Here is a 121896-nt window from a genome sequence, read left to right as displayed (position 1 = left end):
AGAGACGTCACTTCCTGAATTTTAGCTGCCCAAGCTCTGCCTGGCCAAGCTTTCGCCCCTCTCGTCCATACTGTAGCAGGGACCGCAAGAATCGATTAGTGCTTCGCCAATATTCATGACAAGCTCACGTTCCTGTGTGAGACAGACAAGGGGAAAGGGAATCTGAGAGGCACATTTAAGTCTGGCAGAGGTTTGAACAGCACCCACTAAAAACTGAAGGTTAGCGCTGAGCCAGCAAAGGGGCTTTCCTTCTCTACAACCCTCATGACGCATGCGTAGTGGCGCCCTTGGCGAGACAGCTGCTCCTCCACGCAGCCATGCCGACTGTCAGTGTGAAGCGGGATTTGCTTTTCCAAGCGCTGGGAAGGCATTACAGTGAGTCGGAGAGGAGAGGGCAGGTCCTTCTGCATCGAAAATGGTTGGGAACCTCTGGATCGGATGTGGAGGGCTGGAGCAGTGGGGATAGTCGGCTTATTAGGCCCGAGGGGTTGCTAGGGAAGCCGGGCAAACGAGAAGGCAGGAGGATGAAAGGGGGAACATGGGTGGCAGGTTTCAAGCTGTATGAGAGAAGAGAAAGAGAGGGCACAAGAGGAGCAAGATGCAGCATTTGCAGAGGATTCGACTTCTAATCTAGTCCTGCTCAACGTCGGCCCTCCTGCAGATGTTGGCCTACAAAGCCCATAATCCCTGGCTATTGGCCAGTGTTGCTGGGGATTATGGGAGTTGGAGTCCAAATACAGCTGGTGGGGGCAAAATTGAGCAGGCTTGCCCTAATCACAGCCTGGGGAAAGGATAGCTGGCTTGGGGACCCCTCTGAGGCAGGATGTGCCATTACACCCTGGGGTGGCCATCCTCTTAAGTTGTTCTTGGACTATGTGGCAGGTGGAAACCACATGTTCTAGAACCCCAGATTTTGTTGAACTACAACTTCCATCATCCCCAGCTGTAGCTGGGGATGATGGGAGTTGCAGTTCAGCAATGTCCAAGCATGACTAGTTCTCCTTTGCTAAGCATGGTCTGCTCTGGTTTACAATTGAATGGGAATACTACATATGTGAGCACCAGAGTTCCTACTAAGGCATGCACATGTGTGTGCACTCACATGATTTTTGATGTCCGCTCAGTTAATTATAGATCCCGCTCAGGTTGAATCAGGAAGGCCCCACTCTGAATGCATGTACACACATGAACAAAATTCCTGCCACCCAGATCAAAACTCAATTCTGCACATCAATGAAAAAAATTAGAGGAAACACTGGTGAGCACTGCAAAATATTCCCCTTAACTTTGGAGAAACTGCAACCAGTCAGTGTAGACAATACTAAGCTAGATGGACCAATGGTCTGACCCAGTATAAGGCAGCTTCCTTTGTTCCTAGCAACTTTGGCAACTATTGCCTAGCGCCCATTGCCTGCACTTTCCCTCTGACACAGATATAATTCCCACAATTATATCTCCTGTTGTTCTCAGTTGGGGATGATGGGAGTTGTAGTCTGGCAACAGCTGAAGAGCTCAGGTTGGTGACCCCTGCCTTGTGCTCCCCCCCCCTTTTCTGTAGCTGGGGAAAGTATAGTCCAACAGCAGCTGGAGAGCCTCAAGTTGGCCACCCTGCATTAGGCTGCTCTTAGCTCTCAGTGGGGCTACAGAATGCAGTTTCTCCCTGTAACTAAAGGAAATAACTGCACCCACATATTTACTTGTGCAGTGAGGTAATCTTTGAAGGGCCACTTCCCAGTGCCTCTTTGAAGATGAGGTGAGTGGTGACCACTGAGCAGGCCGCTTATCTGGCTCTTAAGATATTTTTCTTCAGGTGCCAGGTAGAAAGCAGGACTGGAAAACAGAATGCCTACCCAAATAGGGGCAGGAGGTACTTAAGCAAAAGTACTTTCTGGCCATTTCTGTCAATACTTCTGAAGTAACTTCTTTTTTAAAAAAAGGATTAAACTATTTTTACTTTTAAATATTGAATAAATACAATTAATGCAAGCTAGAACTAATCAAAGGCACTTCTTTTCAGCGGATGAAGAATTTGATGAACTGTGCTTTGAGTTCGGTTTGGAACTTGATGAAATTGTAAGTTTATTTATTTATTTATGTATGTCCCATTAGCTTTTAAAGTGCATAAGGCGTAGCATGTGGAGTCCAGCTGCTGTCCAGCAAAGCCACTTTCTTGAATATACTTGGAATCCAATTTTGCAAACAACTTACTATTAGAATGAAGTCTCATAACAAATGTTTGTTTTGCATTTTCTTTTCAAATTCTCAGTCCTATTTAGCTTTCCAGACACACTCTATCCTCACCCCCAAATATTCAAGTCACCAGGTAACCTTTTAAAGAGTCTGTTCCTATTCTCTTCCTACCAGCCTTATTCATCAAATCCATTACGGTCAATGACCAGTAATATTACAGTCAATTACCAGTATTCAGGAATCTTTTTTGAGCAAGGTTATGAAAGGTCATTCAGCTGAATACCACTTTTCCATTTTTCTGGCAATAAAATAAAGTTCTACAAACACAAAGAGAAATAGATTGTTTATCTTATGTGAGAGGGTATCGGAAAGTAAGCAGTACTTAATCAACATTTCTAGCTGTTTCTAGTGCCCAATAATGTCTTTAGTAACACTGAGTTACAAACTGTGTTTGAGTAAATTTGATGATTTATTATAACAGAGTTCAAATTAATTGATGGATATAAAATTCTTCAGAGCTTTGAGATTTTAGAAACTTAGAAATTCTGACCTATTAAATCCATCCAGCTTAAATTATGTTCCTTAGTAATAAAACTAGGGTATTGCTGATTCTTTCATTATTTTAGTGTAGTGTGTTTTAGTATATTTCTGTTATTAGTATTGGACTCAGGCATTCAAATTTCATAAAGTCTATATGCTTACCTTGCATGCATGTGTATGCAGAAATTGCCTGCCAACGTCTAGGCTAATGTTGCATCAGCAGAATGTCACTACCATGAACTTAAGGGATATTGCACAAGCAAAAGAGGTCCTTGCTTTGGTGCTGTAATCCTTTCAATCATGAAAGCAACATTCCACTGAGAGGTGGAATCTAGTCTGGATGTCAGCCACTGGCATTCGTTGTTTGTTTAAAAAGTAGATTTGGATCATGATTTGTGATCTGTTTACCCAATTTCTTCCAAGTTCCTCCAAATTTTACTTAGGAAAATTGTTTGTTTTTTGTAATTTCTAGACCAGCTTTCAGCATAAAACTTCCAGGGTGGTATACAGTCTAAAAGTTAATTTTAAACCTTTGCCATAGGTATATGATTGCTGTTTGTGTATGAGGGCATATCAATCATATTCATTTTATTTCATTTCAGACTTCTGAGAAGGACATAATAAGCAAAGAGCAAGGCGATGGAAAGGCAGAGGGTGCATCTGAAATCATTATCTATAAAATAGATGTCCCTGCTAACCGCTATGACCTCCTTTGTTTGGAAGGTCTAGTTAGAGGTCTTCAGGTCTTTAAAGAGAGGTATGGTGGTATCTCAGGATGTTGTTTTTAAATAGTTCCTAACCTGTATTAGTCACTGGCTTACTGCTAAGAAACATTGATGCATTTTAATTAATAGCAAAAAGCAGCTGTTGCTAGTAGGTGAACATAAGAACAGCCCTGCTGGATCAGGCCCTAGGACCATCTAGTCCAGCATCCTGTTTCTCACAGTGGCCCACCAGATGCTGCTGGAAGCCACAGGCAGGAGTTGAGGGCGTGCCCTCTCTCCTGCCATTACTCCCCTGCAACTGGTTCTCAGAGCCATCCTGCCTTTTGAGACTGGAGGTGGCCCACAGCCCTTTTGCTTTTAAAGTACTAAACAATAATTAAATAAATATATGATGTTAAAATATTTAGAGTCTAGCCAGTGTCCTATGCATGTGAATGAGAGGCTGATGGAAGATAGCCAACTGGAGGAAAAACTTTGCAGTTGGAGACAGTGTGGGCTGAAGGGGGAAGTAAAGGATTCCGCAGGGCATGGATCATTCCCGTATTCTTTTGTAAGGGTGCTAAAATTGTCCATTTGTCTAAATGAAACTTCAATTCTCAACATTTTAGAATACGGAGTCCACGATACAAACGGATCATTCCACCTAATGGTGAAATTCAAAGGCTTACAATCACTGAAGAAGTAAGTAAAACTGCTTTTTGGTAGAATCTAATCATATCAGCTCTAGATAACACACTTTCTGTCACACTTTGTGTTTGCCTTGAGTGACTGATTTTGGATAGGGACATAAGCAAACCTGCAACTGTGACATTTGCTTTATGCAGAAACTTGATTTATGGTGGCCAAAGTGTGTTAACATTTTCTAGATACATTTTTCAAAGTTGTTCAGGCTTTTAGCCACCGCAGCCCCTGCAAAGCTTTTAAAATCTCCAGACAAGACATCACCATCCACTTGGTTCCAAACTTGATTTTAGGTGTGAAATGATGCAAGATAAAATGAGACTTCCATCTGTGTCTTGTGACTGTGTCTGTGTTTGAGAGAGAATACATCATAGGTTTTTTTGCATCCAGATACAAAGCCAGCCATATACAATTTCCAGACATGTATAGCTCAAACCATTGTTCTAATCTCAGTATTGTCTTTACTGGCTAGCAACAGTTCTTCAGGCTTTTTAGCAGTGGGATGTGCATTATGGGTTGTGGCGATCCGGGAGAGGGTTTCCGGTCCTGGACCTCCCACAGGCTCATTTAAAAACCCTCTGGTAGAGTTGCCACCAGTCTCCTATGAGGCAAAACTAACATTCAAACTTTCCCTGTTCTATCAGGAACTAGGCTGAACTCAAAATATAGCCAAAAATGCCTTAAAATCTTTATGAAGAGCATGTAGCCAGAGCAGGCACGTGGGGAGACAGAACAGAGCACACTTCCAGCGAGATCAAGTTTAAAACAATCAAAAAATAGTTTATTTAAGTTTACAGGCAAGCAAAATGAAATGGCTAAAATGCACAAGCGAGATATCTCTCTTCCAATCTGCTGTTAGACATGAGGCTTGGTAATTCTTAGGTCTTAAATTACAGTTCAGAAAACTTCATCATGGTGAAGTCTGTATGTTCCCAGGAGCCATGCAGCCTGGTCTCAGCTAACAAAGCTAAACTAACACAAAAGTAACATGCTGAAAACAGGAACCTCAAGGGTCCCTCTGATGACTGACCCCACCTAACTCTTATTACACAAAAGTTGGCTGGATCCTTTATAGGGACCAATATATAGGGAAAGCTAGTTAGAGATTACAATCTTCTTCTTGGAGATAGGCAAAACAGTCAAAAGCTTAATGTTTTTCCTTAAGGTAGCAGGTTTCCAAACAATAGGAGCAAGATTCCTAACCGACTAGTGAGAGACCAAAAATCCAGAAAGGAACAACCAGGCCAAAATTGACTTTTGGAATTGAGGGAAGTTCTGGTATGAAACTTGAATGCGTTTTAAAGCCAAACAAAGGCCCATTCTGTTACATGGAGGGGCTTGTTTTGTTTTGTTTTGTTTTTTTGTTTTGTTTTGTTTTGTTTTTAAGGGAGGCTGTTCTGGTTATATTGCAAAATACTTTTGTAAAGCATGAGAACATTAAATAAATTTGGGTTAAAGATAAAGGTCATTGGCATCATGCTGTATATGAAAAATCTATGCATTAATTAGAGGGGATTAATCAGTGGATTTTGTTATAGATAGATATCCTTTATTACGGTTATCAACCAGACAATCATCATACAGTTTACAGCAGACAGTAAGAGCTTACATAAAAGTAAGCATCTCTTTGAGTATTTTACGAGCTATAAATAAAAATTTAGCCAAATTTAGAGCAATGAAATCATAATCAGACAAAAGGTGCGGTAGATAAAATATAGCAGTATGGCTGTGATAACTTAATAAAAAAGGCGAGATGAAAACTATTTTGGATATCCTTGTAAAATGAACGGTAAAGCAAAACATGCACAGCTGTTTCAGTGGCACCTGTGCCACAATGGCATAGATCAGCGGTATATTTATTTATTTATGATATTTTCTTAAACTTCCTTCTAGTACTGTGGTAGGGAGTGCCTTCAAGTGAGTAAGAGTCATTGCTCTCCTGAATTTTAATGTTGTTAAATGGTTTAAATAGCTTGCAGGTCTCCGGGGGATGAGTTGATTGGACATAAATACATCTTTTGTAAGACTGGCTAGAATTGCCCTTCAATACTCCTGTACTCTCTGCTTAAGTGTTCTTTTGGCCTGATCAGGGCCCATCTTAATAAATTCTTCCTGTGAAAAGCCATAATAAGAGTATAATAGCTACTCTAAAGGCCTTTTCCGCCTTGAATCATAAGTTATCAACTAAGGTCAGGGAAACTAACCCTACTGGATAGAATAATAGTCTTAGCCAGTACGCAAAGAAACACAGCTGAAGCTCCATCTCTACTCTAATTACCCCAGCTTCTCGACGAAGGACTACATTGGGGACACAGTGTGGAACTTGGAATATGGATCTTAAAAATTTTGATTGAACCGATTCCAGTAAGGTGCAGTTCTTATAAGGGCCAAGCTGGGCTCCATATAGGAATTATGCCGAGATTTTGACAGAAATAGCTTTATTGCAGCTGGGACAAATAAAGCTCCTTTGGAATAATGAAAAGATGTTATAGCAGATGCTGATTTCTGGGCATCTTGAGATACATAGTCCAAATGGGTGTTCAATCTGCTGGAAGACTGAAAGACTACTCCCAGATATTTGAAGATTTTGACTTGCTCCATTTAGTAGCCATTCGAATGCAATGAACAAATTTTAGGGTACTTGGTGAATATGAGGATTTTTGTTTTGGAGTAATTAATCTCCAAGGCTTCCTCTTTACAATATAGAGCAAGAAAACTAAGAGCACATTTTAGCTCAGTCTGCGTCTGAGAGAGAAGAACTGCGTCACCAAAATTGCAAAAAAATTGCAAAAAGCAAAATGTTTATTTGCTAACCTTGGTGGATGATAAGCCAGATTATTTAAGTGAAAAGCCATGGAGTTAATGTAAAAATTAAATAATAAGGGCACCAAAATGCGCCCTTGTTTGACACTCTTCAAGCTGGGATTTCTTTAGTGAGATGACCCCAAGCACTACAGCATACTTTCAAAGTAGAATTTTTTGTGAAGTTTATATATCAGGAGTAATAACCATTTATCTATGGAGGAGTTCTAAAATTTAGACCACAGTGTTTTCTCTAGAAAATGAATCATACACAAATATGAAATCAATGAAGGCAGCATATAATGCAGTACTAGATTTAGGAGTATACTTTAGGAGTATACTTTTCTACCGGGGAGGCTTATGTGTAGCTCAAATATTTGTCTGATCTCAGGCCAAGAATTACTTGGCATCGTCTGATATTGCTAATGGATCTGCCTACTCGTAGCTCCACCCACAATTAGCTCTACCCTTTATTATTACCACTGGCTCCATCCATTACTTGCTGTGTCCATTGCCCCACCATTTCCAGGAGCCACCAGCCACCACTGATCATCCCAACCATCTGCAAGACTGCATTTGTGAGAACAATCGTTTGATTTAAAATAACCTTAAAACTTTGCTATATGAACAGAAATGCAAACTTAAAAATACAACAACAATATCCAAAACATCAGCAAGATATAAGCTAGCATTCAGAAGCCTAAATAAGCAATCATTTATGCCCAAAGAGATAGTGGAAAGGAAAGAATCTCCTATCTGACATTTTTGCCATGCATTGTTTGGGTAGACTCCTCCCTACCTCCCAAGTAAATAGAAGCTGGGGTTTGGAGACAGAGCCCAATCAGGATTGTGGCCGTTAAAGCCTCCTACCTCATGCTTTGGTTCTCATCTGGGTGCTGTTTATGGCAGTTTTTAAAAAGCACATTAGTGAAGCATATACCGTATTTTACGGACTATAAGACGCTACGGACTATAAGACGCACCTTAATTTTAATCCAGTTTTTCAGAGTTTTAACATAGTAAACTGTTAAAACATATAAGACGCTCCTGAATTTTGGCGGATATTTTTCGAGGAAAAAAGCGAGTCTTATAGTCCATAAAATACGGTACTTAACATAATGTGTATCTTGACCTCTAGTGTTAGGATTTACACAAAGTGGTATTGTATAACTGGTGTATTGTAACTTCTGGGTCTGGAAAAGAACTGTTTTACTCCGCTTATGTTTCATCGTGTTAAAAGTTGTGTTCATGCTTTCAAGAGCCTTTGGTCATGATGTTTCCTGTGTATCTCTCGGTATTCTAGTTATGTCTTGATGGAACAATGATTTGTGTTTAAATTGTAAAGAAACCAAGACACTGTTTGCTGTGAGTACTCACAGTTGTGCTAACTCTGAAGCAAGGAGAACTATTGGTAAGAGTTAGTGGCTGGGATCCAAGGTGCTGTTTAGATATGCACTAACCCAGGGAAATGCTTAGCTTTGAACAGCACACATCCATGCTATATCACAAACTGTTTTCGAAGCTCCCATCCATTTCAAAAGCAATTTGCCATGTGACATGTGAAGCTTTAGACTGTCTAAAATTCCTTTGGGGCTTAGAGAACTACTTCCATAACCTTTTGAGTTTTGTGCAGTTTCCCCACCACTAGGTAACTCTTAGATTCAGGGACTTGTGGGGAGGGATAGTGAAATGTATTTATTCGTTAATATGTTTAGACTGTGGTCTACATTATATACATAAAATAAATAAGAGTAATAAAGTAAAGAAGATAAAATACAGCAGCATCAGCAAGCCAGGCATTTTTGTGCTTAAAAGCAAGGACTTCTGAAACTAAAACTCTGTGTGTTTAGATTGCTTAGTGGTAGGATCAAATTGTTTGCCAAATGCTCATTGTACCCTTAAACCTTCCAGACCAGCCAGGTCCGTCCTTATGCTGTGGCTGCAGTTCTTCGTAACATAACCTTTGTCAAGGATCGCTATGATAGCTTAATTGACCTTCAGGAAAAATTGCATCAAAACATTTGCAGGTTAGTTGGAAATCATCTGTGTAGCTGAACAAGTATTTTGAGTACTTTTGAGTCTTTTTTAAAAAAATGACCTAACCAATTACGTTTTGTAAATATAGCACTTTTTAGGCCTCTGCTTCTGGCATGGCTGAATCATTGTGCCGCATGAAGGCAGCTGCTCACAGCATGTCTGTCTCTGTGCAGTACCATGCACAGAGAGAGACCTTCCAGTCCAGGGGTAGCCTCTTTGATAGGAAGCGGAGCCTTGTACTGCCTCAGTGACTGCTGGTGGCACGCAGGGGGTGTGTGTGTGTGCAGGAAACATTTGGGGAAATGCTTGAAAGGATTGCCCTTCCCAGCCCTCCTTGCACAGAACTCTCACCACAAGCTGTCCTCCACCGTGGAAGCACACAGGGCCGCATGGAAATGGGTGCTCTGTGAGCAGCTGCCTTTGTGTGGTACTGAGGGGATGCTGCGGATTATTCGGCTTCAGCAACGCCCAAGCAAAGGCCTAGTGATTTGGCACATTAGCTGAGGCAGTACTTTTACATTTGTTAAGCAAAATAGCTATCTATCTATCTAATTCTCTTAAACGTACCTGTCACTAATCCCATGTGTGGCAGAGAGAGTTCGCGGGCGAGCTGCTGGGGAAAAGGTGAACGGGCAGGCTAATAGACAGCCGGCGGCCGAGAGAGAGTGGTGCTGGGAAAAGCGGTGGCTTGGGGGGTGGGGGTGGGAATGGGAAAGCGGTGGGGGGAGTTGGCAGTGGGGGGGGGAGTAAGAAAGTGGCCGGGGGGGGGGGGTGGGTGGGCAGGAAAGTGGTGGCTGAAATTTCTTCATTCATTCATTCATTCATTTATTTATTTATTTATTACATTTTTGTCCCGCTCTTCACCTAGTGAGTTTTATGATTGAATGTGGATTCGAACTCAGGTCTTCCTGGCCCTAGTCCAACACTCTAATCGCTACGCTATGCTGGGCTGAGAACAAGGGAGGGAGCTGAGAAGTCGGGGAGAGAGCCAAGAGGGATGGGGGAAGGCTGAGAATGAGTGGGGGGAGGAGGGGGAAGATGCTCTGCGCCCAGGCCAGCTAGTTCTAAATTAATAGTTTTGAACCTTTTCCATGGCATTTTAAAGCATTTAATCATTAAAAGAATGGTTTTTAGTATAGCTGCAATTGAGAAGTCTTCTTAGATGCAAAATGTGTTGGTGCAGTCACATTTGATTTGCAGTTTCTTGTGTAATAATTACACCTCATTTAATGTGATTGGAATGCGGAATGAAAGTGAATTAATATTTCTTTTAAGATTTTGTGTGTTCGTGTTCAAGCAGCATTATCTAATGGGGATTTTGGGAGTGGCTGGAACCTTCATTTCTGATTTTTCTTGTTTTCCTTCTAGGAAAAGATCATTAGTAGCAATTGGTGCCCATGATCTAGACACAGTGACTGGACCATTCACATATACGGCTAAACCACCATCAGAAATCAAATTCAAGCCCTTGAACCAGGATAAGGAGTACAGTGCTTCTGAAATCATGGAGCTGTATAGGGTAGGTGGCATCATAGCAACAGGGCACGTTTCCAGAGAGACTGCAAGTGTTAGCAGGGGTAAACTATTCCCTATGTAAGCCTAATTTTTTTAAAATTTGTTTTGCTTAATTGCTTTTTAGTTTACTGATGTTTTCATTGGGCAAGATCCAGACTAAGTTAGTCATGACTAAGCAGCACCATTGTAATAAATGGGAGAAGTTATTCCTTTGCTAACTTAGTCTGATTTTTGTCCATTGTATGTATCATTGAATTTAAACCCCAGTTAACTGAGCCATGATGCACCTTTTAAAGTGATGGCTCTCATATTTAGCAGGAGGAAAGCAGCTGTCCCTCTTTGGCAGCCATTTTATCATACATTTTGCTGTGTGAATTGCTTTGAAAAGCTTTTTGCTTAAAAGCAGCATCTATATACTTAATTCTCATAGACGTGCCGGTGGGGATGCGTGGCAGAAGTCACATGTATGGCGGAACTCTCGCGAGAGTTCCGCACATGCGGCCAGCAAGCAGTTTGGGTGGGCGGGGGAAAGCAGCGAGGCCAGACCTCACTGGGCTGGGTGCAGAGGAGGTGTGAGGCCGGCTGGTTGGCAAAGCCGTGCTGGTGTGAGGAGGCAGCCGGCAGGCAGGCGAAGCCACACTGGCATGATGAGGCGGCTGGCTGGAGGAGGTGGTGGCAGGCAGGCCGGAGGCGTCTGTCAGGTGGGCAAGGATGGGGGGGAAGAGTCAGGGAGAACTAGAGGTGCAGATGCTCTGTGCTCAGTCAGCTAGTATATACTTTACAATTGATCAATAATTGTAATTTTTTACAATTTATTACAAAAGCAATAATTATGCTTTTTTATGGGTTTTGTAAACTGGTTGCAGACTTACATATCCCTGGGCAAAAGGTGATATATAAATAAAGTACATGTAGATGAAATAACCTGGAGGAGAATATGTGGTTATCTTTTCCTCAACTTCCTCCCCTTTCTCTGTTTTCTTACTTGTGGCTATTTTTAGATTGTGAGTCCGCTGGAGGCTGGGAGCTGTCTCCTCATTATTTGTAAAATTCATGCACACACATAAATGATAATAATTTAGAGAATTGTATAATTAGGTCTCTGTGCCCAATGGGACGCTTGCATTTAGCCCTCCATGTCACATAGGCAGGGTTCCAGTGTTCTCTCTCTAATTTTTTTCATCTGTGTGTGGAATGAGTTTTGTTCCGAGCGGCAGTATCAAGGCAGTATGTGCATACATGCATTTAGAGTGGGGCCTTCCTAATTCAACCTGAGTAGGATCTAAAATTAAGCAGACATTTAAAAATGTGTGAGCACATGCACACCTTAGAGAGAACACTGGAGGGTTCAGATTAGCACAGAATCTTAGTTGAAGCCGAGCGCTGTGTGACCTTCCTCAGCCCTGGAAGCATGTGCTGCCCTTCTCCCATTCTCACGTGAGCCTCTACTTCCTTTCTACATTAAGGTAAAGTTTTCATGTGGATGGAAGCGGGGCAGAGTACGTTCCTGAGGAGAAGTGCGCTTGGCTTCAGCTGAGGTTTTGCTCGAACCTACCCATAGAAAAGCACTTTTGAAACTATTGAGTATTTAACAAACAGTTTAGCATACAGAAATACAATTCAGAAGTTCCAGATAGTTTAATATCTAAATGTGAAGTGCATGAGTGTTTTTTCCTAGCAAAACTGTTTAGTAAAACATTTGCTTCAACGCAAAACATTTGCTAAAAGCATAAGCAGCATGGTTTCTTTGTTTAAATCAGTTCTGATCTCATGCTTCTGCAATTAAGATAAAATACCATGCAGTGACTTTATGAGGAGATTAATTTGTGCTTCATTTATTTTAGACGGATTGCCACATTCGGCATTATCTACACATTATTGAAAATGAACCACTTTATCCAGTTATCTATGATAGCAATGGGGTTGTTCTTTCAATGCCACCAATAATTAATGGTAAGGTTATTTGCTGCTTATGTGTTAATTTACTGCTGCCTGTTTCTTGTTTAGGAAGGGCACTTTGTTTCTGTTATGCTCTGTCTAGTTCATTGTCACTTTCATACAAAATTGTAATGCTAATTGCCATCCATGTCAATGAGCTTGGAGTGAAGCCTTCAGTATCCCTGTAAAGGAGGACTCATGGAAAATCAAAACCTCAGGGCCATTTCATACATTAAACAGCAACAAACCTAGATTTGCTGTGATTTTTTTTCATGAGTTCTCCTTTACAGTGGTACTGAAGGCTTCACTCCAAGCTCATTGGCATGGTAATTAGTATTACAGTTTTGTTTGCAGCTACTCTATAAATAATCCTAGTTGGAAGTTTTATCTTGTAGCTTTTCAACTGCTGAAATGATGGAAATAAATGAAATAAGTGGCTGCAACTGAAAACATCTGAGAAGCGGTTTTCAGTTGTACCCACTTGCATTGTTCCATTTATTTATTTTTTAAATGAATTTTTGGTTTTTATTTGGCTATAATATGAAGAGGTCATGGCTGGAACCCAATAAAGCAGCAATGCGTGCAGATGTGATGCTTCCTGATTGTGGAAAGGGAAGGACCCTATATTGTAGCAAATATCTTGCTGTAGGTGGCATTGTGGCACCATGGTTGTAAACACAGCTTCTGTAGACAGGGTCTCTTCATTTCAGTGAAACTTGCTCTTAAATAATGTGTTAGGCTTGAAAATTTGAATTGAAACTGTCGCCCATTCATGGGTTTTATGTTAACCACTCTGGGCTCCTTGGAGGAAGAGCGGGATATAAAATGTAATATAAGATGTAAAATGTAAATATTTAAAAAATTATTTGATTTGGCATGTTTGATATGTATTTTATAAAAACAAAATACACCTTATGAATTTTTTTGCTTTATAAATGTCTCCAAAGTTTTTGAAGTACCCAAGTAGTTGAACTGAAATATTTAATTAGGAGGGGGAAATCAATAAATGCATTTGATGTGGTTTAAATGTTCCAAACAAATTCAAATTATTTATATTGGAATGCTTGCAAATATCTTTACTCCAAGATATACTATTCATATATCAATAGTATAACAGATTTAAATAATTATGTGTAAAGAAGAAAAAATTGCTTTTTAGAATGCCCAAAAGGATGTAGTTACTACTTATCCACTAATTGTCTGGTCTGACTTCAGCACAGTGACATGAGGCAGAACATTTTCTACAGAAAAATGTGGTGGTAGAAAGGTTTTCACTTTGGAAAAGTGGCTGCCCCATATCAATACTCGAAATATCACAATTTTTATGCAATGAAAAACAGTCTTTTGAAAAATATTGATTTCCTAACCAACTGATGATTGTTATGGGTGGCATCCAGACTAGTCTTACACTAGCATGAATGCTGTTGTGTTAGCATGAGTGTGTAGTACAAGGTCACTGGGCAAAGCAATTAACTGTCCAGTTACAGTTTTTCTGTGAGTGCCACTGCAGATGCTACCCTTTGTTTAGCTGCTAGAGGCAAACTATTTCTTTTTCATATTGTCATGCATCCTCAAAGACTGGCATTCCAATTGCACTTTAACCATTTAATTTCCACCCAGGAACGTGATCACTACCCTTGAATCACATGTGTCCATAAAGCCTGCTGTAAAAATTGAGATGTCCTACAGCATTATTATTTTTTTAACGCTCTAGTGGTTAATGCCAGAATCTTAATACAAAGTTTTTGTATGCACATTATTATGAAATTATTGGCTTTCCGGTGAATATTTTGCACCTATGTCTACTGACTTCTTTTCCAGGCCAGGATTCAAAGAACTGCGTGCCTCCATCTTGATTGCAGAATCCATTCCTCCATATGGTAGCTTGATACCAAAAAGCTGCCCTAGAACTAAAGGGAATATTAACAAACATCCTGTTATGTGTTGTGAGGACTTGTTGGCTGCAGGGGGAGAGAAGGCTGGACATAACAAACTCTTGTATATGCCAAAGGGCACCTTGAAATGTGACCCAGATGCATATTTATGTTGTTACATTGTATCTTCAGATTTGCTAGTAGCACACACTATGATCGCTGTAAAATGTTCAGTGTTGATGTCGAACAGTATTGACTGTCTGTAGTCTAATAAAGAAGTCTACAACTGTGACTCCAAACAACTTAAATGTCTGTGTTTTCTAGGAGACCATACAAAAATAAGTCTTAACACAAGAAATGTGATCATTGAATGTACAGCCACAGATCTTACCAAGGTAAATGTGCTTCATAAAGAGGCAAAATATAAAATAAAGTCTAATTGTCACTTGTAAAGCAAGATTGAAATAATGAGGCTATTCTCATGTGCACTGGAAACCAGGCTAAGGGAGCCCAGCCTGGTTTCCAGTATACGTGTGAACTGCTGGGAGCCGTGTGGCTGCCGACGGCAAATGCGCTTAATTTCCCCTTCCGCTTAAACAAGGTTAGCAGAGTGAGCCTCATTATCCCGGCCCCCTTACCAGCTCTGTGATGGAGCCAGTAAACATGTAGGCAGCCGATGAGCCCTGGCGAGCTGCGTGCTCATGTGCGGGGAGAGCGGGTCAAGCCTGCTCTCCACGCTGCTCATGTGGAGAGCTTCAGTGTGTCATTCTGATAGTGACCTGTATTAATCTCTGGAAAAACATTATCAAAAAAGTAGATGTGAGTTCAGGTTGATGTTTTATAAAATAATTTACAAAGTGAACCTATTTGTCAAGTCACAAGATCATAGAATAAAGTAGTTGTTGGACAGCAGTATTTGACCTGCTGGAAGCTGAATTTTAGCTTGATTATTCTTATAGGACCATGACCACTCAAAGTTCTAGTGGCAGCCTTGAGCTGCATCCAGACCTCTAGCAGAGTGGCCTTCCATTGGCATTCCTTGAACCGAGGACAGTTGTGTTTACCCAAGGGGTCCTTGTATGAGTGAAACTCTTCCATTCACTAAAGAGCTCCCACTGACGGCATGCTGCTCCTCTCAGAGTTTGGATGCTGCCCCTTATCTCCATGCAATCAGTTAATTTGGTGGGTTTAAAAATATTACTTGGTTTTAATCATCAAAATAATTCCCTGCCCTTCACTTTGTGGGGAAGCCATTGTTTGTAAAACCTATCAATTTATCTTAAATAATATTTGAATTATTTAAAATATGTCACATATTTCTTAGGTTAAAGTGGGTATGTCTTCTTTCTTCAGGCAAAAATTGTCCTCGACATTCTTGTCACAATGTTCAGTGAATACTGTCAGAGGCCATTCACGTGAGTTAGTACAACGCTTTTTGAAATATGTGCATGTCTTTTGTTTCCTGCAGTTTCAACATGGTTTTTCATAGCTGGTTTTTTTCCCTTTCAGTGCTGAAGCAGTAGAAGTAACTTATCCCAATGGAAAAAGCTATATCTTCCCAGTGAGTATTATGGAAGTGACAGAATCCTAGCTAATTCAGTAAGAGTGTCCTTAAATATGAAATTATTGAAGGAAACCCCCCCAACCCCCCCCGCCTTTATTTGAAAGGAATTGTAAGCTAGAATGTGCCCTTGTGTTCCCCAGTGCTATGTGAGGTATTATACAATTACAGGGACCCAAATATCTATTATGTAAAGTAGATACAATTAGTTGTATCCTTTAAAAGTTAGTATTCCCAAGTTCCACTGAAATTATTTTAATTTTTCTGTACTTCATTATTCGCGGCTAAGGTGGCATCCAGAGTGATACACATTACACGGCATAATTTATTTATTTATTTATTTATTTATTTTTACATTTTTATACCGCCTTTTGTTAAAAGAAAACCCCAAGGCGGTTTACAAAAATTAAAAACATACAGTAAAAAGCAGTAAAAACATCAAGCTAAAAACAGGCATAAAAACAAGACAACAAATAAAAACACACAAGAACAGCAGTAAAAGACGATTATGTAAAAGCCTGGGTAAAAAGCCAAGTCTTTAAAAGCTTTCTAAAAGCTGTGATGGAGTCTGAGGAACGAATGGCCACCAGGAGAGCATTCCAGAGTCTAGGGGCAGCAACAGAGAAGGCCCTGTCCCAAGTGCACAACAGCCAGGCCTCCCTCATTGTCGGCACCCGGAGCAGGGTCCCCCCAGATGTCCTAGTCAAGCGGGCAGCAACCCTTGGGAGCAGGCGGTCCCTCAAATACCCTGGGCCCAAACCGTTTAGGGCTTTAAAGGTCAAAACCAGCACCTTGAATTGGACCCGGAAACAAACCGGCAGCCAGTGCAGCTCTTTCAAAATGGGGGTGATATGTTCCCAACGGGCAGCTCCGGATAGAACCCTCGCTGCCGCGTTTTGCACTAGCTGTAGTTTCCGGATATTCTTCAAGGGCAGCCCCATGTAGAGCATGTTACAGTAATCCAGCCGCGACGTGACTAAGGCGTGGGTAACCGTGGCCAGATCTGCCTTCTCGAGAAAGGGACGCAACTGGCACACCAGCCGAAGCCGTGCAAAGGCACCCCTGGCCACCGCCTCCACCTGAGCCTCCAAAAGCAGAGCCGGGTCCAGTAGTACCCCCAAGCTGCGTACTTGCTCCTTCAAGGGGAGTGCAACCCCATCCAGAACCGGTAAAATCTCCTCATCCCAATTGGCTCTCCTACTGACCAACAGTACCTCTGTCTTATCCGGATTCAATTTCAGTCTGTTAGCCCACATCCACCCCATCACGGCCTCCAGCCCCCGATTCAGGACATCCACCGCCTCCCTAGGATCAGATGACAAGGAGAGATAGAGCTGAGTGTCATCCGCATATTGCTGACAACTCAGTCCAAATCCCTGGATGACCTCTCCCAGCGGCTTCATGTAGATGTTAAACAGCATGGGGGACAAGACCGAACCCTGCGGGACCCCACAGGCCAACGGCCATGGGGCCGAGCAGTAGTCCCCCAGCACCACCTTCTGGACCCTCCCCTCAGGAAAGGACCGGAACCACTGCAACGCGGTGCCTCCGATCCCCATACTCGAGAGGCGGCCCAGAAGGATACCATGGTCGATGGTATCGAACGCCGCCGAGAGGTCCAGCAGAACCAACAGGGATGCACTCCCCCTGTCTAGTTCCCGGCATAGGTCATCCACTAGAGCGACCAAGGCAGTCTCAGTCCCATACCCGGGGCGGAAGCCAGATTGAAAAGGGTCTAGATAATCCGTATCATCCAAGACCCTCTGCAGCTGGGACGCCACCACATGCTCCATCACCTTGCCCAAGAAGGGAAGGTTAGACACAGGTCTATAATTGTCCAGGTTGGAGGGATCAAGGGAGGGCTTTTTTAATAGAGGTCTTACCACTGCCTCCTTAAGGCACGATGGCATCCTGCCCTCCCTTAACTAAGCATTAACGATCATCTCCAGCCATCTGCCTGTCCCCTCCCTGGCAGCTTTTATTAGCCATGAAGGGCAAGGGTCAAGAGCACACGAAGTCGCCCGCACACTGCCCAGGATCTTGTCCACATCCTCAGGCCGCACCAACTGAAAAGAATCCAAAACAACGGGACCAGATAATAAAACAGTATAATTCAGAATTATCATCAATTGCCTTCCCTATCATCAAGGTGGTACACAATACAGTATATAGCACAATACATATTTAAAATCCTATCAACTTAATTAACACACAGTCATAACACCACTTAAAGAATGGCGAGGCTCCAAAACTTTCTGCACACAAGGTGGGTGTGTTTCCTTCCACCAGCAGATCCGATGGGGAGCTGTTCTGAAGAGCTCCTCGAACTTTTTGGAGTCTGTGGAGATCAAAAGTACAGGCTATAAAACAGGGATCTTTTTCAGCCTGACCTGGAGATATCAGGGATTGCTCTTGGGACCTTCTGCATGTAAAGCATGTGCTCTGACATTGAGTGTGGTCCCTGTAAAAAGGCAAGCTGCAGCATTCTGCACTACCTGTAGCTTCCAGACAATTTTAGAGCAGCACTATGTAGAATGCCTTGCAGTATTCAGTACGAAAAGTTACCAGAGCATGGGTGGCTGAGGCCAGATCCTTGTCTGAGAAGCATCAGGCTCAGCAGCTAAAGCTGATGGAAAGCACCCTTGGCGGTTGTTGCCACCTGAGAATCCAGCACCAAAGCAGGCTCCAGGAGCACTCCCACTCTGCTGAGAACTGGTTGTCAGGAAAATGGTGGTTGTCTCACCATTATAACTTCTGTCTTGTCTGGATTAAGGTTCAGTTTGTTCATCCCTATTCAGGCATTTGTTCAGAAGTTGACTTATTGCTCCTTTTTTGTTGAAGATGAAAAACAGAGCTGAGTATGATAAGCTTATTGACAATGCAACGTTCTAACTTTCTCCTAAAGTTTGCATATAGATATTAACATCCATCTCTAGATCCACTTGCCAGTGCCATGTGCCCCCAACCCTCTGGCAAGCAGGAACCCAGCACCACACAGATCTCCTCCCCAGAGGTCTCATACACACTTCCATTTTTTGAGAAGGTAATAAACAGCAGGCATCCCTTTTTTGAACAGTTGGAGAGAGCTCCCACTGTTTCTTACTATCGCCAGATCCCAGTACAAATGAGAGAGAGTTCTGTTTCTTTCCTAAGCTCTCTTTGTGTGTGCCAGAAAAGGATCTGAGGGAAGTAGAGAGGGATTGGTGGTGACTACTACAGATAATGGCTGGCTAGTGAGCTAAGCCTAAATTTGTGGATCTCTGGATCTTAAAAAGCCCAAATGGAGCTTCATGTTACCCCACAGGACAAAGCTCAGATGGTGGAGTGGTAGTCAGAATATGCCAGATCAGAATATATCTCTGCCTGTGCACATCTTTCTGCCAGTGCACATTAACGTACCATTGTGGTATGCTGTAGCAGAAAGCAGGCTTGCATGAGTAGCTTGTGAGAGGTACAAAAGAAAATCAATAGTGTTGTGGATTGCCCCTGGTTAGATTAGCCTTAAACTATATTAGGAAACTGTAGTGTGTTAAGGATCCAAAGAGTCTACCACCAGATCCGTGTTCCTAGGGTATTGTAATAAAAATAATAGGAACTTGAGAGACAAAGTTTCTATGAAGATCCTAGCTTTTTCATTTGATCACTAGTAAAGCAGCATAAAACATAACAAAGACAAAACAACAAATATCAAATCAGAATTGTTTATGCAAGATATTACATAAGAAATTACAAGAAGCTTAGTCTTAATTCAGGATCTTATAGCTTCTACTCACAAGCTGTCTCCAAAAGCCAAACTGGAGGTGTCCTAAGAAATCCTGACATCCTTCTTAATCTGCCCTATTTTTTAATTTTTTTAATGACTACACAGAAAATAACTTGGTGACATAGTCAGCATTTGAGTTCCCTCTTAATACAGAACTAGTCACGTACAGTTTTACTGTTTCTTCTTTGATATATTGTTACTTTTAAATAAATAAATAGTGTGTTTTGTGTAGGTTTTAGATTTCCTTCACTAATTCTTATTGCAGTGGATTAAAGCCTTTGTCTCAGAGCAGCTCACGTGAGGGGGAAAAACATGCTGAATCATCCCTGGTGAGCTGCCTGGCTGGGCTTCTCATAAAACTAATCTATATTTTCGGTACAAAATGCTGCCACCACCACCCCTCTTATCGACAGAGCTTGAATCTCCCTGGGCGTGGGGTGGAATCCCAGGGAAAAATTATCTTTATTTTGCTATTGGATAAGTATAAAAACTGTCCACATGTAGGCCTACACATGATGAGAAAGCTGATAGCTGCTGAGCACTTGAGGATGCTTTTGCACCAGAGAAATCCCCTTTCCGCCCTCCCTTTTCCTTGAGTTAAAAACTCTGAGAGGCTTGTAAAAAGAAAAGGAAAAAAATAGTTTTATTCAGTTACTACAGAATGCTTCTGTCTGAGGCTTTTAGGTTTTAAATACACTCAAAAATACTTAGCCAGTTACCAGAATAGGTTGTCTTAGGCTTCAGTTTCAGGTTGCCTTTAGGCACACTTACAGGTTTACAGAATCTTTTGCAATGCCCTAGGTGGGTTGAGCAGAGGCTAGTGTATCTTATTTTAATTACATTGCAGGTAAACAATAATAGAACAGTATCAGGAATATGCAAAGTGCACAAACAAAGAAATAAGTATCTAATGCAAAATCTGACTAACAAACTGTTCCATATGCTGAATTCCCTTTTCCTTGCAAACTCACCCAACACTTGATGAGAATCAAGCTTCCTGCAATCCTGTCTCAAGGATCTGCAGAGTTATTTCATGAAAGAAACCTCCATGATGGCTCCTGCCATGAGGGAGCAAACTCCATGCCCCTCACTAAGCCTTTCTGCATGCGCTTCTCTCCAACAAAGTCTGCCTTTCTTGTTCCCAGAATTCCCAGCAACTGTCTCTAGGTCCCACCCACCTGGTGTACTGCCCTGGAGTTCACCAGCCTGTCAGTCGAGACAAGGGTTCACTCCCTGTTAACTCTTTCTTTCTTTCTTTCACATATTTTTATACCGCCCAAAACCTACGTCTCTGGGTGGTTTACAACAAGATAAAAAACAACATTAATACATTAGTTAAAAACAAAACCAAGAAATTTAAAACACAACAATTTAAAATTGTTAAAACAGTATTCTAAAACAACATTAAAAACAATCAAAACAGTTACAAACAATCAAAACAGTTACAAACAATCAAAACGGCTGCCCCTCCCTTTAGAGGGAGGGGCGGCTGATCACTACACTTATGTTTAAGAAGCAAGAGCAAACTTGGGCCCTAAAAACACATCCTGAAACACATAAACATTTCTTGAAAATGTTGAGTTTCAAGTGAAAAGATCTTAGGTTAAAAAGTTGCCATTTCTAGCCCTAACTGAACCAAATAAGGAAAGATGGGGTGATTTTATTTCATTATCCATGCCAACGGGTATCTGGTGTGTGTGATGGATCTGGAAAAAACTTTCAAGATCTAGAACTGTGTCTGCTTTTCTCTGGAGATGTTCACTGGCCATCATCTTCTTACTGCTTTGAGGAAAAGTGTCTTACCTGCTTGTGATATCATCGTTTAGTGCAGGAGCTTCTAACGCCTTTCAGCCACAGCAGGAGAAATTGTGGCAGGCATTGTCAGCTTTGACATTTATTGCACCAGAAGTTTTGGTGGCCACTAAAAGATGACTTTTTACAAGGATTGTGGTTCTTAATGGCTGTTAGGTAGAAGTGTTTAGAATGTTCATGGTCAGAGACGGAATACCTGCTGGCGTTGAAAAAATGAGGACAGCTGCTTTAGTCATGTGAAGAAATGCTAATGTTCTCAGAGGGAGAAGCAACTACTTTTATTCTTGAAAGCGTATCCCTTCTTTTGCAGGAGCTGGCTTACCGGAAGGAAAAAATAAAACCTGATATAATGAACAAGAAAATAGGAATTAGGTAAATTAAATACCCCCTCATCCTATGGAAAGCGTATGTAGTATGTGATTGACTGAATCTGTGACACTAATCTAACGCATGCTTTTAACACATTTTTGTCATGTAGTAAGATAGGCTATGCAGAACTAATCATGTGCTGAACTCTAGCTATGATTTGTATCATTTAGTTAACAGAACATCTGGTTGAGTAAAAAATGCTATAAATACAATTTTTCTGAAGCTTTAACTTTCTGTGAAATGTGCGGACTAAATCACTCAACTTTGGGTATGTGTTATGCATACTTACGGCCTTTGTGCTACAGACTAGAGTGCTAACATATTTCTACAAAATGCTACAGTGCCAGCTGCTTGCTTTGAATACACTGTGTATCAACTATTAACTACTGGTTTTCTGAGATAGGTTTGCATGACTGTTTAGTAGTTCCAATGTTGGATCAAGTAGGGCTATTGGATGAAAATAAATATTTCTGCAGTATCTATAAGCCTCTAAAAGGATCCCAGCACCCAAATTTTTGCCCTCAGAGGACCAAGCAGTTTCAGAAGGTTGTGGAAGGAATGCTCTTCAGGTCACAACTTTAAAGCAAGCACATGGTTGCCATCAATGAAGACCAACTCCTCCCTAATTGAAAATTGGGATATTTTTTACTGCTCCCAACTTTCTCCTGTAGTACACTGTAATGTTTCATAGAACTATTTGAGGACTTCCTAGGCATTATGTGTGAGGGGGAAATGTTGGCTGGAGTGGAAGCAGTTAGGATACATGCCCAAAACACCAGTGTTGGTGTTTTTATGATCTTTTGAACTAATTGGTGTTAGTAAAGACTGGTGTTACAGGTCTGGAGATAACTAAGCAAGCTGTAGAGCCTTAGCTTTTTTGGAACCGTGTGCTTGAATAATGTTTTATTTAAGGTGGAGGTCATTGCACAAATTAAAGGCAGTGACTGCAGAATAAAACCATATGATTTTTTTTTTAATGTTCTTGCTTTTGTTTTAGTGAGACTCCATCAAGTCTTGCAAAGCTGCTCACCAGGATGTGTTTGAAGTCTCACGTCATAGCGAATGGGAACAATATAGAAGTTGAAATCCCTCCCACCAGAGCTGACATTATCCATGCGTGTGATATCATAGAAGATGCAGCAATAGCGTATGGCTATAATAACATTCAGATGACTATTCCAAAAACATACACCATAGCTAATCAAGTAAGATTGCACCTTTAAAAATTCAGTCTGCATTGTCAGTTAAGTGATATGCCAGAGGGCTTCTTGGACGAGGTCCGTGCCCAGGGATTGAAACAATATTCTGTTATGTTTCATTGCAAGGGGAACATACCATAGCAAGGATACAAAACAGATGCCCAACTGATCTGAAAAATGCCAAAGACGAGCAGTGGATGAGATTTGAAAAAGCAAAAGTTTTAAACCTGGAGCTCATATTAAATCTCTAATTAGGAATTATATTTCCTCAGTAAAGACCAGATGTAACTTGTTGGGATTGCTCTCTTTTTGTCTTTTGTAAAGCATACAGGAAGTCACCTCCATGACTTTTTGGCATTTATTGAGCTGAAAGAAGACAATTGTGTTTTCTTTTCTCTTTAGCTTCCTCTCAATAAGCTCACAGAACTTCTGAGACCAGATTTGGCTGCAGCAGGCTTTACTGAAGCGCTCACTTTTGCTCTGGTATGTTTTAAATATCTTTTTCGATGTTAAACGTGCAGTGATGGTAGCTATGTTCATGTCTCTTTTAAAGCTTCTGACTGCAGCAGTGTTATGTGACTGTTTCGTCAGGTCTTGATTTGGTGCTGACGCCTTATAAAAATATTACGTTGCCTTATGCTGGCAGTGTTGGTATTTGAGTGGTGAAATCCAGTATGACTGACCTTATTTCCTTTGCCTTGTGCTCTCTTCCCTCTTTCTCTTTCTTCTTGGTTTGGGCAAATGAAAAATAAGGAACTCCCCTTTGGGGATGGTTGTGGCTGGCCAGGGAGGAGGAAACTGTCTTCAGCTCAATTAAAGCAATCCTGCAAAGCTGAGCCTGGGTGGGAGCTCCTTTGCTGAAAGGACAGTAAATCTACTGGTACGGTAGATCTACTACTGTAGACAGACTATTCGGCCTGCCTGCTGAAAATAACTTCTCAGATCAACTGTGTTCTTATTTGTAATGTGGATACAAAATGTGATGTATCAACATGATACATCATCTAGTATTAGATTAGAACATGGTAAAATCAAATAATAAAAATTGACACAATTTGCTCAGTCACATTTAGTTTTGCAGATTTATTTTATTCTAGTTATTTATTTATTTAATTAAATTTTTATACCCCCTTTCATTAAAATAATCCCAAGGAGGTTTACAAGACATTTAAAATAATATAAAACTATAAAAATGGCACATTTAAAATTACGTTTGAATATAAAAAATACAAATCTGATTAAAAGTTTTTAAAACATGTACAATATAACCATAAGATGCAAAGAAGCAGCAACAAAACGCTCCTATAAAAGCCTGGGTAAAAAGCCAAGAGTTTACTTGCTTTCTAAAAACAGTGATGGAGACTGGGGAGCAGGCAATCTTCCTTGTCTGACTATTTTTGGATGTTTTGCTTTACCTTAAATTTGAGATGTCTCCAATAAGTCTGTCTATTCACACCTTCAAACACAGGTGAAATCCAGGTCTTTGGCCGAGTGGCACTCCAACAGAAGCATTTTCCATGAGCTGAAGGAGAGTTGCACTCATGGAAGGAACTTCTCTCAACAACGCGCGGCTCTGCCAAAGTCTCATTATCCTGTCATGCAAGCTGCCACTTAAATTCAGTGGCTGACTGAGGGCTATAGGCTACCTCCGGCCTCAGAGGCACGATGCCTCTCAATACCAGTTGCAAGGGAATACCAGCAAGAGAGAGGGCATGCCCTGAGCTCTTGCCCATGGGCTTTCCAGAGACATCTGTTGGGCCTCTGTGTGAAACAGGATACTGGACTAGATGGGCCTTGGGCCTGATCCAGCAGGGCTGTTCTTGTGTTCTTATGACTTCCCGACTAGCCAAGTGGGCATGCTTTGAGAGACTTGTTTCTGTTCATGCAGAGCCTTTCCAAGACACGGGAAGGACTCCGAACTCTAAGGGCTTCTGGCCCAACAGCATGCACCAGGGGACAGGTCCCCCGCTCCCAGCACATCCCTGCAGTCCCTTGATGTGAGCCCACTCTGTTAATCAGGATGTCAGCCACTGTGTGCGAACCTAATCAGTTCCTTACTAAAAACCTTAAGCAGTCGTACATTTTTATAGTTGAGTTTGTTGCTTCCTACAGCGCCTCATTGGCCATGTCTTTGCCCCATTAGTCCAGGGAAGTCTTGCATCTTTTGGCTGTTAGTAACTTTTTCTCTTGAATTCAGTTCAGTTCTTCCTAAATACTTCTTCTTCTTTTCCTTCTGTTAGTGTTCCCAAGAAGATATTGCTGATAAATTGGGTGTTGACATTTCTTCAACAAAAGCAGTGCATATAGCAAATCCAAAAACAGCAGAATTTCAGGTGAGAACAGAAAGCTGAATTTTGCTTTAACAATTTGAATTGTTCTGTGGATATTTTTGCCAACTGAATTGTAGTACTACATTCCCAGTTTCTCATATCAGTGAAAAATTATCAGCAGGATAGCTTTATATTATAAAACATGGTATAGCTGGGAAACAGTGGTATGAAGGCTGGACTGTATTAGTGGACTGAAAGGTAAGAACTTGCAGGGAATGGGAAGGAAGTGATTAATGTATTTACTGTCAAGTTTAATATGAGAGAAACTTGATAATAACTGTTCCATATTTGACCTATAGGTGGCACGCACAACCCTCTTGCCTGGTCTCCTGAAAACTATTGCATCTAATAGGAAGATGCCTTTGCCTCTGAAACTCTTTGAAATTTCTGACATTGTAGTGAAAGATCCGACCAAAGGTAAGAATATTTTAACTTAGTATTCATGTCTTCAAATAAGACCATATTGAGTCGACCATGGCTGCAACATTCATGTGTGGACAATTCCTCTAGACTTGACAGAGCCCTGCTTTTTGTCTACCTATACTCGCCACTTTGCCTGTGCATGCCTGTTTGTAAGAATTAGGGGACTGGGATGTCTCTGTGGGCCTCATAGTCCTCCCTTCCCCTCTGCTTCGTGCAAGTTAGAAGCACAAGTAAGAAGACTTGCACAGGCTTTCCTTTTCCCTGTTCCCTGGACTCTGTTCAGTGACTGGCAATTCATCACACATGGGTGTCTTGCCTGTGGTAGGCTGATCATGTCCTGAGTTTAAAAGGGTTTTAGCATATTTAAATGAGTCTCTCTTCTTTTCTTTTTCTTCTTTAAGTCAGTTATTTTTCTGGAATAGCACTGTCTCTATTGCAATATGCACATTTCTTAAAGCAAAATGTTTATATCCCTGCTAACTTGGCAAAGAGGCACCTTTACTGAAGAGCCCCTGGTGGCGCAGTGGTAAAACTGCCGCCCTGTAACCAGAAGGTTACAAGTTCGATCCTGACCAGGGGCTCAAGATTGACTCAGCCTTCCATCCTTACGAGGTCAGTAAAATGAGTACCCAGAATGTTGGGGGCAATATGCTAAATAATTGTAAACCGCTTAGAGAGCTTCGGCTATAAAGCGGTATATAAATGTAAGTGCTATTGCTATTGCTATTTTACCGTGGTGATTCTCTTTATTTAGCAGGGGGAGCATAACTGGCCCTATCCACCCCCAGCACAGTACCTCCAGTGACTGTTGCTGGTGTCTATCTTATGTTTCTTTTTAGATTGAGAGCCCTTTGGGGACAGGGGTCCATCTTATCTTATTTATTTATTATTTCTCTGTGTAACCCGCCCTGAGCCATTTTTGGAAGGGTGGTATAGAAATCGAATAAATAAATAAATATCCTTTATCTACTTTAATCAAGTTGTTTCAGTAGCCTGACAATATGTAACATTTAGTCTAGTTCCCTTATATATATCAATTGATCCTTTGAGATCCCTTGTGGAATCTATTGTAGCAACATGGTCAGAGGTGTGATTCTGGAGAAGAGAGTATGCTGAAAAATACCAAGGATCAGTACTACACCTTGATAGTGTTTTCTGAACTAATATACTGCAGTATGTACTGTATACAATACCTAATTTATTTTGCCAGGATAAATCATGGTCCTAGAAGGCCTTACTAGCTTTTTTCGGTTTGGTTTACAGCTTTAAGCTTGCTGTGCAGACAATTAAATCCAATTATTTGATTTAGCTGATTTATGTGGATCTTTAGACACTTCTTAACTAAACAGCAACATATTTTTATTCATGGTTGTATAGTCCAAATTTACTAATGAACATCAGGCAAACTAGACATGATGTTAACAGGTCCATGTCTTTAAACACAAATCTGCTGTGGTCATATACCAACTAGGGCACGGGCGGTCTGATTTTAACAGTGGAAAAGGTGTTAATAGTGAAAAGCTGCTGGCCCTTCCCTTTTTCCTTGGGCACATCTTCCCTTGACTGGGCTCCAATTCTGTGGAAGAAGAATCACATGAGCCTATAGGGAGAGATGCTGCATGCAGGGAAAGGGTTCTGCACTGTACACTTCCTTTGCTGTTAACACTGGGCATGTGCATATACTGCACACATGCACAGTTCTTTGTCACTGCAGCAGACCTGATTGTAAGCATATGTCTCTGCCTCACTCTCATCTGCTTTGGTCCCTTGTTGCTATTCGTTTTGTGAAACCATTTCATGCAGATAGAGTTCCATATTAAAGCACCACAGTTTAATTCAAATAAACCCTTTATACCTAATACTTGTTGCCTAAATGTTAGATGAGCACTGTTGATGTATCTTTATTCCCGTTTCCCCCTTTTTTCCTTTGGTTTGTCCCTTTGCACAGTAAGCTTTCAAACATGCTATCCATTTCTGAGCATCTATATCTCTGATAATTGGATCTAGAAATTTAGTTTTAAAATAAGATCTTAAATTATGTCTAAGAGGGAGTGCTTCAAGAATTGGATGTAGCCTGCAAAGTATCTCTTGCCCACACTGATAATACAATTGGATTACACTGAGCATAGGAAGCTGTCCTATACTGAGTAAGACCCATGGTCCATCTAGACTAGAGCAGTCTTGTCTGTGCTGACCAACAGCTGAACCTAGCATCTTCTGCATGGAATGCATGTGTGCTCTGAGCTGCGGCCCTATCCACAAATACCTCGCTCCCAAATTGTCTTAAGTTGCTTTATTTTACAGCAAATAGATAGAAAGTCATACTTGTGAGAGAAATTCTGTATATATCAGGTTACATGGATTAAGTGAGAGTCAGTTTCTTGACATCTGCCCCCAGAGTGCTGCAGTGCAGGGATCCTCAACGTTGGGCCCCCAGATGTTCTTGGACTTCAACTCCCATAATCCCCAGGCCCAGTGGCCTTTGGCTGGGGATTATGGGAGTTGAAGTCCAAGAACATCTGGGGGCCCAACGTTGAGGATCCCTGTGGTGCAGTGGCTAGATCAATGGCTTTAAATGTGAGAAACCTGTGTTCAGCTCCTTGCTCAGCAATCAGACTCAATGGGTTTCCCTTAGGCTAGGTCTAATCTATTCACAGGCTGGTTATGAGGCTACAGTGCTGCTCTGAGCTCACCAAATAGTTTAAACTATGAAGTATTTACGTAATGTAGATCTGTCATACATGCCCCAAATACACTTCTCTTCTCAGCTTTCATTGCTAGAGGGCAGCGTACACCAGTCTTATTTTGTACTGGATTTTCTTGGCTTGTGAAAACCATTTTCTGTCCTGAAAATCTGAGGGGACACTGTCTTCAGAAAGTGCTTTGAAGTCTGTACAACATAGTTCTCAATTTATGCAAACATACTTGGCTGTTCCATTGTTCTCTCTTCTCTTCCGCTCGCGCTCGCGCTCTCTCTCTCTCTCTCTCTCTCTCTCTCACTCACTTCCACTCATACTGCAAAAATACTCAGATACTGCAAAAAGTATCTAGTTAGAATGTCTAGGAAATCTTAGCTTAGGTTTGGCAGTAAGTCTTCTGTGTGGTGTCCAGTGAAGGAAGTTGATTATAATGTACAATATTTTTCAAATCTGCTATCTGCTAGTAATTATTGTTTGGGAAGAACTTCAAACTGTGGGGGTTAAACAGAGGTTAGTACCCCTGTTGAAGACCCAGACTATGGTCTTATTCTCACTGCAGTGGTAAATCTATGTCTTGATTGTACCACTGTAGGTGAGAGTTTGCATGATGGAATGCTCCCCCACTCTGAAATATTAAAACACCTAGAAAAGAGCCCCTGGTGGCGCAGTGGTAAAACTGCCGCCCTGTAACCAGAAGGTTACAAGTTCGATCCTGACCAGGGGCTCAAGGTTGACTCAGCCTTCCATCCTTCCGAGGTCGGTAAAATGAGTACCCAGAATGTTGGGGGCAATATGCTAAAAATCATTGTAAACCGCTTAGAGAGCTCTGGCTATAGAGCGGTATATAAATGTAAGTGCTAAAATGAGCATGTCAGGAAAAAAGGCTAGCCTACTGCCTTTCTCTCTGACACCTGGCTTTCAATGAGAGGTATGTGTGTGTTGTGTGTGAGAATTATTCAGTGGCATTAGCCTGTACCTCCTGCCTAAACCGGTACAGCTCACACATAGGTTTTTCGACTACAGCAAGAACTAGGCTGACGGAAAAGGTGTGTGTTTGTTTAGGATAAGTTATATTGCCTACTTTGCTTTGATCTGCAGGTGGTATAGTATAAACAGACACTGATGTGAAATGGGACCAAAGAAATCAGGTTCCTTAAAATGCAACCTTTACAAAATTTATAATTTGGGTGGCCTTTTCCTTCCCCAGATGTAGGTGCAAGAAACCATAGGCATCTCTGTGCGGTTTACTATAACAAAAATCCAGGCTTTGAAGTAATTCATGGATTGCTGGATAGAGTAATGCAGCTGCTGGATGTCTCACCAAGTAAAGAGAATGGATATTATATTAAAGCAACCGAAGGTAAGGACCACATAGAAAATGTCTGTCACTGTCCTACATGGTTTTTGATATTAGATGAAAATGCAAGACCGACCATCTCTTAACATTAAAAACCTATCTGGACAGGGTCTTGATTACTTTTAAGATACCCGTCTCTGTGTTAGACTCCTGACTGCCAGACTCTGTGTCTTCTTAAAATAAGTATTGGCTGACATCCTGACTAAGCCAGTGACAGTGCACCAGGAAGGCATGCCTATGTTGCAGAAGGCTTCCAGAGTACCACAAACATAGAGTGCATAAGGTGGGGGATGCCATTTCCCCCTCTCTCTGCTTCCTCCGGAAGTGCCCTGGGCCACCCAAAAATATGCCTCCAAGGGCAGATTGGCAAAAATTGCTTTCTGCCCTGCACACTCTGCCCTGTGGAGTTAAGAAAGCTCTCCATAGCATGGGCACGTCTTTGCAGCATGCTGCTGCTATCTTAGCCAGATGCAGTGCTTCCCCACGTGCTCCTCCCCATGCAGCCTCCCTCTCCGGCCAGCCAGATGGCAGGTTGGGCCACACTAGGGCTGAATGAGGCTTCTCTTAGCCCAATGAGCAGGTGGCGGAGAGAGCGGCGCAGCCTCCTTATCTGGGACCGCCTACCAGCCAAATGGCAGGCACAGAGAGGCTTCATTTGGCCCCAGTGCAGGCCATCCTTACATTTGGCCAGATGGTGGGCCAGAGAGGGAGGCTGTGCCTCCCTCTCTGCTGCCTGCTTGGACGTTCTTCACATTCAGCTACAGTGTGGGCCATCCTTACATTTGACTAAGCAGGTGGGCCGGAGCGGGAGGCTGTGCCGCCTTGGCTGCCGCCTGCTTGGCTGTTCACCTGGGCAGCAGTTTCTTCCTGCTGTGGTCCGCCCGTCCCTGCCACTATCTGGCAACTGCTCACGAGTATTCACGAGAGCTGCCACGCATGGGATTAGTGACGGGTACGTCTTAGAGAATTATATAGATAGATAGGCGAGACACCAGCTAACATCCTCTGGGAAAAATTGTATGACCTTTTACAATTTTTCTTGCTAAATGTTAGGTTTAGCGGGGTGGACACCATAACTCAGTCCTATTCGGCACAGGTGGTAAGATGAGAGTTAGCCTTTTGCAGGAGCTGTTACTGGATGATAATGTGTGGTCCCACTGACATTGGAGAGCGGGACTGGAGAGTGTCAAATCTCAATTGTCTGTGCAGTGCTGCAATGTTCTGTATTTTGTGACACATTCTATACATGTGACTGAAACATGTTAAGTTTTAATAGCAAATACAGTAGTCTGAGGCCAGTCTTGGGATCAGAAAAAACATAAAAATGAGGGTCACCTGAATGTTTTAGTTGAGATTATACCTATTTATAATTTCTACTTTTTTGAAAGTGTGAGGTGCAAATTTCTACTAGCGTTCTTCACGTAAAGGAAAACAGTTTAGCTGTGTGAGTTTCAAACAAATGTTGAAATTGTATTATAAATCAATTTAAGGATATGTTCTTGTATCCTTCTTATAGTTCAGCCAGTGGATGTATGTTGTAAGCCTGTGCATCAGATTACTGACTTCAGTTCAGGAAATTGGAATTAAAATATTGGTGTACATCTTGGTATTAGTACTCTTGCTAAAACCTGTATAATGGTCTGACTTGTTTTAGTATTTTGACAGGGAGGAAAAGTGTCTGTTGACTGTGCATGTTCATTCTTGTTCCATATGTGCAAATTATGGTTATTAGAGGATCTTCTGTTTCAGTAATGCCTAAATATCAATTAAGTTAATCTTGGGGGTCGTAACCTTTTTGCCCTTGTAGCAACACCTGTGCAACTGTTCCAGATGCTTGAAAATATGGGTGAAATTTTGATGTTCCCCAGGCCTTCACACTAGTCTTTAGTGTAACTTGAGCTCTGGAGTATATTGAGAAGAAAATTAGCCTTGAATAATTTTCCATTCATTAAAGAGGAAACGTTAATTTCTGAACATGTATTCTGGGACAGCTCCCAGATGTACCTTCTGACACTTGCTGGGACCATAAAAATACTTTGCTTTGACTTGTTCCTTTTAAAACCCAAGCCCTAAGCAGTTTACTGCTTTCTAAACTGCTTGTAACATTTTTATTTCCCCAAAGCAGAGAGAGAAAAACCTTTGACTGAAATAGTCAACAGAGTGTGCACCTTTAGAGATCTACCTCTACTTCTAGATCAGAGTTCCCAACAGAAAGTACTAGTACCCCTAGGGGTAGTTGAAGGACTCCTGTGGGTACTTGGAGCCCTCCTGCCTCCACACACTGTGGCCATGCTATTTGTTCCCCATCTGAGGCTCACCAGCTTGAAGTGACCTATCTGCTAGGGATGTGCACTGAACCAGTGCAGAGGCCATCTGAACCGGTACAACCGGCGGGTTGAACTGCCGGTTTGAAGGCAGGGGGGTGCAACTTTAAGGGCGGGGGAGGGTGCACTTACCCCCCCCCGCCACTCCCCCCCCCGCTGGCATCTGATTTTAGTAAAGCCCGTTGGGGCGGCAGTGTACCTCCTTGCCGACCCATTGCCCTCGTTTACCGGAACTACACGGAAGTATTTGGCGTGCCTATGCACGCCAGCACAGGTCTGACATGCTCGCTCCGGCACACTAAATTCTTCTGGGTAGTTCTGGTAAACAGGGGCAACAGGGCGGCAGGGAGGTATGCTGCCACCCCGACGGGCTTTACTAAAACCAGACACCAGCAGGGGAAAAGTGGTGGGAGGGGTAAGTGCACCCTCTCCTGCCCTTAAAGCTGCACACATACCCCACCTTCAGGCCTCCCCCACCTAGTTCTGTGCACATCCCTACTGTCCGCTGCATCATGAAAAAGGCCAGGAAGCACAAAAAAATTATAGCTGCCCCTTGGTTCTACTGTCTCTTTCTGTCGGAAGACCTGGTTCGCTCAGCTGGTGTCTCATCAGACTCTTAATCAGAGAATCCAGGGTTCAAATCCTGTTCTCTATTGTCTGGCAGATATATGTGTGAGACCTACCCTTCCCTAGTCACCTTAAGTGGCGCAGTGGGCAGCAGCGATATAGGAAGATGCTGAAAGGCATCATCTCATACTGTGTGGGAGGAGGCAACGGTAAACCCCTCCTGTATTCTACCAAAGAAAACCACAGGACTCTGTGGGCGCCAGGAGTCGAAATCGACTTGACGGCGCACTTTACCTTTTTTACCCTTTTCTAGACCCAACAGTCTGAAAATACATGATGCAACTCTGCTAAAGCTATGCAGGTTGCCCTGTTTGCTGTCTGTATAGGAGACCTCTTTGGAATCATAGTCAAACTACTTTGAGAAAGAGTTGGGAGGAGCATGCATGTGCACACACACTTCTTGCCCTTATGGAGTGCTAGAGTTTGGTGATGTGTCCAAGTGAAGCTACAGCTTAAAAAAAAACACCCAATCATGCTGCAGTAATAAACTCTTAACAAAGAAACCCAAATGTGAAACATTTGTATTTGATTTGTCACACCATAATCTATGGTTTGTAATGGTTTGCGGGGGGTTGGTTGAAAATGTGTTGTAGGATATTTTAGCCATTATGCAAACTAAATAATCTAGTTTTCCATTAAAAAAAAAAATACTGCAAAGCATCTAATGTTTCTTCAAGTCAGAATGAACTGCTGAACTTTCAAAATCCTGCTGTAACCTGAGCCTCAGGAACAACTGGAAAACTCTTGACCCAGCTTCCAACTGAGAATTGCAATGTAGCTGGCTGGCTTAAGGGCGAGTGTTTAGGGAGACTTGTCTCACTGGGAAGGAAGGATAGAACAGTGGGTGGAAGACATCAGGTTATGCATGGCTCTAATTGGTTCCCAGGTCTGAAGGCACATGAGGATGCAGCAACCCTGCTGAAGTGGGCCTTTATGGGAGGTGGGGGAATGTCTGGAAACCAAATCTATGCTGCCGTGAGTTCCTTCATGGAAGAAAAGTGAGATTAAAATGTAATGAATTAATTGCACAACACTGTGCAGCTTTACTTGCAAGTGAGTTCCAATGAATTCAGTGACTGTCTGTCATCTTTTTTGTTATACTGTGAAGGATTACCTATACAAGGCCTACTGACAAGAAATAGGTGAAAAGCTGGCACACTTTATTTGCGAGGCTCTCTCCTGCCCTTTGAGCCACTGAAAAAGTATAGTGTGGGTACTGTTTAAGCACTGGTGTTTTTTTAATAACCACAAAATGTATACCCTTACAAATGTAGGCAAGTCAGCCGCACAACGCTGAGTCAGTTAGCCAAATCCACGAATCTCCTGGAACATCTCCAGTGTGAGCCCCATGGAGATGAATTGGAGTTGTCCAAGAGCACAGTTGTGTGTTGGAGAATTCCTGTTAATTTTCCTGGTCCCTTTTATGCACAATAAAGTTGGACCCACATCACGAATGCTCCTGTCCCCACATTTCTCAAGGATGTGCCACTGTGTTTCCGGCATGTTCTTTACTCACGTGTAAGGGGTGGTCATCTGAATTGACACCCCCCTCTCACACACATTGTAAAACCCTTAGTTTTGCAGTACATCTAGAGGGTCCATTCAGACAATTACCCATTAAATGTGAGTAAAGGATGTGCCGAGAAGACATCGGCGCGACCTTGAGTGACATAGGGGTGGATGCATTCATGACGAGACTTCAGCACTATTGTGTGTAAAAGGGGTTGCAGGCTGAGGTTTGTCTGAACCGGCCAATAGTTACTGAATGTCCAAGTGCTGAGTATTCACTTGCTGAGAATGATTCAGGGGGAAATGAGACTACTGCAGTAATGTTGCCATCTTGTTTTGAATTGCTTCCTGTAGCTAGGCATCCAGACCTAGCACTTTTCAGATGGCAGCAGTGAAGCAGCTATCTCCATAGGTCCGTGTCTCTCCATATTGTGTGCACAAGCAAAAATATTAATCCCCTCTTTGATAAATTACCATGACTCTTAACGAATGCTTGCTGGTATTTATCTTGCTTTATTGTTAGATAGACATGAAAAGTTGACTAGCAGGTGTTTCTGCATTCATAGAGTATATATGAATATATATTTTCATGGAGCATTGTCCGGGGATCACAAAGGCAGAGAACATAGGCAATTTAAGAGGCTGTGCACACAACCAAAAACTGGGTAGGACAAGTGTCCTCCAAGTTTGGGAGTTGTGCACGCTCTCAATTTTTGGTTGTGTGGGAGCAAACAACTAGGTAGGAGGAGGGAGCGGTGATTGTGTGGGAGACAGAAACTTGGTAGGACAGCTTTTCCTCCTGCCTTGATCAAATGCTGGGTAGGATGGCATTGTCTTATCCATCTCCTGTCTTGCACACAATCACTTCTCCTGCCTAGTTGTTTGCTCCCACACAACTCCCAAATCTGGGTAGGATACTTGCCCTACCCAGTTTTTGGTTGCATGAACAGCTTCTAAGTATGTCTCAAGAATGTGTGTAATTGCTGAAGTAGTCCAGTTGCATTTCACAGTTAAATAGATGTGCTCGTAAAAGAAGCACAATTTGTGCCACTGTGCACAAGGCAGTATGATCTAGTCGTGGTGGTGCTGCTGTTTTATAGTTGTCAATTGTATGTTTGTTATATTTCATAGACTTGTATTTTGAGATTTTTATTTTTGGCTTCCTTGGACTACTTTGGAAAGGTGAGGTATACATCCTGTATACTAATAATGCTACATGTGGAGGGCCTGTTTTGCTTATCTGCTCCACTCCTCATGCATTAATTGTATTTAATTATGAGTCATCTGCATAGAGCTAAAGGCAGCTGGTTGCCTTCAGGACATACTTCAAGCTGAGAAAGGTCTGGTGAATAACAGAGGATGGTGAATGCTGCAGTTGAAGGGGTTGGGGGTTGGGTGGAAACGCAGCTGTACTGTCCACTTAGACTGGCTTTTCTGCAACGTTTCTAACTAGTGCTTGATCTATTGTGGATAGCTAAATCAGACGTCACATGGAATTGCGGCTAGCAAATTACAGATGCTACAATGGCTGGGACATGGTATTTACTAGTGTTAAGTTAGTTCAAATGTTGAAATGAGTGTTCAATTTTTGTTATCAATTAAAACTTTGCTATAAAATAATGGAATGAAAATGTGTCTCTGTCGAAAGGACTACAGCCCCCCCCCATCAGAACAGTCTAGCTGGGCATCAATTTAGGCAATTATCCCTTTTTCACTTAGGGTTTCCCTACCCATCCAGATTATCAGCCCTGATTTAGACCAAGGGATTTTCTTTCTTTTTTATCAGTAAAGGAATAAAAGGTTGCTGTTAAATTGGGAGATTAGTGGTTTAACTGTTTCCGTCTCAGTATAAACTAAGTATTTACACAGATTCAATAACTTGTTTGTGTTTGCTCAGATAAATGTTTGATTTCTTTTATTTAAAAGTGGGCAATATATAATCAATGGTAGTCTATGGATACCCCTCCTGCATTCTATCAAAGAAAACCACAAGGCTCTGTTGGCGCCAGGAGTTGAAATCAACTTGACGGCACACTTTACCTTTTAGTTTATGGATATTTGTGAGTGCAGAATATAGTAATATTTCTACAAAGCCATATTTAATCATGGACAAAACTATCTTGTGTGTAGGATGATTGACAAAATTATTGCTTTTGCTCTTGTGCTTAACTGCTGTTTAAATGTAAGACTTAGCATTACTGAAGAAACTATATTTATTCCAGAAAAATGTAGGACATGTTTTGCGTTTGGTGAAATATTTTTTCTAATACACACAACATTTTGAACTTGTCTTCTCATCTTATGAAATATTGCAAGGTGGTTGTTTTTAAGCCTAGGGTTAGAATTCACCAACCTGCCATCAATCATGTACGACTTGTATATATTTCCTGGAAAGCCACCAAAGAAAACAATTGCGAGGAGAACTAGCTGATCTGTCTGTGACTGTTTAAGTTTCACTCAGTTTTAGTAACCATTAGTAGATAGATTGTAGATAAATTTTGCTCCAGCTTATGTTCGGGTTATAAACAGTAACCAAGGGAAAATGTGTCCTGGGACTTCAGGTTTCATGTTGGACAACATAGCCTCTTCATCTCAGTTATTTAAATGATGATGACTTCTGGTTATTTTTTCAAATTATAGGAATGAGCTGGTATGGTCTGTAAAGCTTACTCCAACTCTTGATTTCTTAATTCTACCCCACCCACCCCCAAACATGAGAAGGGAAGGAATTGGGGAGGGAAAGAAGCAGTGTGAGTTGTTTGACAGCCAAGCTCACAGAGAATTCACCAAGCCGTTTGAAGGTCAATTAGCCAGAAAATGTGCTAAAGACCAGGTATTCCATTGGATTTGCAGCCGGAGAATTGCCCCCTGAATAATCAAAGTGGTCTTACTGTTTGAACACACAGACAATTATCAGTTCTTAGAGGCATATTGTAATAGCTTTAATAACATTCTTTGAACCTCAAAGCATTTTGGAAATTGCATTCTTACAGACAAATTATAGTTCATAGTATGTGGTGTTTTTATGACAAGGCTTCTCTTCCCACAATGCATGTCTGTTTTGCCTGACGGCACTATAAACTACCTTGGGTTTCACTGCCTCTCTTAATTGCTGATTATGGACACGGTGTAACTTTAAAGGATGGGCTCCACTGCTTTGATGGCTTCCTGTGACACTTCAAGAGTGCTCAAGCCACAGCATTAAGATCTCGATTGATGGATTTCAAATCGATGTTTAAATATGGCTTTGTGACATGAAGCCAGCGTAGTTGGAGTCACTGAGGCTGTTCTCATGTGCAGCCAAGACCAGACTAAGGCAGCCAAGCCTGGTCTTGGCTACATGTGAGAACCACTGGGAGCTGTGTGGCTCCCAGTGGTGGCAAACCCGCTTAGGAAGCCCACTGCTTAGCCAGGGTTAAGGGTGCAAGGGCACCCTTAACTTGGACTAAGTGCTTGTGTGTCGGCGCTGACACAGGAGCACGCTCCTGGCCAGTGTGTGTGGCCCCAGAATTTACCCCACACTTGCGTGGTGCATTATGGGATTTCTAGGGGCCAGGATGATGTGTCCGGTCCCCTGATCCCTCACGCTGCCTGGGGCAGTGGAGGATCGTCTGGGTGTGTGATGCATGTACCCAGCGACAGAGGAGCGGTTGTCTGCGAGGAAGGTAAGTTTAAGCAGCCTTCTTGCTGCCCGCCAGATAGTCCTCTCGCTCAATCATGAGAATGGGCTCACTAGCTTACAGAGCAAGTTAAAGGATATTTTTGTGATTGTATGGCCTGGTAGCACCTAAAAACAGAGTAACTGGCTTGTTGTCTGCAAAATCTATGGTAAGGCTTGCTATGATTTTATTGCAGGAGGATTGTAGCAGAACTGTGCTTGCAGTTACTGATAGAGAGCTTTCATTTAGCAGAAATGGAGAAAGCCTTAACTGGCACCAATCTGGGAAAGAGAGAGAAAACTGGCATAGCTATTGATCCTAGCTGAGGAAAGTAATAACCTTCCAATTCCCTATTTGGTGGAGAAGTTGATAAATGACTCTCAGCATGACACTTCCTAATGCCCTTGCGGCTACTGTTGCAAGAGGGTCTTCTGCTGCTAAAAACCATGTTACATCATGATGAAAGCAACATTCTTCCGGGTTTAGATAAAACCAGTCCTTTAAAGCAGCAGAGTAATGCTAGGCAGGTCTGCAGAGCGGTTTTGAAAAGGGGTGAATGTGTGTCATATTCTAGCAGTTTCCTCTTGTGTTGGTCATTTGTGCCCCCATTTCCTTCCTACTCATCTGATAGTTGTAGCAACTGTGGTGTCCAAACAGGCTGTATAAGTTCACTTTTGGGATTGGAAGGGTGCTACATCCTCTTATATGTATCTGTTTGTTCATAGGAATATAGGAAGCTGCCACATACTGAGACGGACCATTGGCCCATTTAGCTCAGTATTGTCTTCACAGACTGGCAGCGGCTTCTCCAAGGTTGCAGGCAGGAACCTCTCTCAGCCCTATCTTGGAGATGCCAGGGGGCGAACTTGGAACCTAGATGCTCTTCCCAGAGCGGCCCCATCCCCTAAGGGGAATATCTTACTGTGCTCACACATCAAGTCTCCCTTTCATATGCAACCAGGGCGGACCCTGCTTAGCTAAGGGGACAAGTCATGCTTGCTACCACAAGACCACCTCTCCTCTCACTTCATTTTAAACAATAAAGTCAAATATTCTCTGCATATACAGAGCACCGTGCATGTATATTTAACATGTTGGGGGAGAGGCTAGACTGGAACCATTCTGCTAGTACTGCTTGCCAACAAAAGTTCTCAAAGTGGTTTACATAGGAAAACAAGATGGTTTCTTGTCCCAAAATTGCTCACTAACCTATATTTTCATGGTCATATTAGCTTTCTCTGAGTAGAGTGTGCTTGACTTGAGCCCTGTCCAGGGAAGGCCCATCCCACCTCCACCAGTCCTGCCATCCTCCCTAGCATCCTGAATCTTCCCAAGTACAAGCCTCAAAGCATGGTAGAAAATCTGAATACTTACTGCAACCTTAATCAATAGGTCTGTTCAGAATGTGAAGCTGTCTCCTTTTGTCAAACCTAGCAGTGCAAAATTTGAAATAAGAGTGTTACGACTTTGGTTTTCTGCTCAAATCAGTTTTTTGGGGGGCGGGGTGGGGGTGGGCAGGGGTTGAGAGCACACTTCTAGGTGGGAGTGAAATGGTCAAATGTTTTTGTAACCTGAATTTCTCAGTGTGGTACATCATGCTGTTTCCAGAAGTACATCGTTGTTATATAGTTTCCATCTGAGATCATTTTAAAATCCAATTAGCAGTGGCACCCATGAAGTGTCCCATAGCTAATAGCTTGTTTTTGCTAATGCAATTGTCTTTGAAACCAAAGACTTTAGGTGTCCTGTTCTTTATAAGCTTCCATTAAATATCTGATTCATATTTAAATATATATGAGAGAGACTGTGCACAACTCTGCCTCATTACACAAATGAAAAGGTGACAGTGTGAATTATATAACAATTATATTGTTAATCTTGGTAACAAGTCCTTTAGAAACAATAAATGGCTTTCTTCCACAGTGCAGCATCCCTTGTAACTAAAGAGGTAATTAGTTTGCCACTGATGTGAAATAAAGTGAAGAAAGAAAACACCACACCTCTGTAATTAGGTGATTTTTTAAAAGTTGACCTGGCTTAAAAGCCTAAAGGTTTGTTCTGAACTGCCCAGAGATGTGAGTTTTTGCAGTATACAAATATACTAAATGCATAAAATTTGGGAGTTCATGGCGCAGTGGGGAAGTAACTTGCCTAGGGAGCCAGAGGTTGCCGGTTCAAATCCCTGCTGGTGTGTTTCCCAGACTATGGGAAACACCTGTATCGGGCAGCAGCGATATAGGAAGATGCTGAAAGGCATAATCTCATTCTGCGTGGGAGATGGCAATGGTAACTCCCTCCTGTATTCTACCAAACCACATGGCTCTGTGGTCGCCAGTTGACACCAACTCAATGGCACAACTTTACTTTAAGTTGTGGCCACATCATAGTCCTGCAGGTTGTTCTGATCTTGGGCCTTGTGAAACCTGGCTTCTTAATCTGCTGTTGCTGAGAGTCTCTACACGGCTCAGATAGGCAGTGTGAGAGAGTGATGGGATGATAGCAGCCACTTGCTAAGAATGCTGTGGACATCAGTTATTGCCATTTTGGAGACACTTCTTAGCCTACGGATGGGCTGTGTACCCCTTTTTACATGATAAAGTCTTCATATAGTAACTATTAAAAAAAATCATGGCAATTCTTGTGAAACAGCCCCACATGGGGACATAAGAGTGAGAGCCAGCATAGTGTAGTGGTTAGAGTGCTGGACTAGGACAAGGGAGACCCGAGTTCAAATCCGCATTCAGCCATGATACCAGCTGGGTGACTCTGGTCCAGTCACTTCTCTCTCAGCCCAACCTACTTCACAGGGTTGTTGTGAAAGAGAAACTCAAGTAAACCGCCCTGAGCCAAGAGAAACTCAAGTAAACCGCCCTGAGCCATTTTTGGAAGGGCAGTATAGAAATTGAATTATTATTATTATTATTATTAAGTATGTAGTACACTGCTCTGGGCTCCTTGGGGAAGAGCTGATATAAAATGTAAAAATAAAATAAAATATTACTGCATAATATAACTTTCTCTCATATACCATGCTCCTTATATTTACTTACAAAAGCTGTTATGTAAGCACTTCATCTTGCAGAATTACATGGTAACATTTCTGGGTGGTGACTTATGAGGAGCGAATTGGCTGATAGGTTTTATTAGTGTATCATTTGAAAAAGGATTTAAATGAAAATAAAGAGATGCTGATAGTAAGTGGCATAGAGCAAAAGATGTAGCTGCCACTTCAGCTATAGTGGGTTAAGCCTCTCCCTATGCCATTACATCCAAAGTAGTCATTAAGAATTCTTGATAGTTTACTCTTGTTTCACAGTGAAGCAATTTAAACTTGGTATTTGCTGCATTATGTTTATTCTTAATTGTACTGATTTTTGGATTGTACATAAACTAAAATTTTGAATATGAAATTATTTAATGCTATATGTTTTTAGAAATGTTAACAGTCACTGGTATTCAGTGTTTTCTCCTTTAGAGAAACATTCATCCCTCCCCCCCACTTGTCTTTCAGACCCTGCTTTCTTCCCTGGCCGCTGTGCTGAGATCTTTGCTAAAGGGCAGAGTATTGGAAACCTAGGCGTTCTCCATCCTGATGTTGTCAGCAAATTTGAGCTCACCATGCCTTGTTCTGCCCTAGAAATCACACTTGAACCTTTCCAGTGAAATCCTGCCAGTAGTATTCCTCAGTCTACACAGGTTTGCATCCAGGCCTATCTCTTAACTAATCCTATTATTGACCCTTGCAAAAATGTACCTTCACTGCAATAAGGCTGGTTTTTAGCTTCATTAAACAACATGACTTTTCCCGTGCAGTTGAGCTATCAATCTGTTAATAAAGTTAATAGAAATTAAGGATTTACTTGCTCTATTTTTCAAAAAGTTCCAGATGCTGAGCCTGAGAGTATATCTGATTACAGCTGTGTAACAAGAATCTCTTATTGCATGGAATAAACTAATTGATTAGAGCAAATGTTGGACAAATGTGAGCAGAACCAAGCCCCTGAGCTTTCTCTGTAGGTGGTTGTCAAGAGCTCAACTATGGGAGAATGATGTACTTGTGCAAACTAGAGCAGTTGTAACCAGAAAAAAAATCTGCAGTAGCTAACAAGTACATTTGAAAGATAAGGGATCAAAATGAAATACAAGTTTCTGTATGTATTTAGCCTTAAGCTCTAAGCTTGAGGGTTGTGATTTGAGCTGCATCTTAACTGGATGGAAGAGTCCTGTGCTGCAGGATGAGTCAGCCCTTCTCTCACAAGACACTTTCTCACAGATTCCTTGGAGAAGCTGCTGTTGGAATAAGTGGGAAATTCCCACTACATTCACATAAGCTGTTCCATGTACTTAAAGGGGATCTCTCCATTGTAACGAGTCCCTTACGAAGACTTGAACTTGGAGCAATGCAAGTGTCAGAAGAGATTCTATAATAGGTCAAAATGTACTCTTCCTATGGATCAACTAAAATTTCTGCATACTGTTACTCAAGTGCAGAGCAAAGCCTTATCTTGGATCTTGCATGTGCAGAGGCTTGAGATAAAGAGAAGAATGCTCTTCAGTGTACAACATTAAGAACTAAGCACAGCTAGCAAGTTGTAGCACTCTTGAACGGGAAAGCAGCAGTGCACTGCAGAACTTAGGAAATAACTTTTATATTCTGCTTTTTATCAAGCGTTCTCCAAGTGCTTTACATAATAAAATTGGAAATGATTTAGACACTAAATCCCAACATGAAGGGTATGACTTAGAGCACAAGGTATACAATTCAGAGTAGCAACCACGTACATGCGTGCTGTTGCCGCCACCACAAGCAGTCAGTCTGTGCTCAGTCAGATTAATTCTCATAGCTGGTTGTGAAGCACAGATCTGACTATACAAGAACAAGAACAAATTTATGGCTTGAGGAGATCGTCTGTATTGGGTTTGATGACTTCACAATTCCCTGCACATCAGAGAAAAGTTGGTAATATAAACAAACCTACAAGTAACGATACATGACAAAATAATTTAATAAAGTTTTTTGAAATCATTTACAATTTGAATACAGCCAGATGTGACCAGTATTCAGAATACAGCTTACATATTTCACAACTTAACAGTAAAACAGTACAAAAATATTGTGCAGCTTGTAGTTTACAAACCTGAGCATATAGATGGGTTTATAAAACAGAATAGGAGACTTCACTTTAAAAAACAACACCACAGTTCTTTAAGTGAAAGCAGAAAATAAACAGCTCTTTAAAAGCCTACCCCACAGTTAAGAACTTCCTATTACAGGTCACTTTCCCTGTTTGACAACAGAACTAGACATTTGCCTTGTGCAGCATGTTGGCCACCCTGGCGTTTGACTCACTGGGGCTGTTGCAGTTCCTGGCACAGCTTCCTTAATCAGCAGATGGGCATGTGGGTCATGCTACTTCCCTTATTTCCAAGTATTTTTTTATCTTATATAAACTATTTATACCCCACCTCTTCTGTACAATAGTGCTCAGGGTGGCTCACAATAGTAAAAGTAATATAAAGTTTAGTGCAATTAAATTTTAACATATAAAGTTTTAAACAAGACTTTCTACACTGTGAGCCCTTTGTGGGACAGGGAATTTTTTTCTATGTACACTGCTTTAAAAAAATCATTGAAATGCAGTCTATCAGTAGTTGTACACATCTGTGTGTGGTGGTTTAGGTAGTTGAGCAAATGCACTCTACCAGGCCTGCCTTTTGTGTACAAAGCACCCCAATGGTTCAGGAATGCCACTGTGGTATGCAGCATGTTGGCCATTATTTCTACAAATGCATGGTTCCCAAGCTCATTTTGCTTAATCCCTTCCATACGCACCTGCAATTCTCCTCTCCCTCCAACTGGATTCAGTGGTATATGTGTGAAGTGCTGCTGGGGGTACATGGGAGGGATTCATTATGTCTCATCTGCCAATTGTCCTTGGAAGTACCCCAGCACATTAGCATTATGGGGGAGGATTCTGGGGTAGTAGTCATACATTTCCCTTGTATTGTGTAGTTTTGCTCTCAGGCACTTCCATTTTGACAGGTGACCTTCATGGGCTTCAGGCCTTTTACCTTCATACAGCCCCTACATTACAGAACATGTGTGTTACCTAAAGCACAAAGGGGCTGGGAGATATGCAAGACCTCTATTTTGTGGTGCCAGTTCACATAGAGGGCAGGGAGGAGATTAAACCCTAGTGCAATACTGACACACATACCCCTACCTTTCCCCCCAAAGCAGCTACTTGGTAGCAGATTTTTTGTTGTCATGAAGTTATGAAACTCTTTAGACTCCAGTTGATTCCCAGTTAGTTCTTCAAGCCCTTCATTTAAAGATGGATGCAATTCTGAAATGTTTATATTTTTTGCTTCCCTATAGCAGCTACCTATACAAAGCAGTAATGCTGCAGTGGTTTATAAACATGCTTAGAATGGATATATCCTTCCTAGATTTTTATTTTTTTGGCATCACTGGTCTCTTTCCAGAACTAGCAGCAAAGAGGTTTGTCCAGACTTAAAGCTTAGATATATTGAAGCTTTGTGGGGGGTGGGGGTGGGCAATGGGAAAAGGTAGTAGCTGTTTCACAGCTCTTGTTTTAAGCTTTCAATTGAAACAGGAAAAATACCAGTTGGCACACAAGTGATTAGTGGAGAGAAGGCACACATGAAGGAATCATTATGCACTAACTAAAAATACCACACAAGAACTTGAATCCATACTTACATTTGAACTTTATCTCAGTTAAACAGTCCTACTGCTTTTCAGCTGTGACAGCCTTTAACAAATTTATGTCATCCCACTTCTGCAAGATGTCAAGGTTGAAGACCATACTGGAGCCCTTCTTTAGAAGCTGCCAGTATTGCAGCAGTTATGGGGCATTTAGTTCTTGGGCTCAGTGTGAGAAAGTTCTTCACGTGACAATTCTAGAAATCAACTGGACTGATTCCTATCCATTTACTGGTACGAAAAATAAAAATTGAGGTGGTATATAACTTGTCCAAGCACAATAGTAACAATGATCCCATAATTAGAGAAAAAGGTCATGCATTCTGAGAGAGACAAGATGACTGATCTACTTGCACCTCTTGGACAAGCAATAAAGCATCCTTAGAGTGTCATGATAAAAATCTGTTTGGCACTGCATCAAGAAGGAACATTAAGCCCATTGATTTAAGCAAGAGCATAGTCACAGACACACAAGTGAATTCAGTACTCCCAGGAGTCTTTTTTTCTAGAGCAGGAATTGGATCTTCAGATCATCTTGCTAGCTCCAAAGCCAGCCATTGCTTCGGCCATGCACAGGGCTGCCCAAGCAAATGCAAGGCTCATATACATACATATACACACATATATATATATATATATATATAATCTTGATTATGTGGACTCTTGTTTCTTCTGCATCAGATACAAAGCTTGACTTGGAGAGTTGAGTCACAAAACTGCTAGCCCTGGGAGAGTGACAGAGCTTACTGCTACCCCCTGCGATGCTAGAGTACAAGTTCAGTGAAATGTTTTGCTGAAGAAGCAGTAGCTGCTTCTTGTATTCTGGTCTGCTCATGTTAGATTGCAGCAGACAAAAAATAATAGTAGCAGTACAAGAGAAGCTCCTTTTGGCTCTCCAGTATTAGCTATATTTTAGACTGTGCAGAAAGGCACAACAATTTTTTTTGGTTCAAGTTTCTACCACAGCACAAACTTTGTATCCCATAACCTGGGCTGAAAAAATGCTCAGCACTCAATTTAAACCCAGGAACTCATGAAGTAATGGCACAAGCACTGTAGCATTAAAACCAATGGAAGCATAGGTTATAAACTTATACGGCACTTCAATTTCAATTTGTTGTATGGTTTCAAGATCACTGGTAGAAACACTGTACCAAGAACAGAGCGTCTTCAGAGTCGTCCTTTTGACAAGCTGTCGAGTGATGACTAGTGTACTTATTCCTATCAAAAACTTTGCAAGCACCTTCAAAAGCATTTCACCAGTGATTGAAGGAATGCTGTGTGCAATAGCTTCAGCAGACGTATTTAGTACGTAGAAGTTGTTTACCCAGAACCCTATAACTGCTCCAGCTGCAGCGCCTAGGATAGTGGTGGTATCTGCTCTAGTAGGGCTGTAATGGTCTAGTTTGGGGTAGTTATAGCATAAGACAAGGGGCACGACAATGCAGAACACAGGGCACAAAGGGCTGGTTAGTATCAGATGGTCAATGAAATCCCAGGTTGGATATGCAAGAGCAATTAGTACTGCTGAGATCAGACTTCCAATAATCACGTCCTGAAATGACACAAGAAGAGGCTATTAATAGAAGGACATTCCCATGTCAACTGGGGAAAAATTATTCTGGACTTGAAGTAATTCTATGTCCCAGAACTGCATTCAGCAAGACATTTTTAAGAATAAATAGCCGGAAAGTTCTCTAATGTGTCTGTCTAGTAAAAGTCACTGTACAGAGCCAGATTTGCTGTGTAAAAGTTAATGCATTTTGGAACTTTGCAGAACAGTGGACAAAGATGTAATAAGAAGGCCCAAGAGCCACACAGGGAGGGCTATCGAAAGTCAATCCAGAGCTAGATACAGGTAACCTGCTAGTAACCATTTCAGGAATTTTTTGTACAGATTGTTGTTGGATCCCAATTCTAAGGCTACATTCAGACAGAGGGTTTTCCAACTGTAAGCTGTTCCAAATCAACATTCCCAACATACTTCACTTGGGGATGCTCAGTGCTTTACTACCATTACAGCAACTGCTGCTCTAGAACACTACCAGATCCCCATGCTAGAAGTCAGATCAGTGATCTTCATTATTTTTCAAGTGGGAGCCACTTTGGCAAAATGCACACACACAAACCCCACCCTACTGCACTGACCTCCTGGGAGGAAAGTACCGGGAACGGCTACACTACACTTCCCAGCACCCTGTGCACACCTTCCAGGATGGTGCAGGGGCTGGAGGAGAGGATTAATGCCCCTCTCCCCCCACCCCATATTCCCAATTACCCCATCATCATAACTATTATTTAAATTTTAAGATATATGCAGGGCCAAACAGTGCATTTAATGTAACTTGCATTTTGGCAAATGCAAAGGCTTTTTAAAATAAAGCATCTGCAAAATTCCAGATCACATCCTATTACCTCTTTCCATATAGGTTATAGTAGCAGATTTAGCTTTTGTCATATATAAATATATGCTTTACCCGACCCAATAACTCACTCAGAGGAGTATCAGTTGCAGGGTATTGCTCCTAATACTTCTAGTAGATCCATAGTCCAAGACAGCAATTAGTAGAAAAGGCTTTTTGTTGTAAGAAGGCATCAGCTGCTGTGTGTGTGTGTGTGTGGAGGGCAGGGGGAGATATAAGTGAAGAAGTCGTGAAGAAGAGTTATGGGTGGTACTGAGGTATTTTTACATCTCTCACCCAAAATGTACAACTTGAACAGTACCTCATGATAGACTGAAAGCCAAGCCACACCTACAGAGGGGTATAGGACTTTCCCCATGCACACTCTTCCAAGAGGCCATAGCTCAGTGGCAGATAGGGATGTGCACAAAACTAGCTGGCCCAGTTCAGTTCAAGGCCGGTCCGGCACCCTCTCAAACTCCCACCCCCGCAGGGGGTTCGCGATCTTAAAATCCTTAAAAAAAATAAATCCAACGATTGAACCTTGGACCTTCTGCATGCAAAAGATGTGCTCTGCCACTAGGGATATGTGAACCAGTTTGGGGGTTCAGTTCGGGGGTTCGATGGTTTGAGGTCGAACCAACCCCCTCAGTTCAGTCCGGACCCAGACCTGGACCAATATCCCCCTCCTGATGTTTGTGGGGTTCACGAAAAAATTTTAAGGGTTTTTTTTTAACCTTTTACTCCCCTCGGGGGAGTTCCTGGAGGTAGTGGTGGGGGTCTGTGGAATTTTCCCCTCCCCCCCCCCCACCGGCCTTCTAAATCCCCCCTTGCCCAGTTTGGGCACTCTTTGGGCCATGCAGAGGCCATGTGCGCAGGCGCCCAGCCGCCAACATGGCTGCCGGGCTGCTGGGTGAAGGCCGAAAACCAGCCGAAGAGCACCCAAACCGGGCAAGGCGATGATTTAGAAGGCTGGCGGGGCGAGGGGGAACCTCCACAGAACCCCCCCACCCTGCCACCTCCAGGAACTCACCCGAGAGGAGTAAAAGGTTTAAAACAAAATTAAAACAATTTTTTAAAAAGGATTTTAAGAATGCGAACCCCCCAAAGGGGGAGGGGGTTGGTCCGGGTCCGGACTGAACTGGGGGGGGGTTGGTTTGACCCCAAACTGTCAAACCCCTGAACTGAACCCCCGAACTGGTTCGCACATCCCTAGTGGCAGAGCACATGTTTTGCATGCAGAAGGTCCAAGGTTCAGTCCTTGGAATCTCCAGCCACAGTTCAACTGTGGAGAAGTGCTGCCAGTGAGCACAGACAATACTGAGCTAAGTGGGCCATTGGTCTGACTCAGAACAAGGCAACTCCATACGTTAATTCTTGAATTAAGAAGAGGAGGATTTGTAGTGCCAAAAGACAGTTCTACATTTAAAGAATTCAGGCTGTATGTGAGTCGTGGACTGTATGTTTTTGCCTTCTTTTTGGTTGTTGAAGAGCAATGAAACTATCAAATGTTTTCTTATCAGAAATAATTCACTGAAACAACTAGTTTCAGGAACACATTTGAAAGCATTCGACAGGTTTCACCTTTAATCACACACCTGCATATTTCTAACGGATTATAGTTTCCTTCCTTTACTTTGCATAGGAACACCAGAGAAAAGATTGAGGAAGCCAACACAAAGGTATGATTGCTGTACAAGTATTAAAGTTAAGCCTCTCTCTAGTTCAGCACAAGCATCTTCAAGCAAAGAAATCTAGTTCCTAATGTCTGGATTGTAATGAGCAGCCTGAAGCCAGTTTTGTCAGGTTGCCTAATTTATTAAGGGACGTAAAAGGACTACATGGAGGACTTTATTACAGTTCCTGTCAGCAACATCAAAAAGAATACAAATTATAATGGGTGAGCATCAGTGTTCCCTCTAATGTGAATTCCCAGACCTCTGACTGGAGATTATGGGAGTTGTAGTCAACAACTGGGAATTCCTGTTAGAGGGAACACTGGTGAGCATCTTTGACATCAGCTGTGAATAAAAGACACAGTAGAGAACCCCTCTTTTCCCAAGTCACTCAAGTACGTTAACAGGCATAAGATTAACAAACAGTAAATCTAAAAGAGAGAGAACACAAACACACAAAAATTCCGACAGGAGGTTTTATGACTCTTCAGATGGTACCATATTATTAGTGAACCTTAAACTAACTATTCTTAGAAATATACCAGCATAATGCAAATGTTATACATTATGTTATACATTAAGGTACATGGCAGACTACGCAGACAGGGACAGCAACTTGGTTTTTACATCTAGTGTGCTCTTACTCTCTCCTGGCAGCCATAGCCAATCACAGCAAAGTCTAGAATGCTCCAGAGGCCTTATAATGTCCTGGAGGCAGAGCAGCATCCCCTTGGTTGAAAAAGGACCCTGCCTTGAGAGTTTTGATTGCCTGGGTTTAAGCAGCTTCACAGTCCTGAAAGCCTCTGAGCAATGCACTGCTGCTTAAAATTAAGTCAGGAGGGGAAATGAGGCAGCAGAACTACATTCAGCCATCTGGACTTCAGGTCAGACTCCAATGCTCCATTTACTGCATGGCTGCCAAAATCACAGCCATATGGTGAGTCGGTGCTCCAAGAAAGGTTAAATATGCTTCTAACATGGTCTCCTCAGCCACATGGGTCATTTCCATTTCTTGCAGAATTTCCTAGTCAGACTGAACCATGGCTGAACATACATACAGCCCTGTTTCTGTCAGAGGAACTAAGGGACAAACTAGATATTACAGCAGCTGTTTGCTCCCTATCATGTTTAGCAGGATTAACCTGTATCCTGCTGTAAGAACATCCTATGGGTTGCTTTCCTCCCCCCCTACAGCCAATAAATGGAGCAGGGAACCACAAGACACTGTGAAATCTAGGCAGCCATATCTGCATCCTAAGGTTATGAAGAGGCTAGCAGCAAGAAATATGTTACCACCATAATGTCTAGTTTAACTCCCACTATTCAGAGCACTAATCTGGACACCAGATCAAGTGGAGACTGCAAGTTACTGAGCGCCCTTCTGGCTACCAAAGCATGTGCATCATCAACAGCTTCATGCACAAAGTGGGACTGCTCCTGCAGCTCTGTGCAGTTCCTCATGCACATGCTTTTGCACAAGGGAGCAAAATAATATTTCCCCCAGAGCATTCCAAACACCCTCTGTCGCACGAGAAACACGGAGGGCAAAAACTGCTCTCTGCTGTGACAGAGGGTGTTGGGAGTGCAGGAAAGCTCTCCAGGAGAAGTGCCCGCAGGCTCCCTTCTGTGGAAGGGTGTGCATTAGAGAAGGGACAGAGCTGTGGGGGTGGTCCCACTGTGTGTACAAAGCTGCTGTTTACATGTACACTACAGTATGTATAGGATGTCAGCCTCTGATGGCTTTTGCTCTTACAAGCCAAACAAACTGACTAGGGTCAGAAACCCTAAGGAAGCTTTTGGAGGTCACAGTAGCCACCATGAACTCACCCTATATCTGTAGGAATCACAACCCATTACTTTCCCTCAAATGTCTTTACTATACAGTGGTCCCTCTACTTACGAAATTAATCCGTTCCGAATGCACATTTGTAAGTCGAAAAATTCGTAAGTCGAAAAGCGGTTTCCCATAGGAATGCATTGGGAACGGATTAATGCGTTCCGGAGCCTAGAAAAAAGACCCAGACCCCCAGTAAGGCTTGCAAACTGCACAGGAACATTTCTTTTCAAGAATAAACAGGCAGTAAACAGGCAGGCAAGTCAAGGAAACCGCATGTAAAATTCGTAAGTCGAGGAAACCCCATCTAAAAATTTGTAAGTCGAAAAAACCGCATCTAAAACCGGATCTAAAACTGCCGTTTGTAACTCGAAAAATACTTATGTCGAGTAGTTTGTAAGTCGAGGGACCACTGTACTTGGCTAATGTTTCTAGAGGACTTAAAGGTCCTTTCCTGAGAGTAAGGAAGCAAAATCATCTCAGGAACCTCAATATGCCAAGATTTATAACCACCTGCCTTGTCAGACAGGCAATTTTTCTGTATTAGTCACAATACTGTAACAAATATGAACATACTAGTAAGTGAGGCTTATCATTGAACAGGCTAAGTCATTATGAGTAGATTACACTTATAGGAAAGTTCAAGGAAAAAAATGTAATAGAGTTCATCAGTGTGCTTGCAAAAGGGACGTAAGAGAACAGTTTGAAATTTGTAGGATTTCAACTTCAAATATTCACTTTCTTGAATTACCAACATATATGGTGAAAATGAATTACAGTAAATTTGAATCTGAGAAAGATCTTTTGCTTCTCTTGGGCATGATATCATTTTGGAATTATTAATCTGATTGGGTGTTAAAAATCTGTTGAGAACAGTAATGGTTAAAATCTGATTATATTAAGAATTTCTTCTAAAAAATACCCAAATAAATAATTTAACTTTTTCCTGGGGTTTCACAGTGTAATAAATAATGCATTCAGCTAATATTAGTGGCAGGATTGTGTATGCAAAATTTGGTATCTGCAGGTCATTGAGAAGTATGACTTTCTTTAGGACAAACACATGCTTCAAAATATATAAAATATATCATTTCTAATCCCAGAGGCTCAAAGGACAATAAATGGATTCATTCAGCCCTTTAACAGGCCTGTAGTACACTATTTTGTTTATGTTCTACACTGAATTGATTTCACATGACCTTATATGTCCCTGTGCCATAGTCTTGCTACCTATGAAACAAGTTTACTCATCCTCTAGAATTTATCGGGTGACCTTTCTACAGTTAGAAGGAAAAGTGGAGAGGAGAGCTTGAAAAATCAACAAGTGACAACTGTATCAAGTAGCACCAGAAGATTACCAGCTGCTTGGGACAAACTTAGTCATCTTCTACCTAGCAACAATATACAGTACAGTATTCACCTTTTAGAATGGGACGTCCTGTATTTAAAGTGCAATGAAAGTTTCCTGTGTAGCACCAAAATGCCAGCGCTGACTTTCTAAAAACTAGAAGATGCTCATATTTTCCCCAGCCTCTCAGTATTGCATACAAGGAGAAAATAAAACAGAGCAATTGGCATAGCCACCACTGACCACTTCAATCTCAGCTGCTAGCCAACTTAAAAGTTAGCCTCCAAACCCAGTGGGGCTGTCTCCCAGAGATCTTCAAGCAGAAACTCTCTTTCTAGTGATATTTTATGCAATTTTTAAAAAGTAATTAGATTCCTCCACAAGGCCTTTTGGAACAATTTCCATGGAAAATGTTACATCAGAGTTGATAATCCACAAGGATTTTACAGGACAAGAGCCAGCAGGAAACTAATATCCTGCTCACAGATCTTTCTTGGAAAATGCTGTTTGGCCTGCAGTTAATGAGATAAGGAAGTGTGAACTATAAAGAATTGCCTCCAAGCAAAAGGATATAGTGCTGATGAGTATGAGCTGCAAAGCGACCAGATTTTATTAGCATATGGATTTATTTATATTTAACTATATTATGGCTGGTTAACAGTGCATACATTCTTATAACAAAAGCACATGCACAGTACTAGACTCCATGCTTCCAAAGCATGGGCAGAATTATACAAGATTATTTTTGCTGCACTCCCTGTGCTTCTAACAAAAGCATGCATGCAGCACAAGCCCTGTCCCCCATTTCTGAACCATGGGCGCTCCCGCACATGAGTGAGACTCTTTGCCACATTTCCCTTGCTTTCTGACATCCAAAATATGTCCCTGAGGATTGAACAGCCTTCAGGGACATGTTTCCATGGGTCAAAAAGCATTTATTGGGCAAGGGGAATGAAGGGAAGAGAGTTGCACTCTTGCGCAGGAGTGCTCATGCTTCAGAAGTGCTTGTGCTGCATGCATGCTTGTGTTAGAAGTGCACACCCACACCATTAGTTAGGACGTCAGTCAATATTTAAGACAATAGAGCACACTATTATGTGCACACACACGCACATGCACACAGTGCAAGAGCCAATTTCAAAAACCAATTTTTCTGCTAAAAGTGAGCCTTTTCACATATTACATAGTCAGGTGTGCACGTAAACATTTGTGTGAATAATGAAAAATATTTGCAAGAACGTTACCAAATTGGTACACTTATCAGTAAGCTGTAATTGACTCCCAAAACCTGGTCAGACATGTAGCTGGCAGGAAACCTAGCATAAAGTTCACTGTGAGGGTCATAGGGTTGCTCTGCTTCTGCCACCTCTGCTAGAAGCATGTCAATGGCACACTTCTATGCCAATGGCACAATGTAGTTGATCCAACATCCAGCTGTTCCCTTTAAAGAAAGATCTTGGCAAGGCCAGAAGTTGGCTGGAAGGAGAAAACACACATACCTCACTTAACTGGGCTCCTAGTCAAAACCAGTGACATCCAGGGCAACAGCCAGAGGCACACCACTAAATATGCAAGTGGGAAACATCCAATACTCCTTTGAGCCTTAGAGGCTGTGATTTATTTAAGACAGGGCTGCACAATTTTCATCCTCCAGCTGTTGGACTACAACTCCCATCATTTCCAGCCACAGGGGCCAATAGTCAACACTGGATTGCCAAAGTGTGCAGTCCTGAATTAAGGGCTTCTATGAAGGATGGAGGACTGTACCCAGAAGGACCAGAATAGCTCCAATTAACTCCAACAAGGTCCCTAGGTAACTTGTGAAATGGCCATGGTAATGTATGAATGGCTTGCCTAGATTTAGGAACCAGTGTTAATATATCTTTACCAATTGGAAGGAATACTATCTAACATAGAGAAAAGATATTTAGCTAACATAGTAGAGTGGTGGTTTAAGATCTCACACCAGAAAGGTCCTCAGGACTAGGTTAGAGAAGCTTGGGTCTAACTCAACTGAAAACCGATAGATCTGGCAAAAAATAATAATCAGTAGAACTTTACTAGCATTTCCCCCCCCAGAGAAATATAGCAAGTACATCATAATCAAATTTAAGGATACCTCTGCATCAAATATGAGTAACTCAATGCATAGGTGTTTGAACCACAGAAGATTTATTGCTGCTGCATTATTTAATTTGTTTTCCTGAGAAATGAAGCACTTCCTCACAGAATAATTCAATCTGTTCAAAAGCAGGGATCTCTCTCTCTCTCTCTCTCTCTCTCTCGGTGTGTGTGTGTGTGTGTGTGTGTAGTTTTGTCCTATGGGGACTGTCAAAGGCATCTCTCTTCACCACCACCTCATCTGAATTTAGAGGAGTCTTATAATGGAATACCATGAAAAAATGCAAAGAATTTTTACTGACTGGCTTTGGTTCATTAGTTAAATCTAAACTGGAGACATCCTCCCTTTTAAGCCATTGTTTTGATCTACTAAAGTTGAGAGTAGGTCAAGACATTTCACTGATGCTCATGATCAGCCAGCAGCAAATCTAATTGTTTACAACTGTAGACATTCAGAAAGCCTATGCTGTGGAACTGCCCCCCCCCCCCCCGCCCACCCTGCCTGTTGGGTAAAGAGGCACCATTCAAAGTGGTGGCTCTCATATTCAGCAGGGAGTTTTTCATGCCCGACTTTAAGTTTGTATCTCCTCAGGAATGGAGGTGTGCATTCACATATCTACCAAATTTACCCCAAAGACCCTGTGAGCTATCAGGAAGCACTTCACACACAATCTGGGTTTTTCATCACACATTAGGAGTATAGCCCAATTTATATCCGGGCGGGGGGGAATCAACTATTCACATCTTTTGAGGGGGCAACTTCAGGGCCTGACTGGGGGCACTGAGAGGGTGGTGGAATGTATGTGGGGAGGGTGCTGGGTTTTGAGCAGAATGGGTACTTAAGGGTGGGAGTATTCATTGCTGCCGAGTGCAGCGGGGAATATGCCCTGTGGGCCAGTCCGAGCCTGGGCAACTTCGAACTCACAGTAAAGCCTGCTGTGTAGGAAAGCTTCAGGAAAATAGCAAGTGTTCCTATTCAGCCCAGCATATTGTCCCTCTAGTGGCCACTGCTGCTGCCTGCCTTGAGTTCTTTTTAGATTATAAGTGGAACAGGAAACTATTATTTTCACTCCTTTGCTATGGCAACTGCTTTGCACACTATGCAAATGAATTACAGCACTCTTCTGCTGCCATGTGGAGGCAGCTGCTCACACTGTGAGCTTCTCCATATAGTTCCTCACATTTTCAGCAGTGTGGGTGGAGGCACTCCACTATGGGAACATTTGGGATAATGCAGAGTAAGAAACATTAATTTATGTAAACCAATGTAGCAAGGGAAGACCTTACCAGCACTGAGTGCATTCCAGTGTAAATTCTGCTGAGGCATACCATGGTTGAAAATAAGGCAGCTCCTATTATTCCTAGGTCAAGTGAATACTGCAAAAAGAAAAAGAAAAAAGAGAGAGAGATGGGAAAATAAAACCATTCACAGTAGTCACATATTATATATCATACCATCATTCCCTGTCTTTGATTCTGAATTAAGTTGGTTATTGGATACCATAAGCCGTTTGAATTAGAACAAGGTTTTGTTAAGAACTAATCTGCCTACTTACCTTTCACTATAATCTTAATTGATAATTGCCATCTTCACGTTAGCCCTCTTGTGCCTCAAACATTCACACATCTACCATCTTGAATTGGGGTGGATGACATCATTACAAACTATGCCATTGAGGTGTCCCTATGTGTCCCTACAGCTGTAGCAAATTTGGCTCAAATCGGTTAAGGGGTCCACAAGTTAACCCTCTCGCGCCTTAAATGTTTACATGTCCACCATCTTGAATTGGGGTGGATAAAATAATCACAAACTACACCATCGAGGTGTCCCTACAACTGTATCAATTTTGGTTCAAATTGGTCCAGACACTGTGAACTTGATAGAGATAGGATTAGGAACACGGACACGGACACACACACACACACACAGCGCTGGGTGATCTCATAAGCCTAGTTTCCTTAAGGAAAGTAAGCGAAAAATACTTCCATGCAACTTGGAGTAAACAGTTTTAGCAGGGATGTACTTATGCTGTTCTCTAAACATGACTCTCAGTGTTTGGAAAGGATAAAGAATTCAGCCTTCAAAGACAGAACTGGGCTCCAACAATGCAAAAATCAGAATAAGACCCTGTACTACACACTTACCAAAGCAAAAGAGGCACATTCATAAGGAGCCTAGACAGTGTGTTTGGTAGGAGAGGGAACATTATTCCCTCTGTTGGGGAATAATGTTGAGTTGGGGAATGACTGTATCACCAATAAACCAAAAGGGGAGTAGGAAGTAAGATGGGGTAGGAAACCCCAAGGTGCTGTGAAGCTTGCTTAAAGCAATATAATTGCTTATTCAATATTCTTGAATTAGTAAAGTTTGTAATTAGTTTCACAGCATCTTGCCCCCCCCACTTTTCTTTTTGGGACAAAACGCCTTCATAGTCCTCTGTATTTGGATCCAGGTTCACAGTTGGCATCAGATAATTCAAGAAAGAAACATACAGAACTGACTGGAAAGAACTCCAGAAGAACCTTTCCAATTAGGATTACTGGAGAACCAAATAGCAAATGAATTTCAATGTGCCTAAGTGCCCAGTGACTCACTTTGGGACAAAATATATCTCGACACACATGCTGACAAGCTGTACATTATTTATAAGTATCCAGGAATTAGATTTCACAGTCACATGGAAAGTTTACTTAGAGAGTCAGATCACTGAACAAGGCAAATCCAATATCAAAAATTATTAGGAAAGGTATTGTGGAGGGGGAAGAGTGATGAATGATGATTAGACTAGTGGAGATTAGTCTGACAGGACTAGAGCTCTAGCTACAGCCTGCTCAGTCTGCCTTCAAGCACTTGTGAAAGCAGAGAAGAAAAGGCATTTGGGTTGTGACAAATTCAAGGGAATTTATATTCCACTATTTTATTTTATTTTTGCTACACAGCTATATAGTGGCCAAAGCAGCTAACATACTACCAACTTATATATCAAATAAAAAAGCATTACAACTTAAGAGACAGAGACAGCAAAGAAGAAAATACAACCACACAGAAAGTCAGCTTACGAAGTTAAGTGCCTGCATAGCCAAAAAAGGTAGCAGTGTGGGTTAGCCTGATCTACCAGACAGAGAACTCCAGAACCTGGAAGCCACCACACAGAAGGCCCCATCAGATGTCCTTCCAAAGGAGGCAGGATGTGGATAACTTCAAATGGCATCAGAGATGGCCAGATTCAATCAGAGCTACAACTAAGAAACAAAGTTAGTTTGGCCTGGTCTTCCAGGGTTTTTAACTGTTATAAATGCTTCAATTGTTAATTGGTTTTATGTTGTTTTTATAGTTTTGATTTTAATTGTTAACTTATATTAATTGTTTTATTTTTATCTAAAGCGCCCTGAGCCATTTTTGGAATGGCAGCAACAAAATCAAAATAAAATCAAAATAAAATAATAGCTAGGTTGTTTGTGTCTGAGGTGGTGGATAAGTGAGAGAGAAAGGTGATGCACTGGGCCTTATAACTCCAAGAGCCATCCTGCAGTAGCTGGCAGCAGAACTGATTTCTTGCATAGTCAGTGGTTTTGACTGGGTGACACTGTTTCTTATTCTTACCTTGTACTGGCTCACAGTTGTAATGACAAAAGTGAAAGAGATAGTGGTGGCTGCCATTGCATGCGTGGATGGCATTCCATATTCTGCATTGGTTCTTTTTTCTAGCTTCACAACAGGCGGAGAATAAGGGCGAGGCCACTTTAGAAGGTCCTTCGAGACTTGGCCAATGTACATAACCAACTAGAAACAGAAACAAGGGTTAGATGGTTTCAAGACCCGAAGCCTCCCCTCCTATTCCCATCTCTGCAGCAAGTCGGAGCCCGTTCTCAGATCGTAGCTATTACGCACTGCTGCCCTGTTGCAACACTCACGACCCGGAATTCTTCATTTTATTATTGATTTTTCTTATTTGTAATCCTGTCCTCCCTCCTCTCATCCTCACAACCACCCTGTGTGGTAGCTTAGGCCGAGATAGGCTTGCCCTCTCTCCTGCTGTTACTCCCCTGCAACTGGTACTCAGAGGCATCCTGCCTATAGCCCTCCGACTAGTAGCCCTTGAGAGACCTCTCCTCCATGAAGTTATCCAAACTTAAAGCTCCCCCCGCTTCTCTCTCCCTCTACACACACAATAGATAGATAGTGTGAGTGAGTGAGTGAGTGAGTGAGTGAGTGGAGACTCCTAGAAGGTCTCCACTATATTCATGATTCCCACCCCGCCACTCCAAAAAGCATAACTCCTTTGCTGGTCATGGTCCAGATTAGTAGACTTTCCTCACCATGTCCCACTATGCTTCAAAATTGCATAGATATTTAGATATTATGATTTATATCTTAATATAAATATTAAGATATTAAGTTTCATATCTTCTCATGTTTTTATTTCAAGTCTCCTTCTGCCCTTTTGTACAAAACTGCTAGTCTTCCTGAACTGAGAAAGCCCCCAAAGTCTTGAACTGCCTCAATTTCAAGTACAAATATTTGTAAAGTGTTCTAGGCAGGTGTTAAGGAAAATACAAAACCTAGTAGTGCCAGGCACAAAGAAAGCCACAGCACCAAAGCTTGGCTGCAGTCTATAAGCCATTCCTCCCCGCCTTTGAATAGTGTCACTCATGCGATGGCCACAAAACTATTAAAGGAGTCTCCTGATGTTAGTTGAATTTGTGACTGGTGGACTTCAGAATCTTTCCCTCAATGCCTGCATGAATCTCTTGTTTCAGTAATGTTAAATGTGTTCCATGATGGCCAGCAAAGGATCTATTAACACTGACGGATAGTGCCTACAGTAATTTGGCATTGCTTAGGTCACAAGGTCAAGATCATAGCAAAGGCTAACTGGGTCTATTATCCACTCACATCTGCAGATTTGGGAGGAAGCTGAACATTGTGTGTGAATGCTCCACTGTCATCATTTTCATACTATAGTTGAATAGATACAGTCACAACTTGGATTTGCACTCTTTAGTATACAGCAAGATCTTTTAAATGCTATTTAGATCTTCATTAGCAATAATGCTCTATAGAGAAGGCAGCTGGCTATTAAAATTTTTTTTTTTAAGTTTTGGTCACATCTAAGCTAGACAGCTGTAATGCACTATGTGGGGATACTTTTAAAAACATTCAGAAACTTCAACTAGTGCAAGATATGGGTGCCAGGCAGTATGATAACACAACAGTCTTGCTATAAATCACACTGGTTGCCAGCTTGTTTCCAGCCCTAGTCTACAGTGTTTGCAAATTCCCACATGACTTAGGACCATGTTATCTGAAGAGCTGCCTTCACCCCTATGAGTCTGAGCGCTACAAGCCCTGTTCTCTGGGCCACCTTTAAATGCAAATCCATTTGGCCAATACCAAGTACAGGACCGGTGGTGGTGGTAGTGCCTCGGCTTTGGAATTAGTGTTCTAAAAAACCCACAACAAAGCCCAACAACCCCTCTTTTTTGCATGGTTTTTAATTAACTTGCTTTAATTGATTAATTTATATCTGTCAGCTGCTGGTTTTATTGTTACTGCATCTGATTTTAATATATTTTTGAAGTTGCTAACAGCCTTGTGAGGACATTGTCTTTTAAAATGTGGCATATACTTGTTTTCTTAGCTCTCAGTGCAGCTTTTGTCTTGGCTATTCTGATGTGTGCAGAAGGAAATGCATTATTTCCTTAGCAATAATACAGCAGCACAAACAGCTTTTAATATTTATGTGAATCTGCTGTTACAATACATGACAGCACTGCTAGTCATTGACTGGCAAACCGTGCGTACCTAAGCATAGCACATCTACCAAGAAGTAAGCCCCACTATGCTTAGTGGGCTCACTTACTAGTAAATGTGGCTAGGTGTGACTGCACCCTGAAGTTGTACATTAAAAAAATGAAAACACACATGAACAATCTGCTACCATTCACTCATGGAGTGGAGGCAGGAGGAAAGGATGTTTTGGGATTGCTTTCCCCCCCCCCCGTTCCCTCCTTCTCTATAGCCTTCTATGCCCACCCAGAATATGTTCCAAGCGTCCTGCAAACTCCCAGGACATTTTTAAAAACCAAGCTGAGGGAAGGGATCAACAGAAATGGCTCTTCTACCCCATGTGCAAGTAGTGGCATTCCACTTGTGCATTTACTCTGAATGCCACCCAGAATTTGGCTAGAAAGCTGCTGCCAAATCTGTTCATAAAACTCTACCAAACACTGCCACATATCTTATTATCACACGTCACGTAGAAGGTTAGAGAATAGTAAAAAAGAGGATATAAAATCTGATTTTACAGAAGATTCACTCTGGCCAAAATAAAAGTTAAGCATTGCCATACAAGGTGTTTTTTTGTTTTGTTTTTAACTTTAAATTGCAACTCCAGATCTCTTGTGAATCAATTATTGCTCACCTAATAAGTCAAAACCCAAAAACATTTATCTCCCACCCACCCATGGGGAAAACATGTAGGTGAAAAGAATTGGTCATGTTACCAGGAAGGGATAAGAATGTTCCCACACACACACACATATGATGCAGCTTATGTGTTGCTAAAACCATTTTTATAGCTGGCATTCCAAGTCTAAGGTATTATACTTCAGCTTATGTTTTCTTCCACATTTTTCCCCTAAAGGCATTCCTAGTTTCAGTATAGATCGTTGTGCAGACCAACCTCAGGGGAATTTTTTTTTAAGCAACTTAAATTTTTAAAAGTACAATTAATTGTTTAGCATAAATTTATGTATGCCGTCATTAAAAGCTTTTTTGGTCCTTGAAATGTAGAAGCTGCATTTAGAACTCTCCTTTCCGTTACTGAAGCAACAAAATGGAAGCATAATGGATGGTGCAAGATAGCTGGGTTGGGAATTTCAAAGCAATGCATGGGGATTAAATTGTGCAATTTACCAGTGGTGAGGGCAGAAGCATGACTAATTCTCTGTGTGGTGGTGAGGGCAGAAGCATGACTAATTCTCTGTGTCTTCCTTGGAAAACTGAAATATAGGATGCACCTCATAATACCTAGTTAGTTTGCTTTTAGAGTTTATTTTTAACTCCTTCGTTTCCAAGAAATTGCAGCTTAAGTTCTAAAAACAAGTAATGTAGCAATACAGGAGATTGAGCGCTTAGAAACAACATGAAATGATGTACATGTGGTAAGTAGTAAATGAAGGAAGGAAGAATAGAGATTTTAGTAAGAGAACATCTATGGGAATCAAAACATGATTGCACTAAACGTGTAGGGGATGAATGGCAGTTCAGTTCCCAAATAGCCGAGCAAAACCAGTTTGGTTGAAAAATGAGCAAAGTAAGAGGTCTTGAGACAGTTCTTTAGTATTGAAGAACAAGGATTTATTTAAAGAAAAAGTTACAAACAAATGCGAGAAAGCCTGCAGTTTATTTCAGCTGTAGCTCATGGCTGAAGAGAGAGACCAAAACAAACAGCCATCTCTGGAAAAACAAAATGGAGACTAACACTGAAAGAACAAAGAGGGGAGGAGTCCAGCACTTTTATCCATGACCCTAACCCATGACCAGTGGTCACTATGAGACATTGTAGCTGAGAGGTGATGAAGCCGAGGTCCTAGCTTCAACAAAACTGAATTGAAGAGAAATACAGACGAAAGCTTCCTAACTTTAGTATATAAAAGATACTCAAGCCTCACTTATAGAGTTATCATTAAAGTATTTTTAGGGATCAAGAAATATGTTCACCAGCTAGACAAAAGATTTTTTACTCATCAAGCTATATTGGTATATTACTCACCAAGATTTTTTTCACTCATCACAGACAAGAGCAAGATATGAATCTCATCACAGACAAGTAGACTAGTGGATTTCTTGAATATTTTCATACAGGACTGAAATTAGGTATGTAGTCCAAGATATTGGTTCACATTATGTGCAGCAAACTGCAGATAGTTTCACCACCACCGGCACTGCTGCATGTGTCTCAAACACTGGCCACACTCGTGCAGAACAGGGCTTACCTGCTGCAACTTAGAATTCTGCAATCGCAGTTGCATGATGCTCATCCATTGGAAATAATGGATGTAACATCATGCAATTTTAAGTCACCTCCCCACATCTCTACTCCCATTGAAGTTTCGTGAGTCCCTCAAAAGCCATGGCTGCGATTCAGGGGGACATTCAGAAATGGCACGGAATGTGGGTACTCAAACTGCTAGGGAAACATTAGCAGAGGTGCTGCTTTGCTTGCAAGTGTGGAGCTGTCCACTTCCCTTACAGTCCTCCACACTACATCCTATGCCACTGCTGAAGGTCCCTTACCCTTCAGCCATGGCTTATCAGAGGGAGGAGGGGCATGGACAAGATACTGTTGTGCTGGCAGTAGGTACACTGTTTACAGTAACCAAGAGGACACAAGAACAAACACTGGCTAGGCTCCAGAAGTACATGATGTTCATCTCAGTAGTCTCTGTCCTGAACAAATGTATATGTTAATGAAGCCAAACATCTAGACTGATTGAGCAGATGGGGGACTCCTCTTACTCAACAGTAAGCCAAGCTGACATGGCTGAAGCAAAACTGATGAGAGACTGCAAGACAAAAGCAAATTCCTACGCACATTAATATGACTCACAAGATCTTCCACGCATGTAAAGATAATCACATCAATACTTTAGCCACTTATATTTGGCATGATTGCTTGTGGCTGAACATGTATGCATCATTATGTTTTCAGCAGCAAGGAGAGACAGGGATATTTCCACCAGTAAGGTCAGCCTCCACTGAGTGCAACTAGAAACATCTGAATAGGTGTTTTGTTTTGTTTTTAAGTTTCCTCTCCAGAATCACAAATCACTTTTTACTACTTTAAAAATATATATTTATCTACCGCTTTTTAACAAGTGTTCTCAAAGCGGTTTACACAGGGAAGTTAACCACAAAATTAAAATATGATGCTGCTTCTACGTTTTAATTCATTGTCTCTTTATATCTTGGCCACTATATACTATCAACACATGATGCTGCCTTGCACAGAGTCAGACCAATGATCAGTATCCTCTACAATGGCTCGCAGCAGCTCTCCAAGGTTCCAGACAAGTGTTCTCCCTGGATATGCCAGGGATCGAGCCTGTGATCTTCTGCATGCAAAGCACATGCTCTACTTCTGAGCTATGGCCCTTCTCCAGAACATTTGCCTGGACTAATAACACAGCACTATATTAAGCAGGGTACACAAGGTGCGGAACATAGGAATATGGCTCATTTCCAATCCAAAACTATGCCTCAGACGTAAACACAAATAGGCATTGACTTCTGGTGAAATACTGATGATTCTGAACAGAGGCATGCAACACCAGTAGCCACCTCGAAATGAGATCAACCATGAACATGCTGGCGAACATACCACAGCCATGGTATCAACTTTAGAAATATACTGCTATCCAGGAATAAATAGTTCAGGCCCCTCTGTTGAACAGGCATACCACTTTCCTATAATCTATCAGCTTGCATCAATGACACTTCCCTGGCACACACTAGTCAGTTTGAGCCCAATTGCTGCAGGTGTCACAGAACTGGCAGTAAAAGTCTCTGCATATTTGTAAAGCTATAAGGCAACTCCTGTTCAGTGTTCTGAACAATACAGAGAATAATTTATAGTTGTGGCTTTATCATCTGTATACAAGACATACATACCAATAAGAAGCCCTCAAATCGAACAAGAGGAAAACCCTTGCACTACAAGTTCTTAAAAGTCTGCTTTGAATAAGCAGTCTGTTATCTATACTCTCTGATACAGCCTAGGCAGAAGTGTCAACTTCCCCTCCCGCCCCCACCCCATAATATCTCAGCAAACTTAGGAACACAGACTGAGCCTATTTATCCCTGCTAACTGGGTAAAGAGGCACCTTTTTAACATGGTGGTTCTCTTCATTTAGCAGGGGGAGAGTAACTGGCCCTATCCACCCCAGCACAGTACCTCCAGTGACTGTTGCTGGTGTCTGTCTTATGTTTCTTTTTAGATTGAGAGCCCTTTGGGGACAGGGATCCATCTTATTTATTTGTTATTTCTCTGTGTAAACTGCCCTGAGCCAGTTTTGGAAGGGCAGCATAGAAATCAAATAAATAATGGATGGATGAATGAATGAATGAATGAATATTTGTATTTATTTTAGGCCTCTTGTTTTAAGGGTTGCTATTCAACTTTTTCCACATCACAGATCCTTCTAAAGCAGATTTCTTCTTCTCCCATTGAAATGAAGGAGAAAGGAGGAAAGCAGGCTCATTTCCACACCTCCGTTTCAACTTTGCTAAGAGCTGCTAAAGTTTAGACATCCACAAATACATTTTAATGTTTGAAGCACAAGGATTACATAAAATTTGAAAGCTCACATTTGTGTCAAAATGTGCAACTCCAAATAGAAGATTTTATTTCAGTCTAAGCACACTTTGCTGAGAGTACACCCACTGAATACAAGGGGTCTTCAGTGAACGTGTGTAGGATTGGTCTGTTTTTACATAAATTTTTAAGCTACCGCACAAGGCTCCCAAAGCAGCATACAACCCACAAATACTATTGTATATTCAGTTATGTTGAATGCATAATTGCAGCCACACAGTCAGTAAAATCAAGCCAATTTCCTGCTTTGCATCGCCTAAGAAAGTCAAGGCAGTCTAAGTACAGTAATGTAACACAGAAGTATCAAACGGATTATAGGTTAAAGTTGCACATGTTTCCAAGTAAAACTGTACATGTGTGAACAAGTGATGATTGGTTGTATCTAGCTTTTTGCTGAAGCTTCCAATTTCTTGTTAAAAAAAAAAAAGTTGGTAAAATTCACTCAGGTCACCTGAAAAATGGCATTGTATAAAACCAACAACAGCAGGATTGTCTAATGAAACCAAGGCTTTAAAAACATAGCCTTGAGCAGAGAACACCAGGGCCTGGAGCATAGGGTATGTTGGGAGACATTCATTACATTGTCCCTAAATTAATACACACACTTCTAGTTTATTTTGCTCTGAAAATGGCAACAGAATGGAGCGTTTGACCTCTTCTGGCATGCCAGAGGAACAGGTACCAACAACATGTCCCAATCTCTGATAACATGGCAAGCTGCATACCAAGTAAATTGTATATTCACCCATGTTAATTCCAGTATCATATAGGTTTTCAAAGCCTCAGAAATGGACATTAAAAATAATGCTGGTTTGGATCTTTTTTTGCCAGACTGTGGGCAAGGCATCAGGACATCTCCAGGGTGGCAGCCATTGGCCACAGTCTTCAAGGGGGCATGCCAAGTGTGATTGCACCTTTTTGGAATGGTCCGCCCACAGCAGGGAAATCCCTTCAAATGCCATATGATGCAAGCCCTTCAGTCTTCCATTGGAGTGCATGCTCAGGAGTTGAGCTATCAAAAGAAGGGGGGCAACTTGCATGGGCCCCCCATTCTCTCTGGTTAATGATAGAACTTTTGTACAGCAAACCCCTCTTCTCCAGGGAAACCTTTCATGCATCCAAAGGAACTTTTGATGCTCCATGTATCTGGGCATAGCTGGGTGAGCAGACTGGGGGGGGGGGCACCAGGACTGGGTACACATCTTTACTCTCATTCAGATTTCCCAGGTTTGCGCCATATGCAGATCTGCCATTGTGGGAAATCGCGGGATCCCCAGTTGTCTGCAACCCCAGAATCGCCATTCTGGGCAAAAAATAAAGATGGGCGTGTTGAAATGGATGGATGGGCTGGCAGAAGGCACACTTTGACAGATGGTTCTTCTCATGATGGGGTATCCCCAAGGCCTGACACTCTCATGAGTGACTAGTCTGTTCAGGATCAGCATCCATTGTCATCACATATGTCAAATCACTTCTTTCACTGGAGGCAATGCTGATCTTGCTGCCCAGCCTTTCTCATAAGTAAGCCTAGGTACCACACATGTACCTGCAAGGGGAAGGGGAAGGGGAAGGGGATGAGGCCCCCTTCCCCATCATGGTGCAAAACCCAGACCTGAGCCATTCAAGAATTCCTAGTTGGGGCTGCCTTTTAAACCCAACCCCAGTATTGCCACCCTGCCATATATTCCCATCCCAGCAATCTAATGTGGTTGCCCAGTTTATGTTGGCACTGCAACTGCATATGCTTGTAAACAAACATCTTTATTGCTTCATTTTTGGAAAGCAAAGCACATAGTGTTCATCCTTCCATCCCATCCCCTTTCTCAGATTACTGTGGCGGGGTGGTGGGAGCCAGTAACAGAGTGGGAAGAGGGCATGCCATTTTCCCATGTGATTTTCCAATTTGACAAGTTTGGGATGGGACGTGGCAACATCCCTGTTGCTGGGCAACTGCTTTGTTGGATTGAAGATGGGGTGGGGAAAGTGCTCGGAGAGGCAGCCAGCAAGAAGCACCAAAGGCATGGAGCAGGTGCAATCATGGCTGGGTCTATGCCACCTTCTCTATAATTACATTTCCAGAAACTGCACAAAACTGCAGTTATGGCAGCATCCATGTTTGCACATAATGCTTCCACTGAAAAACCTCAGGTTGCAGCAGCAAAACTCATTACAAGTCAAAGGTTAAAATTGGAGTTTGGTGAGTCAAACTGCAGGTCACTATTGCTACAAAACCATGGTTGCATGCATTTGGATGTTCACAAATTCCAACCTCTGCCCCATTTAACTGCAATTTTGCGTTGTGTGCGAATGCGACCAGAGAGTAGATAAAGTTTCCTTAAGAAGTTAGTTCACTTCCCCAGTTTTATCCATTTTGTGTGATTTCCACCTGGCTCCAGTAGAGGTCACCAATACACACAGAGATGTAAAGCTTACACTTCAGTAATATATCAGAAGGCTTTAATATGAATATTAGACACAAAATAATACAGGGGGAGAGCTCCTCACCACCACCACCTGGATTGTTTAGCTTTCTTTAAAATTATGCGGGGGTTGTATGGAACTTAACAGGGCTAAAACTATTGCATACGGTACCATTTCAGTTAGGTGGAGTATTTGAACTGAAATGGGCAAATCTATATTTTCAAGTTCAGATACAACCACAGGCGTACTGGGTGCATTTATTACGAGAGCTCATTTAAATTTTCAGCCGCTATAGTAATACAGTTCTCCCATGCAACTGTGCCACCTTTGTTTTCGCATAGCAAAGTGCTTGCTGTGAGTAAGAGAAGGTGTGGGACTATTTTATGATATTTCATAATTCCTACAATAAATTGTGTGTATAAAAATAACTAAAGACACCTGACTTTATAAAAACACAAAACCGAACTCTCAGTAGTACAAAATACATTACCATCCCATCTGAAAACTGAAGTGACAAAACCATTGGTAGTTATTCTCTCAGTCCCCAAGCTTTTACTCAAGGTTTCAGTACTGAATAAGAAAGCATGCACAGGAGTCCATGTGTGCCATTGCTATAAATAGATATCCACATCTGGCAATCAAGACTGTGTGAGCATAGTTTCAGTCATTGGGTTAGGACCATATACAATGGATCCAACTGATGTTGGAGCCATCAGCTTTGACAAGCAAGAGAAAGTGTGTGTGTGCGCGTGAGCACACGCGTTTTTCTAACAGGTGACCAGTGCTACTGCATAGGCGAGTATGCATATTCTAACATGCAGCTGCACACTGGAAACTTTTGATCAAGTCTTGAAAGAGTGAATTGGCCGGTCAAGGGGAAAATAACTTGCCTAGTGAGCAAGAGGTTGCTGGCTCGAATCCCCACTTGTATGTTTCCCAGACCATGGGAAACACCTATATCGGGCAGCAACACAATAGGAAGATGCTGAAAGGCATCATTTCTTACTGCGCGGGAGATGGCAATGGTAAACACCCCACTGTATTCTACCAAAGAAAACCACATGGCTCTGAGGTCGCCAGGAGTCGACACCAACTCCACGGCGCAACTTTACCTTTATATTGAAATTGCTCTCTTCCAGTTTCAGGTCAATATGGGCAAAACAGGATGTCCTGTTCTCTACGGTTGTTGCAAGAATAACCAATATAGGTTAATCGTTTTGTGCACTGGAAGTTCTATTTAAACTGATCACGATCCATAGTAACATAGGAAGCTGCCTTATACCAAGTCAGACCATTGGTCCATCTAGCTTAGTACTGTCTACTCTGACTGGCAGCAGCTCTCTAAGTTTTCAGGCAGAAGTCTTTCCCAATCTGACCTGAGGATGCCAGGGACTGAACCAGAGACCTTCTGCATGCAAAATAGATGTTCTACCACTGAGCTACAGACCCATCTAGTTCTGTGTTTAATATAGTCAGGTGTCTTTAGTAGCCATCATTTAAGCACAAAAGATACTGTAGGAATTATGAAATATCACAAAGTAATCCCACAACTTCTCTTTGTAATATGTTTAATGACCATCAGAATATAGTGAATGAAAATGTAGGTATGAAAATAGAGCTGCTGAAATAGTGTTTAGAACATTTTATTTATTTACTGTTTTTTTATATACTGACTTCCATTAAAACAATCTGAAGGCAACATTTTAAAACATAACACTATTAAACAGTTAATACAATATAAAAATAAATAAATCTTATTAGAAATTTACACACACACACTCACCACAAGACCATGGAATACAGAGCAGCAGCAACAAAAACATCACTCGTATAAAAGCCTGGGTAAAAAGCCAAGATTTCATTTGCTTTCTAAAAACTGTGATGGAGACTAGGAACAGATGCCCACTGGGAGAGCATTCCAAAGCCTGGGGGCAATAACTGAGAAGGCCCCGTCCTTGTGTGCACAATGGCCAAGCCTCCCTCATAGTCAGCACACAGTACAGTTCCCTCTGATGACCCTGTCAAGCAAGCAGAAACCCAAGGGAGTTGGCGGTCCTTCAGATAACCTCATGATTACCACCAGAGTGTTTCTGCAACCTCTATCAGGGGGAGTGGATGAGAACAAGTGGGAACACTGTCTCACCATCGGCTTGAAACCCTGAGGAGCTGCAACATAGCCATTACTAAGCCAGATGGACCAAGTCCATACAAGGCAGCTTTATATTGGTGTTACCCATACTAAAAATGTATGAAGTGTGTTTTATATTAAGGCTCTTTGAAAAAGGGAAAAGGAAAGATCGTGCCGTCGAGTCGGTGTCAACCCCTGGCGACCACAGAGTCATGTGGTTTTTGTGGTAGAATACAATGGGGGTTTACCACTGCCTCCTCCCATGCAGTATAAGATGATGCCCAACTAACAGTCAATCTGAACGCAATTGCAGTGTAGCTAAATTGTGTGTCACCTGAACCTGAAATCAATAGACAATGAGGTTATTTATATGATGGAAGAAAACTGGGCTAGGAACATAGGAAACTGCCATATACTGAGTCAAACCATTGGTCCATCTAGCTCAGTATTGTCTTCACAGACTGGCAGTGGCTTCTCCAAGGTTGCAGGCAGGAATCTCTCTCAGCCCTATCTTGGAGAAGCCAGAGAGGGAACTTGGAACCTTCTGCTCTTCCCAGAGCGGCTCCATCCCCTAAGGGGAATATCTTGCAGTGCTCACACATCAAGTCTCCCATTCAGATGCAACCAGGGCAGACCCTGCTTAGCTATGGGGACAAGTCATGCTTGCTACCAAAAGACCAGCTCTCCTCTCCTCTCCTGGGCTAAGGGAGCCCAGCTTGATTTTCCTCCATCATGAAAACCACTGGGCTGGTGGGTGAGTCTGGTGGTTCAACAGCAGCTAGCCCGCCTAAGTACCCCTCCCCTAAAATGAGGTTAGCGGAGCAAGTGCTCCGCTAACCCCTTTCCCATGATCATGAGTCACCATGGCATGGCTCCACGTCATGGCATCTCACAAGAAGACCCCCGACTGGGAGGCTAAAACAAGCTGAAAAGGGGGTCTCCCCAGAATGCATGTGTACAGGGCATCCTGAAACTCCAAGGGCCAGGCAGCCCCTGATCCCCGCCCCGCCCCCCCCCCCCCCGGACCGGCTCCATGACAGAGCTGGTAAATGTGTGGGCGGATGATCTGGCCACCCAGGGCCACGTGACAACTGCTCGTGTGTGGGAGAGCAGGCTTGACCCACTCTCCCTGCCAAACTCCTCCCGGCTCTATACACCAATCATGTGTAAAGTCTCAATTTGAACTTTCTCAGGAGCACATTATGAATTCAATATACATGTTTAAAATTCAAACATGAATAACTACTACTCATCAATACATCATGAATATGATGGATATTTATACAATATACCACTTTTCAACAAAGGTTCCCAAAGCAGTTTACATAGATAGAAATGAAATGAAATGAACCCACACAGAACATCTGTGTGGTAGTTTACTTACTTTTTTGAGTTTAGTTGGGAGGATTCATTTGGCTAATCCTCCTTTTGTAGCCGTGCATTGCACCGTGTTCCACTCTCTCCGCCCCCCAACTGTCTCATTCGCTCTCCCCCCGCACAACTCTCTCGCTTGCTCTGTCTGCGCCACCCCCCAGTGGCAGTTTACTTACTTCTTGTGAGAATTCTGTTGGTTGTTCAGTTGTTTCTGAATAGTTGTTGTATGGGTGGTGGGGTTTTTTGGGGGGGCGGGGGGCTTCCAGCAGCTGGACTACACATTCTTTTTTTTTTTTTTGAAGGAGTGACTGGGAGTGGCAGTTGGGTTTTTTTAGTTTTATGTTTTTTGTTTTTAGGTGTGGGGTATGACAGAGTGGCTGGGGGGGAGGCGGGCCGGGAAGGGGTATACTCATGGGTCAAATGGGCCATAACCCAAAATTTGGCTTAAAATAAGCCAGATCTGTTCCTGGTGGGAACAATGGCAGGAAGAAGGTCAACAGCGTGCCCTCACAGTTCCAACACCTTTAACAGCCCTCACACAGCCCTCTCAGTCGATCCCCCACTACTATAATATAATAAATTTACTGTAGCTGTCTCCAACATCATCTCCCTTATTATCCTGGAGTTTATTATGTTCCTTCCTTCTTTTAGCTTAGCCACCACCCACTGCTCGCAAAGCAGGTAACTGGCCCCAGTCACCTCCTCGTACCTGCTCCTGCTGCCCCAAGGTTGCCGGTTGATTCCCACCTGCCATGCCCCACATCCTGCACCAGCTGTTCCCTCGTTCCTGCTCCTGCCGCCTTTCTTTCTCTCTTCCCCAAATATGCCAGCCGCCCTCTGTTTGCAGCCTTCCTTCCTTCCTCAGTTTGCCGTTCCACCCCACCCCCTTTCTTCCTCTATTTCCTTCCCTTCCCTGTTTTCTTCCCTCTGAATCCTTCCCTTCTTCCGCTGTCTCTGTTCCCCGAGTCCTCTGTCCTTTTTGCTGTTTCCTGAGTCCCGAGTCCCGCAGGCCTCCCTCGCTGCCACTCCCTCCCTAGGCAATGGCTTCAGGCATCCGCACGGCTCCGGATGCCTCCAAACCTAGTCCTCAACTTGGTCGTTCATAAGTGAATTATACAGAGAGATAAAATGGATCCCTGTCCCCAAAGGGTTCACAATCTAAAAAAGAAACACAAGATGGACACCAGCAACAACCACCGGGTGGATGCTGTGCTGGGGATGGATAGGGCCAGTTGTTCTACCTCCGCTAATAAAGAGAACCAACACTTTTAAAGAGGTGCCTGCCTCTTTGCTCAGTTAGCATTACAATAAGAATGCCATGGGAGACTAAACGTACATGTTAAAGTCACCCTTTTCAGAACAAAATGTGGTACTTTATTTTCCTCCAGAAATATAGATTATGCAAATGACAACAAAATGCTAGTGACAAGCTTAGCTAGTAATAACTAGTCAATATTCATTAAGAATCAAAGTAATACTTACAGACCACATAATTATCAGCCTTCTAGCAACATATGGATTAATGATCCAGTAACTGAATGGAAGGAATGTAATGTAGAAAACTTCTTGACCCATTGCAGATGAAATCCTGAACAGGTAGTAGTAGAAATAGTTATTTACCAGATACTCCCGTGGAACATCCTAAGAGAGAATATTTTTTTTATGTTAGTACATTTTGTTAAAGAGAAAACAGTGCTACATTCACTATTTCAACAGTGAAAGACTTCCATAAAACACTTTTTCACATAATCTCATTGTTAACCATATAAACTAAATTTCAATTTTTCACACATTTGTAATTGATACAGCATCCCCCCCCCCAATTCAGTGAGCTAATACAAGGAACAAGATGGCATGTAGTAACTTTATTATAAATAAACTAGAAACAGAACTATTCATTATAGTTTAGCATTTCTAGTGTTGTATTAAGCTAGAACACACACACACTTATGGGCTTAACCTTAAAGATATTAGAATGTATCCGAAACATTCTTCTCCGTGAGTGAAAGAACCCCTTCTGTGAGAGTGAGAACTCTGGATACAACTAGACAGCCACAGAGCATTCTGTCATAGAAGACAGACACACAAAGACTGTCTCCTGGATAGTTACAAGACAAGTTGTTACCACTTTGTTTATACTTGGTATTTGTTTATACCAAGTTGTTTATATTCACAGACTATTTTAAATGCCCATGATGTGTGCAAACACAGGCTTGTGTGCTTGTAACAAGGGTAAAGAGGAGAGACTAATTTTCCTTAGGTTTCCAAATAGAAGCGTTTCCCATTTTGCACCTGATGCAATGGGAGACTAAACAAGCTGCTGAAAGTCTCAGCATGGCATGGGCTTCTCCAAATCACAGGTCAGGCTTTCTAGGATTCGAAAGTGTTAAAGCAGGCCTTTTTCAAGAGGCATGGGCAGTTGCAAGCGGGAGGCAACCTTTCGCTCTCAGTGACTGGGGTCAGCAAACAGAACATCCACCCATTATTCAAGAGCTTCCTGAGCGGATCTGGCCAGCCACTTTTAAGAAGACAGTAAACTGGATTAAGTAGAATTCCGGTCCAAGATAACAAGGCAATTATGATTGGAGGGCTGGCTAAAATACGGTCACTGAAAACACAGTATTCTGAAGCAAGCAATTCTTGCCACAGCTACAACATTTAAAATGACTCACTCACCATATGAATTGTACTACCATGCTGCAAACTTCCACACCCTTGTCAACAGCCTACAGAAACACGTGATGAGGGTGTGGAGATCCACAACAATCTTCATTGTGGCCATACAACATGTTATGGATAGGGTGGGGCTCATTTGCCACAGGGAAGCATGCATAAGTGATATCAAGCAAAAAGTCCTGTTCGTACAGTACGAGTCCCTCAAGAAAGCTTGCTGCCAGCAATTTAGAATGTGGCATGCCCATATGGCCTTGTTCTCTCCCATTTCCACCAAGAACCATTTAAAGAGCAATAAGATTCCTAAACCTGGAAAGTACTTCTCTATACAGATTACACTAATAGTTACTGTACTACTGCATATATGTTTACTGGGAAGAAGACAATCTACACACAGTTTATATTCCTCTCCTCGGCAGAAGCGCTTCCCATGTGGGTTTTTGTTTGTTTGTTTGTTGGTACCATTTGAGTTTGCCTTAAGCCAAAAGGGGGGGAAGTAAGACTGGTTTGGCAAATTATCTCTTTGTTTTATTTCCTTATTGTATTTGGGAAATCTCCATTTGATCCATTGGAGATTGAGTGAGACTAATAACTATGAACAGTTTGATAACCACTAGATTAGAATAAGGAAGGCAGATAAAAACCATTCAACCACAACCAAAAGTCAAAACAAATTTATATTTATGAGTGAATTATACAGGCGAGTTTGAATTAATGTGTCTACAGTTCTATGCTGACTTTGAGCTGCTCCTACTGAACTCTGTGGGACTTCAAAGTAAACATGCACAGGATTGGACTTCATGAGTTTACTTATCAAAAAGGAGGATATCTTCCTCAAATTTGTTTATTCTCTCTTAGCAATAATATATATCATTGTGCCTATGTATTTATCTATCATATTTATAAACCACCTGATGTGTGTATTTTCTAGGCACTGTACACAACTTCACAAATATAAAACAGAGTAAAAAAAAAAAAACAATTCACATAAAACAATTTCATAGGATAAAAACCAAACAGTTTAAAATTAATTTCAGTAAAAAGCCTGGAGAAAACAGGTGTGTCTTGAGGGTCTTTTAAAAAGCAATCAGAGATGGAGATGCTCTTATTTTGACAGGGAGCATATTCCAAAACCCATTTTGGAAAATGGAATATGACGTTTTCAAGGCATGGAGGGATGTGTGCATGTATTTATACAAGCTCCTGCTGCTGGTTGTTTTTGTTAGACCCACTTCCACACCAGGACTGGAAGTAACTAAAGCAACTTTCAAAAGCTGGCCTGAGTCAAGGAATGGATTAACCAAAAACACCACAGTAGGCAGGGTATTAGTTTGCTGATTAGCTGATGCTCCGAGTGCTGGTACCCAGAGGCAGCTAAGCAAGCTGCCCAATGCACACACCTCTCAATCCTAAGCAGGAGTGAGGAGGCATACAGGAAGGGGCTTACTTAGTGGGCAACTACCATTTGGGCTTGGTGACAAAGGCCAAGACAAAATGGTGGATCCCTGTTCTGGTTACTCATGCTACTGAGTAACAGCAACAAGCATACCAGACAAGCAAAAGGGTAGTACTAACCCAGTATCACCTATACATCCATTTCATTGATTTCAGTGGAACTGCAGCCCTATCCAAACATGCTGAACCTGCATTCAGATACCTCTACACATGCACACATTTGTGTGTCAATTACTCACCCATATCCATCCTAAAAGTGAATCAGGGCGCAAGCGCCTTCAAATTTGCAGGATACAGATAGGAAGTGATTGCTGTACCTGTGTCCAACATAAACTTGCATACATATATACACCTGTGTACACTGCAGATTGCATAAGTGCTGAAGATAATGTGAATAAGGCTAAAGTTTCACAAAGTTCAGATGACTTAGCTGCTGAATCTACAGGATAAAGTACAGAATGTGGTTATGAGTGGGTGTGTGAGGGTCTAAACATAAAATAGTGATGATGTATTCATGAAGTGACAGGCTCAAGTCACCCTGCAAGAGAGCCTGTGCACATCCCACTTTTGCTTATTCTTGGGCTTATATTTGGTTTGATATTTCTCTTGAACCAAGTGCAGGATGCTTTCTGCACTCCAAGCAAGACTTGGACAGATTTGTCAGGTCACTGCTTCCTGAATACCATTCTGGCTGGCATTTTCTGTTGCATGTTTGTCACAAAGTTTATAGTCACTGGTTTCTTCAGATGCTTCCTGTTATTCAGCTGCTCATCTTCCTGTTGCATGACTGAAACCATTTAATTTGAAATGTAATTGACAAAGAACTACAAAGTAACTGCTGTACCTAATGTACTTCTGCCTGCAACCTGCAGAGTTATTTTGCAAACTACTTTGGGTTAAAAGAAGTGCAGAGACTTCATATAAATCCCAAACACTTTGTGTTAACCAGGTTCCATACCTACCTGATCCTAAAATTCTGCTATGTTTATGTCACTGTAAAAGCTGACTGGTCTACTTTTGTGTCATGAGTCACCAAGGATTGGGACCAAGTGTTAGAGCACATTTCTAGCCCAGTCCATGGATCCACAACACCACCACCTTAACACCTAAGAGATTTGTTTGTAGCCACCCCATTAGTTAACAGAAAGAAGTTTTGTTTTTCAGATAGGCATGGTGGGGGCGGGGGGTGGTAAGAGACAAGGCATCTCATTCAACAAATGCCCCAGTTTTAATAGCATATCTAACAATCTGTGAACCTATCCAAATTACTAAAATGAATAACTAAACAGGGGAGAAAATATGAATATTATGTATCCTATACTTTCATACTGCACTTCTATCCGAAGGGTAGAAAGACGCCACTACAGATAAATAACGTGCTGCTGTATGACACCAAAGTTATGTACAACATTAAAATATCAGTTCAACATCTGCCTAAATAGATACATTTTTGCTGCTTGGTCTCAAGGGAGAGGGAGTTCCATAGTCTCAGCACAACCACTGAGAAGGCCCTGTCCTGTCAACCAAACCTCCAAGACAGGCAGGACCTGAAGCCGGGACCCTTCTGTCAATCTTGGTGTTTTGAGCAAATTCATATGGGGGATGGGAGGCAGCCCTTCAAATACTCTGATCCTAAACCATCCCAGGCTTTAAAGGCGATACCAGCCCCTTGAAATGTGCTTGGAAATCAGATGTCAATGAAGATAGCATAGCAGGGGAATCACTTGATCCTCATGTCAAGCTCCTAAGAGCATAGCCACTGCATTTTGGGCTAGCTATGGTTTCCAGGCACTTTTCAGAGGCAGCACATACTGTATTCTCACAAGCTGTATCATTTTATAATCTATAGAAGTATTAGACATCATCAGATCTGACCTACTAACCTTTAAAAAGTAAGAGCCTAAATATCTGTTCTTGCAGTGTATGATGTTCTAGTCTGCCCATAAAAATGCACTCTGATAGATGCGCTCTATTTGAAAAATATATAGTAAGAGCTTCTTGGGAAGACATTCTGGCAGAAGAAAAAATGAAGGAAGGAAGCCAGGTTTTGGACAGGCAATTCAAGCCAAGCCAATTTGGAAATAAACAACGGTTTAACATGAGATGCTTCTAACTACAAGAAGCAAAACCCAGCAAATTTTACTCCCATTTACTCCAATTCATGCTCTGAGCAGCTCCACTGTTTTAAATACATGCTTACTAATACTAGCCACCACTCATGGTACCTGTCTATCTGCAGAGCATATAGCATTTGAACACAGGTTGGAAAAGTTGTGGAATACACAGGCTAGGAGTATAACTTGTATACCCCCAGAAGGTAGGCATCACACACAGTCCAAGACAGTACAGGGCATTCAGTCGGAATTCCATTCTTTCCAAGACATTGGAAAGCTAAAGCCTCATTGATTTCTCAATAGCCTTTGGTAGAATACAGGAGGGGTTTACCATTGCCTCCTCCCGTGCAGCATGAGATGATGCCTTTCAGCATCTTCCTATATCACTGCTGCCCGATATAGTACCAGCGGGGATTTGAACCAGCAACTTTCTGCTTGTTAGTCAAGCATTTCCCCGCTGCACCGCTTAAGGTGACTCACAGCACTATTCTTCCAAGAGGGCATACAAAGGCATAGATGGGGCTTCCCCCATTTTAATTTGCAGCTCATTATGGATCAGCACTTAGCAGGCATTCCTTCTGACACAAGACCCCACCATGGAACAGAAGATACATATATCATGGCTACTGCATCCTAGGCAATGGACATTTCTTAACTCTGCATCCTCGCCTTTTTACGGAGATATGTCTGGATGTTTGAATCTAAATAGTGCGCAAGACTAAAAATGGCTGTGCTTGATTATTGAAGGAACATCTTTAATACTTCATGAGATATGTTTAATAATTAACTACCTCAACCAGCTACAGTATTCAGCTAAACTCAAGAAGGAGGACAAGACAAAACCCCAATGATTTCAGAAACAATGAAAAATGAGGTTAGAAGGAGAGAGTTGCTGGAAAAAGGTAATGGCACTGAAAATGCGAAGTAGTCGCATGTGTTATAATTGTGGATTATTTCCACTAGTCTGAGGGAAAGGTACAGGCTAGTTAAAAAAACCACACACAAAGGAAAAGAAAGCATTATAACTGAGGTGAACTAATACCTAATAATTAGCACAGTCCAGGTTATTATTCCGGTTTCACATGTGTGAAGTGCTTGTGCAAGAGCTTTATCACCTTAGTAATAAGAGTCCAAGCCAACCTACACATGCAGAATAACCACACATGATGCAGTATTTCTTGGCCTGTATCACTTCTGATTGTGGGGCGCGGGTGGGGGGAGAAAACTAGAATATTAAGGTTGGAAGTTTCCAAATCCAGCCCCCAACTTTGTGCAGGAAACTGCTCAGGCATCCCTGACAGATGATTGCCCAGCCATTGAAAACCTCCAAAGGACAGTCCACCAATGTGACAATGGGAAAATTTCCCTACAATGGAAAAAATAGAGCTTTTTATTTTATTTTATTCATTTTTATACTGCCCTAACCCAAGGTCTCAGGGCGGTTCACAACAAATAAAAACAGTAAAATATTAATTAAAAACAAACACAGAAAATTTAAAAGCAAAAATTTAAAACAGTTTAAAATTTTAAAACAATATTCTAAAAACACCACTAAAACAATCAAAACAATATCAGTTAAAAGCCTAGGTGAATAGATGTGTCTTTAAAGACTTTTAAAAAGTTGTCAGAGATGGGGAGGCTCTTATTTCACTAGGGAGTGCATTCCAAAGCCTCGGGGCAGCAACGGAGAAGGCCCGTCCCTGAGTAGTCACCAGACGAGCCGGTGGCAAATACAGACGGACCTCTCCTGATGATCTCAATGGGCGGTAGGGTTCATAATGAAGAAGTCGTTCTCTTAAATACCCAGGGCCCAAGCTGTTTAGGGCTTTATAGGTTATGACCAGCACCTTGTATTTTGCCCAGAAACATATCGGCAGCCGGTGTAACTCCTTCAATACGGGAGTAATATGGTCTCTCCTAGATGACCCAGAGACCAGCCTGGCTGCCGCATTATGGACCAACTGTAGTTTCCAGACTATGTACAAGGGCAGCCCCACATAGAGCGCATTGTAGTAATCCAGTCTGGAGGTTACTAGCAGATGTACCACTGTTTTGAGGTCGTCTATCTCAAGAAACGGATGCAGCTGGCATATCAGCCGAAGCTGATAGAAGGCACTTCTGGCCACTGCTTCAACCTGGGACACCAAGGAGAGATTTGGATCCAGAAGCATCCCTAAACTGCGTACCTGTTCTTTCTGGGGAAGTGTGACCCCATCCAGAACAGGCAGATCAAAATCGTCTCCTGAGTTCCAGTTTGTTATCCCTCATCCAGCCCATTACCGCCTCCAGGCAGGCATTTAGGGAGGTTATGCCCTCTCCTGATGATGCTGACGAGCCGCCGAGAGGTCCAAAAAGACCAACAGAGTCACACTTCCTCTGTCAATTGCCAATTGGAGATCATCCATCAGGCCAACCAAGGCAGTCTCCATCCCATAGCCAGCCCAGAAGCCAGTTTGAAATGGGTCTAGATAATCCATTTCATTCAAGACTGTCTGGAGCTGGGAGGCCACCACCCTCTCAATTACCTTGCCCAGCCACAGAAGGTTGGAGACAGGCCTGTAGTTACTCAGCTCTGAGGGATCCAAGGTAGACTTCTTTAGAAGCGGTCTAATAATTGCCTCCTTAAGACTAGGAGGCATCCTACCTTCCCTCAGAGATGCATTTATGATCTCTACCAGGCCTTCTACAACAACTCCCCTGCCAGATAGTATAAGCCATGTCAGGCGAGGGTCAAGAGGACAGGTGGTGGACCGCACCATTCCAATCAGCTTGTCCACATCCTCAGAAGTCACAAACTGGAACTGATCCAACCTAACCACATAAGAGGAGTCACTGGATACCTCCACATCAGATACTGAAGTAAGTGTGGAGACGAAAGCCAAGTCGGCCCGAATACGAGAGATTTTTTCCACAAAGAATTCATTAAACACATCACAGCGGGTAATCGGTGGTTCCAAATTCTGATTCAAGGGAGGGGGGGCACATACTAGCCCTCTCACTACCCTGAACAACTCCGCCGGACGTGAACTTGCGGATGCAGTATGGGCAGAAAAGAAACACTTCTTTGCTACACGTATCGCCTGAGCATAGGTCTTCAAATGAGCTCTATGTTGCAATCTGTTGGATTCAAGCCGAGTCTTTCTCCACCTGTGCTCCAGTCATCTACCTCGCCGCTTCAGCCCCCGTAGTTCTTCCGTATACCAAGGGGCCAGTTTTGAAGCGGGTCGGAGAGGACGCTTAGGAGCAATCATGTCTACCGCCCCGGTGAGTAGACCAGGACATCAACAGGATCGCCGGCAGAGCCAACACTGAATCCCTCCAAGGGTTCTTGAAATCCTATTGGATCCAATAACCTTCTCGGGCAGACCATCCTAATAGGTCCCTCGCCCCTGCGAAGGTGGGGTGTGACTGTGAGTCCAACCTTAAACAGATAGTGGTCCACCCATGACAATGGGGAAATCACAGGAGTCCCCATTCATGAAACACTGCCCTGATCAGAGTGAAAGACCAAATAAAGCATGTGACCTGCAATGTGCATCGGTCCCGAGACCACCTGAGATAGGCCCATAGTCGTCATGGCTGCTATGAACTCCTGAGCCGCTCTGGACAAATTGGTCCCGAAATGAACATTGAAGTCCCCCAGCACCACAAGCCTGGGCGACTCCAACACCAAGTCCGAGACCAAGTCCGTCAGCTCAGTTAGGGACTCTGTTGAGCAGCGGGGCGATCGGTACACCAACAGAAGTCCCAGTCTATCCCTGGTCCCCAAACTTAGGTACACACATTCGATATGGTCTGACACTCCAACAGGGATCCTGGTAAGGGAAATATTATTCTTATAGACCACAGCCACTCCACCTCCCTGCCCCCGGTCCCTCACCCGCTCCTCAACAGAGTACCCTGGAGGGAGAAGCTGGGACCACACTGGGCCCCTAGCCTCCCCCAACGAGGTCTCTGTAATACATACCAGGTCGGCACCTTCATCCAGAATCAAATCATGGATGGTTTCTGATTTGTTCTGGACCGAACTGGCATTACAGAGGAGCAAGGTAAGGTTCCAAGGGTGGTTGGCACTGCTCCCCAAGGTCAAAGAACTGGCAGGACAGCTGGAAGGGGAAACAGCTAGTAAATTTCTATGTTCCCTTCCCCTGTAACGGCCTGCTGACCTGCCAACATTACTTCTTCTGTTCCCCACCACCACCGGAATGGCTGCCCCACAGTCAGTGGACACGCCCCGTCTCCCCATCTCCAGGTAAGCCCAGACACATTCTAAAAGATCCTCACCCAGAACTAATTAAAACAGAAGCCCCTTTATTAAATGCCTCCCACCTACAAATACCTGGGCCAAGAGGCCTGGCCCTCGCCCTCACTGTCCCCTGAAGTGGCTCCCCCCAAGGGGCAACCCCCTTCGGTGGCGACCCCGCCAGTGGCGGGCCTGCTGCCACAGGCAGCGTTCCTATATAAGGCCAGAGAGAGCCCCTCTGGTCAGCTGACAAGCAGGAACTGCTGACTCACTCCTGGCCCCGATCCTGCAGAGCAGCCACTGCCAAAGGCCACAATTCAGGCAGGGGACTGGCAGGTGGACTCGCCTTCTCCCTCTCCTGCAGGGAGATGTTCAATAATGCAGCTGCAGCAGCAGCAACAGCCAGCCCACACCAGTCTCTCACTCTGGGAAGCAGGTGGTCTCTCCCGAGGCTGCAGGGCTTCTAACAGGGCTTTTTGCAACCAACAAATCGCAGCGATAAAATCCGGAACAAGGCATCTGAAATGTGAAAGGCACCCTGCTGACAGTGTAGGGACTGCGGTGTCACAACACAGGAAGTACGGAAGCACACTTAGCAGATATGTTGTAACACCATTGTAGTGTCTAATCTGGAAAGTGCCCTGATGAACAGCTCCTACAGTTAGGGAAAACAAATTTGCTCCTTTTTCTAAGTGACAGTCCTTCAAATATTTCAAGATGGCAATCATATCTTCCCTTTGTCTTCCCTTCTCCAGGCTAAACATACTCAAGGCCTTAAGATGTGGATCCTAAAACTGGACATTGTATTCCAAGTTAGGTCTGACCAGCATAGAACCAAGTGGAACTATTATTTCTTGAGATCTGGACACTACGTTCGTTAGTGAAGCCTACGGCTACATTAGATTCTTAGCGGTTGCCCTGCTTCTAGTCCCCACCAACTGGATCTCCGTTAGTGGTGATGCCATAAGCTGGGTTTGAGATGCTGAGCGGAGGGCCCTGGCAGGTTCATATGGGCAAATGCAGTCTGAGAGGCACCCCAGCCCCAATCTGTGTAGAGCTTTAAAGGCCACGACCAGCACCTTGAATCTAGCCCAGAAGTGGACTGGTAACCAGTGAAGCTGGCACAGGATGGGTGTGACACTCATGAAGCAACTTGTACCCATGAGCATCCTTGCAGCAGCATTCTCGATCAGCTGAAGCTTCCAAACAGTCTTCAAGGACAGCCCCACATAGAGAGCGTTGCAGTAGTCCATCTAGCTCACGTTTTACCAAGTTGTCAAGGATATTATGGGAGACTGAGCCAAGATCCAGTAAACTAATAATTATTGAAAAAGGAGTTGAGCTTGATCTGGCATTATATGTTCTTGACAAGTCCATGCTGGATCCTATTAATCATGTTTCTTTTCCAAGTCCTCACAGGCAGACTTCTAAATAATCTGTTCTAGGATCTAGCAAGCTGTCAACATTAAGTTGAAAGATATATAGTTTCCCAGCTCCTCCTTTCTGAAGGCAGGGATGAGTCTTTCGGCACCTCTCCCATTTTCCAGCAGCTCTCCAAGTTTACAGACAGTGGTTCCATGATCACACCTGCAATGCTGCTTCAGTAACTGGGGATATAATTCTTTTGGACTGGGAGACTTAAGACTAACTTAAGTTAACTCATTAAGAACAACCAAGTGTTCCTTTATCTCTTTACCCATCCAGTGTTCTCTCTGTTTCATCTGTGTGCAGAATGAGTTTTGTTCTGTGAGGCAGTATCAAGACAATGTGTGCACACATGCATTCAGAGTGTGACCTTCCTGATTCACCTGAGTGGGATCTAAAGTTAACCGAGGACATCAAAAAACATGTGAGCACACGCACATGTGCATGCCTTAGAAGGAATACTGTACCTATCCTGAGGCTCAATTCCTTTCTTCATTTGTACATCTGTTTCCTGGCTGGGCCACATTTTCCTTGTGGGAGAAGACGGATGCAAAACAGGCATTAAGCAGCTCTGCCCTCTGCCACCAGTTTACATTTCATTGAGGTCATTCAAACAACCAAAAACTGTGATCTACCCAGGTTTGGGAGCTCTGTGTGCTCCAGATTTTCAGGTAACAGGAAAACAGGATAGAAGCAATTGTGTGGAAGCAAGGTTTTTCCTCCTACATTGCATCCACACAATCACTTCTACCCAGGTTTTCCTGCTACCTGGCTTCCACACAACCAAAAACTGGGAGCACACAGAGCTCCCAAACCCGGGTAGAATACAGTTTATGATTGTGTGAATGATCTCATTATCTTCTCCAAGCAACAAACCTACCATTTCTTTGAACTTCCTCTTGTTTTGGATATATCTGTAACACTCATTTTTGTTTGAGAGGAGAGCTGGTCTTGTGGTAGCAAGCATAACTTGTCCCATTAGCTAAGCAGGGTCTGCCCTAGTTGCATTTGAATGGGAGACCACATGTGAGCACTGTAAGATATTCCCCCTCAGGGATGGAGCTGCTCTGGGAAGAGCAGAAGGTTTCAAGTTCCTTCTCTGGCTTCTTCAAGATAGGGCTGAGAGAGTCCTGCCTACAATCTTGGAGAAGTTGCTGCCAGTCTATGTAGACAATACTGAGCTAGACAGCCCAATGGTCTATGGCAACTTCCTATGTTGTTTTTGGCATCCCTCACAAGCCTCAGCTCATTCTGAGCCTTTGCTTTCCTGGCACCTTCCCTACAGGTTCTGGGCATTCTTCCTTGGCTCTCTGACCCTTTCCATTTCCTATGCATGTCCTTTTTCCTTCTCAGCAATTCAGATTGTTCTCTGTGCATCCACACTGGTTTCTTAAGAAATTTCCTGTTTTCTCTTCTCACGGGAACTGCTTGCAATTGTGCCCTCAGTATCTTGCTTTTCTCAATCTCCTATCCCTCTTTAGGACAAAAATCAGCCTAGAACTCTTCCTCAACAAGCTAGTTTCACATGTGCATGAATTTATTTTTTTAAAGAGCATTTTGATATGTTGCCCTACTTGCAATCTGAAGTAGAGCAATTTAAGGAAAACGGAGTCACTCAGTTATAGCAATAGCAATAGCAATATAGCACTTACATTTATATACCGCTTTATAGCCAAAGCTCTCTAAGTGGTTTACAGTGATTTTTTAGCATATTGCCCCCAACATTCTGGGTACTCATTTTACCGACCTCGGAAGGATGGAAGGCTGAGTCAACCTTGAGCCCCTGGTCAGGATCGAACTTGTAACCTTCTGGTTACAGGGCAGCAGTTTTACCACTGCGCCACCAGGGGCTCTGGTTATGAGGGTAGATTAGTTTTGAATTGGCCATTCTGGCAGAGATGGGCAAAACACTTCTAAAAAAGTATTTTAGATACAAAATACCTGAGCAAATGTATTTTAGTAAACTTGGTAAACAATTGATAAAAATACAAAATAGTATTTTAAAATACAAAATGCGATGCCTGAAAAAAAGAAACAATTTTGAGATGTTTGTGACTTATCCAAACTTGTTTCCATTTCCTTTAAGCAATACAAGTTTTTCAAAGATTAATCACTCAAGTTGTGCCTTCTGGGGCTGTGAATCTTCCCAGAAAAGGAAAATAACTGTTCCATGGGACCACTTGATGTTAGACTTGTATTACATCTAAAAAAAAATAGCCATTGGACAATGGGATACCCATCCCAAGATACTAGTGTGCTTGGTTTTGTCCTACAAAAACTGAAGTATTTCTAGCTTTTTAAACACTCCATCAGACCAATAACTCCAAAACAATACCCTGTTTATTTTTGCTATGTTTTTCCATTCTCACACCCTCCATAGACGCCTGCAGGCTTTTTTTCTGGTGGGAGGGGGGCAAAATATACACAAAGTATGTCAACAGAGAAGGGGTGTGAGCACACCCTGCCCAAGGAGACACAGAGATGGGGGTATCCCCCAATGCACCATGCTTGGTGCATTGTGGGATATGTGGAGGCCAGAACATGGAGGCCGCATATCACTTCACACTCCCCCATGGAGCGCTGCTCATCTGGGTGTGTGGGAGAGGCATGTGAAGACCTGGGGCTTGGTCATCAGGAGTGGGGAGGCAAGTTAAAAGCAGCCTTCCTCCCCACCCACTCTTGGCAGTCATGTTCTCACCTCAATATGCCCCACTTCCACCACAGCCAGGTAACCTAGAAAGCCAGCTACGCACTCTGCAATGCCTGCCAGCATCTGAACACAAGGTTCTCTAAATGGGAGACTTGAGGTGTGAGCACTGCAAGATATTCCCTTCAGGGGATGAAGCTGCTCTGGGAAGAGCAGAAGGTTCCAAGTTCCCTCCCTGGCTTCTCCAAGATAGGACAAGATTTTTTTTAAAAAAATAGGACAAGTTTTTTATTGAACCAACAAACTACCAAAGCATTCAGTACGTTGCCAACGCACAATTACATACAAAGTGGTTGTTTGTACATCATATATCTACAAAGATTTACACACAAGGATTTGGAAACCCACAGGGTTATAAAGTATATGCAGGCAGTACTGTAACTCGGGGATGGGGGATTACAAGGCACAACAGGTAATCGGCGGGGGGGGGGGGTTTACATCCAACGTCCATTTCCATAATTTGTCCCATTGCTGTTTAAAAGAGATACACTTGTCTTTTTGCACATAATCATACAAATTTTTCCAGAAGAGATTTACTGTCTCATCCACTTGAACCTCTTGGTCACGTCTTCCCTCCCTATTCCTATGTAGGAGCATTGCATAAATGACATACAGGTTTACTAACCTGATTACGAGAAGGGGAACGTTCCAATTCCCTAGTATGAGGGCACCTGTTCCGTCCCATTTCCTTGGAGGTTTCTTTCTGGGACCTCAAAAAGAGGTTCTATCGCTCAAACCCGAGGTTAGTTCTTCCCAAGTCTGTTTTTCCAAATCAGGCCACTCTAACAACTTGCTTACTCCCTGCCACACTCTTATGACTACCACACACTCTTTTAAGAAATGTGAATGGGTTTCCCTGAATGTTTTGCCTAGCTCACTAGATTTCTGTTTGCAGGTGATTTTAGGACACTCTTGCTGGTCCTCTGGGAGCCATGGCTTAGCCGCATTAAGCGGTAGTACTTGGTGGGATAAACGCCACCTCGTTTCCCATAAATGGAAAGGGACTTTTTTCTCCTTAAAGAGAGCGATAGGGTGATTGGGTTGCAACAAGTACTGTGAAGTGTGGTGTTTGTAGCGTTTACGTTCTAAATCAGGTTTTAAAAACCCCACTTCTAGAATCTCTCCATAAACTGTTTTCCTTAGCTGCTTAACTGAGGAGGATCCTTTAAAAAGATCTGGTTCAACCTTCCATTTTTTAAGTGTGAATAACAAATCTACTTGTGTGATATTACCGTTGAAAGATCCTTTCCCCCACCATGCTATGCCCATGCTGACTTTCACCAATGCAGAGCAAAAACTGAGACCCAGGTTTTTTGCAGGAAGCTGGACATATTATGGACATTCGCGAAGATCCAGTTTCCAAAATTGTAGGACATGAATTCAGTTACAAAATAGGGTTGCAGGGCAGGTAGGGCTAGGCCTCCCTGCTCAACCTCTTTAAATGCTACCGCACGGGCCAAAGGGAAAGACACTGTGTGCCATACTAGACGGAAGATCTGGCTTTCAACTCTCAGAAGGAGATTGAGCAGAGGAGGGTAGACTACCGCCAGGTTATGCACCAGGGGTATCAGGTAAGTCCGGATGTAAACTGCTTTCTGGTACATGACAAGGCTCCATTTTTTCCACATGGTGATTTTAAGCATTACTTTTTCTGCCCAATCTGTCCAGTTTTCCCCTCAGACTTTTTCCTTAATCCCATATTCAATCCCCAAAATGTTTACTTTATCTACCCACTTCAGCTTGGACTCTGGGGCCCCTTCGCTTTTACATTCAGAGACAGGTAGGCACGAGAGTTGCTGGCGTCCGGGGTCCATTTTAACAAATACACTTTTGTCAGCATTTAATTCTGAGCCCAAGATCTTTCCATATTCCCAGGTTTAGTATTCCAGAGATTTCATTTTCATCCGATAACAGTAATGTAACATCATCAGCATGAGCTACAAATTTTACCCTAAACTCAGAATGCAGTTCTGAGTGGACAGGTGGTTCAGCTATCCCATCACTCTCCCTCCTCCTCCCTCCCGGGAAGATCTCACAAGGTGGAGGGATAGAGACCAAGAGTCCCCGCAGATGGGGTTCTCTCTGAATCCTGATTAGGATTGGATCCAGGGCAAAAACATAAAGTAATGGGCTCAGTGGGCATCCTTGGCGGACGCCCGAATGCAAAGTGATCGGGTCGCCCCGCCATCCATTAATCTGAGGTTTCACCTTTGCATTCGCATAGAGCAGCTGTATCCAAGTGACAAAGAGGGGTGGTATACCTTTAGCTTTCAACAATGTCCACAGGTAATTGTGGTTCACTTTGTCAAAGGGCTGAGAGAGATTCCTGCCTGCAACCTTGGAGAAGCCGCTGCCAGTCTGTGAAGACAATACTGAGCTAGATAGACCAACGGTCTGACTCAGTATATGGCAATTTCCTATGTTCCTAAAGGCAAACTTCCAACAGAGAATGCTGATGCTTTGTTCCACAGAGAGGAAAGAAATGGACATTGCTACCATTAGGCAGCCACAGTAAACCATATGGGATACAGACAGGGAGATATTTGTAAACTACTCTGAAAAACAATGCCTTAGTCAAGTTGCAAATTTACAGAGAGACTGGATCAGAAGAACTTCAGCACAGGATGTTTCTAGTTGCAGCTAGAGGGACAGAGACGTTTAAAGCAAGCGAACTGTGAGGTAGGGAGTTCTCTTGCATCTAAAAATCAAGTGGCGGGGCGGGGGGGAGGGGAAGCTGTTCCCTCTTGCCCCCCTCCCATGAACTCCCATGCCACCTTTACTTCCCATTTTACTCACAGGGACAGTCTCTCTCTCTCTCACCCTTTGATTTTCAAACTTGGCTGACCGACCAGGCAGCAGCAGAATAAAACTATTCAAACTTCAAGGGGGGCAGAGAGGGAGGAACAGAGCACACAAACGAGGATGCTTGGAAAAGAAAGCACAAGGAAAGGAAAGCAATGGTTGGCTGATATGCATTTTGGTTTTGGCAACGTATTTTAAAAATACAAAATATCTGAGTAAATGTATTTTAGATACAACATACAAAAGTAAATATGTATTTAAAATACTTGTATTTTAGATACTGCCCATCTGCATTCTGGAAGAACAAAAATGGACAGCATGTGGAAGCAACTAGTTGTTTTTAAACTACATGCTTGTACATCTCTAAACACACATCTGTTTTGAGCAAAAAGCGGGGGGGGGGCTGCAAATCCTTCTCTTTCACTGGCACATGACTATCTATATTTGGTCTATCTCGTTTCACATATCCAACTGGGAGTCATGATTAAACATTACTTAAGGCCATAAATGAAAGCTGAAAATCCCCCTTCAAAGGACTGTAAAACTTTAATAAACTTTCTCCACTTATATGAAGCCATCATCTCCTTTTGCAGAAAATGGTTTGCCGAAGGCAGGTATTTGCAGATTTAGGATTAGAGAGTTGGTGTTCGTGTTGATCAATCCCATTCTAAGCATAATGGCCACCTCCGCCTCTACTTAGTCAAGGGCTTTTAAAAAATGTAATTAACTATAAGAGAACCTGTGCCAAACCAATGTAAACCGCCAACAGCAATGCAGTTCTAAGTGAAGATTGAAAGTTGATTAGATATTGTGGTATAGGGCCATGGAAAAAGTTAACTCTGCTATGCAATAACTGAATAATGAAAAGGACAAGACAGACAGGATTTTGTGAGGTATCCTGCAGACTATTTAAGTGAGCCCCTGGTGGCTCACAGAAGGTTACAAGTTCGATCCTGACCAGGGGCTCAAGGTTGACTCAGCCTTCCATCCTTCCGAGGTCGGTAAAATGAGTACCCAGAATGTTGGGGGCAATATGCTATAAATCATTGTAAACCGCTTAGAAAGCTCCGGCTATAGAGCGGTATATAAATGTAAGTGCTATTTTAAATCTTAAGACTTTGCCTACTTTATAAGTGACAGCTAGATTCTTTGACATACAAGACAGTATCTTATCTATGAAGCTAACATAGCAACAAAAGCAAGCATCACAAGAGATTGTCACATACTTAAAGGTTACCTTCTTGCCAAATTTTAAGTTGAGAAGTGCCTTTCTGTGGATCCAGACATGGAAGCTGGCAGGCATTGCTCATGCGTTTTCTCGGCCCACAAATCAAGTGATGGGTGGGTTCTAATTTTGACATCAAGAGGGACATGCAGGTGTGAGGGGCTGAACTCCGCACAGTCCATTGCCCAAACTCTGTTTTCCTCCAGCCTAGTTTTATTTTGGTCCAACTAGGCTTATGTCACTTGGTACATTGCCCTGAAGTTTCTGCATTTAATGCTGCCTTAATTTCCCCTCTGTGAATCTGTAAGCAATTCATCTTGACTTACTTTTTGTTATCAGGCTATGATTGCCTAGGTAGAATTTCTGTCCTTGCAAAGGAACCAACTACAGGAGACAGTAAATACATCAATGTGCACTTGCAGGCTGCACTTTGGATCAGGAACACAATGCATATTAGGAGAAACTTTATCTCGATGCATTTTTCCCCCTGTTGAAAAGCCTCCAGTGTTTGATATAAGGGCACTTTCATGGCTAAATAGCCACATTTTGGGGAGCAATTTCAGCAGAAAAATAGCACAAAGATAGAGAATTTAGTTGTGCTGTTTCAGCACTGTGGTTCTGATCTGGATTGCAGTCCCATGTGGCTGCTCCTCATGAGGAAGCTTAAGCCTAACCACACACTGACATATTTAAGCATCACATGCAGTTTGTCCCAAGCTAGTAGCAAGAAATCTATTTTACCTGTCCTCTACCACCAAGAACAGCAGCTTGAAGGCCTCACTTTCAATACATTCAATAAGAGCCAGGGTGGTGTAGTGGTTAGAGTGCTGGACTAGGACCGGGGAGACCAGAGTTCAAATCCCCATTCACCCATGAAACTAGCTGGGTGACTCTGGGCCAGTCACTTCTCTCTCAGCCTAACCTACTTCACAGTGTTATTGTTGTGAGGAGAAACCTAAGTATGTAGTACACCGCTCTGGGCTCCTTGGAGGAAGAGCGGGATAGAAATGTAAAAAAAAAAAAATAACTAGCTAAACCCGCACATAGCATCTGTACAGTAGTTCACTTCCTTTTTGGGTTTAGTTGGGAGAATTCGTTTGGCTGGTCCTCCCACAGCTCCCTCGCTCTCCCTGTCTCCCTCCCCCCTGCGCACCTCCCTCCCTCGCCCAGGCACTAAGAACAAATGCAATAAGAGCAGAAATCGAAAAATCCGCAACAAACAGCAAGTGCCGCCTTTGTAAAGAAGCAGATGAAACAGTGGACCACCTAATCGGCTGTTGTACAAAGATCGCACAGACTGATTACAAACAAAGGCATGACAAGGTAGCAGGGATGATACACTGGAACATCTGCAAAAAATACAAGCTACCTGTAGCCAAACATTGGTGGGACCATAAAATTGAAAAAGTTGAAGAAAATGAAGATGTAAAAATATTATGGGACTTCCGACTACAAACAGACAAACACCTGCCACACAATACACCAGATATAACTGTAGTCGAGAAGAAAGAAAAACAAATCAAAATAATCGACATAGCAATACCAGGGGATAGCAGAATAGAAGAAAAAGAAATAGAAAAAATCACCAAATACAAAGATCTACAAATTGAAATTGAAAGGCTGTGGCAGAAAAAGACCAAAAGAATCCCAGTGAAAATTGGCACCCTAAGGTGCAATTCCAAAAGACCTTGAAGAGCACCTCAACACCATAGGGGCCACAGAAATCACCATCAGCCAATTACAAAAAGCAGCTTTACTGGGAACAGCCTATATTCTGCGACGATATCTATAACTGACAATAAAATTCAGCCATCCCAGGTCCTTGGGAAGGACTCTATGTCTGCATAAAACAAACCAGTCAATAACACCTGTCTGACTGTGTAAACAAGAAATAATAATAATACTGTTGAACCTTGCATGTGCCATCTTCCTATAGCCGAGTACTTAATTCTCTGCATTTACTGTTCCAGTTGTACTTTCAGCTAAATTAAAGATGACTTATCTGAACTTGCAAGATCGGATGAGAGTCTGACTAAACAGATGTATAGCCTAGTGTGTGTCAAGGCAGGTCAGGTCCAATACCAGAAATGAGCTGGGCTTGAATAAAACTTGCCTTGTAGCTGGTCAAAAGGGCATACCCCTTTTGATGTTACAGTTAGACTCCATCTCCTGCTTCAGGCATGGGAGACACTCCAGAGATACGAGTGTAGCAGCTGCTTACACCTACTGTCATTCTGGAGGTTTAACAACAATGATGATGCATCTCAACAACCAAGTGCTGTACAGTAATGACTTCAAATGAAAACCCTAAAAACATCATGAGGAAAGGAGAAAGGACATAAGAGGAAAGCAAGATTAGGAAACAAACATTACAGAAGTTCTCTGATAAGTTTGAGTTTACAGTCAGGTTTATGACTTAATGCTGGCTGTGAAGTGCTTTTGATTCAAAAGTCACATTTGACTTGCTTCCTTTTCTTATGGCCATTTGCAATTCATGCAAGAACACAGTTAATATTGCCCATGTTGCTTTTGATCAGGTCCTGTTCTTTAGTGTCATTCATATGAGAGGGCCCAGTATTCCAAAGGAGAAATTAAATGTATCCCTATCACCGCCATTACCAGGAGCAGTTTGCTTCTTAGAGTTGTCTTGAGCAGGTCTAAACCAATATACTGATTAATAGAGACAGCAGCAGGGAGCATATTCAGGGAGAGGGGATGGAAAACATATGGCCTAGTATGCAGCATGCTTGTATCACACACAATAAGAATTATTTTAAAAAGAAAGGGAAATCAGGAAAGAGTAAGGTCATAAAGAACTTCAAGGATGATAAGATATTTAAATATGCTCATTATTAATATTCAAAACAATCTCAGCATATGTAACCAAATATTGTAATACTATTTCTATTCCTTGGTTGGCATTTTCTAGATATTATACATATCTAGAAGATTCCAACCCAAATTCAGAAATAGTATTAGAGAATAATGATATTGAAAAACAGAGTATACCCTCTAAAGAATGAGTACTGTCTGGCTTTTACATAAAACAGTTTGAGATTTTTTGTAGTAACTGAATTTCTCCTACTGTTAACATTCAGGTTACAGACTTCTCTTAGGGAAGATGCAATTAAGATTGAATTGGTTGAGGGAAGGAAGGCCAATGAAAATAAATAAAAAGGTTTCCAACTAACAAGAAACAAAATATGATGAATTTAAGCATGACATTATAATGGCCTGAACTATAGTAAAGCAGAATCACAGACAAAAGGACAAGAATTAATGTAGCACAACTGCAGGAGGTAGCAATATAAATTATTTGCAATTAAAATATTTGAATGAATTATTAGTGTATCTTTGGAACTTTTTTTTGTTAAAAGGGAATACATAAATACTGGTATCAAACAAAAGAAAGTAAGTTTCAGGAAGAACATCTTAACCCAAGAAGGCCAAAGGAGAGGCAGAAGCAGACACATTCAAAAGCAGGAGGATGGAGCAGCAAGATAATCTGTCCATCAGACTAGACATGACAGTTAAGACCAAAGAACTGGATGTGATCACCAACAGGAGAGATGTTATAGTAAATAAGAGAATGAAGCCTTGAAGACACTGAAGAAAGAGAGAATGATGATGAGAGACTATCAAGAGCCATGAAAAGTGACAAGGAACAAGCCATGAAAACCTATAGAAGAGTCAGACCACTAGTGTGATAGCCAGGGATAGTCTAAGTCCCCAACTACCTCAGTGTGCCTTAGGTTGCCCCTGATAGACTTCAACTAGGGAGACTTGGGGTTTAAGTCATCTCTTCAACCATGAGGCTCACTGGTATCTGTTAGAGGTTGTTGATTTTTACCCACAATAGGTAAAACAGCAGAGCACTAAGGAATGAGCACACACTCCAGTTACAGAGTAGATAGCAGAGGATAGTTTGGATATTGCAGCTATTTAGAGAAAACACATGGAGATCCTTGTATGACTAAACACTAAATATTTATTGGTTAAATACACTTAGATAGGAAAGACCTATATCTAATCTAAAGGACTACATAATGGATAGGTAAGGAGAGAGACAAAGAAGTTTCCATCTGCTCTCTAGGAGGAAAGGAAGGATTGTGACTCAGCACAGGAAGTGCTGCAGAGTCAGTTCAGGGGTCATAGAGTAGGGACAGATAGGGAGACCCTGACTCACTGTCTCTACTCCCAATGCCCCTAGTGGTCATTAGGACAGGTGGTGCAAAAGGTTGATGCACTGGAAGTTCATCTCCAACAGTCTCTTCGCCTAGCCTATCTCAAAAGGGTTGTTGCAAGGCTAAAACAGGACAATCCCATTTATGGCAGGCAGAGTAGGATACAAAAATGTAATAAATGCTAAATAAGAATAGAAGACAGACTATAGCTCAGTTCCATTGCAATACCAAAGTATGGCTTGGTGTTGTATGAGAGAACCACAGACTCCATTGTCATTTCTCCCCTGCTCCCATCAAGGAAAACCATCGTTTGCCAGTACATTCAAACTGAAAAGAGGCTATGGTTCATGCAAACTATAGTTTACCTACAAACCAGAATTGGAAGCTATGATAAAACTGTAGCTTCAGATTCTAGTATGCACACAAACTGGTTTGTGCAAGCCAAAGTTGGCCAAGTTAATATGTAATGGCAATCTAAAGCCATGTTCACAAGTCATGTTAGATTTACCAAAAAAATCTGTGTACAGTTATTCACATTTTTAGTACACTTCCTATCTACACCTGTACTTGTGTGTGTGTGTGTGTGTGTGTGTGTGTGTGTCTATACCTAGGTTTAGTTTTTAAATGTATGCATGTTCAATCACACAAAACATGGACACCTGCACAGTGGAGTGGCTTAAGGTTGTCACAAAAGTGGAGGGAGAGGAGAGGATATGCAATCTGAAGCCTTGAAATGTAATATTAAACCATGGCTCAGCATTGCACCATGATAATGACATAAGCCCATGAGATTAACTAGGAGAAGGCAATATTCACAAAAGTAGATTCAGTGGCATGCAGTGGATGGAATCCACACTGATCCTCTTCAAGCAAAGAATTAGAAGAATTCAGTACAATGCAAGCAGATAAAACACTTGTTAACTGGAAGTGGTAAAGCAAAGAGACCTATGATACTTACTCCTGAAAACTGATAAAGGCCAGAGTTTTTCCATAAAGAGAGAGACTATCTTGCTCAAATTGGATGGAAAAGGATCCAGCAGGAGAGAGGTTAATGATACAAAGAAGATATGGTACTGTAAGACCAACAGGAAAGCAAGAGAGAAGGGAACAGGACTGGAGGTAAGCAACTAGTTTAGCTCACATTGCAAGTGAAGAGCAAAACAGAAGAAAGAATGTGTAAGGCAGTGATTCTCAAACTTGGGTCCTCAGGTGTTATTTGACTTCAACTCCCATAATCCCCAACCAAAGGCCACTGAGGCTAGGGATTATGGGAGTTGAAGTCCAATAACACCTGAGGACCCAAGTTTGAGAATCCCTGGTGTAAGGGAAGGAGGTATAAGAGTACCACAAATTGATGCAAATTTAACAAAATAAGAATAGGAGCAAAAGGAGAGGGATCAGAGAATAAGAGAAAGACATCTTGGGTATCTGCAGCTTATGCACATTGGCTGCTGTAAACAAAAAGATACACTCATAAGGGATGTGCACAGAACTGGTTCAGAAGCCCTTTATGGGCCTCCAAACCAGTTCAAAGAGCCAGCGGTTCAGCGGTTCTGCCGGGAGGGTGCACTTACCCCTCTCGCCGCTTCCCCCCCCCACTGGCATCCATGTTTATTAATGCCCATCAGGGCGGCAGCGTACCTCCCCGCCGCCCCATTGCCCTCATCTTCCGGATATGACCGGAAGTCACCAACATTCCTGCGCGCGCCGGCACAGGCACATTGTGCATGCCCATACCAGCGTGCGCAGGCGCATTGGCAACTTCCAGTCATATCTGGAAGATGAGAGCAATGGGGCAGCAGGGAGGTATCTGCTGCCCCGATGGGCATTAATAAACATGGACGCTGGTGGGGGGAAAGTGACAGGGCGGGTAAGTGCACCCTCCCCCCACTCTTAAAGAGAGACCCCTGCCGTAGTTCCATGCACATCCCTAACACTCATGTCCAGATACCTCTAGACACTTGAGAGCCAGAAGATGGGAATATAGAGAAACTGGAATGAGAAAATAGAGAGGCTTGGTATAATAGTGTCCATCCAACAGCACATATTGCATGTACTGTCAACAGACTTCAGCTGTGGGATTGGGAAACAGGGATAACAATCATCATCCACTAGCATAATTTACATTTTACTGATTGCATGTTGTTCATTGTGCTCTGGCAAAGAGGAAAAGGAGCTATACCACTTCTATTACCTTATTGTGCTCAAGCCAAACAATAGCTTGGCTTGCAGGGATCCAAGACTCAGTAGGCAACACCCTGACAACTTAGACAAGGAACCAGAGGTGGAATGCTTATAATGCAGTGGTTATCTGTTTAAAGCAACATGTGCCATCTGGTACTGCAAGTCATTCAGAAGCCTAGTAACGGCTACATAAAGCTGAAGATTTGAAAAGGAGTTTTTAAAAACTTTTTTTTTTTAAATTAAGCAGCTTCTTAGAAGATGTCTCATGTCATGCTGTTTTCTGGTACATTGGCACTTTCCAGATTACACACTAACAACAGTGTCGCGACTGTCCACTAAGTGTGCTTCTGTACTGCCTGTGTTATCAGCAGATAAGCTGTGAAGCATGCATGTACTTATTAACATTAATTCAACATTAAAACATTAACTTTGGAATGGACATTCTGCATTTGGAAAATTGATGTGCTGCAGTTCAGTTCACACAGTTTGCAGAATGGTGCATCAAAAAGTAGTAATGGCTCTGGAAATCAGTGGCAGGATCTGGGAGTTTCAAAACCACTTCCCCCCTCCCTCCACGGATGTTCTACTGGAGGAAAATACCCCCTCACTTGTGTTATGCTTTTGGAGAAATGAAATGAAAACGACCAGTGTCAAGGGACTGGGCCAATCACTATACTTCTTGCCAAAACGTTGCAATCTCCTGTACCTGTCCTAAGTTGTTACATTTCTCCTTCTAGGCCCCTTGACAATTCTCCTAAACCTATGCAGAACTATTTACTTATTCATCCGATTACATTTATTCCTGCCTATGCAGGTTTTTACATATATAAACATTAAAGTACTACACATATATTTTTACTCGCCCAAATTTAACTGGGCAGTGCAGACATTTGGTCTGATAATCAGAACTGTTATCACCTATTTTCCACCTCTAGGGCTGTAGACCTTGTCAAAAATCAAACTGAATATTTGTCCCCCCCAGCTGGCTCAGGTACTACTCTGCTGCCAGCCAGTAACACTCTGGGACAGGATGCATCATCATGACACTGCACCCTTTCATTGGCGATTACATGGACATTTTTTTAAAAAAACTCAAGTAATATAATGAGGCTATTCTCACAACGGGGAAAAACTGGGCTCAGGGAGCCCAGCCCGGCTTTCCCTCATCATGAGAAGCACCAGGCTCACAGGCAAGCCCGATGGTTCAACAGTGGCTAGCTTGCCCAAGCAGCCCTGCTTTAAAATGAGGTTAGAGGAGCAGCGACACCATGACACAGCTCCACGGCTCAGCAACTCATGAGTAGACCCCTGACCAAGAGGCTGCAGCAAGCCTTGAAACTGCACGGGGCATAGGGATGTGCAGAACTGTTCTGGTGGTCCGACGGTTCGGGCCGGGAGTTCATGATCGAACCAAACACACACATACCCAGTTCCGTCTGGACCAGAAGAACCGAACCGCCAGTCCGGTCCAGCAGGTCCCCAAACCTTTAAAATAAAATAAAATAAAATAAAAGTAACTACCTGTAGCCCCTTCAGGGGGCTTGCTGTAGCCGCAGGGGTGGGGGGGTGGCAAGGGTTCTCTCTCCCCCCGCCGGCCTCCCTCATCACCACCATGGCTGGGTAAACAGTCTTTTGGGCCCTTTCAGGCCTCCATAAAGGTGAGTGGCAGCCATTTTGGCTGTCGCCACACATGCGCAAATGCCCTCTGTGAGGCCTGGCTACCGCTCGCCTTTACAGAGGCCCAAAAGTGCCAAAAAGACTATGTTTACCAGGCTGCGACAGTGATAGAGGAAACCCTTGCGGACCTCCCCCCTCTCACAGCTACAGCAAGCCCCCCAAAGGGGCTATAGGTAGTTACTTTTAATTTATATTTTTTTAAAAAGTTTGTGGACCTGTTGGACTGGACCGGGGGGGGGGCGATCAATGGGGGCTGGACCGAACTGGCCCGGTTCTGTTCGAGGCCTGTCCGGCCTCAAACCGAACTGGGCCAGATGGTTCCGTGCACACCCCTAACGGGGCGTGCTGGGACTTTTGGGGGCCGGACGGTCCTCAATCCCCGTCGTCCTTATTGGCTCCATGACTGAGCCGGTAATCATGTGCACAGCCAATCTAGCTGCCCAGGAGGATTTGATGCTCATGTGCAGGGATGTTTCGCCTCCCCGCCAAACCCCATTCGGCTCTCCACACTGCTCGTGTGGAAAGCCTCAATGTGTTTGAACAGCATTGTCACTGTCACTATCAAGGCAGTCAGTTTTTGAAGAAGGATCACCCCAAGTTGCTGCAAAGTAAACCCTCCCATTCTCCTCTATGTATCGGCCAGGGCTCTCGTGTGCATCATCAAGTTCAAACTTGTTAGGGACCAAAGCAAGTCAGTTTCAATCACTAGTGATTCACAGCTCCACTATTTAGAAATGTACCATGTAACACACTGTCAAGTAGGGCTTGACAATGCAGAATACTGTATTGCTTGTGGTCTTGCAACTGGTGGACAGGCTGACCACTTCCGGCTGGATTGTGTAAGGAGCAAGCTCAAGTCAAACAGGAAGATGATTCTGTTACTGTGAAAAGAGGTTCTATAACCATGTAATTTGAAGACACATTTTAAAGAATATGATGAATGCAAATACTGGGGTGTTAGGCCATGAAAACTGTCTTTGTTTTCAATGGTTTGTATTTTTATATGGACTAGTTATTCTTTTAAAAAGCTTTTAGCACCTTTTGTGGTAACAAAAGAGTATTAATTATAATAGTATTACAGACTGACCTGAAGACATCCGTCTTCAGTTATCACCGGCACGTCTGGTGGCGGCTCAGAGGCGGGCCTTCTCTGTAGCCGCTCCTGAGCTGCGGAATGCACTCCCAGCAGGAATCCACAATCTGAGTTCATTATTGGCCTTCAGGAGAGGCCTTAAAACCCATCTGTTTGACCTGCCTTCCAGGTTTTTAAACTCTAAAGGTTTGGCCTGGTTTTCCAGGGTTTTATAAACTCTTTTAAATGTTTTAATTGTTAATGGTTTTATGCTGTATTTACAGTTTCCGATTTTAACTGTTAATTGATTTTAGTAGATTTTATTTTAATGTAAACCATCTGGAACCACTTTTGGAAGAGTGGTATAGAAATAAAATATAAATACATAAATTTTTTTAAAAAAAGAACCACTATTATTTGTGGTGTACATGGTACCCACCATTCCTTGTTCATTTTTCAAAAACTTGCTAATCGGAAAGAAAGACTTAAGTGGCCTCATTAGGATACACAATATATTTTAAATAAAACACACTTCTCTTTACTATCTATATATTAATATAATGACTTTTTTTGTCTAATAAAATGCAGTGTTTACTGACATTTTGGATTTCCTGGACAACAATATGGCCAAGGCATGGGTTAAACATGTCTGAAGATCAATTATTCATGTGCTTCTCAACAAAGTGATACCGGCTTTGGTCAGTTTACACCATTTCTAAAATGTTCACCTCTATATCCCCATTTTCACAGAATTACCCTTAAGCTAACAGTCTAGTGAGTTTGCTAGGCGCAGTTCTGGACAGAGGTGCACCTAGGTAATTCTGGAGCCCAGCCAGACCTAAAGGCCTTTGGAGCCCCAGCCCCTTGCAAATTAAGCATCATCATGCTCGGCTGCCTTCCATGCTGATATCACAGGGTCTATTTTAAGTACCAGGACAACTTAAGACTATATTTCTGTTTCCTCCAGCAACCGAGCATACTATCGGGCGCCTGCTTCAATGCCTTGCTTCCACCAAAGCACGACTGCAGAGATTTGTCAAACTCATCTAGTTGCTCCTTCTTGCACCCGAGTTATTGCCTTGGGAAGAAGGGAGCTCCGCAGGTCTTTCCTCTACCCTCGCCTACCACTTTGCACCCACAACAGAAAGTCAATGCGCCTCCATCGTGAGAGAGATGCATGGAATGTCTTGACGGTGGGACGAAGCAAGCACGGCCACCGAAAATCGCCAAGGAGAAGGGAAAGTTTCTCTAGCAACTGGAAGCATTCGCTGTGGTCTCGCTTGAATAGCCGAGCGGGCAATTTCTCCAGGCTAAGCACATCCGGGAGTCAGCCATGCTTCTGAGCAGAGGCTACTACCACCATCACCGCCACCACACTCCAGACCCGCTCCCGCCACCTTCTCACCCAACCCTCGTTACCTCCCAAGCGCTGCCGGGACTGCCGTTGCAGGTGGCGCAGCCAGGCGGTGGGCGGGGGCTGTGCTGCTTGGCCGGGCTATCCCGCCGGAGCGACAGGCGGCTGCTGCCGTTGCCCACCGCCCGAGCCGCGCCAGCCCCTCCCTCTGCGGCCACAGAGGTGGCGGGGAAGAGCCCGCAGCGCCTTTGGAAGCGGGCGACGAGCTGGGAGTCCAGGAGACTGCAGACAAGCCAGGCCATAATCCTTCGAGGTGGCGGGGTCCCTCTGAGGAGCCGCTGCAGGCACAACGCGCGCGCGCGCAAATACGCACGCATAGCCCGGCCGGCGACCGCTTTTCAGAGGGGCCAAGGAGAAAGGGCGGAGCTCAGGCCGCCCCCAAGACAGGTGCAGCCGGCCTGAGCTCCGCCTCCACACAGGTAAGACCGCCCAGCCGGCTCCAGTCAGCGCTAGGCTTTTCCTGCCCGCTGGACTTCGAATCGCTGCCTTCTTCTAGCTTGCCTTGCTGCGCTCGCCTCAGTGGCTGGTCTGGTCTGGTCTGGTCTGGTGCTCTTGATGCTGCTGCAATTAACAGCATCTGGAATAGTAAGAAAGAAGAACATATTGTTTGGAGAGGAATACAGTGATGCATCCTGCAGGGACGCTTTGTGTGGGAGCAGACTAATGATATTCTCTAATTATAAGCAAACCTAGCAATAACGATTTATTGCAGTTTTGTCACAACAACAATATGCAGTTTCTCCCTATTCTGGATAGTAATTACTTCCGACCCTGTACATCGTTAGCTAGAGTAGACTAGAGCCGGCAGAGTAACCCTTGTGCAGCAACAGAAAAAACTCTGCGAAGGGGAGGGGGGAATACAGCATGCTGCGAAGAGACTCGTGACGGTACAAAAAGAGTCGAAATCGTGTCATCTCTCAGGCTTCTAAGACATTTTACGCAACTAAAGATAAAGGGAAGGGACCTTTCTAAAGAAGGAGTAAGGATGCTACACTGACCTTAAACAGGAGAAGTGAGGAAGAAATATAGCACGAACAATAAGCATTTGTAGTCGGAACAGGATTTTAGAATTGGAAAATATCTTGAATGGAGATTGTCTCATTCAGCTTCCTGCTCTCAGTGCAGAATACTGCTATATTAGCATCCCTGACTGATGGCCATTCAGCCTCTGATAGAAGATCTGCAGAGAAGTAGACACTGCACCAGGCAGATGGTTCCACTATGGAACATCTCTTACCCAGAGGCACCCTTACCCCTGGACTTTTGGGTCAAAGTCCAAGGCCTTGCCTCCACACACACCCTGTGGCCCCCCAAATCCTTTTTAGTCCAGGGTGGTGTGGTCATGTTAAAAATGTGTTTAAAATACTGGTTTGAGGCCTCCAAAGGCCTTCAGGTCCAGGCTCCAAAATTACCTAGGTGCACCTCTGCTCTTACCGTTAGGAAATGTCTCCTAATGCCTAGCCTAAATCTGCTTCTTTTCACAATCTCCTATTCCTCTTGTACTCCTTGAGGCGGGTCTCACGATCCGTGAGACCCGTTTTTGTTAAAACTGCGGGGAGAGCGGGCTAAGCTAAGCTAAGCCTGCTCTCCCCGCAGACGAGCGGGCAGGGAGCCCTGGGCAGCTGGATCGGCCGCCCACATGATGTCCGGCTCCGTGACAGAGCCAGTAGGGGTGGGGGCAGCGGGGGCCACGCGGCCCCCACAAGCCCCAGTATACCCATCTTTATTTTTATTTCTTTATGTAAATCACTTTGGGAACTTTTGATGACAAGTGGTATATAAATATTCATAGTAGTAGTAGTTGTCGTCATCTTTCTGCTCCTCGACCTCATGGATTCCAAGATGACAAGGTCACTTTCTGCCACTTTCACTGCTGGTAAGTAAGTGCTTCCCTGCTGGTAAGGATTATGCCCAGGTAGAAAGAGCATGATCCTGCTGTGCTATATCTAGACAAAGTTTAGTCACTGCCATCTCCAATTAAACTATCTTAGCATGACTGGGGAGAGCCTTTGAGAACCTCTGTCAGTCAAGCTTGACTTTGTTGAGTTAGATTCTATTATTTTGATAGGAGTATAGTGTCTGGGGTCACCTTAAATGGTGCAGCGGGGAAATGCTTGACTAACAAGCAGAAGGTTGCCAGTTCAAATCCCTCCTGGTACTATATCAGGCAGCAGCGATAAGAAGATGCTTGAAAGGCATCATCTCATTCTGCGCGGGAGGAAGCAATGGTAAACCCCTCCTCTATTCTACCAAAGAAAACCACAGGGCTCTGTGGGCACCAGGAGTCAAAATCGACTTGATGACACACTTTACCTTTATAGTGTCTGGGATATGACAGTCTGATGCCGAATCAGATGCTTCCTATATCATTATGCTTGTATCAAAAGAATAGTATCCCCCTTTCATTCCATGCAGTGCAGACCTATGCAAGTTTACTCAGAAAGTCCCACTGCATTCAATGGGATTTACTTTTCATTGCTGCTACAGTCACAATTTCACAAGTGCAAGAGTTCTCCTTGACAGCCTCCATAGATATAATTTTTGTGGGGGGGGGGGTTCGGGTCTGTTACAAGTCCAAAATAGCTTCCTAATCCTACAGAGCTTGAACCTCACATGGTTATTCACCCAGAAGAGTAGTCTGGATCGCCAGCTACAAAGGGTGGAGGAGACTCCTTGTAACAGAAGACAGGGAGACTGGTAATAAAATCAATGTACTCTGATATTCAGTTATGTAACAAGCCATTGGAATAGCAAGACCAGGATATTGTTTATTTCCATGTCAAAAGCAAAGGGCTTTGCTTCCCTGCCGATAGGGGAAAAAAGTACTGGGGTTGCATCCCTGTCCATGCTGCAGCACTACACGGCTAGACTGCAGCCTCCAGACATTCCAGTTGTTTAACTTCAGTGGTTCTTGCATTTTGTTGATTTTCTAAGAAATGTTTCTAGAAAAAAGTACATTTCCTAATGCAAATGTAAGAACCAATTTGTTTACTATCAGTTTACACTGGTCTGGGCTGTTGCTTTATCTGAGATAAAACGAGACTGCAATGGAGAGGCACCAGTTTCCAGAAGACATCTGTCAGCATAACACTTTGCATGGTGATCTGGTGTCCACATCACACAATATATAATTATTGCTAATTTAAATATGGAGTAGTATACCTGCATGAAACACTAATTTAAAGGCATTTCACAACAAGCAAAGTTATGATTTTGTGTGCCCCATATTCATGCAAAGGCATTTCACAGATGTTTAGCCTAGAAATCTCAAAAGGCTGTGTGTGTGTGTAGCAGCCCTTTCCCCTGCAAATTTATTCACAAAATAGAGGGTGCAGAGAATGATCTGGAGGCAGAGAGTGTAATTCTGCTGTTGAACCTAAGCAGCCTTTCAATCCTTATAAGTGGAAGATTCAAAGAAGATCTAGAGAAGATCAAACAGAGATGGAAGGAGTATACTGAAAATATGTACAGCAGGGACGTCAGTATCCAAGATACTCTAGGAGATATTCCCTACTTGCAAGAACCTCTAGTACAGGAAGATGAAGTTAGATCAGCACTCTGGTCATTACCAAGTCAGAAGGCTACAGGAATTGATGGACTAGCCACAGAAATATGGCAGGCAACAGAAGAAGAAATAGTCAAGGCTCTAAACAAACTATGCCCGCAAATTTGGAGAATGACACAGTGGCCAACAGATTGGAAGAGGTCAGTCTACATACCCATACCAATGAAAGGAGACTTAACAGATTGCGCAAACCATTGCACAATATCCTTAATTTCACATTCTAGCAAAATAATGCTCAGGATCATTCAACAGATTAGAGCCCTACTTGGAAAGGGAAATACCGGATGTTCAAGCAGGTTTCAGAAAAGGCTGAGGAACAAGAGAAATCCTTATTGATGCACGCTGGATAATTGAGAAAGCCAATGAATACCAGAAAGTATTTATTGACTACATGCTACATACAATAAATACTACATAGTATTTATTGACTACAGAAAAGCCTTTGATTGCTTCGACCATGTCAAATTGTGGAATATCCTTAGGAAAATGGGCATCCCAGAATATCTCATTGTTCTCAGGAGAAACCTATACACAGGACAGGAAGCCACAGTCCAGACAGAACATGGTGAAACAGACTGGTTCCAGATCAGCAAAGGAGTAACACAAAGCCTTCTACTTTCTCCTTATTTATTCAACTTCTTTGCTGAACATATACTGAGAGAAGCTGGATTGGAAGAAGATGAGCGTGCTTTTAAAGTTGGAGGAAGAAACATTAATAACCTGCGCTACGCTGATGACACCACTCTGATAGCTGAGGATGTGGATGATCTGCAAGCTCTAGTAATGAAAGTCAAGGAGCACTGTGAAAAAATGGGACTACGACTAAGTGTCAAGAAGACTAAACTAATGACAATGAGTACAGCAACCAGTCTCAGGATTCTGACAATGAAGACATTGAAGTGGTGGATAGCTTCTGCCTTTTAGGCTCGACCATCAACAGTAAAGGATTCAGCAGTCAAGAAATATGCCGCAGACTAGCACTTGGTAGGGTTACATTGAAGGCCTTGGAAAGGATATTAAGATGCCGTGATGTGTCTACACCTACAAAGATTAGAATCGTTCGGACAATGGTTTTTCCTCTGACACTCTATGGATGCAAAAGCTGGACTTTGAAGCAGCAAGACAGAAAAAGCATTGATGCTTTTGAACTTTGGTGCTGGAGAAGACTTTTGAGGATACCATGGACAGCCAGGAAAACAAACATATGTATAATAGAACAAATCAATCCAGAATTTTCAATTGAGGCACAAATTACCAGGCTCAAACTATCATACTTTGGACACATTATGTGAAGATCCAGCTCCCTTGAGAAGAGGATGACCAGCAGCAAAGTGGATGGACTTGATTATGACAGCAATGAATGCACCACTGAGAGACCTTAAAGGCCGAGTTGAAGACAGATCTTCCTGGAGAGAATCTATCTATGTGGTCACTAAGAGTCAACACCGACTTGATGGCACTTCATAAATCAACAAGGTGGGCAACAACCTGGGAACCATTCATAAGCCACTCAGCTTCTCAGAGGTGGCAGGGCTAATAAATTGTTCCATACACAAACTGATCATAATGCAATCTAAGATGTGTAGTTTCTGCTATTCTTGAAAAACATGGCTTGCTTCCTCTCTTTCTCTCCTATAAGAGAAGCTGCTTTTAACTTGCGTTTCACACTTGAGAGCCACTGTGGCATAGTAGCTAAGCTGACAGACATGAAGGAGACCTGGTTTCATATCCTGCCTTAGATGCGAAACTTGCCATGTGACATCAGATATAAGCAGATATAATGTGATCTAATTGATACCAAATATAAGCAACAGATAAAACGTTTAAAAGCCTTTTTTAAAAGATGCATTTTAAATTTATTTATTTTTAAACACTGAGGGAAGGAGCATGGGCAAAGCACTTCAGGAGGGTCTTCCAAAGCCAAGGGGGCCACAACTGAAAAGGCCTTCTTTAGTCCCAACCAACCGGATCTCTGTCACTGATGGGGTCATGAATTGAGCAGGGCCTGAGATGATGAGCAGAGGGCCCTGTCAGGTTCATATGGGCAAATGCAGTCTAACAGGTTCCCCGGCCCCAGGCCATGCAGAGCTTTAAAGGTCACGACCAGCACCTTGAATCTAGCCAGGAAGCAGACTGGTAACCAATGGAGCTGCCGCAGGATGGGTGTGACCAGTGGCTCCCTTACCCCTGGACTTAGGGGCCGAAGTCTAGGGATGTGCACAGAACCGGTTCTGTGCACACCCAGGTGATGGGGAGGGGTTGCTTTAAGCAGCGGGGAGGGTGCCCTTACTTCCCCTGCCATGTTTGATCCTCTGGCACTGCTTCCAAAACTGCTTTCACAGGGCGGCTGGCACTCACCACTTCTGGTATGACACTGCCTGGGGTGGCAAGAGGATATACAGCTGCCCTGTGACAGCGGTTTTGGAAGCGGTGCCGGAGGGGGGAATGCAGCCGGGGAGGTAAGGACACCCTCCCCGCTGGAGAGAGAAACATGGTGGGAGAGATAAGGGCACCTTCCCTGCTGCTTAAAGCAACCTCCACACATACACCTTTGAATCAGCTTGAACACCGGTCTTTCGAACTGGTTCAGTGGTCTGTGAATGACCTAGGTGTACCTGTGGGTGTGACACTCATAAAGTGACTTGTAGGGATGTACATGTGACATATAATACAGCTAGTATAATTATTTGATTAAAAGTGATTGTTTATATCATAGTTCTATAACCTACATGTATAACCGAATGAAGTATTGATGTTGATAAGAGGAATTGCTCCCACTTCAAGGATTGTCTGCAAACGTAATAGAATGATTTACTTCTGTATAAACAAATGAACTCTGTGTGTCTGAAAGAATGTATGAGTAAGCAAAGGATATACCAGCCCCCCAAACATGATGAGGCGGGTCTCACAATCTGTGAGACCCGCTTTTGCTGAAACTGTGGGGAGAGTGGGCTAAGCCTGCTCTCCCCGCAGACAATCTCTGCAAAAGCCCTGGGCGGCCATATCGGCCGCCCACACAATTGCCGGCTCCGTGATGGAGCTGGCATGGGCTGGGGAGCTTGGGGGCCACGCAGCCCCCGGAAGCCCCAGTATGCCTTGCGCAAGCACACAGGGCATACTGGGGAGACCCCTGGAGCCGGGAGGCGGCTTTTCACCTCCTGATCAGGGGTCTACTCACGAGTAGCCACAGCGTGGATTCGTGCCATGGCTACTCATGATCTGGGAGCCCTGTTTTGCAGAGTGCTCACTCTGCAAACCTGGGCTAAGGGCAGGGGCACTTAGGCAGGTTACCCGCCTAGGAACCACCAGGTTTGCAGCCAAGCCCAGTGGTTTCCACGATCGGGAAAAATCAGGCTAGGCTTTCCTAGCCCGATTTTTCCCAATCATGAAAATAGCCCCAATAAATGTTGGGAAGAAAATTCCCAAAAGGACCAGGGGAAACTGGATAAAAAGATGCCGGAGACAGCAGAAAGGAGTTGCTCGAAAACACGAACTATGGTCAAACCTGGGATCAGATGGATGTAAACATAGAACAGCAAACAGCTTCAAAGGCAAGCAACCCTTTTAAAGTCAGGCATCAACAGAGGTTTTCTCTGAGAAGAACCGAAGATCGTGGGGCCTCCAACTTCTCCCAACTCCCCGTTAAAGACTGATCACCTTTAATTGGGGCTGGTAAGTATGCATGTCTGAGTGAATGAACTATAGTTTAACTAATACTTAGGGTGTAACAGTCAACTGATGAACTAAAGCCAGCCGGTGTCCAGGATCTGTTTTCTTTTTGAGACTTGTATTAGCCTATCCAAAGTAGTACTCCTAATTACAGGTGACCCCCTTAATAATTGGTCACACATGGAACCGGCGGTTCGACGGCAGAGGGGTGCAGCTTTAAGGGTAGGGGAAGATGCATTCTCCCCCCCACCCCATGTTTCCCCTGCCGGTGCTTGGTTCCTTAAACATCCCCCGGGGCAGCAGCATGCCTCCCTGCTGCTCCATTTGCTATGTTTACCAGAAGTAGCAGAAGCGACATGCACAAGAGAGCGCATGTTGTGCGTGCGTGCACAGCTACTTCCAGGTACTTTTGGTAAACATAGCGAAGGGGGCGGCAGGGAGGTATGCTGCTGCCCCAGTGGATGTTTAAGGAACCGAGCACCAGCGGGGGAAACATGGTGGTGGGGGAAGTGCATCTTCCCCCGGCCTTAAAGCTGCACCCCCCACCAAACCGGCAGAACTGGCTGCCCTTTGAACTGGTTTGGAGGCCCATAATGGGCCTCCAAACCAGTTCCGTGCACATCCCTAGTGAATTGCGCCTATGAGCATCCATGCAGCAGCATTCTAGACCACCTGAAGTTTTGAACCGTCTTCAAGGGCAGCCCCACGAAGAACACATTGCAGTTTGCAGTAGTCCACTTTGGATGTTACCAAAGTATGAGTGACTGAGGTCAGACCCGACTTCTCCAAGCAGCGTCACAGCTGGTGTACCAGCCATTGCTGGTAAAAAGCACATCTGTGTACTGCTGCCATCTGTGCCTCCCACCAGGCCTGCTCTAGAGAGATTGGGAAAAGGAGTAGTTGTGGAGAGTGGGAAAGGGAATAGGCGTCATTTTCCCTTTCTTTTCTCCTGAAATATATCTGACAAGCTGGGCCGGGAGCAGGGCATCTGTGCCTCTAGTTTCCCCTGCCCGTTGCCACCAATTTCTTTCCCAGCCTGCCTGCTGCTTTCTTCCCTGTGCACCACTGCTGTTTTCTTGCCTGCCCGCCCATTGCCACCATTTCCCCCCGCCTCCACTGCCGTTTTGTTTCCCACATCACCTCTGGCACCACTGCTTTCCTCTTCCCCTGCTGGCAGCTTGCTTGCAAACTCTTGCGAGAGCTGCTACACATAGGATTAGCGATGGACACACCTAAGAGATATATATAACGCAGGGAGTTGAGTTTCTTAATCTCACTGAGCACATCCCCCCAGGCTTAGCTTCCCTTCCAGAATACTTACTGCAGGTCCCCTTATTGATTGCAGTTCATACTGGAAATATGTTTTTTAGGATTTCCCTTTCTACAGCCTAGATATTTGGCTTTATGCTGATCAGTTTATTATGAAGGAAACCACTTCTAGCTAGATTTACTAATTACATAAATGCTATGCAACATATATTTATGAATTAAGTCTTTGTGGTTCCATAATAAATACAATAGGTGTTTAGAACCTGCTGGGAAAAATCTAGGGTGCTAATTCACGCTTACAAGGAAATACTGATGGCAGATATAATCTTTAGTATAAACTATTTTGAATAATAACATAGTCAAACTGTTCCTTGAAGTGTTTCTAATAAGTATGCAATGCAGATAACTGGAAGCATTTTTTTTTAATTGTTTCATTTCTATTGCACTTTTTTTTTTTTTACCGTGATAGAACTCAAGGAGACAAACATAATTTAAAACACTGTTTTATTATTTTTAAATTGATGTTAATGTTATTGTAATGTGGCTTTCATGGATTTTAGTGTTCCATTTTAACTTTTGTAAATCATCTTGGGATAGGTTTTATGAAAGGTGGTATAGAAATTGAACTGTAATAAATAAGGTTCCCAGCTGATCTGCCATCTAGGCACTAATCTTCCATTTGCTCCCAAAGCGCCTATTCACTGCAATTAGCTACAAAGGCAAACAGCAGGTTCATGGGGTGGAGCAATTTCCCCAGCAAACAAAAAGGCGGCACAAAGGAAAAAGGCCCTGCTGCACATACTGCAATCCTGATCTGAACCAGCACTTCCCCTGTAGCTCCCTTTTGGTAACAAAGAGCCATTGCCAGACTGAAGTATGTCTCTTCAAGACAAATTCTAGATAAGGTCTTATCTGGCCTTTTGTGTCTCTGAACTGGCCTTTCAAGCCTGCATCTGGATCTTTATTTCGGCATGCCTTACCATGTGCTGTATGACTCTTTCCAGTGAGCACACTGTCCTTCCTTGAACTCTTGCTCCTGTTTTCAATTGCCTGCCTGTCTGTTTTTAGACCTGGTTTTGTCTTGTTTCTGCCCTAGACTCTATTTAGCTATTTTTTTTATTTATTTATTTTTGCATTTATATACCACCTTTCGTTAAAAAGATAACCCCAAGGTGGTTTACAAAAGTTAAAAACATACAATAAAAAGACAATTAAAAAATCATGTTAAAAGTATAAAAACATATAAAAACAGGCATAAAAACAATACAACAAATACAACAAATAATGGACTAACTGCAGTTTCATATAAACAAATAACAAGTTATGATGTATGTGTGTCCAGGTGTCTGCACACATGCACATGTTCTTCTGTGAATGACTGCAAATGCATTCATTTAAAGAGTGAACTTTGAAATGCAGGATACAGATAAGAAGTATACTACTGTATAACTATATAGTGAATAATTTATACATGTGTGGTTATGTACAGCTCTGTACATGTGTCCATTGTACATGGTGTATGTATGTTTAACATAATGTGTGAACAGGGCTTTGAATACACCCTATACCTGGTCCTAGCAAGCAGTATTTTCCTGGCTCTTGTTCTGGAAATGCAACTCAAGACCTAGGTAGCCCATGATATAATGTTTCTAAACCTTTGAGGGCACCCACAGTTATTAATAACTAAACAGTTTTGTGTTAGATATCCAATGCTCTCATTTTTCTGGATTTTTAAGTTTTTAAATCAACCTTATTGAATTCTTATTGTCATGTTCATAGTCAAACCACAAACCATGTCCATATCAGATTTAGATAGCAAGTAGTCCTTTCTTCCTTTAGGCAAAAAATAATATTATTATTATAATATTTAACAGACTGCCTTGGTCAGCCTGATGGATGATCTCCAACTGGGAATTGACAGAGTGTGACTCTGTTGGTCCTTTTGGACCTCTCAGCAGCTCTCGATACTATCGACCACCCATAGTATCCTTCTGGAGCGTCTGAGGGGGTTGAGGGTGGGAGGCACTGCTTTGTAATGATTCCAGTCCTATCTCTTGGGCAGATTTCAGATGGTGTCCCTTGGGGACTGTTGTTCTTCAAAAACTGGACGTATGGTGTCCCTCAGGTCTCCGTATTGTCTCCGATGTTGTTTAACATCTACATGAAACCACTTGGAGAGGTCATCAGGAGATTTGGTGCAGTGTTATCAATATGCTGATGACACCCAAATCTACTTCTCCATGTCAACGGCATCAGCAGAAGGCATAACCTCCCTAAATGCCTGTCTGGAGTCAGTAATGGGCTGGATGAGAGGTAACAAGCTGAGACTGAATCCAGATAAGACGGAGGTACTTATTGTGCGGGGTCAGGACTCAGGAGATTATTTTGACCTGCCTGTTCTGGGTGGGGTCACACTTCCCCAGAAGGAACAGGTATGCAATCTGGGGGTGCTTCTGGACACAAAACTCTCCCTAGTGTCCCAGGTTGAGGCAGTGGCCAGAGGTACCTTTTATCAGCTTTGGCTGATACGCCAGCTGCATCCATTTCTTGAGATAACTGAGCTCAGAACAGTAGTACATCTGCTGGTCACCTCCAGACTTGACTACTGCAATGCACTCTATGTGGGGCTGCATTTGTATGTAGTCTGGAAACTGCAGTTAGTCCAGAATGCAGCGGCCAGATTGGGCTCTCAGTCATCTCAGAGAGACCATATCATTCCTATCTTAAAACATCTACACTGGCTGCTGGTAAGTTTCCGGGCAGAGTACAAGGTTTTGGTTATAACCTATAAAGCCCTAAACAGCTTGGTCCCTGGGTTTTTAAGAGAACATCTTCTTCACTATGAACCACACCACCCATTGAGATCATCTGGAGAGGTTCGTCTGCAGTTGCCACCGGCTCATCTGGTGGCTACTCAGGGACAGGTCTTCTCCATTGGTGCCCCAAGGCTTTGGAACACACTTCCTACTGAAATAAGAGCCTCCCCATCTCTTACAACTTTTAAAAGGGCAGTCAAGATGCATTTGCTCACCCAGGCTTTTAATTAGATACTATTCTGATTGTGTTTTAATGTGTTTTAATAGTTTTAACTTTTTAATTTTAATTGTTGAAATGTTTTAATCTTTTATTGGCTGTTTTTATTGTTTGTAAACCGCCCAGAGAACTTGTGTTCTAGGTGGTATAGAAATGCATCAATCAATCAATCAATCAATTAATCAATCAATCAAAACTGCATGCAAGCCTCAAGATAGTTTGCTGCTGTGACAGTGAATTAACACTGCACTGCCCCCTTAGGCAGGGGCAGCCCTTCCATGAGGTGAGGTGAGGCGAGGCAGTCACCTCAGGCAGCAGATTTTAGGGGCACCAGTGAGGTGGCAAAATGCTATCTTGCCCCATGTTTTAAAAGAGGGAACTGGAGGATGGTGCACACACAGTGTGTGTTGGGGGGGGAGCATTTGGCACCATGCCTCGGGTGCACAGAAACCTTGAGCACCACCCAGATTCCTCTTAGCCTAAGAAAAACCATGCTGCATGTTAGCCTTAAGAATCCTGCCAGGGAGCTATTAACCTCATTAATAAACCAGATATTACCAACACCTGAGTAGAGTCTGAATTAAGGTTATTAAAGGGCCACAGCTCAGTAGTAGACCACATGCTTTGCATGCAGAAGGGTCTAGATCAGGGCTGATCAGCTTCAGCCCTTCTGCAAATGTTGGCCTACAAGTCCCATAATCCCTGGCTATTAGCCACTGTGGCTGGGGATTGTGGGAGTTGCAGTTCAAAAGCAGCTGGGGGGCCTAAGTTGAGCAGGCCTGGTCTAGAATCAGTCTTTAGCATCTCCAGTTCAAAGGTCAGGTAGCAGATAATGGCAAAGACCTTTGTCTGAGACTCTGGACAACAGACCATGCTGGGCTAGACAGACTAATCCGACTCAATATAAAGCAGCCTTACATGTTTACATTCAACAGACAACAGAATTTCCTAGTGCCACTCACCATACTGTAAAATATAAATATTGTGTTCCATTTTAAGCCATCGGTTTGATTTGTGTCCAGACTGTTATCATAGTATTGCCAGCATTTTCAAAAGAAAGCTTAGCAAATAATAACCATTCCTGTCATCCCAGTTGTAATGACTAATAGCAGTCCTTGCACATGGCCAAGGTCAGCCCCGAGCTGGTCCAACAGGGCTTCCCCATGGTTGGTTTAATGTTACAGCAAGATGGCAATAAGGATATAGGAGGGCAAAATGTTCATATCTCGGGGTGGGGGGAAGGACCCTGACCAATGCTGCATACATATGCATATTCAGCTTGCCTCTGGCTTTGAGAAATGAACTTAATATCCCTTTGAATGCCAGTTGGCAATATATACAATTAAGACATCTTTTAACACAATTATTTGGACATGATGCACTTGCTGCCTCAGAAACTCCATCATTATTACTGGATTTGGAACATTTATCAGAACAAGCTAAAACTACAGTTCCATTTTATTTAAAACTTAAAGAGAAGGATAAAGCTGATATTGATTACATTCGTGTATTATGGAATCAGGATCCTGAATATACCATTACAGTAGGTAGATCAATGGTTAACAGCATTAAAGATAATGAAACAAGCATATACAGATCTCAAATTGAGACTTGTTCAGAAAAAACTTTTATTTCGCTCATACTGGACTCCCCAGAGGATGCTCAGGAAGGGCTGGGTTCAGAACGCGGTTTGCTGGAGATTTAATATTTATGAGGGAACATTTGGTCATGCCCAATTATTGCATCTTTTTGGGATGAAGTCCATAAAACTGTAAATAAGACATTGCAATTATCATTGTTTTTTAAAGACAGTTATGTTCTCCTGGGATATATTTCCAGGATATGGAATTTAACACTCTATCAACTATGTATTTTTCATGCTTGGGGAGTGGCCAAAAAGATCATAATTCAACATTGGAAAAGCAGATTTACTCTGGAACTTCAACTTTGGATTACCGAAATGTGTTCGTTATCCACATTTGAACTGGGGTTTTTTTCGCCGTTTAGGCAAAGAAGAAGAGTTCCAAGCTATATGGTTGAAATTTAATGAATTGTATGTGCTTTAGAAGGTGTTTATATATATCTGTGCATTGTTTATCTGGTCCCCTCTTCCCCCTCCCCTTTTTTCTTTTACAACTTTATAGGAAAGTGTTTCATTCTTAAGAGTATCTTAAACTGTAATTTATTTGTTCTTTAAAATAAAACAAAAACACTGCTACTTTAAAAACTCAGAATCACCTTTCCCTAGTCTTTTGGAGACAGCTTTGTATGGATAGATTATAGAACAGTTCGCACTATTAATATCAGGTTAGAAGATGCTTACACTAATTTGGGAGCTGGGCATGCTCCCGATTTTCAAACATGTGTTAGATATGTATCCCTTGCTAACTGAGCAAGGGAGGCACCTTTTAAAAGTGGTGATTCTCTTTATTTAGCAGAGGCCGAGCAATTGCTCCTATCCGTCCCCAGCACAGCATCCCTCCAGTGGCTGTTGCTGGTGTCTATCTTTTGTTTGTTTTTTAGATTATGAACCCTCTGGGGACAGGGAGCCATTTTATTCATTCCTCTATGTAAACCATCTTGGGAACTTCTGTTGAAAAGTGGTATATAAATATTCATCATATTTGTATAAAAACAAGGTCAGAGGTGGGGAGTTTGATCATCCCAGCTAGGTAGGAGGAATGTGCCCTACCCAGATTCCACACCCAGCTTCTGAACAAAGTGGGTGGGGAAATTGTCCCACTAACTAGGGCTTGACTGATGATAAAGCTCCATGCCTCCAACCTTATTTTTGTCTAATACATATTCAAAAATCAGGAGTGTGCCCTGCTCCCAAATTAAGGCAGGAAGCTTCTTCTGTCCTAATGTTGATTGTGTGGACTGCCCTAATGTATTTGGCTTTACAGATCTTCCCAGATTATCCACCTATCCTTCAGCTGAGCAGCACAGTTCTGTATTTTTGTGGAACAGTCAGTCCCATATTTGGTTAATCTGTGTCTCTTTCAAATGTTCAGCTGAGCAAAGAGCTATAATGATTTATATTTGTAAACTGAATGCTTTCTTGTTTTGCAAGAGTCATAATCCATTCGATATACTTAGGTGGTAAGAATTGTTTTGTCCAGTGTTCTAGATCAGCTGTAGTAGCTGGAAGCATGCAACTACAGCCAGGTTTCCACCCATTCACAGTCATATGTACTGTATAAGGAAAAGAACTGCATTCCCATTCAGGCTGCTCTTTCACCCAGTTCTCTGTACAAGGTAAAGACAAATCAAACAAGAAGGCAACCTAATGCCTAGTTATAGGCATGTGAAGTGACTCATAGGTGAATCCTGCAGGTAACCAGAGGTACCACATTCTCTTCCTCAATTCAGTGAGATTTTAAAATGCAATTATTTCAGCAACTTGGAAAGTATGAGTCCTGATGATGACAAAAAAAAGTGTATATACGCACACACACACAAAATTCTGTATCAGGCCTGTGTTTAGTGCTAATTGTGTTAGCACTCTCTGCAGTTAGCTGAAACCAACACTTTTGTACAAAAAGCTGCACTTGACTCTTCCTCTGTCCTGTCACTTTAACTGCTGGTGCTTAGATGGAGGGTGGGGAGAGAGTTTAACATTCACCATATGCTCAGAGGCACATGTTGCCAAATTCTTCTTAAGCATTCTTAAGCAAAACTAATCCCCAGCTTTTACTGTTGTCACTAGCCTATACAGGCAGTGGACTGTAGCATAGACCAAACCAAACTGTGTGTCCATGCTTATGATTGTTGTAGGCTAGTACAATATCTCAGACTGGCCATCTGATCATGCCCTCACAGGATGAACATCATGGGCCATTGGATCTCCTCATTTTTTGGAGCTCAGTTAGAGCTGCCACACCCATAATAGTAGGGATGTGCACGGACTGGTTCGGAGGCCATTCTAAAGGCCTCCAGACCGGCCCGGACATGGGGTGGTTAAGTTCGGGAAGAAGGGGTGGGGGGTTCCAATAAGGACAGGGGGGGGCTTTACTTACCCCTCCCAACAACTGCGCCGTATTTTATTGAGCAATCGGGTGGCAGGATATCTCCCTGCCACCCGCTTCATTCCCCGCTCGGTGGCTCCTCCTTTTGTACCCAGAATCGGGCGGCAGGATATCTCCCTGCCGCCCCCTTCAAAACCCCGCTCGGCTGGCGGGTGCCCCCTTCAAACCCCCTGCCGCCCCCAAGACCCCTGCCGCCCCCTTCTTGCTAAATCCCTTCCTATTGCAAGAGGGCGGCAGGAGAACTCCCTGCCGTCCCCTTCCCCTTTGCTGGCTTGGCTGCAAATGGCAGGGAGTTCTCCTGCCGCCCTCCTTATTGGAATCCCCCACCCCAGTGCCGGACCGCAGCTCTGCGGTTCCATGCACATCCCTACATAATAGCTCTGCAAAGCAATGGCTTTTTAGCCTACTTTCCAGTAGACTTATGAGATCACCCAGCATTCTATGTGTCCATTCCCCGCCATCAACTTCGCAATGACTGAACCAATATGAACCCAGTCGGGAACAGATAGGAACACCTCAGTGGTGTAGTTTGTGATGATGTCATCTACCCCAATTCAAGATGGCAGATGCATAAGTGTTTGGCCGCCCACACGACTGCCGGCTCCATCACGGAGCCGGCGGGGGCTTCTGGGATGAGGGACTGCACAGCCCTTGGAAGGTCCAGGGTGCCCTGCGCGAGTCCACGGAGCATCTTGGAGCAACCCCCCAAGACTGGGAGGCTTGTTTCAGCTTCCCAGTGGCGGTCTCCTCATGTGTTGCCACGGTGCAGAACTGCGCCGCAGCAATACACGATCAAATAGACAGGCTTAGTGGAGTGCTCACTTCGCTAACCTCATCTAAGGGGAGGGGTATACAAGCAGGTCATCCGCTTTGGAGAAACTGGGCTCTGCTGCGAGCCCAGTGGTTCTCATGCTCAGCCGCAATTGGGCTAGGCTCCCTTAGCCCGATTTTGGCCAATCGTGAGAATCACCTCAGTGTTTCTTTAACACAGCATTAAGACTGGAACTGGGAATCATGTGAGTGGAAACCCGAGTGTGGATTACTACCCTTAACTACTGGCTGAAGGTGGTATTCTCACCAATGGGCCTGGCCCCACTGATGCCTGAAGATAGTTTTCAGACACAGTGGAAGTCCGCTGCTAAAGAAAAGCTCTCCTCTTGTGGCTTTTTCTCCTGAAGTGCTGCATTCCATGGGCTACGAACAAGCAAAAAAGGCTGCAAAGCAAAGAATATTGGACATGGAATGGCACCAGGAGATAAGGCCTCAAAACGACTCAAATTATGGAGACATGCTTTTAGCACCAAGCCACCTGATTATTGTCAAGCCCTAATAATTTCCAAATATCGTAGAGAATTTGCACTGGTCTGCTTTGATGTGTTGCCCTCAGCAGTGTTATATGGTAGATATGGTGGGATCCCCTACTCGGAACGTTACTGTCCATGTAGTATACAGGCCATAGAGGATGTGGGTCATGTTTTATTATACTGTAATTTTTATAGGGATTCGCTTGAATCATTAATTTTACCCTTGATTAAGGATCTACCAGGCAGAGGAGATGAAGCATATATTTTATTTCTCTTAGACCATCAAGCCCACATTACACATAATGTGGCTAAGTTTTGTTTAATAGCAACGAATATACCACGACACCTAATGAATAATGTAGCGGAAGAAGTTACTATGTCACCGTATATTCGTAAAGCAATGTTGTTGCTATATTGTGTGCATATGACACTCTGCTTTTTTCTTCATGCTTCTGTACTGGTCAAAGACTATAATAAAGTGTATCTATCTATCATACACATTATGCAAAGATCCAGCCCCCCTGAGAAGTCCATAATGCTGGGAAAAGTTGAAGGAAAGAGAAGAAGAGGACGACCAGCTGCAAGGTGGATGGACTCGATTACAACAGCAATGAACACCATGGAGAGAGCTTAAAGGCCAAGTTGAAGACAGATCATCCTGGAGAGAATCTATCTATGTGGTCACTAAGAGTTGACACCAACTTGATGGCACTCACTAAGTCAAGAGAGTGCTGGTGAATTGGAATAGCTGGCTTCTAAGAATACCGCCCTGAGCCTTTTGGAAGGGCGGTATAAAAAATTAATAATAAATAAAATAAAATAGGTCTTTGCCTTCTTCCATGTGACAGCTCTTTGGGTATTTGAAGAGTGCTATAATATTGAGGACGACCAGCAGCAAGGTGGATGGACTTAATTATGACAGCAATGAATGTACCACTGAGAGACCTTAAAGGCCAAGTTGAAGACTGATCATCCTGGAGAGAATCTATCTATGTGGTCACTAAGAGTCGACACTGACTTGACAGCACTTCATCGATCAATCAATAATATCCCTCCTCAGTCTTCTTTTCTTCAGGCGAAACATACCTGGTTCCTTCGACCTCTTCTCATAGACGTTATTTTCCAGACCCCTGACCATCTTCATTGCTCTCCTCTAAATCTGTTCCAACTTGTCTGTTGATTTAGTATATTTGTATACCACCCCAAACTTTGTCTCTGGGCAGTTTACAAACACAACACAATAAAAACAGCAATTAAAACATTAGAACAGTTTAAAACAAATCAAAATTAAAATCTATTTAATAGGCTTGGATGAATTGATGTGTTTTAAGCATCTTCTTAAAAAACTGTCAGAGGTGGGGAGGCTCTTACTTCTGTAGGGGTGTGCATGGAACCGGCTGGTCTGCTTCGGTTGAAGTCCAAACCGGACCCAAACCAGGCTGGGCCAGTTTGGTCCAGTACCCCCCCCCAAAAAGCCCCTCAGTTTGGTTCAGTCGGGGGGGGGGGTACATGAATTTTTAAAAATTGTTTTTTTAATCCCCCCAAAAACCTACCCCCTCCGGGGCATTATCTGAGGTGGCAGGGAGGGGCGAGGTCTGTGGAGATTCCTTCTTCCCCCGCCAGCCTCCCTTAGTTGCAAAACTAGCCATTCTTTGGCCAGTTCGGGGGCCTTTCCCTCCCGGCGTGCTGGCCATTTTGGATGCCACCATGCCTGCGCAATGGGCCTCTGCATGGCCTGGCATGACTCAAAGAGACCATATTACTCCTATATTAAAAGAACCACACTGGCTACCAATAATCAAATAAATAAATAAATAAATAAATAAATAAAAAACAAGTTTCTGGGCAAAATACAAGGAGCTGGTTATAAACTATAAAGCCCTAAACAGCTTAGGCCCTGAGTATTTAAGATAACTTCTTCACTTCACTGTGAGCCCCATTGCCCTTTGAGCTCATCCAGCGTGGCTTGTCTACAGTTGCCACCAGCTTATCTGGTGTCTGTCTACTCAGGGATGGGCCTTCTCTGTTGCTACCCCGAGGCTCTGGAATGCACAACATTTAAAAAGTCTTTAAAGACACATTTTCCCCCACCCAAGCTTTTTAACTAGACTGTGGTTTTAAATTTAAGGTTTTTATTTATGTTTAAACTTGTCTTATGTTGTTGTAAACTGCCCAGGAACAGAAGTTTGCAGCACTGCACAAATATGATAGGTTAGATAAATAAATTTAGCTCTGCTCTCAGCTTCTGAGAGGAGGAGGAAGGTTGGCTATGGGCTACTCCACACATCCCCTGCATTCTCAGACTGTGGGAAATATACAGGTACATAGGAAGCTGCCATATACCAAGTCAGACCATTGGTTAGTATTGCCTACCCTGAGTGTCAGTGGCACCCCCAGGTTTCAGTCATGGAATGAACCAGGGATCTTCTGCATGAAAAGCAGATGCTCCACCACTCAGCTATGGTCCTGTGAATAATGTCACAATGCATCACAAAATCCATAAGATGCATCTGTAGCAAGTTATTGTGGATGGAATGTGGGCCTGTTGGTTTTCTCCCTGGGCATTTACCACAGTTGGTGGCATTTTGAAGGAACATTGTGACTTGTAGAGATGCAGATAAAATTTCATCAGGTGCAAGTGATTAGGGAAGCTTCATCTGCTGAATTTCTGCCTGGATGCATCCCCCAATCCAATGTGGAGCTGAAAGGCCAAAACAAAGTGTGAGTGCATGTAGCTTATTAATTTGTAAAGCCAGCATTATTGATTGATTGATTGATTGATTGATTGTTAAATTTATATACCGCCTTTCATTAAAACAATCCCAAGGCAGTTTACAGCAGAATTAAAAACACGATTATAAAAATGGCACAATTAAAATATAAGCTAAAAATATAAAAACAAATCTGATTAAAAATTTAAAACACAAGCATAAAAAAGTACAGAATACAAAGAGCAGCACAGACAATCATATAAAAGACTGAGTAAAAAGCCAGGATTTAACATGCTTTCTAAAAGTTGTAATGGAGACTGAGGAGCAACTAGCCACCGGGAGAGCATTCCAGAGTCTGGGGGCAGCAACAGAGAAGGCCCTGTCCCACATGCACTACAACCGAGCTTCCCTAGTTGGCACCCGGAGCAGAGCCCCCTCAGATGACCTTGTCAAGTAGGCAGCAACCCTTGGGAGCAGGCGGTCCCTCAGGTATCCCAGGCCCAAACCGTTAAGGGCTTTAAAAGTCAAAACCAGCACCTTGAATTGGACCTGGAAACAAACTGGTAGCCAGTGCAGCTCTTTCAAAATTGGAGTGATGTTCTCCCACCGGGCAGCTCCGAATAAAACCCTAGCTGTCGCATTTTGCACTAGCTGCAGTGTCTGAATATTCTTCCAGGGCAGCCCCTCGTAGAGCATGTTACAGTAATCCAGCTGTGACGTGACTAAGGCATGGGTAACTGTGGCCAGATCTGCCTTCTCGAGAAAGGGATGCAGCTGGAGCACTCGTTGAAGCCGTGCAAAGGCACCCCTGGCCATTGCCTCCACCTGAGGTTCCAAAAGCAGAGCCGGGTCCAGTAGTACCCCCAAGCTGCGTACTTGCTCCTTCAAGGGGAGTGCAACTCCATCCAGAACCGGTAAAATCTCCTCATCCAGATTGGCTCTGCTACTGATCAACATTACCTCCATCTTGTCCGGATTTACAAGACTGTGCTATGGGGAAGCAGTCACAGTTGCCCCTAGTCTGAAACAGAGTGTTTGCTCCACAATAAGGTGTGCTTCCTCCATAAGATGGTCTCCTATTCCAGATGAAAACCTACCCAAAGTCTTTACTGTTTACATGGTATAGAAGGCAACCACCTTAAATGGCAATTTCCACACTTTTTAGAGCAGGGATCGACAAATCCCAGGTGCCAGAGAGCCATAGCACCTAGAAATTTAACTTTGGCACCTAGACTAGGATATTCAGAGGTGGAGTTATTTAATAAAATCTTTGTCCCAGGCAACCAAGCTGAAGGGAGAAGCCAACAGCAGTACAACCTTTTTGTTACGTGGACTAATAGTTGGCAATTGCCACTGCAGAAGACTTGGTATAGTCACGTCTGGCAACACAACAAGACTGATCAGATGCTGGCATAATTAAGACAGGATACTTCACCATTCACTTTGCCCATTTCATTGGCAATTATGAAATGAACTATTGGACTTCCCAGTTGAACACAATATTTGGAATCCAGTTGGAATCAATATTTTTATTGATTCAGATTTATTATATCTTAGTTGGACAGTTTTCCAAACTATACAGTTTTATTACTATTTATATTAAAATATTCATATATAATATTTGGATTCTTTTTTTGATCTGAAGTTTTGTCAAGTGTCCATTGTCTGGCTCTTTAATTTTTAGGTTGATTTCCTAGATCCAAAGAAAATTTGTCAAGGCCTGTTTAAGAGCATGAGTGAACATTATAAGCACTTTTTATCTTAAGCCAAAGGGGTTTTGATATTAAATATTTGAATAAGTTGTCCTTTGACAGTGTTAAATTATACATTTAGGAGAAATTTAAGGAAATGTATAAAACAGAACAGCATGGAAGACCTTTTTCCTCCCACCACCTGAAAATAATAGCTTACAGTGAAAGTACTTGTGCATACTAGAATACGGCTTTATCCTTTTGCCTTGGACATCAAAGCTACCACCTTGGCTTAAATCCCAAAACTAAAGGTGGTCATAATCCAGTTCAGTTTTCAGATGCCAGGTTCAGACTTGTAGGATTGGCAGAAGGCAGGTTGTGTTTTGACTTGTAGGACTATAATCCTAAACACACATGCTAGGTGTAAACCCCATTGGTTACAGTGGGGCCTGCTTCTAAATAAAAATGGATAGGATTATTGCACTGTTAAGAATATATAACCTGAAGAATTCTCAAGGTATAGAAAATACTTGTAAAACAGCTTGCAGTTTGCAAACATGCCTCTTGTACCACAGAGACCTGACTTCCTGTGTCTGAAGTACCCAAGAAAACTAACAAAGTTTGATTGAATCCTAACCCTAAGCTTAGCCCATGTTTTCCCAATGGGAGAGTTTTTCTGCATTTTTGGGAACATTGGTAGTCTGGCCAAGGTCTGGAACCTACCTATGAAAACAGTATGTTTCTATCTTTTGTAGTTTGTCCTGGGAATTTTGTGTCAGTGAGTGAGGCCCAAGCAGCTTTTTATATAGAGATTCTGGACAGGGGCGCAACTATAATGGGGTAGGGGAGACAGTTGTCTGGGGGTCCACTGCCTTGGGGGACCCCCCAGAGGCAAGTCACATGACTGACTCCCGCAGCTGTGCACCCGCCCGGGCTTCCTTCAGTTGTATTCACCCTCCGAAATTGATGTGAGTGTTAAGACTTGCAGCTACCAGATGTCTTTCTCTAGTACCATTAAATGACTTACATTGTCCACAATTGACAAAACCTTAAAAAAAATAATTTAGGATGATGTTCTATTGTGACACATAGGAGATGTTTGTTTGT

The 121896-nt window shown here is 42.9% G+C and overlaps 2 protein-coding genes and 1 long non-coding RNA gene across 7 annotated transcripts; 2 read left to right on the top strand and 1 right to left on the bottom strand.

Annotated features, from left to right (window-relative positions):
* Positions 1-225: 225 nt before the first annotated feature.
* FARSB (phenylalanyl-tRNA synthetase subunit beta) lies at positions 226-41786 on the top strand. Of its 2 annotated transcripts, XM_053308679.1 has the most exons (18): positions 297-375; positions 1125-1258; positions 2018-2073; positions 3333-3487; positions 4064-4136; positions 8850-8965; positions 10344-10494; positions 12335-12443; positions 14627-14697; positions 15656-15717; positions 15812-15863; positions 21749-21810; positions 22805-23012; positions 23409-23489; positions 25247-25339; positions 25636-25753; positions 29666-29818; positions 41446-41786. In XM_053308679.1, the coding sequence occupies exons 2-18, from the start codon at positions 1186-1188 to the stop codon at positions 41595-41597; spliced, it is 1785 nt and encodes a 594-aa protein (XP_053164654.1). In that variant the 5' UTR covers positions 297-375; positions 1125-1185; the 3' UTR covers positions 41598-41786. The 2 variants fall into 2 exon arrangements, with proteins under 2 accessions (XP_053164655.1, XP_053164654.1); XM_053308680.1 differs by lacking the exon at positions 1125-1258 and having other exon boundaries at positions 226-375.
* Positions 41787-42922: 1136 nt separating this feature from the next.
* Positions 42923-99849, bottom strand: SGPP2 (sphingosine-1-phosphate phosphatase 2). 4 transcript variants are annotated; one of them, XM_053308681.1, is made up of 5 exons: positions 99525-99847; positions 71827-71985; positions 57647-57826; positions 55330-55419; positions 42923-46216 (listed from the first exon to the last, which is right to left on the bottom strand). In XM_053308681.1, the coding sequence occupies exons 1-5, from the start codon at positions 99834-99836 to the stop codon at positions 45674-45676; spliced, it is 1284 nt and encodes a 427-aa protein (XP_053164656.1). In that variant the 5' UTR covers positions 99837-99847; the 3' UTR covers positions 42923-45673. The 4 variants fall into 4 exon arrangements, with proteins under 4 accessions (XP_053164656.1, XP_053164658.1, XP_053164657.1 ...); XM_053308683.1 differs by lacking the exon at positions 99525-99847 and adding an exon at positions 96878-97011; XM_053308682.1 differs by lacking the exon at positions 71827-71985 and having other exon boundaries at positions 99525-99849.
* Positions 46456-57489, top strand: LOC128350413 (uncharacterized). Its single transcript, XR_008319314.1, has 3 exons — positions 46456-46519; positions 48709-48745; positions 56983-57489. It is a non-coding gene; the product is annotated as an uncharacterized LOC128350413 (long non-coding RNA).
* Positions 99850-121896: the final 22047 nt, after the last annotated feature.

This window comes from Hemicordylus capensis, chromosome 3 (genome assembly GCF_027244095.1).
Source record: "Hemicordylus capensis ecotype Gifberg chromosome 3, rHemCap1.1.pri, whole genome shotgun sequence".
NCBI lineage: Eukaryota > Metazoa > Chordata > Lepidosauria > Squamata > Cordylidae > Hemicordylus > Hemicordylus capensis.
Note: the sequence above shows the minus strand (reverse complement) of the source record. Positions and strands in the feature narration are given on the sequence as shown.

Excerpts from the sequence above, each read along its gene's own strand:
- FARSB (XM_053308679.1), top strand. The coding sequence starts at position 1,186 with ATGAACAAAATTCCTGCCACCCAGATCAAAACTCAATTCTGCACATCA. Across the intron at positions 1,259-2,017 it reads AAAAATTAGAGGAAACACTG|CGGATGAAGAATTTGATGAA; the intron begins GTGAGCACTGCA and ends ACTTCTTTTCAG. Across the intron at positions 29,819-41,445 it reads TTATATTAAAGCAACCGAAG|ACCCTGCTTTCTTCCCTGGC; the intron begins GTAAGGACCACA and ends CTTGTCTTTCAG.
- SGPP2 (XM_053308681.1), bottom strand. The coding sequence starts at position 99,836 with ATGCGTGCGTATTTGCGCGCGCGCGCGTTGTGCCTGCAGCGGCTCCTC. Across the intron at positions 57,827-71,826 it reads GGCTGATAATTATGTGGTCT|TTGGTTATGTACATTGGCCA; the intron begins GTAAGTATTACT and ends TTCTGTTTCTAG. Across the intron at positions 55,420-57,646 it reads CAACTGTGAGCCAGTACAAG|TATTCACTTGACCTAGGAAT; the intron begins GTAAGAATAAGA and ends TTCTTTTTGCAG.